The sequence below is a fragment of the Bufo gargarizans genome, chromosome 2, assembly GCF_014858855.1.
Source record: "Bufo gargarizans isolate SCDJY-AF-19 chromosome 2, ASM1485885v1, whole genome shotgun sequence".
Lineage (NCBI taxonomy): Eukaryota > Metazoa > Chordata > Amphibia > Anura > Bufonidae > Bufo > Bufo gargarizans.
The window spans coordinates 440,843,834-440,988,012 of record NC_058081.1 but is presented as its reverse complement, the minus strand read 5'-3'; the positions used below and the strand labels follow the sequence as shown (position 1 = coordinate 440,988,012).

Sequence of the window (144,179 nt, the reverse complement as noted above, 5' to 3'; positions counted from 1 at the left end):
ATGTATCAAATAGTTTTTTTTACACAATAAAAGCACCCAGAGCTATGGGGACTGGGTATTGCGGATGTGCTAGCGGCCATCTAGCAACCCATGTCCTCAGCTCTATACACAAAATACTGGTGACAGGTTCCCTTTAAAACCATGCCCCCTGGTCCCTCTAAGCCACACCCATGATCTGTTTAGGTCACGCCCCCTCCCACTCCTGAGCCGACGGGGATTGAAAAAATGAAGGTAAAAATTTACTTCTGTCAGCTGCAGGGGTGGGAGGGAGGGTGACTTTCCCCCTGCAGCTTACACTCAGACAGCATAGTGTTGCTGTCTTAGAGAGAGCTGTTTAACCACTTCAGCCCAGCTAGGTGAAACCCCCTTCATGACCAGAGCACTTTTTACACTTCGGCACTACACTACTTTCACCGTTTATCGCTCGGTCATGCAACTTACCATACAAATGAATTTTACCTCCTTTTCTTCTCACTAATAGAGCTTTCATTTGGTGGTATTTCATTGCTGCTGGCATTTTTACTTTTTTTGTTATTAATCAAAATGTAACGATTTTTTTGCAAAAAAATGACATTTTTCAATTTCAGCTGTAAAATTTTGCAAAAAAAACGACATCCATATATAGATTTTTCGCCAAATTTATTGTTCTACATGTCTTTGATAAAAAAAAAATGTTTGGGCAAAAAAAAAAAATGGTTTGGGTAAAAGTTATAGCATTTACAAACTATGGTACAAAAATGTGAATTTCCGCTTTTTGAGACAGCTCTGACTTTCTGAGCACCTGTCATGATTCCTGAGGTTCTACAATGCCCAAACAGTAGAAAAACCCCACAAATGACCCCATTTCGGAAAGAAGACACCCTAAGGTATTCGCTGATGGGCATAGTGAGTTCATAGAACTTTTTATTTTTTGTCACAAGTTAGCGGAAAATGATGATGATTTTATTTTTTTTATTTTTTCTTACAAAGTCTCATATTCCACTAACTTGCGACAAAAAATAAAAAATTCTAGGAACTCGCCATGCCCCTCACGGAATACCTTGGGGTGTCTTCTTTCCAAAATGGGGTCACTTGTGGCGTAGTTATACTGCCCTGGCAATTTAGGGGCCCATATGTGTGAGAAGTACTTTGCAATCAAAATCTGTAAAAAATGACCGGTGAAATCCGAAAGGTGCACTTTGGAATATGTGCCCCTTTGCCCACCTTGGCAGCAAAAAAGTGTGACACATCTGGTATCGCCGTACTCAGGAGAAGTTGGGGAATGTGTTTTGGGGTGTCATTTTACATATACCCATGCTGGGTGAGAGAAAAATGAAAAAATCTCTGCCAAAAAAAAAAAATGGAGGGGAAAGGCGTCTGCCAGGACATAGGAGCTCCGCCCTACATCCATACCCACTTAGCTCGTATGCCCTGGCAAACCAGATTTCTCCATTCACATCAATCGATGTGGATGAATAAATCATTGCCGGGATTTTTTTTTTTTTTTTTTATATATATATACAAAGTGCTTGCCAAAGCATAGGAACGCCGCCTCCTCCTCAGCTCGTATGCCTCGGCAAACGTATCTGTCACTGCAGAGGAGAAAATCTCGTCTTGCAGCGCCGCATACACCGACTTGCGTGTAATCTGACAGCAGCGCAATGCTTCTGTCAGAATGCACATCGGTGCTGCAGCTAGTCAATCGGTTGGTCCACCTGGAAGGTAAAAAAAGAAAAAAAAAAACAGGCCGCAACGCAATAATTTTATTAACTTTGCAACAGAACATGTAACTTTAACTTTTTTAACTGAACATTAACGTGTTTGCTTACTGGTGTGTTTTTTTTTTTTTTTTTTTTTTTACCTTTATAGAACAAACCTCTCCTTCCCCATGGGTCAATGTGCAAAGCGCAAATCGCCCAAAGATGTGGCGAAGTGCGTTATGCACTTTGTCCCATGTGAAAGGAGACGTTTGCAGCAGCAGTGAGTGAATGGGCCCTAATAGCCCTGTGTGCTTGTCCTGGTGAGATGATCCCTATGCTAATAGTGTACCTGTGAGTGGTACTTCCGGAAACACTCTCCAAAGCATAGGGCAGGGTGGTCCGGACAGTCAGGACAGAAATAGCGGGTGTCACGCCTTATTCCACTCCTGCTACAGACACAACATCTTTTTCGGGGTGACTGTTGGGTTGAGGTACCAGGAACGACATTGGGGAAATGTCGCTCGTGTAGACGGCTAACTACACTGGTGGTTGGGGCCACGGAACCTCCTGGATACAGGAGGTTCTCGATGATCTCTTCCTGAAATTTGAGGAAGGATCCAGTTCTCCCAGCCTTACTGTAGAGAACAAAACTATTGTACAGAGCCAATTGAATTAAATATACAGACACCTTCTTATACCAGCGTCTGGTGCGTTGGGAAACTAAATACGGAGACAACATCTGGTCATTGAAGTCGACCCCTCCCATGTGGAGGTTATAGTCGTGGACTGAGAGGGGCTTTTCAATGACACGGGTTGCTCGCTCAATTTGTATTGTCGTGTCTGCGTGAATGGAGGAGAGCATGTAAACGTCACGCTTGTCTCTCCATTTCATCGCGAGCAGTTCTTTGTTACACAGTGCGGCCCTCTGCCCCCTTGCAAGACGGGTGGTAACGAGCCGTTGGGGGAAGCCCGCGCGACTAGTTCGCGCGGTACCACAGGCGCCAATCCGTTCTAGAAACAAATGCCTAAAGAGGGCCACACTTGTGTAAAAACTGTCCACATAAAGATGGTACCCCTTGCCGAATAAGGGTGACACCAAGTCCCAAACTGTCTTCCCACTGCTCCCCAGGTAGTCAGGGCAACCGACCGGCTCCAGGGTCTGATCTTTTCCCTCATAGACCCGAAATTTGTGGGTATAGCCTGTGGCCCTTTCACAGAGCTTATACAATTTGACCCCATACCGGGCGCGCTTGCTTGGGATGTATTGTTTGAAGCCAAGGCGCCCGGTAAAATGTATCAGGGACTCGTCTATGCAGATGTTTTGCTCTGGGGTATAAATATCTGCAAATTTCTGCTTGAAATGGTCTATGAGGGGCCGAATTTTGTGGAGCCGGTCAAAAGCAGGGTGGCCCCTGGGACGGGAGGCGGTGTTGTCACTAAAGTGCAGGAACCGCAGGATGGCCTCAAAACGTGCCCTGGACATGGCAGCAGAGAACATGGGCATGTGATGAATCGGGTTCGTGGACCAATATGACCGCAATTCATGCTTTTTTGTCAGGCCCATGTTGAGGAGGAGGCCCAGAAAAGTTTTAAGTTCGGAAACTTGGACTGGTTTCCACCGGAAAGGCTGGGCATAAAAGCTTCCCGGGTTAGCGGTGATAAATTGTGTGGCATACCTGTTTGTTTCGGCCACAACTATGTCTAAAAGCTCCGCAGTCAAGAACAGCTCAAAAAATCCCAGGGCCGAACCGATCTGAGCCGTCTCAACCCGAACTCCAGACTGGGCAGTGAAAGGGAAAACTACAGGTGCGGCTGAAGTTGGGGACTGCCAATCAGGGTTTGCCAGCACCTCTGGGATTCTAGGGGCTCTACGGGCACATCTTTGCGGTGGCTGCGACGGGGTCACTACTGCACGTGCCACCGTACCAGCTTCAACTGCCCTTCTGGTGCTCGCTACTTCACCAGGTTGTACGGCAGTGCTGGTACTAGGTCCAGGAAGGGCTGGGCTGCTGGTGTATGCCTCACCACGTAATCCGACAGCACCAGCCCCACTCTGCTGCTCTTGAAGCGGATCCTGCGCAACCTGCGGTCTAGCGACACGGGGCCGGGTACGCCTGGTGGTATCAGGGACCTCAGCCTCCTCGTCCGAACTTTGGGTCAGAGAGCCACTGCTTTCTACAGGTTCGTATTCTGACCCGCTGGATTCATCAGATGAGGGTTCCCACTCCTCATCCGACTGGGTCAGAAGCCTGTAGGCCTCTTCAGAAGAATACCCCCTGTTAGACATGTGGGCAACTAAATTTAGGGGTATTCCCTGAGACTACCCAAGAAAAAAAAAGCAAGCCTGTCTTACAAAGGGGAGGCTAGCAAAGTACCGGAGGCCGCTGCGGTTGATAAAAAATATCAAAACTGATTTTTTTATCGCCGCAGTGCGTGTAAAGTGAATGTGCAGTGATCAAAAAATAATAATTTTTTTGTCACTGCGGTGGTGTCACTGATCGGGCAAACACTGCGTTTTGGGTGGAGGGCGAACTAAAGTGACACTAGTACTATTATAGATCTGATCGTGATCAGTTTTGATCACTTCCAGATACTATAAAAGTACAAATTCTGATTAGCGATACGCTAATCAGCGAATAACGGACTGCGGTGCGGTGGGCTGGGCGCTAACTGATCGCTAACTACCTAACCAAGGGACCTAAACTATACCTAAAACCTAACGGTCAATAACAGTGAAAAAAAAAAGTGACAGTTTGCACTGATCACTTTTTTCTTTTCACTTGTGATTGACAGGGGTGATCAAAGGGGTGATCAAAGGGTTAATTGGGGTTCAGGGGGGTGATCAGGGGCTATAGTGTAGTGTTTGGTGTACTCACTGTGAAGCCTGCTCCTCTGCTGGATCCAACCGACGAAAAGAACCAGCAGAGGAGCAGGCAGCCATATAACAGATCATATTTACAAATATGATCTGCTATCTGGCACTTTGATTGGATTTTTTAAAAATCAGCAACCTGCCAGCCACGATCATTGGCTGGCAGGTTGCTGACGAAATACCTCTCGATGAAATGCCGGCGCGAACTGCGCACGCGCGGGCGCATACTCGCGTCATCTCGCGTCTCGCGAGATGACGCGTATATGCGTGACTGTGCGCAGCCCTGCCACCTCCGGACCGCACATCTGCGTTAGGCGGTCCGGAGGTGGTTAAAAGGACACGCCCCAATTCAGTTAGGCAACGCCCCCTCCCACTCCTCAGCCAACAGATTGAAATAAAGAAGTTAAAAATCTACTGAGAGGTCCCGCTAAGCCACGCCCAGAACTGGTTAGGCCACGCTCCCTCTCACTCCTGAGCCGAAGGGGATTAAAAAAATAAAGGTGAGGGGGCGGAGCCAGCGCCGGTCTAAGATGGCCGCTTGATTCTGATCTCCATGCTACAGTCCGCTCACAGCACTAGCAATCTTTAAGCTTTACACTTGAAAATGGTTAAAATCGGGAACCCTAAAGCAGGAGAGCACCCGGGTAACAACAAAAGTCACGCTGCTGGAGGAGACATGGACAAATTCATTAGAAAAGCGCCCGCTTCGTTTGTCACTCGTGACTCCAAGATGGCGCCAGTACAGCATCAGAAAGCCAGCCAGCAAGACAAATCGGATGATGAAAGCGACACTGAGGAGCCGAAAGGTAGGGGGGCTCTCCCGATTACCAGAAATTATCTGAAAAACACCTTGAGCAAAGCCCTGGAGCCCCTGCTTAGCGAATTTGCCGCCTTGCGCCAGGATATGAGACAAGTGGGCGATCGAGTTGAAGCGCTCGAAAATAATCAGGCCCAGATACTTGACCATCAGAGGGCTACCTCAAGCTCATCCCGAAAGTGCGGCACCTACCTGAACGAACTTCAAAACGCTTTAGAAGATCAGGAAAACAGGGGCCGCCGGAACAACTTGCGCATAAGAGGGATTCCAGAGTCCGTTTTGCCTGGAGACATTCCGGCTGCGATTATCTCCCTCTACTCCTCGGTCCTTGGCCCAGAGTTCGCCCTGGAGATTGTGATTGAGAGGGCTCATAGGGCTTTGCGACCCAAGCTTAAATCAGAGGAGCCCCCAAGGGATATAATATGTAAATTCCTTAACTTCCAGGTCAAATCAGCAGTTCAAGAAGCTGCCAGAAACAGACCAGACATCTTATTTGAAGGCGCTCAGGTGTGAATCTATCAAGATTTAGCCCCCTCCACCTTGAGGAAGCGCAAATCTCTCAAACCACTAAGGGAATGGCTGCGGGCCAATAGGATCCTCTACAAATGGAATTTTCCTTTTGGACTTTCCTTCTCACAAGGAGGCTGCCGCTTTAATATTACTACTCATGCAGACTTGGACGCCGTCTACGATCACCTACAAATTCCTCCCATGCCGATTGACAACTGGGACTTGTTTCAGGACCTCCTCGCCTTACCTGAAGGCCCAACGGTTGCAGCCTTCACCTTACCGCACACTCCCAAGGCTCACAAAGCGGGGAAGAGGAGCCGACAACTGGCACCTAAGAGGCTAGCTCAAGATTAGTAATCTCGAACTTTCAGCTCCAATCAACATACCGGGAGTTGTTCTCTTCTAGGACTTTATTGGATCTATCCAGATAATTTGCTTCTCTCTTATAGGTGGTCTTCCATTACTGTACGTTTAGATCAGCTCAATTCTGTTAGTAGATCCATGCTAAAGTCAGGTTGAAGTCATGCTCAAGTCATGCTTTATTAGATATCGCTCCTGTCTTACATGCTTCACTCGCCTTTCCTCCCCTTTATCTCATCATCTACCCTTTTATGTCACTTCTGACTTCTTAGCCCTTTGGTTTTCCTAGTCCAGCCTAACCTAGCTCTGGCCTTCTCCTTCTTTAAAATCTGATAGTTGCCTGTATGACTATAAGCTTTTTCTCAGGTTGCAATTCTATGTGCTGAATGGCATGTACACTGGTCTTCGACCAATTTTCCCCCATGCTTTACACCAGTGGGTCAGCTCCCACGCCAAGTTATTTTTGGGTTATTTGTTTTGTTCTCATTGTTTTCCCTGTCCCTTTGTTCAGTTCTAGGTACCTGATACAGTCATCCTTGATTCCTTTGAGGATTATACAGGATTCTGGGGATCTGGCTTCTCCTTTGGACGGGGTGGAGTTACCTCAAATCGTAAGTGTTCTCTCCTGGTGGACCAGCACACTCTACACTCCTTCATCTACATTAACCCTTGATCATGGCTGATATCCATATAGCCTCTTATAATGTAAAGGGCTTCAACCCTCTAAGAGAAGCCAAATTTTCTCTATATTACGCAAAGAGGTCGCAGATGTGCTGCTCCACCAGGAGACACATTTCAGGTTTAATCATTACCCCAATATGGAATTTTCTCATTACCCTCTTTGGTTCCACTGTGGGGGGGGGGGGTTCTGCCTCGTCCGGAGGAGTAAGTATTGGATTTAAGAGAAAGGTCCCTTTCAAATAAGCTACCCATCTACAGGACCCAGAGGGCAGATTTATCATGGTTAATGGTCATATTGGTCCCCAATTGTACACCTTTATAAATCTGTATGCTCCCAATACCAATCAGGCTAAATGGCTCTCTTCCATTGCCCAAACAATTACCTCCTTTAAGGAAGGCATAGTCGTTTTGGGAGGAGATCTCAATATAGCCTTCGACCCCCAAATAGACTCCTCCTCACATAAAACTTCCCATTCAAGGAGCTCTTTATCAAAGTTATCAAAAACATCTTTTGGGACCTCCATCTAATAGATGTCTGGCGTACTCTCTATCCTAACACCCTAGATTATACATTTTACTCCCATGTCCATTGTACTTACCACCGCATAGACTACCTTTTCATCTCCAAGGCCCGAAGGCCAATATTGGGTCTATCCACTTGTCAGACCATGCACCTATCTACCTCATGGTATCCTCCCCAATACGAAAAACCAAAAGTTTTAATTGGAGACTAAACAAATCCATTCTTGGCAGTCCTGAATACATCAAAAAAATAGCTGCACTATTGGATGTATACTTCAGCCTGAATTCCTTACCTGAGCTTTCGCCCCAAATCGTATGGGACGCGCACAAACCCTTTATCAGGGGTGAGTTCATTAGCATAGGTTCACATTTGAAAAAAGTAAGAGAGAGTAACATTAACAATCTCCTTTCCAAGATTAACAAGTTGGAAGCTGTCCATAAACAATCCCTCTCTGAAATCCAACTCCAAGAACTATCTAAGACAAGAGCCGAATTAAAAGCCCTACTACAGAGCAACTCAGCAAAATATTATCTCAATTCCCAATACAAATTTTTTGTGCATGGGGACAAAGCCACCAAATTTTTTATAAACAGAATAAAAACCAGAAGGTCAGAAAGTTATATACATCAACTATCCTTGCCAAAAGGTGACCCAGTTTTCGCCTCATTTAAAATAGCCATACAATTTAGGGACTTCTATGAAGCTTTATATAACCTCCCTTCCCCATTTCTCCAACAGCTCACTCCTCGCTAGTTGACACGTTCTTGAAATCCTGTCCGATTTTGTCTGCAGTTCAAAAACAGACGCTTGAGGCCCCATTTACCATTGACAAGCTGTCCACAGCCTTAGCTCAAATGCCCCAGGGGAAAAGTCCAGGCCCAGATGGACTCCCTGCTTCCTATTACAAAATTTGTAGGAAACAACTTCTGCCGCGTCTACTCACCGTATGCAATCAAACCTTGCAAGGTGTCCCTTTATCCAGAGACATGACGTCTGCCCATATAGCTTTAATTCCTAAAGAGGGGAAGGACTCTAAGCTGTGCGCAAACTATAGGCCTATCTCTCTCCTAAACATTGACTTAAGCTCTTAGCGAGACTATTGGCGAACCGTTTGGCAGTCCTTCTTCCTCTTTTGGTGCATATGGATCAGGTGGGCTTTGTACGTAACAGGGAGGGTAGAGACAACACTGCCAGAGTCATTAATGCGCTTTGCTATGCCAGACATACCTCCTCTCCTCTGGTGCTCCTCAGCACTGATGCTGAGAAAGCGTTTGACCACATAAACTGGAATTACTTAAGCCATGTTTTAGAGTTCTTCGCCCTGCCTGATCCATATATTAAAGCTATATTTGCTATGTACGACCAGGCTACGGCCCGCGTCATGGTCAATGGTGACCTATCCTCTCCCTTCCAAATTCACAATGGAACCCGACAAGGTTGCCCTCTGTCTCCCCTTTTATTCACCCTGGAAATGGAACCCCTCCTATCAAAGCTTCGGGCAGATACTGAGATTAAAGGATTATTTTTAGGGGGCCGTAGTCACAAACTAGCGGCATTTGCGGATGACGTTATGATTATGACATCTAATCCTAAAATTTCCCTTCCTATAATTCAGGAACATTTAAAGAATTATAGTGCTAGATTAATGAGAGTAAATCTATCATAATCAGCACTGGTCTATCCCCGCAACTTAAACTCTCCTTGATGGAAAATTCCCCATTTAATTGGTTCTCCCCAACCATTACTTATTTAGGAGTGAAACTTAGCCCCAACATTTCAGATCTCTTTTCACCTATCAAATTCCGCACAAATAGTATGGATATATTCCAAGAAGCAGTTGAAAAGGAATTACTTAAAGTACAGGATACGGTTTTCACTGCTAGAGAGTGCAATCTGAGTATCATACAGAAAACTGCATTAAAACAATTGGAGGAGAAAAAAGATCTTATATTCAAGATGGCGGACAAAGGAGGTTCTGTGGTGGTACAAAAAATGTTATCACTCCCAGATGTTGGAAGTGTTGTCTGATACCACCACATATAATATCCTTAAAGGTAATCCTCTTGCAATTTATAAACAAAAATTGTCCCTCATCTTGAATAGGGGACTGGATAAAGGTCATATAACACAAAAACAGTTAGATTTTTTAAGTGTACAATACCCTATAACCCCCATAATCCATGCCCTCCCAAAAATACACAAAGGGGTAAATCCCCCACCATTACGGCCTATAGTCTCTGGCATTGGATCTCTGAATGAGAGACTAAGCGAGTGGCTAGATTCAGTGCTGCAGCCTTTGGTGAAAAGATTACCAGGGTACATTAAAGGGGTTGTCCGGGTTCAGAGCTGAACCCGGACATACCCTTATTTTCACCCCGGCAGCCCTCCTGAGCCTGGCATCGGAGCATCTCATGCTCCGATGCGCTCCTGTGCCCTGCGCTAGATCGCGCAGGGCACAGGCTCTTGTGTTTACAATAACACACTGCCGGGCGGTAACTTCCGCCCAGCAGTGTGTTCGGTGACGTCACCGGCTCTGAGGGGCGGGCTTTAGCTCTGCCCTAGCCGTTTTACTGGCTAGGGCAGAGCCAAATCCCGCCCATCAGTGCCGGTGACGTCACCGGGGTTCCTGTCAGCCCCATAGAGAGCCCCGGTACGTCACCGGAACTCAGAAAAATGCCAGAAAAATGCCTTTGCCCTGCGCGATTTAGCGCAGGGCAAAGGAGAGCATCGGAGCAGGAACTGCTCCGATGCTCATGTCAGGGGGGCTGCCGGGGGGGAAATGGAGGGCTGTCCAGGTTCAGCTCTGAACCTGGACAACCCCTTTAAGGATACCACCGATGTTCTGAGATACATGCATAATTGTACATGGTCAAGTCAATTCACATGGATTACACTCGATGTTGTAGCACTGTATCCCTCCATTCCCCATTCCTTTGCCCTTCTGGCACTTGAATACAATTTGCATAAATATAGTAGTTTCTCTGAAATGTTCATTGATTATGTGTTGGAGATTACTTCTTATCTCTTAACACACAATTATTTTATATTTGATGAAACTTTCTACGTTCAGGTCTCAGGAGTCTCGATGGGGGCTAAATTTTCCCCATCTCTGGCTAACTTATCTATGGCCTTTTGGGAAGAAAAATTTATTTATTCGGTCAACAACCCTTTCTCTGAATGTCTTGTCTGGTATGGCAGATACATCGACGACTTGCTCCTTATTTGGAGTGGTGATGTGTCTGCCATACCAGACTTTACCGATTACTTAAATCGGAATCAGTACAACTTGAGATTTACGTGTATTTGTCATCCTGAAAATATTAATTTTTGGGATTTAAAATTAACTGGGAGACCAGATCAGATAGTACTGACAGAAACCTACCGTAAGGATATATCAGATAACACCATATTAAAGGCAAACAGTCATCACCCATCACACACCATAAAAAGTATCCCAGTCGGTGAATTTATAAGAGCAAAAAGAAACTGCAGTACAGATGGAGCTTTCTATGGAGAATGTGCAAACATTTGGGGGCGCCTCAAGAAACGAGGATACCCACAATGGATGCTACATAGGGGTTTTGAAATAGCCAAAAATAAGTCCAGACTCAATCTATTGGGGTTTAAAAATAAAAATAATACAAATACTAGACTATTAACTAGGGACAATAACCCCTCAAACAACAAGCAGACTAATGATTCCAACAAAAGATATACTACATCAGGTATGGTTCAAACCAATAAATCTATACCGACACTGGCCTTAACCTATAGTAGGCAATTTTCTGAAATCAAGAGACTTATTCAAAAATGCATCCCTATTTTATATGAGGATGACATTTTGAGAGAAGTCCTTAAAGATGGTTGCCGTGTGGTTTCAAGGAGACCCAATACTTTAGGCAGGACACTCTCACCATCCATGTATACCTCAAGTTGTTCTAAGGACCCACCAACGTGGCTTAAGTACACTGGCTTTTCGAAATGTGGGGGTCCCAGATGTAAAACATGCCATTTTGCTAAAAATACCAAAGAATTATTTAATTCAGAGAGCTTTCCCATTAAAACTTACATCAATTGTAATACGACTGGGGTTGTCTACATTATTACATGCACATTGTGTGATTTAATATATGTGGGCTGCACGAGCAGAAAATTTAAGGATAGATTAAGAGAACACCTGAATTATATCTGTAACCCATTGGCTACAGGAATCTCGAACGCAGCCAACCATTTCATAAATGTGCATGGACGCAATGTGGACACCCTCAGTACGTTTGCTTTTGAACATGTAACATTGCCAAAAAGAGGCGGTGATATAAGACAAAACATCCTCCTCAGAGAAGCTTTCTGGATCTGGAGACTTAACACCAGGTGTCCCCTGGGGCTCAATCTCAAAAAAGAACTAATGTATTTGTATTAATACCTTCATGCAGCACAACCATTTTTTCGCTTTGTTTTTATCACATCTAGGTGTGATCTTTACTCACACAGAATTTTTTTTAATTCCCTGCAGCTACCCTCTTTTCCTCCTTTTGTTCAGAACGAGACTATATATATTGGAAATATGTTTTATTGGAAAATATATATGTGTCGTCTGTAAGCATTTAGTCTGATACATTTCAACCACCCAGGTGATATTAGGGTTTGAAAAAACGCATATGCGCTTCATGGTATTCACATTTACCGGTTATACAGTGCGTTATATAAAAGCCTTATCCATTTTCCAATATTGGAATTTGAAGACAAGGAATGGGGGGGTTATACCATACCCTGCACATGGATCTCTGGTATATGTGAATATTATGTTTACAGACATATAACAAGTTAAAAACCGCACGTACAAGGTCATCGAATATTACTTAATATCTTATCATTTTGGATATACTTTGGATTATTTCTTCCGCTACACCATGAAGATACAATTCAATTACATAATATATGTTTGAAAAATCATGGTGAATAACAAGTGTCAACTGTAGCTTACTGCATACCTACTATACAAATTGTGTCTGAATTTATGGTGTACTGCAATTTATATTGTATGATTAACTCTTGAATGCATCCTGTTTGATGGTTTTTTCAGTATATACCACAATCCTAATCCACACCATGCGGTTTTTCAAACCTGACGGTAACAACATAACCATCCCACGATGACGCAGCAAGTGGAAGTCAAAGTTCAATATATATATAGATATACTGAATCACAAGAAATACGATGTAATCAACAAGTGGAAGAATATACTGTCATGAAATTATTGCTTTTTTCTATGTTTATTTATTTCTTACTATTATTTACAGTTATTATAATCATTTTTACATACCTACAATGCAATCTATATGAAGATGGAACATTACTCGGATACCTTTCTTAGGGAGAGAGACTGCATGGGATTTTATGTACATATATATATTCTCTACTACGTTTTTTTAAATATTTTTTTAATGTTTGTCTATAGCACTATTGGGAATTTAATTATATAACATGCGACAGGGTTTGCACAGGTGTCTCACATAGACCCGGCTGATTTTGCTGCTCGCCCTACCTCTCTATACCCCTCCCAGTGGGGCGGAGAATTTTGGGGATGAGCCGTATTTTAGCTGGGAACATGTCAGACACTTAGGATCATGACTAAGAACACGACTGTTCGAAACGCGTAGATCTTGGGAACCGGTGGGCACCAGTGTTTTGATTGCTGTATTCTACCTGAATTTTGGTGACAATAAAGACCGGGATTTTCACAATGTCCATCGTGGTGCTGGAGCTTTTCTTCTATTTTTTCTCTTTTCACTTAATTTTGTCCCATTAAAAACCTCTTTATTCGCAGCACTAGACAAAATCAATAAATCAGCCCCAACCCTCTCATGGTTTGGTAGGAAAAATCTCCTTTCTTTCTTCTCTTATCATTTCCCGTCTCACCTACCTCCAACAAGTCCTCCCAATTCCCATTCCAAAGTATTATTATGCCTCTCTAAAACAAAGATTTAGAACATTTGTATGGAGTGGTAAGAAGGCTAGACTCTCCTACTCCTTCCTGTCTCGTTCGCGCTTGGCAGGCGGGATTGGTCTCCCAGACCCTGAACTCTATGGAAAGGCCATTCTAATGTCCAGAATCATTGATTGGCTGAGGAACTTAAGTAATAAATCCTGAGTAGCTTTGGAACAAAGCATCATTGGAATGCCAACTCGTGCTCTATGCCTGGGCCATTATGCCCCTCCCCCTATCAATTTGCAACCCTTTCCAATAATTAAAGCTACTATAGATGCTTGGAAGTGATGGAACTGCTCCCATTGCTCTGTACCCTTTCCTTCTCCCCTTATCACAACTAGCGATATCCTTGGCCCCTCCTCCACTGGGCCTCGAAACACCTCCTCTAAATTAGTCAGATCCTCTTCTGTGCCAATCTCTCAACTTTTAGAGCCACAGGGCTTATCACCTTCGATTAATTCCATCAAAACCCTTCTAAACCCACAACCCTGTGACTTCACCCTCATTCCACTTATTAAGTCCTTCATCTGTGGAAACAATACAAATGGTGACCTCCTACGTCCCCTTACATGGTTTGAAGCTTTAATAGCAAATCCGAACCCCCCAAAAAAGCCTATTTCCCTCATCTACAACAAACTCCCCCCCCCCTAATTACCAAACCGGCTTTTATCCGCTCCTGGGAAAAGGAAACTGGGTTGGATCTCCCTCTTCAAATTCTACCCACACTATTTGAAACCCCACATAAGTCATCCAGGTGTGTTCGGGCCCAGGAGAATGGTTATAAATTTCTGTCACAATGTTATATCATGCCAATCAAGTCCGCACGCTTCACTAGACCTACCGCTAACAAATGCTGGAGGTGCCAAGAGGAGATAGGTACCTTCCCCCTATCAACAAATGGTGGAAGGAGATATTTCAGATTTGCAATCAAATATGCTCCTCAGCTGTTGGTATTTCCCCCTATGGGGCCCTGCTCTCCTTTTTCAATGACAACACTACACATCCCCCACTTTTCTCTTCAAACAGCTTTTGTTAGCGGCTGGTCTCTTGATACCCAAATTTTGGTTACAGACTAGCGTACCCTCGGTGGAGCAATGGAGGCTTAAGGTCGACCAAATTTACCGTTTTGAGGAGCTGGCCTCCTGGGAATCACGAACACACCCAACATTTTTGAGAAGGTGGGCTCCCTGGACAAAATATAGGTTCCTTTAGTACTAAGCTATTCAGCCCCACCTCTTTAGGTCTCTCGGTCTTGCCGTGGGAGTCTCAATGCAAGACAAAGTATGGCTCATTGGGTTGTTTTTACCAGGGGTGGGCTGGGAAGGTGAATTAATCTGTCTTGTGTTGTCACGAACACTCCATGCAGATTGGAGTTGGCAATTGTGTTCATAAAGCACAGGGTCTTTTCTCTAGTTCGCTCCTTCAATTAGGTCAACATTGTCTTGCCTTGTATTATCTTAAATGTACCTCACTGGTCTTGGTATGTATGCTGAGATTTTCATCTAATGGATTGTAGTAGCTATTATCCCCAATCCTTCCTGTACTAAAGTATATTCGCTTGTCTATGTGTCTGGTACCGACTTACACCACTGTTGATGTTTTGTTTACACTGTATATTTTCTAAGTGCGAAAATAAAATATTTTAAAACTAAAAAAATAAATAAAGGTAAAAATCTACTTCTGTCAACTGCAGGGGTGGGAGGGAGACTTTCTCCCTGCAGGTCACACTCAGATAGCACAGTGCTGCTGTCTTAGAGTGAGCTGTTCAAAAGGACACACCCCTGATCCAGTAAAGGACACTGTTAAGGGGCGGGCCCCTGTGGAGGTCACTGTCAAGGGGATGGTATGCTGTGAAAGTCACTGTTAAAGGGGAAGGCTGCTGTAAAGGTCAAAGTTAAGGGCGTGGGCTGCTGTGGAGGTCCAATTTTACAGGACGGGGCACTGTGGGGGGTCAGTGTTAAGGGGTGGGGGGCTGTGGAGGTCACTGTTTTGTGGCGGGGTGCTGTAGATGTCACTGTTATAGTGGATAGTGTTGATATCTTTTAACGATACACACAAACATTAAATGAAAAAGATTAAATATACCCAAGCGTAGCCGGGTGCTTCAGCTAGTCTAATATATAAAGCAGAGTGTATATATGTGTGTGTGTATGTCCGCTAAAGGAATTCGCACCTAAACATTTACAATCACAACATTTGGCCCAATAGCCTGAATGCGCACGCCGCCGCGTATGCGCCATTATGACTTCTTCCTGGTCAGTATAGTACAGAGCCGCGCACGCCTGCTCTGTACTATACAGGCCAGGAATTTGTCACTATGGCGCATGCGCGGCGTGAGTGCGCGTTCAGGACATTGCTCGGCCCGGCCGGGAGAAAAACTTCAGTCTTCTGCACAAGCGCTAGCCGGGAGAAGACGTCACTCAAGCCCAGCCGAAACCAGGAAGTGGACGTCGCGGTGGACGAAGGTAAGTATTAAAACTGAAGATGGGAATACCCCTTTAAGGACCAGGCCGTTTTTAGCAAATCTGACATGTGTCACTTTATGTGGAAATAACTTTAAAATGCTTTTACATTTCCAGGCCATTCTGAGATTGTTTTCTCGTCACATATAGTACTTCAAGACTGTGGTAAAATTGAGTCAAAAAATTTCATTTTTATTTATAAAAAATAACTAATTTACCAAATCATGTGTGGATCATTTTGAAAATGATATTTTATTTTTTGGGGACGTTAAAAGTCTTAGAAGTTTAGAAGCAAACCCCAATTTTCCAAACCCCAATTTTTTTATGACCAGTTCAGGTATGAAGACACTTTCTGGGGCTTACATATTAGAAACCACCCATAAATCACACCATTTTAGAAACTACACCCATCAAGCTATTCAAAACTGATTTTACTAACTTTGTTAACCTTTTAGGTGCCCCCACAAGAGTGAAATGAAAATCGGAATGAAATTTCAAAATCTCACTTTTTTTGCAGATTTTAATAAAAAAAATTCTACAACACATCAAGGGTTAACAGCCAAACAAAGCTCAAAATTTATTACCCTGAATCTGAAGTTTACAGAAACACCCCATATGTGCTCAAAAACTGATATATGGGCGCACAGCAGGCTTCAGAGTGGAAGGAGCACCAAATGGCTATTGGAGAGTGGATTTAGGCTCCATTCACACGTCCGCAATTCCGTTCCGCATTTTGCGGAACGGAATTGCGGACCCATTCATTTCTATGGGGCCGCACAATGTGCTTCCCGGATCCGGAATTGCGGATCCGCACTTCCGGGTCTGCAATTCCGTTCCCGAAAAAAATAGAACATGTCCTATTCTTGTCCGCAAATGCGGACAAGAATAGGCATTTTCTATTAAGTGGCGGTGATGCGCCACTTAATAGAAAATGCCGGTATCCATGTTTCACGGATCCGCAAAACACTTGCGGACGTGTGAATGGACACTTAGCTGGAATGGTAATTGGGAGCAATGTCGCATATGAAGAAACCCTGACATGGATTTTAGCTGCCATATCGCATTTAAAACATTTCCTGAAGTGCCCAAAAACGTAAAACCCCAAGAAGTGACCCCATTTCGGAAAGAGCACCCCAGTACAAACATTTTAAGTGGTGGAAATGCTACTTTTTAGCAAACAGGTTTCTCACAGAAGGCAGAATTGCTTGAGAAAAGCATTTCAAAGCACACATTTTTAAAAATGAAAAAATACTAGCAGACCCTAATTTTTTATTTTCACAAGGGGTTAAAGGAGAAAATGCACCCCAGTATATGTTTCTCCCCATTTTGCAAACACCCCATATGTGCCAGTAACCTGCTGTATTGGCGCACAGCAGGCCTCTAGAGGCAAGCTACAAAAATATAGATTTTGTAGGCCTCAATTAACAGACATGAATTTTAGGTGCCATGTTGAACTTAAAAAATTCCTAAGGTCCCCAGAAATTAAAATTCTAAAACACTTCTGCATGCACAGGCCAGGTTTTTCAGGGCAGGTTATGCAGTGGTAAATGGTGTGTTTCCTTATCCCCCTGTTGGAACCCACCCTGCATTTTTTGGGGGCCCTTCCCTTTCTTGTTGTCTGGGGGACTTGACCTGGAAAATGTTGCCCTGGTACAACAAAGGCACCATGACTTCCTGATGTACTGGGACCCACCCAGGCCTGGCTTTGAAAAATTAGGGCCTTGATCACCATTTCTTGGAACTGGAGGAAAGTTCCTGTGTGGCCTGCAGATTGAATTTCCGAATTGACTCAAAACTCTTCCGGGTTGTGGTCTGACTATAAATCGGAGTCAGGTAGAAAATGTCTGAACTGCAACATTGTCTGACGTTTGGCTTCTTTACAATGCCTATATGCACCACAAGTCCCCAAAATGTCATCATCTCTGCTGCACTTACTGGGGTCCAACCTAGGGGTCTAGCATATGGCGAGGTAGGGTTCTGAGCTATAAATTGTTGGGCGTACAAATTGGTTTGGGCCACCATTAAATTTACTAAATCTTCAGAGAAGAACATTTTGAAAAAATCTTGTTCTGTGAAGCCCGCGCTGTCTATCTGTATTCCGGAGTTGCCCACAAAATTCTGAATTTGGGGCTGATAATCGTCAGAGGGTGGGGTCCATATGGGGTCAGTCTGGGGGTCTGCCTCCGCTGCTACCCTGGGGCGCCTTCTAGAGGGTCCCTTATCAGTGGATAATGATAATGATAATAAAAATTTGCGAATATTTCGAATATAGTTATATATATTCGTAATTTCGAATATTCGATTTTTTTTTCCTTTTTTTTATTCCTTTTTTTTTTTAAATCAGTACACATGATTCCTCCCTGCTTCTAGCTTGTGGGCCAATAAGAAGGCTGCAATATACTTGACTTTAGGAGTAGTAGTGTTTGCGAATTTTGCTCTACATTTGTTTTTTCGAATATTTGCTATATTGCTATATATTCTTGTTTTAGAATATTCGTAATATTCTAAAACAAGAATATATAGCAATATAGCGAATATTTGAAAAAAACGAATATAGAGCAATTTAGCTAATATAGTGCTATAATCTTTTTTTTTATAGTTGTAATTTTTTTCCAATCTGAACTTCTGATGAGAAAAAAATTACAACTATTAGAGAAAGAAGATTATAGCACTATATTAGCTAAATTGCTCTATATTCGTTTTTTTCTGAATATTCGCTATATTGCTATATATTCTTGTTTTAGAATATTACAAATATTCGAAAAAACGAAGTTATAGCAATATAGCGAATATTCTAAAAAAAAAACAAATATAGAGCAATTTAGCTAATATAGTGCTATAATCTTCTTTGTCTAATAGTTGTAATTTTTTTCTCATCAGAAGTTCAGATTGGAAAAAAATTACAACTATAAAAAAAGATTATAGCACTATATTAGCTAAATTGCTCTATATTCGTTTTTTTTAATATTCGCTATATTGCTACATATTCTTGTTTTAGAATATAACAAATATTCGAAAAAACTAAGTTATAGCAATATAGCGAATATGCGAAAAAAATCGAATATAGAGCAATTTAGCTAATATAGTGCTATAATCTTCTTTGTCTAATAGGTGTAAGTTGAAAAATTCGCAAAAAAAATTTGAATCCGAAAATTCGAATTACGGAAATTTGCATATTACACAATCATTACCTTGCAAAATATCACGATTTTGAATATGACCCCTGCCGCTCATCACTACTCTTCAGCTGAGTAAACTAGTTGGGACGGACCATTCTTATTTTATTGGGGTGTTTTGTGTGAAATGTGTAAAACTTTATTTATTATGGGGTGTGTATGTAGTGTTTTCACACGTGACAGGGCTTGTTATAAATTTGAAATATAGCGAAAAGAGTAGAAAAAAAATTTCAATAAAAAATGCTGGATGCATGCACAAACCTACACTAACACTACCTAACTAAAATTGATTTCTATATACAGGTGAAACTCCAAAAAATTTGAATATCGTGCAAAAATCCATTTATTTCTTTCAGTAATGCAAATTAAAAGGAATTGCATTAATGTAGCTTACAATTAGAATTTTGTGAAAAGGTTCAATATTCTAGGCCAGTGGTGGTGAACCTACAGCACGGGTGCCAGAGGGGGCACTCAGAGCCCTCTCTGTGGGTACCCATGCCATGGAAAAAGACTATGGCGTACCAATATGCCTCAGACTTTTCCTGCCATTCATCAGCGCAGGGCGCACTATGAACAGCACAGGCAGCACATTGAATGTAGTCAGGCTATTATAGCTAAATGATAAAGTACATGGAATGTATATTATATTGGACTGTAGTATTCAGGTTAAATTGGCTTGTTGGCACTTTGTAATAAATAAGTGGGTTGTAGGGTTGCAGTTTGGGCACTCTGTCTCTAAAAGGTTCGCCATCACTGTTCTAGGCTCAAACTGTCACACTCTAGTCAGCTAATTAATCCATACCCCCTGAGCAAAGGGTACCTCAAAATTGTGATTTTGAGGTTTCATAAGTTGTAAGCGATAATCATCCAAATTATAACAAATAAAGGCTTGAAGTATCTTGCTTTGCATGTAATGAGTCTATCTCATATGTTAGTTTCACCTTTTAAGTTGCATTACTGAAATAAATAAACTTTGCATGATATTCTAATTTTTTGAGTTTCACCTGTGTGTGTATATATATATATATATATATCTCTCTCTCTATATATATATATATATAACAACTTGAAAAAAAAACTGCACAGTAAACTGCGCAGGACGCACGCACGTACACAGATAGTATGTGCGTGCAAAAATCTACACTAACACTACCTAACTAAAATTGATTTCTATCTAACACTAAAAGGATTTTCTTACACCCAAAAAAATAAATAAAACTGAGCACAAAAGCGACCAGTAAAAAAAATGCTACTTATTGGTGCTCAGGGCTGCAGAACGCACGCAAGCAGACGTTTGGTGCGTTCGTGCAGACACTGCAGTATAAAAATGGCCTGCAGAAACAAAAAAGAACACTAGCTAAAAATGTACATATATATATATATATATATATATATATATACACTCACCTAAAGAATTATTAGGAACACCTGTTCTATTTCTCATTAATGCGATTATCTAGTCAACCAATCACATGGCAGTTGCTTCAATGCATGTAGGGTTGTGGTCCTGGTCAAGACAATCTCCTGAACTCCAAACTGAATGTCAGAATGGGAGAGAAAGGTGGGCTACAACAGCAGAAGACCCCACCGGGTACCACTTATGTCCACTACAAATAGGAAAAAGAGGCTACAATTTGCAAGAGCTCACCAAAATTGGACTGTTGAAGACTGGAAAAATGTTGCCTGGTCTGATGAGTCTCGATTTCTGTTGAGACATTCAAATGGTAGAGTCCGAATTTGGCGTAAACAGAATGAGAACATGTATCTATCATGCCTTGTTACCACTGTGCAGGCTGGTGGTGGTGTGGTGTAATGGTGTGGGGGATGTTTTCTGGGCACACTTTAGGCCCCTTAGTGCCAATCGGCCATCGTTTAAATGCCACGGGCTACCTGAGCATTGTTTCTGACCATGTCCATCCCTTCATGACCACCATGTACCCATCCTCTGATGGCTACTTCCAGCAGGATAATGCACCTTGTCACAAAGCTTGAATCATTTCAAATTGGTTTCTTGAACATGACAATGAGTTCACTGTACTAAAATGGCCCCCACAGTCACCAGATCTCAACCCAATAGAGCATCTTTGGTATGTGGTGGAACAGGAGCTTCGTGCCCTGGATGTGCGTCCCTCAAATCTCCATCAACTGCAAGATGCTATTCTATCAATATGAGCCAACATTTCTAAAGAATGCTATCAGCACCTTGTTTAATCAATGCCATGTAGAATTTAGGCAGTTCTGAAGGCAAAAGGGGGTCCAACACCGTATTAGTATGGTGTTCCTAATAATTCTTTAGGTGAGTGTATATATATGTGTGTAAAAAAGATAGGCAGCACTCCAAAAAGTAAAATACAAAAAGTCTTTATTTACCCTAGTGGGACATGCGCGACGTTTCGGCTCCAAACCAGAGCCTTTCTCAAGCCTAGAGAGGCTTGAGAAAGGCTCTGGTTTGGAGCCGAAACGTCGCGCATGTCCCACTAGGGTAAATAAAGACTTTTTGTATTTTACTTTTTGGAGTGCTGCCCATCTTTTTTACTTTTGTATTTCTGGATTGGCTTTGATCCACATTGGGCCTGCTGCACCCACCAGCTTATATATATATATAGAAAAAGAAAGTCCAACGGGAGCACCAGCCTGAAGAGTGGGTGCAATATCCAAAGGGGGGCAACGGCAATCCCCAATAATATAATCGAGAAAACAGGACTGCACTCCAAGTTGTGATGAAAAATCAAAGCAGTTTTATTCACCCATGTTATGGCATATCTTGCGACGTTTCAGCTCTTGCGAGCCTTTCTCAAGCATGCTTGAGAAAGGCTCGCAAGAGCTGAAACGTCGCAAGATATGTCATAACATGGGTGAATAAAACTGCTTTGATTTTTCATCACAACTTGGAGTGCAGTCCTGTTTTCTCGATATATATATATATATATATATATATATATATTTAGGGGTGCACCGAAATGAAAATTCTGGTCCGAAACCGAAAATTCAGGATACCCCTTGACCGAAACTGCCTTTTTGCCCAAATACTTTTAAAAGACCCCCCACCCCATAACAGTGCCATCCACAGACCCCCCCACCTCATAACAGTGCCATCCACAGACCCCCACCCACCCCATAACAGTGCCATCCACAGACCCCCACCCACCCCATAACAGTGCCATCCACAGACCCCCCCACCTCATAACAGTGCCATCCACAGACCCCCACCCACCCCATAACAGTGCCATCCACAGACCCCCCCACCTCATAACAGTGCCATCCACAGACCCCCACCCACCCCATAACAGTGCCATCCACAGACCCCCCCCCCCCCCCCCCATTGTACAATTAATAGAAAATAGCGGGGAGGGACTGGGAGGAGCTGGGGGCCGGTGCGTTCACTGTTCTCCGGCCCCCAGCTCCAGTAGTTATAAAATGTTGTACAATTAATAAGCATTCTATTCATGAGGCCCCCTCTGTAGTAGAACATTCAATACAGCCACATCCTACTCACAGGGCTGTTATCTTAATGCTGGCCGGCCGGGCAGACGAGCGGCAGCGTCACAACTGACGTCATGTGCCCGGCCTACTTTCTGAATGAAGGAGGCGGCGCAGCTCCTCCTCCCAGTCCCTCCCCGCTATTTCCGGCCGATATGTAAAAATATCGGCAGAAACAGATTAGGTGCATTTTCGGCCGCCGAAATTTCGGTGCACCCCTAATATATATGTTTCCAACTATTACTTAAAAAAAAAGAAAAAAAATGGACAGATGAAAAATATATATCTGCGCCAAAAAAAGAGCCCAGGTGCTGAGTAGTGAAGTACGGACTGATCAGCACTTGGCGTTCATAGCTCGCACACAGAAAAAGTGGTGCAGAGCAGGAAAAAATAAAAATAAAAGTAACAACAATTTTTTACATTTCTTCACCACAGGCAAAATCGGACGGGGGGGGGGAAGGGGGGGAGGAGGGAGAGGGGGAATAGGGACAGGGAATAGGGCTTGGGAAGGGGGGTGGTTTAGGGATCTGGAACGTCTGCTGCAGAAAAAAAAAATGTTTTACTGAAGGAGATGTTCCAGATCTTCTTCTTCTATACAGGAGCAGCAAAGACAGTGAAAGCTGTGGTAGAACCACAAATCCCAGCAGATCAAGCACATAACCTCTCAGCATGCAGTCACCAGCTAGAATGGCTGCATGCAGGGAGATTCTTCCCTTTCCTGTGCAGCTATAGTGCTGCCATTGGCTGGAGCGTTGTTCCAGCCAATCGCAGCGCTGGCAGAGGACTCCAAACACTGGTGTCCCCCTGCCTCAACTCGGAGGTAGCATTTATTGGCAACAAAGAGAGAAAGGCGCTCATAGGGTGAATATGTAAGGTACTGTTTTTCCTCACTTAGGGGAGGTAATTTGCGTTGCGTGAAAATCGCAGCATGCTCTATTATGTGCGTTTTTCACGTAACGCAGGCCCCATAGAAATGAATGGTGTTGCGTGAAAATCGCAAGAATCCGCAAGCAAGTGCGGATGCGGTGCGATTTTCACGCACAGTTGCTAGGAGACGATCGGGATGGAACCCGATCATTATTATTTTCCCTTATAACATGGTTATAAGGGAAAATAATAGCATTCTGAATACAGAATGCATAGTAAAATAGCCTTAATCCACTTGATCGCGCAGCCCGGCATCTCTTCTGTCTGTCTTCTGTGCTGTGTGGAGGAACAGGACCTGTGGTGACGTCACTCCGGTCATCACATGATCCATCACCATGGTAAAAGATCATGTGATGGATCATGTGTATTCAGAATGCTATTATTTTCCCTTATAATCATGTTATAAGGGAAAATAATACAATCTACAGAACACCGATCCCAAGCCCGAACTTCTGTGAAGAAGTTCGGGTTTGGGTACCAAAATCGCACGTGTTCCCGCAACGCACCCGCACATTTTCCCGCAACGCCTGTGTGAAAGAGACCTAAATGAAATAGATTAAATATACCCGAGCGAAGCCGGGTCCTTCAGCTAGTATATATATATGTATATATCTAACTAACTACCACTAACAGCAGGTCTTTTTTCACACACAAAAATGTAAAAAATAAAATAAAATGTGCAGATGCAAATGAGCACATTACTGATCGTGCGTGCGTGCAAAAACTGTAGTATAAAAATTCATTACAGTGTTAAAAAAGTGAACACTGGCTAAAAATCTATCTATCTCTCTCTCTCTAGATATATATATATATATATATATATATATATATATACACAGTCCTGATCAAAAGTTTAAGACCACTTGAAAAATGGCAAAAAATCATATTTTACATTGTTGGATCTTAACAAGGTTCCAAGTAGAGCTTCAACATGCAACAAGAAGAAATGAGAGCGAGACAAAACATTTTTTGAGCATTCAATTAATTGAAAATAACGATTAAACTGAAACAGGCTGTTTTTCAGCTGATCCAAATTTTAGGACCACATGCCTTTAAAAAGACCAAATCTGTGCAAAAATGTGGATTCATTGTCATTTTCTGTCAGGTAGTCACACGTTGTGATGGCAAAGGCAAAAAAACTCTCCTTTTTGAACGTGGTCGGGTTATTGAACTGCATAAGCAGGCTCTCTCACACCGCGCAATCGCTGCTGAGGTGGGATGTAGTAAGACAGTCATTTGGAATTTCTTAAATAGACCTGAGGGTTAGGCCTCATGCACACAGCCGTTGTTTTTGTCCGCATCCGAGCCGCTGTTTTAGCGGCTTGGATGCGGACCCATTCATTTCAATGGAGCCGCAAAAGATGCGGACAGCACTCCGTGTGCTGTCCGCATCTGTGGCTCCAGTCCGTGGCAACGCAAAAAAATATAACATGTCCTATTCTTGTCCGCGATTTGCGGACAAGACTAGGCATTTATATTGTCGGCGTCCGTTCCATAAATTGCGGAAGGCAACACGCCTTCCGTTTTTTGCGGATCCGCGGTTTGCGGATGTAGCCTTATGGAACAAAAAAGTCAAGTGGAAGACGCCAAAAAATGTTATCAGCACTGAGCCGGAGGATCCAATTGGCTGTCCGTCAAGACACTGGACGATCCTCGACCCAAATTAAGGCCCTTACTGGTGCTGACTGCAGCCCCATAACCATCAGACGGCATCTGAGACTGAAGGGCTTCAAAAAAAGAACTGCTCGTTTGGACTTTGCAAGAGAGCACCAAACATGGGACATTCAAAGGTGGAAGAAAGTTTTATTCTCTGATGAGAAAAAATTTAACCTTGATGGTCCTGATGGTTTCCAATGTTACTGGCATGACAAGCAGATCCCACCTGAGATGTTTTCTACGCGCCACAGTGGAGGGGGTGCCATAATGGTCTGGGGTGCTTTTTCCTTCAGTGGAACAATGGAGCTTCAGGAAGTGCAGGGGCGTGAAACGGCCTCTGGCTATGTCCAGATGTTGCAGAGAGCATTCCTCATGACTGAGGGCCCTCGTCTGTGTGGTAACGACGGGGTTTTTCAAAAGGACAATGTTACAGTACACAATACCCGCAGGACAAGGGACTTCTTCCAGGAGAGTAACATCACTCTTTTGGCCCATCCCGCGTGTTCCCCTGATATAAATCCAATTGAGAACCTTTGGGGATGGATGGCAAGGGAAGTTTACAAAAATGGACAACAGTTTCAGACAGTAGATAGCCTTTGTGCGGCCGTCTTCACCACTTGGAGAAATGTTCCCACTCACCTCATGGAAGCGCTTGCATCAAGCACACCGAAACAAATTTTTGAAGTGATAAGCAATAACAGCGGAGCTACTCATTACTGAGTTCATGTTTGGAAGTTGAATTTCTGTTTTTGGGGGGGGGGGGGGGGGGGGAAGGCAGTTGCGTTGTGGAGAAGTCAGGTGGATACACAGCTGATAGTCCCACTGAATAGACTGTTAGAATTTGTATTATGGCAAGAAAAAAGCAGCTAAGTAAAGAAAAACGAGTGTCCATCATTACTTTAAGAAAGAAGGTCAGTCAGTCCGAAAAATTGGGAAAACTTTTAAAGTGTCCCCAAGTGCAGTCACAAAAACCATCAAGCGCTACAAAGAAACTGGCTCACATGTGGACAGCCCCAGGAAAGGAAGACCAAGAGTCACCTCTGCTGTGGAGGATAAGTTCATCCGAGTCACCAGCCTCAGAAATCGCAGGTTAACAGCAGCTCAGATTAGAGACCAGGTCAATGCCACACAGAGTTCTAGCAGCAGACACATCTCTATAACAACTGTTAAGAGGAGACTGTGTGAATCAGGCCTTCATGGTAGAATATCTGCTAGGAAACCACTGCTAAGGACAGGCAACAAGCAGAAGAGACTTGTTTGGGCTAAAGAACACAAGGAATGGACATTAGACCAGTGGAAATCTGTGCTTTGGTCTGATGAGTCCAAATTTTAGATCTTTGGTTCCAACCACCGTGTCTTTGTGCGACGCAGAAAAGGTGAACGGACGGACTCTACATGCCTGGTTCCCACCGTGAAGCATGGAGGAGGAGGTGTGATGGTGTGGGGGTGCTTTGCTGGTGACACTGTTGGGGATTTATTCAAAATTGAAGGCATACTGAACCAGCATGGCTACCACAGCATCTTGCAGCGGCATGCTATTCCATCCGGTTTGCGTTTAGTTGGACCATCATTTATTTTTCAACAGGACAATGACCCCAAACACACCTCCAGGCTGTGTAAGGACTATTTGACCATGAAGGAGAGTGGTGGGGTGCTGCGCCAGATGACCTGGCCTCCACAGTCACCGGACCTGAACCCAATCGAGATGGTTTGGGGTGAGCTGGACCGCAGAGTGAAGGCAAAAAGGCCAACAGGTGCTAAGCATCTCTGGGAACTCCTTCAAGACTGTTGGAAGATCATTTCAGGTGGCTACCTCTTGAAGCTCATCAAGAGAATGCAAAGAGTGTGCAAAGCAGTTATAAAAGCAAAAGGTGGCTACTTTGAAGAACCTAGAATATGACATATTTTCAGTTGTTTCACACTTTTTTGTTATGTATATAATTCCACATGTGTTAATTCATAGTTTTGATGCCTTCAGTGTGAATCTACAATTTTCATAGTCATGAAAATAAAGAAAACTCTTTGAATGAGAAGGTGTGTCCAAACTTTTGGTCTGTACTGTATATTTATATAAAACCCTAACTACAATTTCTTCTTTTTGAACCAGAAAAAAGGAAAAACTTGTAAAATAAACTGTGTAAAATAAAAAACGGCGCAAAGAATAATCCTCAGGTGCTGATTAGGCAAGTATGCACTGAACAGCTCTTGGCGGCCACAGCTCGCACGCAGAAAAAGTGGTGCAGAGCTCGAAAATTGTAAAAAAAAAAAGGACGGGGGGAGGGCGGGAGGAGGGAAGGGACAGGGATGGAGGGTGGTTTAGGGATCTGGAACAGCTGCAAAAAAAATTAAAATAATAATCAGTGCAACAATTCTAGATATTCTTCATTTTATGCCGATATTCCGATAGTGTATGGGGAACACAGATCGCGCTGCTGACAGCGCTCTCCGTGTTCCCCTTAGCAGCACAGGGGAGAAGGAGCAGTGTTTCCTCCCCCTGTGCTGCTCCTGCCGCTGCCGCCAATGTAAGGACAGGGGACAGGAGGAGGGGAGGAGTTATGGCCACTGCGCCACCAATGAAGATTAATCTATCATTCATTCATATACAGGAGGCGGGAGCTGCAGGATCACATAGCCGGCTCCCGACCTCTATGAGCTGTAGCTGCGATCTGCGGTAGTTAACTCCTCAGGTGCCGCGGATCGCAGCTACTGCTCATAGAGGTCGGGAGCCGGCTATGTGATCCTGCAGCCAGCTCCCGCCTCCTGTATTTGAATAAATGTGAGATTAAGCTTCATTGGTGGCGCAGTGCGCCCCCCCAATCCCCCCAGTATCAGACATTGGTGGCGCAGTGCGCCCCCCCCCCCCCAGTATTAAGCATTGGTGGCGCAGTGCGCCTCCCCCCCAGTATTAAGCATTGGTGGCGCAGTGCGCCCCCCCTCCCCCCCAGTATTAAGCAGTGGTGACGCATAGGGCCCCCCCACCCCAGTCGCAGTGCGCCCCTTCACAGGATCCCCTCTCCCTTGCTCCTCCGATCGGAGCCCCAGCAGTGTAATGCTGGGGCTCCGATCGGTTACCATGGCAGCCAGGACGCTATTGAAGCCCTGGCTGCCATGATAAGCTCCATGCTGCTGTGTGCACAGAGCACAGAGCAGCAGGGACAGTGTGAGCTCCTATTCACCCTGATAGATCTCTATCAGGGTGAATAGGACAAGGGTTCTAGTCCCTAAGGGGGCTAAAAGCTAGTTACAAAAAAAAAAGTTACAAAAAAAATAATAAAAACACCAAAATATTAAATATAAATGAAAAAGAAAGATTTACAAAAAAAAATACACATTAACAATAAACATTAATTTTCAGCAGATTTGTGGGAATATATATTTTTTTTCAAAAATGAAAATTCCCAGAATATCGGTATAAATTATCGGCTATCGGCCTGAAAGTTCACAAATTATCGGTATCGGCCCTAAAAAATCAAGATCGGTCGATCCCTAGTCCCCTGCCTCACCTCGGAGGTGACCGGTGCTGACCAGTTCAGCACCGCCCACCTCGCCCTGATGCCTGTGACAGCTTTCTGCGCTGCGATGTGCCAGTCTTCATTGACCATGGTGCTCTTACCTGGCATTGCTGCCTGCCGGTAAGCGCAGATCATGGTGCCGCGATTCCGCACCGATCGTTCCCCAGAGCCCCTCGGACCTTCTGGCCCTTGTTACGTCTGGTTGCGCCGTACATGAACGTATTTTCTTCTCGTGTCCGTTTCGTTTTTTTTTTTGCAAACCATATGCAGAACTCATTTCAATGGGTCCGCAAAAAAAAACGGAAAGTGCTCCATGTGCATTCCGTTTCCGTATTTCTGTTCCGCAAAAAAATAGAACATGTCCTGTTATTGTCCGCATTATGGACAAGGATACTACTGTTCTATTAGAGGCCAGTTAAATATGGGATGCACATGGACGTCATCCGTATTTTTAGCAGATGTTTTTCACGGACAGCAAAATACATACGTTCGTGTGCATGAGCCCTTAGGACCCTTTCACACGACCGAGTTTTCAGTGCGGGTACAATGCGTGACATGAATGCGTAGCACCCGTACTGAATCTTGACCCATTCATTTCAATGGGTCTGTGTACATGAGCTTTTTTTTTTCATGCATCACTTCTGCTTTGGTTGAAAAACACAGCATGTTCCATATTCAGCGTTTTTCACGCAACCCTGGCCCCATAGAAGTGAATGGGGCTTCAGTGAAAAACGGAATTGCATCCAGAAACAAGTGCGGATGCAATGCATTTTTCACTGATAGTTGCTAGGAGATGTTGTTTGTAAACCTTCAGTTTTTTATCACGTGCGTGAAAAACGCATCAATACGCATTGCACCCATGAGGAAAAAACTGAACTGAACGCAATCGCAGACAAAACTGACTGACCTTGCTTACAAAATGGTGCGAGTTTCACTGAACGCACCCTGAACGCATCCGGACCTAATCCGTCACGCTCGTGTGAAAGATGTAGCGAAATTGAGGCACACAGAATTTTAGTGTTGCAATCAAGATTTGTTTATTCTCACACGGGCGAGAATTACGTGCGGGTGCAATGCATGAGGTGAACACATTGCACCCGCACTGAATCCGGACCCATTCACTTAAATGGGGCTGTTCAGATGAGCGGTGATTTTCAAGCATCACTTAGGGTGCGTTCCATGAAAATCGCAGCATGTTCTATATTCAGCGTTTTTCACGCAACGCAGGCCCCATAGAACGAATGGGTCTGCGTGAAAATCGTAAGCATCCGCAAGCAAGTTATAAAGGAAAATAATAGCATTCTTAATACAAAATGCTTACTAAAATGTTGCGGGGTTAAAAAGTTAAAAAATAAAATAACCTCATCCACTTGTTCGCGCAGCCGGCATCTTCTTCTTTCAGGACCTGCAAAAGGACCTTTATTGACATAATCGCGCTCACCACGTGGTGACGTCAGCGCAGGTCCTGCTGAACGAAGATAGAAGGACCTTCTATCTTCATTCAGCATAACCTTAGCTAACGTCACTTCGCTCACCACGTGGTGAGCGCGATTACGTAATCAAAGGTCCTTTGGCAGGTCCTGAAAGAAGTGAACAAGTGGATGAGGTGAGTTAATTTTATTTCTTTTTTTAACCCCTCAAGCCACATTTTAGTAAGCATTCTGTATTCAGAATTCTATCATTTTCCCTTATAACCATGTTAGAATGGTAAATAATAAAATTAATAGAACACCTAACCCAAACTACAGTGAATAGGTCCGGTTTCGGGTCTGGGTACCATATTCATTTTTTTCTCACGCGCGTGGAAAACGCATTGCACTCGTGCGTTAAAAACTGAACATTGGAACGCAATCGCAGTCAAAACTGACTGAAAATGCGTGCCTACTCGCCCGTGTGGCTACAGGGTGGTTTTGGGCACAACTATCAGTGTAGCAGGACTGCCATAAGAATGCACGGGGACGCCCGTGTCGCTACAAGGTGGTTTGGGGCACAACTATCAGTGTAGCCGGACTGCCATAAGAATGCATGGGGACGCCCGTGTGACTAGAGGGTGGTTTGGGGCACAACTATCAGTGTAGCCGGACTGCCATAAGAATGCATGGGGACGCCTGTGTGACTAGAGGGTGGTTTGGGGCACAACTATCAGTGTAGCAGGACTGCCATAGGAATGCATGGGGACGCCCGTGTGGCTACAGGGTGGTTTTGGGCACAACTATCAGTGTAGCAGGACTGCCATAAGAATGCACGGGGACGCCCGTGTCGCTACAAGGTGGTTTGGGGCACAACTATCAGTGTAGCCGGACTGCCATAAGAATGCATGGGGACGCCCGTGTGACTAGAGGGTGGTTTGGGGCACAACTATCAGTGTAGCCGGACTGCCATAAGAATGCATGGGGACGCCTGTGTGACTAGAGGGTGGTTTGGGGCACAACTATCAGTGTAGCAGGACTGCCATAGGAATGCATGGGGACGCCCGTGTGGCTACAGGGTGGTTTTGGGCACAACTATCAGTGTAGCAGGACTGCCATAGAAATGCATGGGGACGCCCGTGTGGCTAGAGGGTGGTTTGGGGCACAACTATCAGTGTAGCAGGACTGCCATAGGAATGCATGGGGACGCCCGTGTGGCTACAGGGTGGTTTGGGGCACAAGTATCAGTGTATCAGGAATGCCATATGAATGCATGGGGACGCCCGTGTGGCTACAGGGTGGTTTGGGGCACAAGTATCAGTGTAGCAGGAATGCCATAGGAATGCATGGGGAAGCCCGTGTGGCTAGAGGGTGGTTTGGGGCACAAGTATCAGTGTAGCAGGACTGCCATAGAAATGCATGGGGACGCCCGTGTGGCTAGAGGGTGGTTTGGGGCACAAGTATCAGTGTAGCAGGACTGCCATAGGAATGCATGGGGACGCCCGTGTGGCTACAGGGTGGTTTGGGGCACAAGTATCAGTGTAGCAGGACTGCCATAAGAATGCATGGGGACGCCCGTGTGGCTACAGGGTGGTTTTGGGCACAACTATCAGTGTAGCAGGACTGCCATAGAAATGCATGGGGACGCCCGTGTGGCTAGAGGGTGGTTTGGGGCACAACTATCAGTGTAGCAGGACTGCCTTAGGAATGCATGGGGACGCCCGTGTGGCTACAGGGTGGTTTTGGGCACAACTATCAGTGTAGTCGGACTGCCATAGAAATGTATGGGGACACCCGTGTGGCTACAGGGTGGTTTTGGGCACAACTATCAGTGTAGCAGGACTGCCATAGGAATGCATGGGGACGCCCCCGTGTGGCTACAGGGTGGTTTTGGGCACAACTATCAGTGTAGCAGGACTGCCATAGGACTGCCATGGGGACGCCCGTGTGGCTAGAGGGTGGTTTGGGGCACAAGTATCAGTGTAGCAGGACTGCCATAGGACTGCCATGGGGACGCCCGTGTGGCTAGAGGGTGGTTTGGGGCACAAGTATCAGTGTAGCAGGACTGCTATAGGAATGCATGGGGACGCCCGTGTGGCTACAGGGTGGTTTGGGGCACAAGTATCAGTGTAGCAGGACTGCTATAGGAATGCATGGGGACGCCCGTGTGGCTACAGGGTGGTTTGGGGCACAAGTATCAGTGTAGCAGGACTGCCATAGGAATGCATGGGGACGCCCGTGTGGCTACAGGGTGGTTTGGGGCACAAGTATCAGTGTATCAGGAATGCCATATGAATGCATGGGGACGCCCGTGTGGCTACAGGGTGGTTTGGGGCACAAGTATCAGTGTAGCAGGACTGCCATAGGAATGCATGGGGAAGCCCGTGTGGCTAGAGGGTGGTTTGGGGCACAAGTATCAGTGTAGCAGGACTGCCATAGAAATGCATGGGGACGCCCGTGTGGCTAGAGGGTGGTTTGGGGCACAAGTATCAGTGTAGCAGGACTGCCATAGGAATGCATGGGGACGCCCGTGTGGCTACAGGGTGGTTTGGGGCACAAGTATCAGTGTAGCAGGACTGCCATAGGAATGCATGGGGACGCCCCCGTGTGGCTACAGGGTGGTTTGGGGCACAACTATCAGTGTAGCAGGACTGCCATAGAAATGCATGGGGACGCCCGTGTGGCTAGAGGGTGGTTTGGGGCACAACTATCAGTGTAGCAGGACTGCCTTAGGAATGCATGGGGACGCCCGTGTGGCTACAGGGTGGTTTTGGGCACAACTATCAGTGTAGCAGGACTGCCATAGGAATGCATGGGGACACCCGTGTGGCTAGAGGGTGGTTTGGGGCACAAGTATCAGTGTAGCAGGACTGCCATGGGGACGCCCGTGTGGCTAGAGGGTGGTTTGGGGCACAAGTATCAGTGTAGCAGGACTGCTATAGGAATGCATGGGGACGCCCGTGTGGCTACAGGGTGGTTTGGGGCACAAGTATCAGTGTAGCAGGACTGCCATAGGACTGCCATGGGGACGCTGATCCAGAAGTGCCGCTGTGTGTGATTCTGTGTAGTAGAAGCAGATGATACACTGTCATGGAAGCAGCACGGAGCCCGGACTGTGGACACAAGGCAGGGGCTGCTGCCGACCAATAGCACAGAGCTTCGTGTGGTAGCAACAGGGAGGACGAGAGCAGCACCAATGGAGACGAGCGTTCCAGCAGCCAGGGAGACACCGAGCGCCGCTCACCGTGCGGCATTCCTGTCAGCCTCACTGTACAGGACACGATGGGATGTGACGCCTCGGGCCGCGGTGCATTGTGGGCGGGTGTCTGACAGCTCTGCTAGTCTTTCCAGTTCATGCAGGAACCTGAGCACAGAGTCAGACAGTAGACATATTGCTGAGAGATGTAAGTAACTGACATGTCCTGCCTTAATGTATGTAGGGGACCGTGACAAGTTGTCATAGTAACGCCCTGTCAGACTAAGGTGTTGAGGGGGCTCCCAGGTAATGGACCCTCTTGTGGAGACCTGCTGCCACACTGCTACTTCCACTGACTTTTTCATTGGTGTTCTGGTGTATGGTGTGCGAGTTCTCCTTACAATTCATTACCGCTCTCACAGTTTTGGGGTTGAAAATGGCAAAAACACATGGAACTTATAACATTTGGGGCACCATTTCTGCATGTTCTGGTGACTCATAGTTTTGTGGGCGGGGGTCAAATTTGTGCAGTCCGTTTGTAAAACCTGTTTTCTACACAATTGTCAGACCGTCGGAATAGACTGTGAGGGAGATTTATTAAACTGGTGTCAAGTAGAACTGGCTTAGTTGCCCATAGCAACCAGATTCCACCTTTCATTTTCCATAGGAGCTGTGAAAAATTTAAGATGGAATCTGTTAGGTTGCTATGGGCAACTAAGCCAGTTCTACTTTACACCAGTTTGATGAATCTCCCCCTGTGAGTTGTAACAGAAGCACTGGAGGCGTCAGTCAGACTACACCACTACAGATATGTCAGTGTTGCTAACCCGAACCTGTCTTTTCTCTGAAGAACTTAGTTCCTCATTTCTACTGACGGTCCAGGAATTTCTGGACAAAGGTTGGCAACCCTGATATCAGTCACACTTGTAGAAGAGAGAAGTGTCAGTTGCCATACACTAGGCAGGTTGTTGAGTCATCCAAAGTGCCAGACTAGGACAGCTCAGTTTTTTTTGCATGAGATACAAGGGTCACCTGAAGTATCAGACTATGAGAGGATAGATTATTCCCATGATGTAAAAGGGTCACCTGAAGTATCAGACTATGAGAGGATAGAGTATTCCCAAGATGTACAAGGGTCACCTGAAGTATTAGACTATGAGAGGATAGAATATTCCCATGATATACAAGGGTCACCTGAAGTATCAGACTATGAGAGGATAGAGTATTCCCAAGATGTACAAGGGTCACCTGAAGTATTAGACTATGAGTGGATAGATTATTCCCATGATGTACAAGGGTCACCTGAAGTATCAGACTATGAGAGGATAGAGTATTCCCAAGATGTACAAGGGTCACCTGAAGTATTAGACTATGAGTGGATAGATTATTCCCATGATGTACAAGGGTCACCTGAAGTATCAGACTATGAAAGGATATCTTATTCCCATGATGTACAAGGGTCACCTGAAGTATCAGACTATGAGAGGATAGATTATTCGCATGATGTACAAGGGTCACCTGAAGTGTCAGACTATGAGAGGATAGATTATTCCCATGATGTACAAGGGTCACCTGAAGTGTTAGACTATGAGAGGATAGATTAGTCCCATGATGTACAAGGGTCACCTGAAGTGTTAGACTATGAGAGGATAGATTATTCCCAAGATGTACAAGGGTCATCTGAAGTATCAGACTATGAGAGGATAGATTATTCCCATGATGTACAAGGGTCACCTAAGTATCAGACTATGAGAGGATAGATTATTCCCATGATGTACAAGGGTCACCTGAAGTATCAGACTATGAGAGGATAGATTATTCCCATGATGTACAAGGGTCACCTGAAGTATCAGACTATGAGAGGATAGATTATTCTCATGATGTACAAGGGTCACCTAAGTATCAGACTATGAGAGGATAGATTATTCCCATGATGTACAAGGGTCACCTGAAGTATCAGACTATGAGAGGATAGATTATTTCCATGATGTACAAGGGTCACCTGAAGTATCAGACTATGAGAGGATAGATTATTCCCATGATGTACAAGGGTCACCTGAAGTATCAGACTGTGAGAGGATAGATTATTCCCATGTTGTACAAGGGTCACCTGAAGTATCAGACTATGAGAGGATAGATTATTCGCATGATGTACAAGGGTCACCTTATGTGTCAGACTGTGAGAGGACATCTTTGCTTGGTGTACCAGGGTCACTAGAATTGTCTGTCAGACTACACCAGGCAGATTAGTCACATATGTAGAAGGGTCACTGAAAGGGTGCATTCACATCACCGTATGTATTTTGCATCCGCAGAACGTGAATCCACAAAAAAATATGGATGGTGTCTATGTTGCATTTGTTTTTTTTTGTTTGTTTTTTTTCCGAAACCCATTGTAACAGTGGCTATACTCTGCGGTTCTGCGGAATGGATATACGAATGCAGACAACATACAGTGTGCTGTCTATTTCCTTTGTTGCGGACACATGGAAATGAATGGGTCTGTGTGCAATCCGCTAAAAATATGGATCGGATGCGGACCAAAAATACACTAGTGTGGGGGCCGACGTGTCAGTCACTACACCAGAACAAATCAGTCACATTGTGTAGAAGGGAACCAGCAGTGTCAATCTGACTGTGAGAGGACAGATCTGCATGTTGCGGAGGTATAAATGAACGACCACACGGTCAGGTTTCTGGATGGCCTTTTAGAAGCCAAAATTGGGAGTGAATTTTACTTTTCCACTTTTTATTATCCACTGATGATTTTGGCTTCCAAGACTGTATGTAGAAATCTGACCGTATGACCTTACCCGAAGTTTCAGACTACACCGAGACATCAGTCACATGTTGTGGACAAGTCACTAGAAGTGTCAGGTTACACCAGGATGGATCAGTCACATGGTATAGAAGGGTAACGGAAAGTGTCAATCAGACTATAGCAGAAGAAACTAGTCACATGGTGTTATAGGAGTACCCATCAATGTCAGTCAGACTACACCAGAACAAATTAGTCACATTGTCTTATAGGAGTACCCAGTGGTGTCAGTCAGACTACACCAGAACAAATTAGTCACATTGTCTTATAGGAGTACCCAGTGGTGTCAGTCAGACTACACCAGAACAAATTAGTCACATGGTGTTATAGGAGTACCCAGCAGTGTCAGTCAGACTACACCAGAACAAATTAGTCACATGGTGTTATAGGAGTACCCAGCAGTGTCAGTCAGACTACACCAGAACAAATTAGTCACATGGTGTTATAGGAGTACCCAGCAGTGTCAGTCAGACTACAACAGAACAAATTAGTCACATGGTGTTATAGGAGTACCCAGCAGTGTCAGTCAGACTACACCAGAACAAATTAGTCACATGGTGTTATAGGAGTACCCAGCAGTGTCAGTCAGACTACACCAGAACTAATTAGTCACATGGTGTTATAGGAGTACCCAGCAGTGTCAGTCAGACTACACCAGAACAAATTAGTCACTTGGTGTTATAGGAGTACCCAGCAGTGTCAGTCAGACTACACCAGAACAAATTAGTCACATTGTCTTATAGGAGTACCCAGTGGTGTCAGTCAGACTACACCAGAACAAATTAGTCACATTGTCTTATAGGAGTACCCAGTGGTGTCAGTCAGACTACACCAGAACAAATTAGTCACATGGTGTTATAGGAGTACCCAGCAGTGTCAGTCAGACTACACCAGAACAAATTAGTCACATGGTGTTATAGGAGTACCCAGCAGTGTCAGTCAGACTACACCAGAACAAATTAGTCACATGGTGTTATAGGAGTACCCAGCAGTGTCAGTCAGACTACAACAGAACAAATTAGTCACATGGTGTTATAGGAGTACCCAGCAGTGTCAGTCAGACTACACCAGAACAAATTAGTCACATGGTGTTATAGGAGTACCCAGCAGTGTCAGTCAGACTACACCAAAACTAATTAGTCACATGGTGTTATAGGAGTACCCAGCAGTGTCAGTCAGACTACACCAGAACAAATTAGTCACATGGTGTTATAGGAGTACACAGCAGTGTCAGTCAGACTACACCAGAACAAATTAGTCACTTGGTGTTATAGGAGTACCCAGCAGTGTCAGTCAGACTACACCAGAACAAATTAGTCACTTGGTGTTATAGGAGTACCCAGCAGTGTCAGTCAGACTACACCAGAACTAATTAGTCACATGGTGTTATAGGAGTACCCAGCAGTGTCAGTCAGACTACACCAGAACAAATTAGTCACATTGTCTTATAGGAGTACCCAGCAGTGTCAGTCAGACTACACCAGAACAAATTAGTCACATGGTGTTATAGGAGTACCCAGCAGTGTCAGTCAGACTACACCAGAACAAATTAGTCACATGGTGTTATAGGAGTACCCAGCAGTGTCAGTCAGACTACACCAGAACAAATTAGTCACATGGTGTTATAGGAGTACCCAGCAGTGTCAGTCAGACTACACCAGAACAAATTAGTCACATGGTGTTATGGGAGTACCCAGCAGTGTCAGTCAGACTACACCAGAACAAATTAGTCACATGGTGTTATAGGAGTACCCAGCAGTGTCAGTCAGACTACACCAGAACAAATTAGTCACATGGTGTTATAGGAGTACCCAGCAGTGTCAGACTACACCAGAACAAATTAGTCACTTGGTGTTATAGGAGTACCCAGCAGTGTCAGTCAGACTACACCAGAACAAATTAGTCACTTGGTGTTATAGGAGTACCCAGCAGTGTCAGTCAGACTACACCAGAACAAATTAGTCACATGGTGTTATAGGAGTACCCAGCAGTGTCAGTCAGACTACACCAGAACAAATTAGTCACATGGTGTTATAGGAGTACCCAGCAGTGTCAGTCAGACTACACCAGAACAAATTAGTCACTTGGTTTTATAGGAGTACCCAGCAGTGTCAGTCAGACTACACCAGAACAAATTAGTCACTTGGTGTTATAGGAGTACCCAGCAGTGTCAGTCAGACTACACCAGAACAAATTAGTCACATTGTCTTATAGGAGTACCCAGCAGTGTCAGTCAGACTACACCAGAACAAATTAGTCACATGGTGTTATAGGAGTACCCAGCAGTGTCAGTCAGACTACACCAGAACAAATTAGTCACATGGTGTTATAGGAGTACCCAGCAGTGTCAGTCAGACTACACCAGAACAAATTAGTCACTTGGTTTTATAGGAGTACCCAGCAGTGTCAGTCAGACTACACCAGAACAAATTAGTCACTTGGTGTTATAGGAGTACCCAGCAGTGTCAGTTAGACTACACCAGAACAAATTAGTCACATGGTGTTATAGGAGTACACAGCAGTGTCAAGTCAGACTACACCAGAACAAATTAGTCACATTGTCTTATAGGAGTCCCCAGCAGTGTCAGGCCTCTTGCACACAAACGTGTGCTGCCCATGCCCGTTCTGCGGACCGTAAATTGCGATACGCAATGCACGGACACCGGCATGCGGATCGCAATCCCATTCACTTGAATAGGGTCCGCGATCCGTCCGTTCCGCAAAAAGATTGGACAAGTTCTATCTTTTTACGGAACAGAAGCACGGTACTGAACCACACGAAAGCACTCCGTAGTACTTCCGTTCCGCAAGTGAATGGGTCCGCATCCGTGATATGGAATGCACTTGGCCAGTGTCCCGTGTATTGCGAACACACGGCCAGGTGCAAGAGGCCTCAGTCAGACTACACCAGAACAAATTAGTCACTTGGTGTAAAAGGGGTCCCCAGCAGTGTCAGTCCGGCTATGGCAGGACAAATTATCTTCACAAGAAATGACAGACTACTCCAGAACCAGGTTGCTATGCAGGGTCTGTCCTCTGTGTTGAAGGACGGAGGACGCAGAAGCAGGCAGCGTGCAAGGTCAGATTACTGACAGCCAGGGACTGTAAGTAAATTATTAAAGCCAGGTCCTCCCCAGCAGCTGATAACAGTGCCTGGGCTGTGTGCACTTCTCCCTGTCCCTGCGCTTGGCAGACGCTCCCTCACTCAGCAGAGCTGGAGAATGCAGAGTTGGAGCAGCGCAGACCAGGGAAGGGAGATCTGCCGTCTGCTCAGTGTATAAATGAAAGCAACATGTGGTAATAGGCCCCCTTTGTGCTGCAGGAGATTAACCCTTTAGGGGGGAGGGCTCTGGTTACTGACACTTTTGGGGGGCTATTGTTACTGGCTAGTGAGGGCAGGCGAGATTAGCCTCAGGGTGAGGGCAGTGGCGGCCATCTTAAGTGAATAGTGAAATTGCAGTTTAAGGCTGCTTTCACACTAGCGTTCGGCTGTCCGCTCGTGAGCTCCGTTTGAAGGGGCTCACGAGCGGACCCGAACGCCTCCGTCCAGCCCTGATGCAGTCTGAATGGAGCGGATCCGCTCAGACTGCATCAGTCTGGCGGCGTTCAGCCTCCGCTCCGCTCGCCTCCGCACGGACAGGCGGACAGCTGAACGCTGCTTGCAGCGTTCGGGTGTCCGCCTGGCCGTGCGGAGGCTTGCGGATCAGTCTAGACTTACAATGTAAGTCAATGGGGACGGATCCGTTTGCAGATGCCACAATATGGCTCAATCTTCAAGCGGATCCGTCCCCCATTGACTTTACATTGAAAGTCTGGACGGATCCGTCCGAGGCTATTTTCACACTTAGCTTTTTTTTGCCATTTTAATGCAGACGGATCCGTTCTGAACGGAGCCTCCGTCTGCATTAATATGATCGGATCCGTTCAGAACGGATCCGATCGAACGCTAGTGTGAAAGTAGCCTTATGCAGACTGGTTGCTAAGGGCTGAATCTTATTACATATGGGGTAAGTCAGTCTAATAGTAACTGTTTCTGGAATATCATGCTATTAGTAACTACATACCGGTATATGAAAATTGAAATTAGGGTCTAAGTGTGACAGTTATCCTTTAAATCACAGGGTGTGTACTTGTGACCTATTAACCCCTTAGTGACCAAGCCTGTTTGGGCCTTAATGACCAAGCCAAATTTTGGAAATCTGACATGTGTTATTTTAGCTTAGAATAACTTTGTAATGGTTTTGCACATCAAAGTAATTCTGACATTGTTTTCTCGTCACATATTGTACTTTACTTAGGTGGTAAAATTCTACAGATAAAATATGCCTATCTTTATTAAAAAAGTGAAAATGTATGAAAATTTCTTACAAATTGGCACATTTTCCTATTTTCAACTGCAATATTTCACATACATACATAAATACTATTCAATATTTTTATCAGAAATATATTTCCACATCTTTACTTTATTTTGGCTGCACTTACAAAAAATGTTTACTTTTTTTTTATTTAGGAGACTTAACATTTTAACATAAATTTTAAAATTTTTGAAGTACATATTTTTTCCTGCAACAAGCCAAGTTTGCAGAGGCTTATAAGTGTCAGAATAATAGAAGTGAACCCATTTTAAAAACTAGGCCCCTTAATGTATTTTGACCCACTAGTTTTTTAAAGAAATTAATGCTAAGAAGGTGAAAAAAAATTTTTCTTTTTTTTACGCAAAAGTATTAATTTAAAGACATTTTTCCTACAGAGCACATGAACATCACCCCGTTTCTCCTGTCTTCAGAAATACCCCCATTTTGGCCCTAATCTTATGTCTTGACTAGGGCTGCAACGATTATTCGAATAACTCAAAAAATTCATCGATGCAGTTTGCCTGCATCGAGTAATCGTTTCATCACATGATCACGGAGCGGGAGTGAAATTAAGCGTCTCACTCACCGCTTCCGTGTCCTCCGGAGGCCAGAGAGGCAGAACTGGGCCGGCCGGCACGGAGGAGGGAGGAGGAGGGAGTCTCTCCCTCCCCACTGTGCGCGGCTGCCGCTGAACACCAATGAGGACAGAGTAGGAGGAGGAGGGGAGGGACTGTGGCCACTGCGCCACCAATGAATGTGCCGGCCATATCCCACAGGGTCCCCCTCCTCCCCCCCATCATTGGTGGCAGTTTGCAGTTCCGATCGGGGCCCCAGCAGTGTAATGCTGCGGCTCCGATCGGTTACCATGGCAGCCAGGACACTACTGAAGTCCTGGCTGCCATGGTATGTTAGTGAGCAGAGAGCAGCATTATACTCACGTGCGCTGTGGCCGCCGGTCGCTCCTTCTTCTGTCTGTGCGGCGGATTGCTAATGCTTACAGCATTAGCAATGCGTCGCACAGACCTATGAGAAGGAGCGACCGGCGGCCACAGCGCACGTGAGTATAATGCGCTGCTCTCTGCTCACTAACATACCATGGCAGCCAGGACTTAAGTAGCGTGACTCCTGGCTGCCATGGTAACCGATCGGAGCCCCAGCATTACACTGCTGGGGCTCCGATCGGAACTGCAAACTGCCACCAATGATGGGGGGGGGAGGGGGACCCTGTGGCCACTGCCACCAATGATTAATACTGGGGGGGGGGGGGGGTTGCGTTACCAGAGGGGGCAGATGGAGAGAGAGTGGTTAATGGAGGCTGCAGGCACCACCTTGGCATGTATAAAGTTATTGGTTTAGAGAGGGGTTAATGAAGGCACCTCTAAGGTGCTTTCATTAACCTCTTCAAACCAATAACTTTATACATGCCCATTGGGTTTGGAGGGGTTAATGGAAGCACCTTGGCATTAGGCATGTATAAAGTAATTAACCCCTTCAAACCAATAACTTTATACATGCCTAATGCCAAGGTGCTTCCATTAACCCCTCCAAACCCAATGGGCATGTATAAAGTTATTGGTTTGGAGGAGTTAATGGAAGCACCTTGGCATTAGGCATGTATAAAGTTATTAACCCCTTCAAACCAATAACTTTATACATGCCAAGGTGCTTCCATTAACCCCTCCAAACCAATAACTTTATACATACCTAATGCCAAGGTGTTTCCATTAACCCCTTCAAACCAATAACTTTATACATGCCTAATTACGTACGTTATTTTAAGTAGCTTTTTCTTATTAGATTACTCGATGAATCGAGAAATATAATCGATAGAATACTCGATTACAAAAATATTTGTTTACTGCAGCCCTAGTCTTGACAAACGGCAGGGCCCAAACATAAAGGAGCACCCAGTTGTTTTCAGAACACAACATTTGATTAAAAATGGTTCAGGCCCCATTGCACACTTGTAATGGCGTTGAGCTGCCAAAACAATAGAAAACCCCCATAATGGACCCTATTTTGAAAACTAAACCCCCTAAGGTATTCATATAGGGGTGTAGTGAGCATTTAGACCCCCTAGTTTTTTGTAGAAATTAATGCAAAGCAGGCGGAAAAAAAATATTTTTCATTTTTTACACAAAAGTGTCAATTTAAAGACGACTTCTACCACCATAGGGCTATGGGGTCTGGGGATGGAATCGGAGTCCCCGCTATCTGAAAATATTTCTGCCTCTGAAGCGGTGTCCGATTCAGAGTGGTCAGAGCAGAGAAATTCGTATGCCTGCTCTAGTCTGCACTGAATAATCTCTCAGCCATTTTATTTTTCTGTACAGAAATTTTTTTAAATAACTGACCGTCCCTAATAGACTGGTAATGGACGGCAAATGACTGACACCCACTGGCGGAGTGACACCCACCGATTGACGGAGTGACACCCACCGACTGACGGAGTGACACCCACCGACTCACTGACACCCACCGACTCACTGACACCCACCGACTCAGTGACACCCACTGACCGCCAGTAACAGATGGACACAGGGTCCCTAATAAAGATAATTGACCGTCACTAATAGACGTCTAATGACGGACGCCTAATCACGGACACCCACTGATCGCCAGTTCCTGACGGACAGTTTATAATTAGATTTTTTTTCATTTTTTTTTCACAGTATGTAATCACAGAGCTGGGACAGAAGTCTGATCTCTCTCTCCTCACAGAACAACTGCGCTGAGGGGAGAGAGAAGCGCAGCCCCTGTCCTGGCTGTGTTTTGTAGTTTTTTTTGCCTTCCTCTGGATCAACTTGCAGGATGACAAGCCGAACTGGATGGACAAGTGTCTTTTTTCAGCCTTATGTACTATGTTACTATGTAATGGATGTGATCTCCATGATAGGTTTATCATGGAGACCACATGATCAGGGACCATTATTATTGGTCCCTGACGGTTACTGTGCTGAAGGCAGATCTTCAGCACAGTAACCAGTGCGCATGTCTGCACCATTTTTGTATTTATTTTTTAATTAGATGTGGGGGGGCGCCCTAATAACTTTATTTAAACATATCTGGGGGCCATATTGCCCCGATCGGGGTGCTGGGGGACCCGATCAGGGCATAATTTGAACTTCTCTCTCCTTTCTTGAGGAGAGAGACCTTACGGTGAGCGGCGGCGGCTGGCTTTCAGTCTGCGCATGCGCTGGGCCGCCGCCATCTTTCTTGAGGGTAAGGGGGGGTGGGGTGTGAGGATCGGGACCCAGCTTAGGGCCAGAAGCGCTGGGGGACCCGATCGCTGCACCTGACACTTTCTCCCTCCTCTCTTACATGAGAGGAGGGAGAAAGTTTAGTGCGGGCAGCTCCGCTGCCAGCATTTTCTCTGATCGCCGTGTATCACAGCGATCACGTGATCAGAGACCGCTTGTCACCTCCGGTAGCTGCGGGCACGGAGCTACAGTGATTGATTTTATCGCTAACTTGGGCTGAAGTGCCTGGACATACCCATAATTTCACCCAGACAGCCCCCTGACAAGAGCATCGGAGCAGTTCATGCTCTGATGCTCTCCTTTGCCCTGCACTGAATCGCACAGGGCAAAGGCATTTTCAGGAGTTCTGGTGACGAACGGGCCCTCCCTAGGGCTGCCAGGCAAAAGCTTCCGCCTAGCAGTGAGCCCGTCACCGGCACTGATGGGCGGGCCTGTAAAACGGCTTGGGCAGCGCTAAAGCCTGCCCATCAGAGCCGGTGACGTCACCGAACACACTGCCGGATGGAAGCCTCCGCCCAGCAGTGTGTTATAGTAAATAAAAGAGCCCTTGCCCTGCGCAATCCTGCATGAACTGCTCCGGGGGGGGGGGGGGGGGCTGTCTGGGTGAAATTATGGGTATGTCCGGGTCAACCCCTTTAAAGTTCATGGATCGCCGGAGGATGCACCTAATTTATGATGAGACTTGTGCCTTGTCAGAAATGTGGTGCATCCTCCGGCAGCGCAGGGGATAGACTGGGAAAAAAAGCGCTGGTCTTGATAAATCTCCGCTATTAAATTTATGTTTTACTGTAAATGTTTCCCTTGTACATTTTGATAGCAAAATGAGTAAAAAAAAATGGAAATTATAAATGTAAATGATAGAATTAATAGATCTGTACTGTAGTAACATAGACTGTACTGTAGCTTGGTTTATGTGTATATGAAGCTGTAACTTAGCAACAGGTATGTAAGGAGTGGACACTTATTCCTACAAGAAAACCTCTAATTATAGAGAAAAGAAGAAACACCTGAGGTCTCCCGCACGGCAAGGAATGCAGCCTTATTGCTTGTTATAACCTACTAGGGCACATATACTAAAGACCGGCATTTCCCGAGTAGATATCTGCCAGAGTAAGGTGCTACCAATTTTTTAAGACGCAAATACCTTTTCAGAATTTTTGTCATATCTTTGGTACTTCTATCATTCTTCTTCTGATTCTTCTATCATTCTCCTCCTGATACTTTTATCATTCCCCTCCTGGTACTTCTATCATTTTACTCCTGGTACTTCTATCATTCTCCTCCTAGTAGTTCTATCATTCTTCTCCTGATTCTTCTATCATTCTCCTTCTGGTACTTTTATCATTCTCCTCCTGATACTTCTATCATTCTCCTCCTGATACTTCTATCATTCTCCTCCTAGTAGTTCTATCATTCTTCTCCTGATTCTTCTATCATTCTCCTCCTGGTACTTTTATCATTCTCCTCCTGGTACTTTTATCATTCTCCTCCTGGTACTTTTATCATTCTCCTTCTGGTACTTTTATCATTCTCCTTCTGGTACTTCTATCATTCTCCTCCTAGTAGTTCTATCATTCTTCTCCTGATTCTTCTATCATTCTCCTCCTGATTCTTCTATCATTCTCCTCCTGGTACTTTTATCATTCTCCTCCTGGTACTTTTATCATTCTCCTTCTGGTACTTTTATCATTCTCCTTCTGGTACTTCTATCATTTTACTCCTGGTACTTCTATCATTCTCCTCCTGATACTTCTATCATTCTCCTCCTGATACTTCTATCATTCTCCTCCTGGTTTATCTATCATTCTCCTCCTGGCACTTTTATCATTCTCCTCCTGGTACTTCTATCATTTTACTCCTGGTACTTCTATCATTCTCATCCTAGTAGTTCTATCATTCTTCTCCTGATTCTTCTATTATTCTCCTCCTGGTACCTTTATCATTCTCCTTCTGGTACCTTTATCATTCTCCTCCTGGTACTTTTATCATTCTCCTTTTGATACTTCTATCATTCTCCTCCTGGTATTTCTATCATTCTCCTCCTGGTACTTCTATCATTCTCCTCCTGGTACTTCTATCATTCTCCTCCTGGTACTTCTATCATTCATTTCCTAGTACTTCTATCATTCATTTCCTAGTAACATACATAGAAACATAGAATGTGTCGGCAGATAAGAACCATTTGGCCCATCTAGTCTGCTCAATATACTGAATACTATGAATAGCCCTTGGCCCTATCTTATATGAAGGATGGCCTTATGCCTATCCCATGCATGCTTAAACTCCTTCACTGTATTTGCAGCTACCACTTCTGCAGGAAGGCTATTCCATGCATCCACTACTCTCTCAGTAAAGTAATACTTCCTGATATTACTTTTAAACATTTGCTCCTCTAATTTAAATGTCCCATTATAACAGTTTTTCTTCTTTTAAATATTCTTTCCTCTTTTACCTTGTTGATTCCCTTTATGTATTTAAAAGTTTCTCTCATATCCCCTCTGTCTCGTCTTTCTTCCAAGATATACATGTTAAGGTCCTTTAATCTTTCCTGGTACTGTACGTTTTATCCTGCAATCCATGTACTAGTTTAGTAGCTCTTCTCTGAACTCTCTCCAAAGTATCAATATCCTTCTGGAGATATGGTGTCCAGCACTGCGCACAATACTCCAAATGAGGTCTCACTAGTGCTCTGTAGGCAGCATAATCACAGCCTGGGAGAAAAAAACCTCCCAGGCTGTGAGCTGTGCGCTGCGATTGGCCAGCGCTGCAGCCTAGGAGAAGGAGACGCCCACAGGACAAGGGCAGACACTGCCTACTATAACTTACAGAGCGGAGATACCGGAGGGCATAACGGGAGAACGGAGCGGTGGCCGGGGATAATAGTAAGTGCAGTGAGATCCCCGGGCGCCGCTCTCCATGTCAGCATACTTAGTTCACATTGTTTTTACAGGTGAAAGGTCCTCTTTAAGTATGTTTCCATTAATTTCCCCACTATTAATGTCAGGCTTACTGGCCTATTGTTGCCCGATTCCTCCCTACTACCTTTCTTGTGAATGGGCACAACATTTGTTAATTTCCAATCTTTTGGGATGACTCCTGTTACCAGTGATTGGTTAAATAAATATGTTAATGGTTTTGCTAGTTCACCGCTAAGCTCTTTTAATAGCTTTGGGTGTATCCCATCAGGCTCCTGTGACTTATTCGTATTAATTTTAGACAGCTGACTTAAAACCTCTTCCTTTGTAAAGACACATGCATCTAAAGATTCATTAGTCTTTTTTCCTAACTGAGGTCCTTTTCCTTAATTTTCCTTTGTAACAACTGAACAGAAGTATTCATTGAGGCAATCAGCTAGTTCTTTATCTTCTTCCATATACCTTCCTTATTTTGTTTTTAATTTGGTTTGTTTTAGCTTCCCTTTTTCATTTATGTATCTCAAGAATGTCTTATCACCTTTTTTCACTAACTGAGCTAATTTCTCTTCTGCCTGTGCTTTAGAAGCTCTTATAACTTTCTTGGCATCCCTCTCTGCCTAATCTGATACATTTTCCTGTCATCCTTGTTTTTTTTTTTTGTTTTTTTTTATATTTACTAAATACTATCTTTTTGTTTTTAATAATTTTGGCCACTTCTGCTGAGTACCACAGTGGCCATTTCCTTTTTTGCTTTTATTGACAAGCCTAATGCAATTATCTGTTGCCTTCAATAGTGCCACTTTTAAGTAGTCCCATTTCTCCTGGACTCCAATGAAACTGTTCCAATCTGATAGGGACTCGTATACCACTAATCTAATTTTAGAAAAGTCAGTTTTTCTAAAATCTAAAACTTTTGTTTTTGTGTGGTGTAAACCACACTGACTGGTGATCACTAGATCCCAAGCTTTCCCCTACAGTAATATCAGATACCAAATTCCCATTTGTGAATACTAAATCTAAAATGGCCTCCTTCCTGGTTGGCTCCTCAACTACTTTCTGTAGAGATAATCCCAGTAGGGAATTTAGAATATCTGTACTCCTGGCAGAACTACCTATTTTGGTTTTCCAGTTTATACCAGGAAGATTGAAGTCTCCCATAATGATAACTTCCCCCTTCAATGTCATTTTAGCTTTTTCCTCAACTAGTAGATCATCTAATTCTTTGACTTGGCTAGGTGGTCTATATATCACACCTACACGAGTTACCTTATGATTATTAAGCTGCAAGGTAACCCAAACTGACTCTATATTGGTCCCGCTAACTTGTATTAAATTAGATTTTATGCTATCTTTCACATACAGGGACACCCTCCCCCTTCTTGCCTTCTATCATTCATTTCCTAGTACTTCTATCATTCTTCTACTACTTAATATCATTATTTTCCTTATTGTCCTGTCATTCCCATTCTAGTACTCCTATTACTCCTATCATTCCTCTCCTAGTTCTTCTTTCATTACTCTCCTAGTACAGTAGTTCTATCTTTCATCTCCTAGTATTTATGTCATCTCCTTAGTACTTCTTCTGTCATTCCTCTCCTAGCACTTCCATAGTTCATCTCGTCTTATTTCTTTTTCTCTTTCTCACCAATAACTTCTAACTCTTAGACTACTGTACATACACACAACATGAAATAAAACAGCCATTAAAAACTAATACAGTACACTGTCAGTTTTTTTACCCCCCAGTATAGTGCCAACAAAAAATAAAAGCCTCATCCAGTTGATGGCGCGGGGACGCTCGCTCCTCACTGGATGGTGCTCAGTTTGATCATGTGACGTAATCACGCAAGGAGCACAGCTGCATCCAGTGAGGAGCCAGTGTCCCTGAGCAATCAAGTGGATGAGATGAATTACATTTTTTATTTTAAGCCCTGAAAAGCCTTTGACAGTTGCACTTCTGTCTAAGTGGCCATGAAAAATGGACCTAATGATTTCAGTGGGGTCTGTCTGGCCATCAAAACGTCCAAAAATAGGACATGCCCATTTTCTGACAGCCACTGTTCACTGGTCATTAAAAAAAAGCTGTCACGGGGTCGTTTTTGACTGTTGTGTGGATGTACGCATTGCTCTCTACTACTTTTATAATTCAGCTACTAGCCCTAGCCCCTGTATCATTTCTGTCCTGGCACTTCTATAACTTCCCTCCTATTACTAGGCCACCTTCCTCTACTCCTCTCCTCTATCATTCCTCTACTGGTAGTGCCAGTGCAAGTAGTACAAGGATGCTAAACAGACACTCCAGGCATACCTTACAGTCTGATTGCTCTGTTGAGTGCTGAGCTACTATAGGGCAGCCTTGGAAAAAAGGAGTCAGAGTAGTAGCATATGACTGTTCACAAGGCTTTCGCCTTTTACTTCATTTAATTTATTGTAACGTGACACGTGACTGGCCTGCGACTGTTTTTTCACAGCTATAGTTGCGCGACAGCAAGTTGCAGACAATTCGCACATATTTATTTGTCATGCAACTTTTCTGCATCTTGTTTTCGCTGTATAGTCGAACCCTTACATGCAATCATCTGATTGCTTCCCCCATACGCTGCAATGTATAACCATTGCAGCGTATGGGAGATTTAGTGTGCCACTGTGGAGCCCTGCCATAGGACCATAGCTGTCATCAGAGCCTTCTGAAGGCCCGAGGCTGCCATAGCAACCAAATGGCTACCTCAATCTCAGGTGAACATAGGGAAAAACATTGACCGTGGCATCTGATAGGTTAAATGTCCGTGATTAGCGTTATCACCAGATAGCGTTATCAACAGCAGGAACCCTGCGGCCACGGCAGCCACTCAGTTTTGTTGGAGTACTGTGACTGTATTAGACTCAATTAATATTGCACTTTAAAGCAAACCTGTTCGACCCTTTCTTTTTGCACACATTATGGGTAATACATGCTGATTTCAGTGGTCTGTATAAGTTAAATCCACGGCACTCCAAAAGTTAATGCAAGATAAATAATCTCATTTAATTCTTAATCCAGCGCACGCCTATACTCTCCTTGCCTTCAGACCCCGCTGAAGAAGGTCGCAAAGACCGAAACGTTCGGGATATTTTTCTATCTGATATGGCATAAATACTATATGTAAATGAATTTGCACTGGATGTATACTAAACAGCATTCTATTTATTAAGAATTAAATGAGATTATTTATCTTGCATCAACTTTTGGAGTGCCATGGATTTAACTTATACTGTCTAAACCACTCTCACAGGCACCCACACTGGATCCAAGGTGTGCAGAGTACATAATTATTAAATCGATTTCAGTGGTCTGTCACTTATGTGTTAAAGGGTTATCCCTATCTTAAACCTTGTCCCACCGGATGCGGTGACCAAAACTGTTTGGGACTATAGAAACATCCGAGAGGGCTGTGCTGTTCAGTAACTTGTGAGATGTGGATACAGCATAGCTTAGCCCACCCGGATGTTTTCATAGTACAGTCCACAATTGGCCATCGCATCCAGATGGGGCATGTTCTTGGAAGGTCTCATTCTAGAGGTAGGTCCAGTTGCCAGAGGCGGGACCCAAATCTATCAGGCATTTATGGCATAAATGTTTGAGATGGACACAGCAGTGATGCACCTCTTCCGTCACATGACAAATTGATGTAAGTCACTCCCTCGCAGCCACCCCACTCACTGGCTGCAGCGGGACAGGGCATTGAAGGAGTAAGAACCCAGCATCAGGGTGCAGGTAAGTATGCTTCCTTCTGCAAGTCTGGCAATGGAGGAAAGGGGGGAGGGGACCTGCGGAGATTGAAACCCCTTTAAATATGCACTCGGCAAGCATTGCCAGTAAGTTGTCTTTAATTTATACATGCTCCACCCTCTTAATTGACAGCACAGTAATAGGGAGCAGTACACCGCATACAGATTCATATGTTTGCCCTTTGACATTCATTGGCGGAAAAAAAACTATACTGACACATCATTTTTGTGGTGCAGAAGAGCAGGCTATGTGGGTCTGTATGGTAAATAATTTAGGCCTATCAAAGTACAGTTGCAAGACAAAGTATGTGAACCCTTTGGAATGATATGGATTTCTGCACAAATTGGTCATAAAATGTGATCTGATCTTCATCTAAGTCACAACAATAGACAATCACAGTCTGTCTAAACTAATAACACACAAAGAATTAAATAATACTATGTTTTTATTGAACACACCATGTAAACATTCACAGTGCAGGTGGAAAAAGTATGTGAACCCCTAGACTAATGACATCTCCAAGAGCTAATTGGAGTGAGGTGTCAGCCAACTGGAGTCCAATCAATAAGATGAGATTGGAGGTGTTGGTTACAGCTGCCCTGCCCTATAAAACACACACATCAGTTCTGGGTTTGCTTTTCAAAAAAAGCATTGCCTGATGTGAATGATGCCTCGCAGAAAAGAGCTCTTAGAAGACCTACGATTAAGAATTGTTGACTTGCATAAAGCTTGAAAGGGTTATAAAAGTATCTCCAAAAGCCTTGCTGTTCATCAGTCCACGGTAAGACAAATTGTCTATAAATGGAGAAAGTTCAGCACTGCTGCTACTCTCCTTAGGAGTGGCTGTCCTGTAAAGATGACTGCAAGAGCACAGCGCAGACTGCTCAATAAGATGATGAAGAATCCTAGAGTGTCAGCTAAATGTTAGCATATGCTAACATCCCTGTTAGTGAATCTATGGTACTTAAAACACTAAACAAGAATGGATATCATGGGAGGATACCACAGAGGAAGCCACTGCTGTCCAAAAAAAACATTGCTGCACGTTTACAGTTTGCACAAGAGCACCTGGATGTTCCACAGCAGTACTGGCAAAATATTCTGTGGACAGATGAAACCAAAGTTGAGTTGTTTGGAAGAAACACACAACACTATGTGTGGAGAAAGAGGCACAGCGCAGCAACATCAAAACCTTATCTCAACTGTGAAGTATGGTGGTGGGGGCATCATGGTTTGAGGCTGCTTTGCTGCGTCAGGGCCTGGGCAGATTGCTATCATCGAAGGAAAAATGAATTCCCAAGTTTATCAAGACATTTTGCAGGAGAACTTAAGGCCATCTGTCTACCAGCTGAAGCTCAACAGAAGATGGGTGTTGCAACAGGACAACGACCCAAAGCATAGAAGTAAATACAACAGAATGGCTTAAACAGAAGAAAATACACCTTCTGGAGTGGCCTAGTCAGTCCTGACCTCAACCCGATGGAGATGCTGTTGCATGACCTCAAGAAAGCGATTCACACCAGACATCCCAAGAATATTGCTGAACTGAAACAGTTCTGTAAAGAGGAATGGTCAAGAATTACTCCTGACCGTTGTGCATGTCTGATCTGCAACTACAGGAAACGTTCGGTTGAAGTTATTGCTGCCAAAGGAGGTTCAACCAGTTGTTAAATCCAAGGGTTCACATACTTTTTCCACCTGCACTATGAATGTTTACATGGTGTGTTCAATAAAAACATGGTAACATTTAATTCTTTGTATGTTATTAGTTTAAGCCGACTGTGATTGTCTATTGTTGTGACTTAGATGAAGATCAGATCACATTTTATGACCAATTTGTGCAGAAATCCATATCATTCCAAAGGGTTCACATACTTTTTCTTGCAACTGTATGTCAATAGGACTCTTGTTTGACATAGGTTGGCCAGTGGAAACATATGGGTACATTAAAGGATAAGCCGGTGTAGTATCCAACATACTGTGTATGCCATTTATAACATGCTGTTCATGACCTTTGTAATATCACTGCTTGGGTGTAAAGTCCTGTAGCATTTTACGCCGTTGATACCAGCTTCCTGCTTTTCCTGTTTGTATGCATATGTGACAATTCTCGGCTGTTTTCTTGTTTCTCTATTTACTGTTACACTCTTGATCTGTTCACAGTCGCATAGCACATAATCAAGATGTCAAGCAGAGGTGGAAAAAAGAAGACCACCAAGACCTCAAGGTCTGCAAAGGCAGGCGTCATCTTCCCAGTGGGAAGAATGCTGCGTTACATTAAGAAAGGACACCCTAAATACAGAATCGGAGTTGGTGCGCCTGTTTATATGGCTGCTGTGCTGGAGTATCTAACTGGTGAGCATGCTTATGTGTTACACATTACGTGGAACAAGTAGAAGAAATGAGACGCTCACGTTCATTTCCTTCCTCTTTGATACACCAGATTTACATGTCCATGTTCCAGACATGTTATACGTCTGCGTTACTGGGATGTGTCATGGTCTGTCCATAGGTTTAACCCCTTAAGGACCTTGTCCTTGCCCCATGTTTCACCTTAAGGACCAGGCCATTTTTTGCTAATTTACCCAAAGTTTTTAAAACATAGCAAATTTCCAATTTTTAATTTCTCTACTTTTATAATACATAGTAATACCTCCAAAAATAGTTATTACTTTACATTTCCCATATGTCTACTTCACGTTTGGATCATTTGGTAAATGTAATTGTATTTTTGGGGGACGTTAGAAGGCTTAGAAGTTTAGAAGCAAACCCACCTTTTCAGGACCAGTTCAGGTCTAAAGTCATTTTGTGAGGCTTACATAATAGAAACCACCCCAAAATGACCCCATTTTACAAACTGCACCTCTCAAGGTATTCAAAACTGATTTTACAAACTTTATTAACCCCTTAGGTGTTCCACAAGAATTAATGGCAAATTTTTTTCAGATGAAATTATCTTTTTGATTTGTACTACTATAGGGTGTATGGTGACAAAAAATTGCTTTTTTTACACCGTTTTTTTAAAATTTATTTGAAAAAAAAAATTAAAATAATGTTTTAGTGTCTCCATAGTCTGATAGCCATAGTTTTTTCAGTTTTTGGGCAATTATCTTAGGTAGGGTATGATTTTTGTGGGCTTAGATGACGGTTTGATTGGCACTATTTTGGGGTGAGTGACTTTTTGATTGCTTGCTATTTACACTTTTTGTGATGTAATTGCTTTTTTTACACAGTTTTTTTTATTTTTTTATTACGGTGTTCACCTAAGGGGTTAAGTCATGTGGTATTTTTATAGAGCCGGTCATTACGGATGTGGCAATACCTAATATGTATACTTTTCATTAATTTATTTAAGTTTTACACAATAATATAATTTCTGAAACAAAAAAAAAAATCATGTTTTAGTGTCTCCATAGTCTGAGAGCCTTAGTTTTTTCAGTTTTTGGGAGATTATCTTAGGTAGGGTATGATTGCGGGATGGGATAACAGTTTGATTGGCACTATTTTGGGGTGCATATGACTTTTTGATCGCTTGCTATTACACTTTTTGTGATATAAGGTGATAAAAATTGGCTTTTTTGACACCATTTTTATTTAATTTTTTTTTACAGTGTTTACTTGAGGGATTAGGTCATGTGATATTTTTATAGAGCAGGTTCTTACGGATGCGGCGATATCTGATATGTATACATTTTTAAAACAAAAAAAAAACCTGTTTTAGTGTCTCCATATTCTGAGCCATAGTTCTTTTTATTTTTTGGGCGATTGTCTTAGTAGGGGCTCATTTTTTGCAGGATGAGGTGACAATTACATTGGTACTGTTTTGGTGGGCATGCACCTTTTTGATCGCTTGGTGTAAGGTGACAAAAAAATGGTTTATTTAGCACAGTTTTTATTTTTTTGACGGTGTTTATCTGAGGGGTTAGGTCATGTGATATGTTCATAGAGCTGGTTGAAACGGATGCGACAATACCTAATATGTATACTTTTCTTTTTTTCCCTCTTTTTTACATTTTTTTTTACTTTATTTGGGGGAAATTACTTTTTTTTTTTTTTTTTTTTTCAGTTTTTTGGCAGATTTTCAATTTTCATAATTTTTTCCAAGTTATTTTTACTTGAAACTTTTAATTTTTTGTGGGGGAAAACTTAATTTTTTAAACTTTTTTTTCACTTTTTTGTTTGTCCCACTTTGGGACTTCAACTTTTGGGGGTCTGATCCCCTTTACAATGAATTCCAATATTTCTGTATTAGAATGCATTGGCTATAAGTGTAATACAGTGTGTATTACACGTACAGCTTCCTGCCTGTGAGATCCAGAGGGCTGGATTTCACAGGGTCTCCCCCGGAAGGCAGCCCCGATTCCTAAGGAAAGTATTGTGCTGCCTTCCCTGCTATCGGGTCCCTGTCACAGCAGCACGGGGACCTGATGGTAGCTCTGATCCCTGCCCGACATCGGACGTGCTGTGGTCAGCGCTGACATCAAGGGTTAATGCGCTGGCATCGGTGATTTTACCGATGCTGGCACATGCAGCAGGGGTCCAGCTATCAGTGATTGCCGGACCCCTGCCACTGAGCTGCGCCCGCCTGATCACTATGAAGTACATGTACGTCACGGGTCTTTAAGTCCCGTACAGAAATTACGTACATGTAAGGGGTTAACTGATCTCACAGTATCATAGATCACTTAAACCTGTGATTGTGCCATACCACAACTCCGTAATACAAATGTATAAGTAGTAGATCCAAGGGAAAATTCAGATTACGGGATTTAATGTCCACAGTAAATGTATTACTAAAAACAATAAGACATAAGTAAATAAATTTACTGTGGACATCAGCGCCCTAATGGACCGGTACATGGAGCAGAAGGAAGCGGCTTTTCCACAGTGGCAGTGATTTCTGTCTTAGCCCCTCATCAGAGTTGAGCCTGCTCTCGCACAACTCTGTCTGGTAAGCGCCTTGTAACTTGGCTGCTGTAATTGTATCTATTGAGTACTGCACCATGAAGCGCTATTTTCCTTTCTTTTAGATAGGAATGTATAATACATCCACAACACGGATGTGTTAATCCAGTCTTAAAGTGTTTTAATTAGTCATTGCATGCAAAAAGTTAAGTGGGACAGGAATTACAATCTGATTATAATGATTATATTCCCGGTTATTAGCTGCATCAGCCGTGATTTTCGTACCCGGGGAGGTATATTTCAGTCTGTTTGCATCCTGCGGGAAATAATACATTGACAGTAGTACGCCTACATAATCATTCACCCTTCCAGTTTTGGATTCCTAGAAGGGCTACTGACAGTAGTGAGTTCATTAGACCTGGTTCATCAAGTTTGATAGTCAGCAGTCAGAAAAATTGAATATCAGTATGCATTGTGTTCTACAGTATATCTGCAAGGTTCCTTCTCGGGAGAAGTAACAAACTATGTTGTACAGTATCTCAGTTTGTGGATGTCTATTGAGAAAGTGAGTGGTTTGTTGCCTATATGTTTCTTTACTCCCAGCTTCAGCACATAATTAGATATGTTTATCTGTCCAATCCCTTTAACCCCTTAAGGACTTGGCCATTTTTTGCAAATCTGACCAGTGTCACTTTAAGGGCCGTTTCACACGAGCGGATCCCGTGCGTGGCATCCGCTCCGTGAAAGAGTGCCAAGACCCGCTGCAGATGCCACGCACGGCATCCGCTCGTGTGAAACGGCCCTAAGTGCTGATAACTTTAAAACACTTTGACTTAGCCAGGCCATTCTGAGATAGTTTTTTTTCATCACATATTGTACTTCATGACACTGGTAAAATGAAGTAAAAAAAACACATTTTTATTTATAAAAAAATACCAAATTTACCAAAAATGTGTAAAAAATAGCAAAATTTCCAAGTTTCAATTTCTCTACTTCTATAATACATAGTAATACCTCAAAAAATTGTTATTACTTTACATTCCCCATATGTCTACTTCATGTTTGGATCATTTTGGGAATGATATTTTATTTTTGGGGGATGTTACAAGGCTTAGAAGTTTAAACGCAAATCTAGAATTTTTTCAGAAATTTTCAAAAACCCAATTTTTAGGGACCAGTTCAGGTCTGAAGTCACTTTGCGAGGCTTACATAATAGAAACCACCCAAAAATGACCCCATTCTAGAAACTACACCCCTCAAGGTATTCAAAACTGATTTTACACACTTTGTTAACCCTTTAGGTGTTCCATAAGAATTAATGGAAAATAGAGATACAATTTCAAAATTTCCCTTTTTCAGCAGATTTTCCATTTTAATCATTTTTTTCCATTTACAAAGCAAGTATTAACAGCCAAACAAAACTCAATAAGGAATGCTATACGGTTTTTGGAAGACAGATTTTGCTGGACTGTTTTTTTTTACACCATGTCCCATGTTAAGCCTCCCTGATGCACCCCTAGAGTAGAAACTCTATAAAATGACCCCATTTAAGAAGCTACACCCCTCAAGGTATTCAAAACTGATTTTACAAATGCTGTTAACCCTTTAGGTGTTCCACAAAAATTCATGGAAAATAGAGATACAATTTTAAAAATTCACTTTTTTGGCAGATTTTCCATTTTATTATTTTTTTTTACTTTTACAAAGCAAGGGTTAACAAAACTCAATATTTATGGCCCTGATTCTGTAGTTTACAGAAACACCCCATATGTGGTCGTAAACTACTGTACGGGCACACGGCAGGGTGCAGGAGGAAAGGAATGCCATACGTTTTTTGGAAGGGAGATTTTGCTGGACTGTTTTTTTTTGACACCATGTCCCATTTTAAGCCCACCTGATGCAACCCTAGAGTAGAAACTCCATAAAAGTGACCCCATCTAAGAAACTACACCCCTCAAGGTTTTCAAAACAGATTTTACAAACGTCGTTAACCCTTTAGGTGTTCCATAAGAGTTATTGGCAAATGAAGATGATATTTCAGAATTTAAATTTTTGGGCAAATTTTCCATTTTAATCCATTTTTCCCAGTAACAAAGCAAGGGTTAACAGCCAAACAAAACTCAATATTTATGGCTCTGATTCTGTAGTTTACAGAAACACCCCAAATGTGGTCGTAAACAGCTGTACGGGCACACGGCAGGGTGCAGAAGGAAAGGAATGCCATACGGTTTTTGGAAGGCAGATTTTGCTGGACTGTTTTTTTTTTTGACAGCATGTCCCATTTGAAGCCTCCCTGATGCACCCCTAGAGTAGAAACTACAAAAAAGTGGCCCCATTTTAGAAAGTACGGGATAGGGTGGCAGTATTGTTGGTACTATTTTAGGGTACATATGATTTTTGGTTGCTCTATATTATACTTTTTGTGAGGCAAGATAAAAAGAAATAGCTGTTTTGGCACTGTTTTTATTTTTTATTTACAACATTCATCTGACAGGTTAGATCATGTGATATTTTTATGATATTTTTATAGACCAGGTTGTCACGGATGCGGCGATACCTAATATGTATACTTTTTATTTATTTATGTAAGTTTTACACAATGATTTCATTTTTGAAGCAAAAAAAAATCATGTTTTAGTGTTTCCATAATCTGAGAGCCATAATTTTTTTCCGTTTTTGGGCGATTACCTTGGGTAGGGTATGATTTTTGCGGGATGAGATGACGGTTTTATTGGCACTATTTTGGGGTGCGTGTGACTTTTTGCTTGCTATTACACTTTTTGTGATGTAAGGTGAAAAAAAAATGGTTTATTTAGCACAGTTTTTATTTTAAATTTTTCACGGTGTTCATCTGAGGGTCATGTGATATTTTTATAGAGCCAGTCGATACGAACGCGGCGATACCAAATATGTGTACTTTTTTTTATTTATGTAAGTTTTACACAATAACAGCTTTTTTTAAACAAAAAAAATGATGTTTTCGTGTCTCCATATTCTGAGCCATAGTTTTTTTTATTTTTTGGGCGATTGTCTCAGCTAGGGGCTCATTTTTTGCGGGATGAGGTGACGGTTAGATTGGTACTATTTTGGTGGGCAAACGCCTTTTTGATTGCTTGCTGTTGCTTTTTGTGATGTAATGTGACAAAAAATAGTTTATTTAGCACAGTTTTTATTTTTTATTTTAAAGGTGTTCATCTGAGGGGTTAGGTCATGTGATATGTTTATTTTTACTTGAAACTTTAAATTTTTTTGGGGGGAAAACTTTATTTTTTCAACTTTTCTTTCACTTTATTTTTTCAACTTTTCTTTCACTTTATTTTTTCAACTTTTCTTTCACTTTATTTTTTCAACTTTTCTTTCACTTTATTTTTTGTCCCACTTTGGGACTTGAAATTTTGGGGGTATATTCCTTTACAATGCATTCCAATACTTCCTTATTGGAATGCATTGGCTGTATGAGTAATACTGTGTGTATTACTCATACAGCTTCCGGGGCCTGTGAGATCCAGGGAGCTGGATCTCACAGGCTCTTCACCGGAAGGCAGCGCAGATACCTCAGGAAGGCATTGCGCTGCCTTCCATGCCATCGGGTCCCCTTCACAGCCCCATGGGGACCCGATGGCACCACCGCCGCACCAGGTAAAAGCCGCAAACCGCAGGTTTGAATTGACCTGCGGTTTGGGGCGATCACCGACTGATTTGAGCAGGCACCTTGTTCCGATCACCGCCCGCTGGGCATCGGTGATCGGAACATCCCATGACGTACCGGTGTCTCATGGGTCCTTAACCGCCTCTGGACCGCCTAACGCAGGATCGCGGTCCGGAGGCGGCAGTCTGAGGCACAGTCACGCATATATGCGTCATCTCGCGAGACGCGAGATGACGCACTCAGCCGGCCCACGCATGCGCATCGCGGGCCGGCAAAAGTTCGAGGGGGGTCACGTCATCAGCTTGCCAGCCAATGATCGTGGCTGGCAAGCTGATGATTTAAAAAAAAAAACGAATCACAGGCCAGTTAACACTTTATATTTATAAATATAAATATAAAGTGTTAAATGGCTGCTGTGCTCCTCTGCTGGTCCTTTTCGTCGTTTGGTCTCAGCAGAGGAGCACAGTTCACAGTGAGTACACAAGACACAACACTTAGCCCCCAGATCACCCCCCATGACCCCAATTAACCCCTTGATCATCCCTTGATCGCCCCTGTCAATCACCTAGTGAAAGGGAAAAAAGTGATCAGTGTAAACTGTCACTTTTTTTTTTACTGGTATTGACTGTTAGGTTTTAGGATAGTTTAGGCCCCTTGGTTAGGTAGTTAGCAATCGGTTAGCGCCCAGCCCACCGCACCGCAGTCACTGATTCGCTGATTAGCGTATCGCTAATCAGCATTTGTACTTTTATAGTATCTGTAAGTGATCAAAACTGATCACAGTCAGATCTATAATAGTATTAGTGTCACCTTAGCTCGCCCTCCTCCCAAAACGCAGTGTTTGCCCGATCAGGCCTGATCGGTCGCCCCACGTGCGTTCCCCCACGCCCACCCCGCCGCAGTGACAAAAATATATATATTTTTTTTCACACAATCACTTTACAAGCGCTGCGGCGATAAAAAAATCAGTTTTGATATTTTTTTATCAATCGCAGCAGCCTCCGGTACTTCGCTAGCCTCCCATTTGTAAGACAGGCTTGCTTTTTTTCTTGGGTAGTCTCAGGGAATACCCCCTAAATTTAGTAGTCCAAATGTCATAAAAGAGGTATTATTCTGAAGAGGCCTACAGGATTCTGACCCAGTCGGATGAGGAATGGGAACCCTCATCTGACGAATCTAGCGGGTCAGAATATGAACTTGTAGAAAGCAGTGGCAGTCTGACACAAAGTTCGGCCGAGGAGGTTGAGGTCCCTGATACCACCAGGCGTACCCGGCCCTGTGTTGCTAGACCACAGGTTGCGCAGGATCCGCTTCAAGGGCAGCAGAGTGGGGCTGGCGCTGTCGGATTACGTGGTGAGGCATACACCAAAAGCGCAGCCCACCCTGGACCTAGTACCAGCACTGCCGTACAACATGGTAAAGTGGCGAGCACCAGAAGGGCAGTTGAAGCTGGTACGGTGGCACGTGCAATAGTTACCCCGTCGCAGCCACTGCACAGACAGGCCCGTAGACCCCCTAGAGTCCCTGAGGTGCTGGCAAACCCTGATTAGCAGTCCCCAACTTCAGCCGCACCATTAGTTCCCCCTTTAACCGCCCAGTCTGGAGTTCGGGTTGAGACAGCTCAGGTCGGTTCGGCCCTGGGATTTTTTGAGCTTGACTGCGGAGCTCTTGGACATAGTCGTGGCAGAAACAAACCGGTATGCCACTCAATTTATATCCGCCAACCCGGGAAGCTTTTATGCCCAGCCTTTCTGGTGGAAACCTGTCCAAGTTTCCGAATTAAACATTTTTCTGGGCCTTCTCCTCAACATGGGTCTAACCAAAAAGCATGAATTGCGGTCATATTGGTCCACAAACCCAATTCATCACATGCCCATGTTCTCTGCTGCCATGTCCAGGGCATGATTTGAGGCCATCCTGCGTTTCCTGCACTTTAGTGACTATAGCACCTCTCGTCCCACAGGCCACCCAGCTTTTGACCGGCTCCACAAAATCCAGCACCTCATAGACCACTTCAACCAGAAATTTGCAGATTTGTATACCCCTGAGCAAAACATCTGCGTAGACGAGTCCCTTATACATTTTACCAGACGCCTTGGCTTCAAATAATACATCCCAAGCAAGCGCGTCTGGTATGGGGTCAAATTGTATAAGCTCTGTGAAAGGTCCACAGGCTATACCCACAAATTTCGGATCTATGAGGGTAAAGATCAGACCCTAGAGTCGGTCGGTTGCCCTGACTACCTGGGGAGCAGTGGGAAGACAGTCTGGGACTTGGTGTCGCCCTTATTTGGCAAGGGGTACCATCTTTATGTGGACAATTTCTACACAAGTGTGCCCCTCTTCAGGCATTTGTTCCTAGAACAGATTGGCTGCTGTGGCACCGCGCGACCTCGTCGCACGGGCTTCCCCCAACGGCTCGTTACCACCCGTCTTGCAAGGGGGGAGAGGGCTGCCTTGTGTAATGAAGAACTGCTCGCGGTGAAATGGAGAGACAAGCATGACGTTTACATGCTCTCCTCCATTCACGCAGACCCGACCATACAAATTGAACGAGCAACCAGTATCATTGAGGCTGGGTTCACACCTGAGCGTTCTGAAAGGAGCACTCTGTATGCGCGATTGTACCGGCGTTTGCAATCGCGCATACAGAGACAAGCGAACGCCCATTGTCGCGCGTTCCCGAAAGTCTATATACGGGAACACGCGACAAGACGCCCCAAAGAAGCTCATGTACTTCTTGGGGCGTCGGGCGTTTTACAGCGCGATTGCACGCGCTGTAAAACGCCCAGGTGAGAACCATTCCCATAGGGAAACATTGGTTTCTCCTTGTTGAGCGTTTTACAGTGCGTAGGAACGCTCTGTAAAACGCTCAGGTGTGAACCCAGCCTGAAAAGCCCCTCTGTGTCCACGACTATAATTTGCTCATGGAAGGGGTGGACTTCAATGACCAGATGTTGTCTCCGTATTTAGTTTCCCGACGCACCAGACGCTGGTATAAGAAGGTGTCTGTATATTTAATTCAATTGGCTGCATATAATAGTTTTGTTCTCTACAGTAAGGCTGGGAGAACAGGATCCTTCCTCAAATTTAAGGAAGAGATCATCGAGAACCTCCTGTATCCAGGAGGTTCCGTGGCCCCATCCACCAGTGTAGTGAGCCGTCTACACGAGCGACATTTCCCCAGTGTCGTTGCCGGTACCTCAACCCAACCGTCACCCCGAAAAAGACGTTGTGTCTGTAGCAGGAGTGGAATAAGGCACGACACCCGCTATTTCTGTCCTGACTGCCCTGACCACCCTTCCCTATGCTTTGGGGAGTGTTTCCGGAAGTACCACACACAGGTACACTTAGCATAGGGATCACATCTCACAGGACAGGCACACAGGGCTATTAGGGCCCATTCACACAGAGCTGCTGCAAACCTCTCCTTTCACCTGGGACAAAGTGCATAATGTACTTCGCCACATCTTTGGGCGATTTGCGCTTTGCACATTGTCCCATGGGGAAGGAGAGGTTTGACCTATAAAGATAAAAAAAAAAAAAAATCACCAATAAGCAAAAAAGTTAACGTTCAGTTCAAAAAGTTAAATAAAGTTTATATGTTCTGTTCAAAAGTTATTATAAAGTTAATAAATTTATTGCGTTGCGGCCTGGTTTTTTCTTTTTTGTTTTGTTTTTCTTACCTTCCAGGTGGACCCAACCGATCGACTAGCTGCAGCACTGATGTGCATTCTGACAGAAGCATTGCGCTGCTGTCAGATTACACAAAAGTCGGTGTATGCGGCGCTGCAAGGCGATATTTCTCCTCTGCAGTAAAAGATACGTTTGCCGAGGCATATGAGCTGAGGAGGCGGCGGTGTTCATATGCTTTGGCAAACACTTTGTATATATAAAAAAATGTAATAAATCCCGACAATGATTTATTCATCCACATCGATTGATGTGAATGGAGAAATCGGGTTTGACAGGGCATACGAGCTAAGTGGGTATGGATGTTGGGCGGAGCTCCTATGTCCTGGCAGATGCCTTTCCCCTCCCTTTTTTTTTTTTTTTGGGCAGAGATTTTTTCATCCACATTGATCGATGCGAATGAAGAAATCTGTGCCGTTCATTTTTTCTTTCAGCCCAGAGGCTGAACGGAAAAAAAAAATCTCATTACCCGTATGCTCAATATAAGGAGAATAGCAGAAACTCCTAATGCTGGCCATACATGTAATGATTGCGGAGACCCTCAAATGTCAGGGCAGTACAAACACCCCACAAATGACACCGTTTTGGAAAGGAGACAACCCAAGGTATTCGCTGAGGGGCATATTGAGTCCATGAAAGATTGAAATTTTTGTCTCAAGTTAGCGGAAAGGGAGACTTTGTGAGAAAAAAAAAAAAAAAACAATTTCCGCTAACTTGTGCCCCAAAATATTTTTTTCTATGAACTCGGCATGCCCCTCATTGAATACCTCGGGGTGTCTTCTTTCCAAAATGGGGTCACATGTGGGGTATTTATACTGCCCTGGCTTTTTAGGGGCCCTAAAGTGTGAGAAGAAGTCTGGGATCGAAATGTCTAAAAATGCCCTCCTAAAAGGAATTTGGGCACCTTTGCGCATCTAGGCCGTACTCAGGAGAAGTTGGGGAATGTGTTTTGGGGTGTCATTTTACATATACCCATGCTGGGTGAGATAAATATCTTGGTCAAATGCCAACTTTGTATAAAAAAATGGGAAAAGTTGTCTTTTGCCGAGATATTTTTCTCACCCAGCATGGGTATATGTGAAAAGACACCCCAAAATACATTGCCCTACTTAGGGGTGCACCGAAATTCCGGTACATATCGGCAGAAAATAGCGGGGAGGGACTGGGAGGAGGAGCTGGGGGCCGGTGCGTTCACTGTGCTCCGGCCCCCAGCTCCAGTAGTTATAAAATGTGTACAATTAATAAGGATTCTATTCATGAGGCCCCCTCTGCAGTAGAACATTCAATATAGCCACATCCTACTCACAGGGCTGTTATCTTAATGCTGGCCGGCCGGGCAGACGAGCGGCAGCGTCACGACTGACGTCATGTGCCCGGCCTACTTTCTGAATGAAGGAGGCGGCGCAGGCATGTGACGTCAGTCGTGACGCTGCCGCTCGTCTGCCCGGCCGGCCAGCATTAAGATAACAGCCCTGTGAGTAGGATGTGGCTATATTTAATGTTCTACTGCAGAGGGGGCCTCATGAATAGAATCCTTATTAATTGTACACATTTTATAACTAGTCTGTACTGGAGCGGCAATGGGGGGGGGGGGTCTGTGGATGGCACTGTTATGGGGTGGGTGGGGGTCTGTGGATGGCACTGTTATGGGGTGGGTGGGGGTCTGTGGATGGCACTGTTATGAGGTGGGGGGGTCTGTGGATGGCACTGTTATGGGGTGGGGGGGTCTGTGGATGGCACTGTTATGGGGTGGGTGGGGGTCTGTGGATGGCACTGTTATGAGGTGGGGGGGTCTGTGGATGGCACTGTTATGGGGTGGGGGGTCTGTGGATGGCACTGTTATGGGGTGGGTGGGGGTCTGTGGATGGCACTGTTATGAGGTGGGGGGGTCTGTGGATGGCGCTGTTATGAGGTGGGGGGTCTGTGGATGGCACTGTTATGGGGTGGGGGGGTCTGTGGATGGCACTGTTATGGGGTGGGGGGTCTGTGGATGGCACTGTTATGGGGTGGGTGGGGGTCTGTGGATGGCACTGTTATGAGGTGGGGGGGTCTGTGGATGGCACTGTTATAAATATCATTAAAAAAAAGTATTTTAAAAGTATTTGGGCAAAAAGGCAGTTTCGGTTTTCGGTCAAGGGCATCCTGAATTTTCGGTTTCAGTTTCGGACCAGAATTTTCATTTTGGTGCACCCCTACTTCTTCTGAGTACGGCGATACCAGATGTGTGACCCTTTTTTGCAGCCTAGGTGGGCAAAGGGGCCCACATTCCAAAGAGCACCTTTCGGATTTCACAGGCCATTTTTTACAGATTTTGATTTCAAACTACTTTGCACGCATTTGGGCCCCTAAAATGCCAGGGCAGTATAACTACCCCACAAGTGACCCCATTTTGGAAAGAAGACACCCCAAGGTATTCCATGAGGGGCATGGCTAGTTCATAGAAATTTAAATTTTTTGTCACAAGTTAGCGGAAAATGATGATTTTTTTCATTTTTTTTTCTTTCCTTACAAAGTCTCATATTCCACTAACTTGTGACAAAAAATAAAAACTTCCATGAACTCACTATGCCCATCACGAAATACCTTGGGGTGTCTTCTTTCCAAAATGGGGTCACTTGTGGGGTAGTTATACTGCCCTGGCATTTTAGGGGCCCAAATGCGTGTGAAGTAGTTTGAAATCAAAATGTGTAAAAAATGGCCTGTGAAATACACATTGTCTTTTGCCAAGATATTTCTCTCACCCAGCATGGGTATATGTAAAAAGACACCCCAAAACACATTGCCCTACTTCTTCTGAGTACGGTGATGCCAGATGTGTGACACTTTTTTGCAGCCTAGGTGGGCAAAGGGGCCCACATTCCAAAGAGCACCTTTCGGATTTCACAGGCCATTTTTTACACATTTTGATTTCAAACTACTTTGCACGCATTAGGACCCCTAAAATGCTAGGGCAGTATAACTACTCAACAAGTGACCCCATTTTGGAAAGAAGACACCCCAAGGTATTTCATAATGGGCATAGTGAGTTCATGGAAGTTTTTATTTTTTGTCACAAGTTAGTGGAATATGAGACTTTGTAAGGAAAAAAATCTTTTTCCGCTAACTTGTGACAAAAAATAAATTGTTCTATGAACTCACTATGCCCATCAGCGAATACCTTAAGACAGGCATGTCCAAAGTGCGGCCCTCCAGCTGTTGCAAAACTACAACTCCCAGCATGCCTGGATAGCTTACAGCTATTAGGGCATGCTGGGAGTTGTAGTTTTTCAACAGCTGGAGGGCCGCAGTTTGGACATGCCTGCCTTAGGGTGTCTACTTTCCGAAATGGGGTCATTTGTGGGGGTTTTCTACTGTCTGGGCATTGTAGAACCTCAGGAAACATGACAGGTGCTCAGAAAGTCAGAGCTGCTTCAAAAAGCGGAAATTCACATTTTTGTACCATAGTTTGTAAACGCTATAACTTTTACTGTACATGGTAGTTATTCTCCGTATCAGCAATCTGCTTTGGCTTATAGAGTGTAGTGATGATTGTCGGACTCTTCTTTGCTGTTGATGTTTCCTAATAAAGCATATGGATAGGAGTTGTCATGATGGATTAGTACTCTAATATATTCTTTTTGTTTCAGCTGAAATACTGGAATTGGCTGGAAATGCTGCTAGAGATAATAAAAAGGGAAGAGTCACCCCTAGGCACATTCTGCTTGCAATAGCCAATGATGAAGAACTGAATCAAGTGAGTAACTGTCAACGTAATCAGAGTACTTGTGGCATAACCCCTTCACACACTTGGATGTACATATATATTGTCTGTCAGTGATACTAACTATAGGGATCCTCTGATCTCAACATGCAAGAAATTCATGGCCCATCATAAGTTGAATACAGTCTCAGGACACAATTTAAGGGCAGTTAGCAATATGCAATTGGCAAAGTGACAACTTCCAATCACGGCTTACTTTTGGGTTCACTTTCACACACTCTAGGGAGGTACATCCGTGATTGGTTGAGGGGCAACAGGCAATCGGCGCTTAATTTAGCGTTCTCCTGCATCCAGTTAGCATTGCTTATTCATGTGTAAATGCTGATTGACTGATTTCTGTATAGTAGTGGCACAGTAAAGTCAAAGGGTTGCAGTAGTGGCAATTGTGAAATCTGAGGGCAGCAGTAGTGGCAAATGTGAAATCTGAGGTTAGCAGTAGTGGCAAGTGCAAAACACCAAGAAATACAGCTTTGGCAAATGTGAAACGGTGAGGGTAGCAGTAGTGGCAAGTGTAAAACACCAAGGAATTCAGCATTGGCAAATGTGAAACTGTGAGGGATGCAATAATAGCAAGTGTGAAACCCCAAGGGATCGAGTAATGGCAAGTGTGAAACATTGACGGATGCAATAGTAGCAAGTGTGAAACACTGATGGATATAGTAGTGGTAATTGTAACAAACTGAAGGATGCAGGAGTGGTAAGTGTGAAACACAAAGATACGGCAGTGGCGAATGTGACACACCAAGTAATACGGATAAAACAAACGCACGTGGATCGCTTGTGGTATGAGTACCCTCTGGTTGACGCCAAGCCTGTGTATGTGGGCAATGCCTACGAAGGTTGGTTGCCCAAAACAGGTAATGGGATTGTCACATCTGTGACAGGTCTCATAAGGTCTGAAAGATTATCTACGCATTAGTGATCTGACAGCCTCTTTTGGTATTACTTTGTATGTGTGTTGCTGTTATGTCCACACCTCCTGTTCAGGTGTGGATCAAGTGACCTTTACCTCACCCTATTTAGTCTGTCTTTACCCATCACTCCTTTCTTGAGATAACTTTGTTTGGTTTTGGAAGAGCTGGAGTGTGGTTCGTGTTGAAGTCCTGTTCATCCATCATCCTCAGAAGTTAAGAAGTTAAGTGTCCCGCTTGTTGTGTTTTGTATTCCCTCCTCCCCCCCGGTTGTTTACTAGGCCTCAGTGAGACGCTAGTTCCTTCACCAGGGAAGGAACGGGTGGTCTCTGCCCTGTCATTATCTTTAGGGCATCCAAGGGTCACCAGGGTTTTCTAGGTTCCTGTGTACATACGGATAGGAGTTAGGGCCAGGAGCAGGGTTTTATAGGTGGTGACCCTTTTCCTTCCCTAGCGGTGAGGCCTAGTGTCTTTCCCCGTCCTTCTTGTTCTCTTTTGGTGTTCTCCCCTACTACATCCGTGACAGGCATGTAGAAATTTCGAAAGGCTGCTGCTCCCTCCTGCAGTCCCATTGTCCCGTCGATCAACAAGGAGAAGTAAAATGCAGGTCCCAGGGTACTACTGGGTTATGTTAAAAGGAACACCAAGGAATACAGTGATCACAGTTGTGAAACACTACGGGATGCAGTAATGACAAGTGTGAAACACTGCGGGATGCAGTAATGACAAGTGTGAAACACTGCGGGATGCAGTAATGACAAGTGTGAAACACTGCGGGATGCAGTAATGACAAGTGTGAAACACTGCGGGATGCAGTAATGACAAGTGTGAAACACTGTGGGATGCAGTAATGACAAGTGTGAAACACTGCGGGATGCAGTAATGACAAGTGTGAAACACTGCGGGATGCAGTAATGACAAGTGTGAAACACTGCAGGATGCAGTAATGACAAGTGTGAAACACTTGTCGGATGCAGTAATGACAAGTGTGAAACACTGTGGGTTGTAGTAGTGGCCAGTCTGAAACACTGCGGGATGCAGTCATGACAAGTGTGAAACACTGTGGGATGCAGTAATGACAAGTGTGAAACACTGAAGGATGCAGTAATGACAAGTGTGAAACACTAAGGGTTGTAGTAGTGGCCAGTCTGAAACACTGTGGGATGCAGTCATGACAAGTTTGAAACACTAAGGGATGCAGTAATGCCAAGTGTGAAACACTGAGGGATGCAGTAATGACAGGTGTGAAACACTGAGAGATGCAGTAATGCCAAGTGTGAAACACTGAGGGATGTAGTAATGCCAAGTGTGAAACACTAAGAGTTGTAGTAGTGGCCAGTCTGAAACACTGAGGGATGCAGTAATGACAAGTGTGAAACACTGAGGGATGCAGTAATGACAAGTGTGAAACACTGAGGGATGCAGTAATGACAAGTGTGAAACACTGCGGGATGCAGTAATGACAAGTGTGAAACACTAAGGCCCCTTTCACACGGGCGAGTATTCCGCGCGGATGTGATGCGTGAGTTGAACACATTGCACCCGCACTTTCATTTCTATGGGGCTGTTCACATGAGTGGTGATTTTCACGCATCACTTATGCGTTGCGTGAAAATCGCAGCATGTTTTATATTTTGCGTTTTTCACGTAACGCAGGCCCCAGAGAAATGAATGGGGTTGCGTGAAAATCGCAAGCATCCGCAAGCAAGTGCAGATGCGGTGCGATTTTCACGCACGGTTGCTAGGAGACGATCGGGATGGAGACCCGATCATTATTATTTTCCCTTATAACATGGTTATAAGGGAAAATAATAGCATTCTGAATACAGAATGCATAGTAAAACAGCGCTGGAGGGGTTAAAAAATAAAATAAAAATTTAACTCACCTTAGTCCACTTGATCGCGAAGCCCGGCATCTCCTTCTGTCTCCTTTGTTGAATAGGACCTGTGGTGAACATTAATTACAGGAATAGGACCTTTGATGACGTCACTCCGGTCATCACATGGTACGTCACATGATCTTTTACCATGGTGATTCACCATGGTAAAAGATCATGTGACATACCATGTGATGACCGGAGTGACGTCATCAAAGGTCCTTTACCTGTATCTAATGCTCACCACAGGTCCTATTTAACAAAGGAGACAGAAGGAGATACCGGGCTTCGCGATCAAGTGGACTAAGGTGCGATTTTCACGCACGGTTGCTAGGAGGCGATCGGGATGGGGACCCGATCATTATTATTTTCCCTTATAACATGTTTATAAGGGAAAATAATAGCATTCTGAATACAGAATGCATAGTACAATAGGGCTGGAGGGGTAAAAAAATTTTTTTACTCACTTTAATCCACTTGTTCGTGCAGCCGGCATCTCTTCTGTCTTTTTTTATGAGGAATAGGACCTTTGATGACGTCACTACGCTCATCACATGGTCCTTCACATGATCTTTTACCATGGTGATGGATCATGTGACGGACCATGTGATTAGCGTAGTGACGTCATCAAAGGTCCTATTCCTCACAAATGGAGACAGAAGAGATGCCGGCTGCGTGAACAAGTGGATTAAGGTGAGTTAAATTATTTATTTAATTTTTAACCCCTCCAGCCCTATTGTACTATGCATTCTGTATTCAGACTGCTATTTTCCCTTATAACCATGTTGTAAGGGAAAATAATACAATCTACACAACCTTGAACCCAAACCTGAACTTCTGTGAAGAAGTCCGGGTCTGGGTACCACATTCGGTTTTTTATCACGCGCGTGCAAAACTCATTGCACCCGCGTGATAAGAACTGAACAACGGAACGCAATCGCAGTCAAAACTGACTGCAATTGTGTACCTACTCTCGCGGGTTTGCCGCAATGCATCGGGACACATCCGGACCTAATTTACGATATTCCCAACACACACGTCCTCGGACCAGGCGGGATCACAAAGTGATATATGCTTCTTTAATACAGGTTAACACTCCTGTCCAAAAATTCCTTAGCTCTGTACATTCCCAGAACATTTGCATCAGGGATGCAGGACTCTGCCCACATCTAGGACAGGAAGCATCGTTCCTAACCCTGATCTTAAACAGAAAGGATGGAGTCCAATATACTCGGTGAATAAGAAATTATTGGGACATATGCTGACCCTCGCACAGTGTTAACTGAGGTGTCAATGCCAGTACTGCTTTCCATTGATCCTCTGAAATAGAACCAACCTCCCCCTCCCATTTTTGTTTGACCACCAAGGGATCATGCTGCATAGATTTCACAAATAAATTCCTATATATGGATGATATTAGTCCACTCGAGGAGTCACTTGTGAGAATCTGTTGTAGCAGTGGTACTTTTGTGCATATAAGCGACATAGACTTTGCCTGAGCCTGGAATGCTTGTCGTAAATGCAAAAATTGATAAAAGGACGCATGGGGAAGGGCAAACTCATTCCTGAATTGCTCAAATGATTTAAACACACCAGTTCTTTGCAGCTGATACTAAAACCTCACACCCTTCCGTTCCCATGGAGAGAACCCTTCCAGGCGAAATATTTCAGACAGAGGAGTGACCTGAGTAAAGCCCCATATAGACAGCAAGTCACGACACTTATGCCAAACCTTATATATCAAATTAAGGGTAGGATGTCCCACCAACTTGCCAGAGAGACCACTGTGCTCCAATAGGGCCACAGGAGATTCATTTTCTATAATGTGTGCTATCAGCCGTGCAGATGCGTTGTCCCCAGGAGCCCTCCCCCAACCCCTCAACTGCTGCATCTGTGAGGCAATAAAATAAAGCCATGGATTAGGAATAGAGAGACCCCCTGCATCTTTTCCTCTCTGTAAAATATCCAGCTCGATCCTGGCCCGTTTTTTGCGCCAAATCAAGCTTCTAAAAAACCTTTGTATTCCAAAAAAGATCTGTTGTGGAATCCACACAGGGGAGTTATGCAGGACATATACGTTTCGGCATAAGTATTATTTTAAGGAGATTGCTTCTACCTATTTCGGACATTGGTAGTTTACACCACTCATTGATTTTTTCAGACATGTTGTTCAGGAGTGGCTCTATATTGTTTTTTTATGTAAAAATTGGCCGTAAGAAAGTGCTCCCAATCATTCCAAAGAAAGAGCTTCCTGTTCTTGCTTATTTCTCGGTCTAGGAAAGAGCTGCATACTTCAAATCCAGGGTATAGGTAGATCTAGTGTGTCTATATGCACAACAAACTTTTTAAGTTTCTATCTCAAGAGGAACCCAGAAATTGACCACAAGACAGTTCTCCGGGGGAAACATAGAAATTGACGGCAAGAAAGCGTTCAAAATCATTTCAAAGAAGAGGTTTTCTGTTTTTACTTTTTTCTCAGTCTAGGAAGGAGCTGGGTAGGAGTCAACAATCCTTCCACATCTCCAACGTATATGAGCATGTTGTCTGCATACAGGGACACACGTTCCTCCCTTGCTCCCATGGGAAATCACACAATTCTATCTGAAGATCGAAGTAACCATGCAAGTGGCTTAATTGCAATGGCGAATAGAAGAGGGGACAGTGAGCATCCCTGACGTGTACCTCTTTCCAACCCAAACACTTCTGATGTACCAACATTAGCTCTGATCCTAGCTTTAGGGCCGCAATATAATAGTTGGATCCAAGAAATAAAGGTGTTCCCAAATCCCATGACTCGCAGCACCTCCCATAGATATTGCCACTCAACGCTATCAAAGGCTTTGGCGGCATCCAGGGACAGTATGGCCCAACCCCCTTCTGATTCTTTCTGCCTCTGAATATTAAGAAATAACTGTCTAAGGTTAATCAAGTTAGATTTATCAGGCATAAAACCATTTTGATCACTATGTATAATGGTTGAGATGACTGCTTGTAACCTATTTGCTAGGACCTTTACCAGTATCTTTAACACTAGAAGTTAGTAAGGAGATCGGTATATACAACTCGGGGAGAGTGGGGTCTTTCCCAGGCTTTGGCAATGCAACTATTATTTTCTCCTTCATAGAAGCGGGCAGTTCTCTTTTTTGAAGGGAGACATTAAATACAGATAGCAACTGTGGTAATAGTAGAGTGCTATAGTTTTTAAACCATCCAACCCGGGAGCTTTTTCATTCAGGAATTATTTAAGCACCACCTCTAGTTCGGTCAATAAATGAGATTGGTCTAAGTAGGCCGCACTGTCCATCGAGAGCCGCGTGTCTTCACCATCACCAATGACGTCTCACTCTCATGTGAGGGATGTTCAACAATTCTCTTTTCCGTTTCCATGACTAGGTCCTGGAGCTGTTTTAGACTTACCCTGGACCTTGTTTTATGGCGACTAATCTGCTGATGTATGGATAAATGCCTTACATGCATCCCACACTACTCCCATAGGGGCCGATTCCGTAATATTGAAAAATTCCCGGATCTTCTCTGATACCCCCCCATCCACCAGCTGCAGCCAAAAAGGATTAAGCCTCCATGTGCCCACACCAAAAGGTCTCCTTACACCCAACTGGAGCACTATATGCATAAGGGAATGATAAGATAGACGACTTCTCGGCAAGTAGGCAACATCTAACACCAAAGATAACATATCCGGGGATCCTATAGTGATCCTGATAATGCTGCAGCGTGTGACCCCCCCCAAACCAAATTATTAATGTACCTGTCTCACCGCTGGTCTCACCCGTTCCCCAACTCAACATAAACATCATGAACATAAATTCATTTTCAAAAAAGCACTCCATAAAAGATGTAGCCTAAAAAAAAAAACACCAAAAAACCTTCCTGTAGCCAGGCGTCGGCATAGAAAATAAACTATCAAAAACATATTTTAAATAAACAGTAAGCAGAGTTGCTTCTCTAACCTGCCTGCTATACAGTAGAGTCTGCAGTGTGCAATAAGTGAGCAAATCGTGCACTATATATCTATGGCCTGATTGGTCTAAGGCAAACATATGCCCTCTGGCAAAAGTATCCTACTTCTTGTGAATCAGTAATAGATATTAGCACATTTCTATTATAAATGTGATATTGCAGAGATAAATCGCAGTAATAAGGCAAGAAAGAGAAAAAATAAAAGACAAAAGCAATGTATTGCACTTATCAGGCACATCCCTTGATCCAGACAAGATCCACAAAAGTCCCAGGAACCAGCGGGGGGTATATTCATCCAGTGTTTGCTGAAGATTTAAGAGAGCGTTCGTTGGTCTCCAGCCACTGCGCCGCATCCATCAGTGTTTCGAATATGCAGACCTCTCCATGCGCCATCACCCTCAGCTTAGCCGGATACAGCATAGAATAGGGAATCTGTAAGTCTCGAAGACGGCGTTTCACATCCTGGAACTTCACTCTTCTGCGCTGAACCTCAGTGTAAAAATCTGGAAAAATTGATATTTTATTTCCATTGATTAGGAGATCTGGGTGATCTCTGGCTTTCTTGAGAATATTATTTCTGTCCCTAAAGTGCAGTAACTTCATCAAGATTGGCGGGCCCTGGTGGCGGTGCACGAAATGGCACTCTATATGCTCTCTCAATGGCAAACACATGAGACAGAGAGTCCTTGCCAAATTTAAGGGTCAGACAATCTTCAAAAAATACCACTGGGTCAGATCCCTCAGCCTTTTCAGGGACCCCATCACCCTGAGATTATTTCAGTGAGACCTATTTTCTAGGTTGTCGGTTTTGGACATCAGTAAAGACACATTATGAATAATTGTGCCGAAATCTCTCTTCACTGGGGGTAGCTGATCCTCAATAGTGCTCACTCTGTCTTCCACCTCTTTGATCCTCTCATTCACCTGCCTGAGGTCTTGCCTGATAAGGGAGACATTTACCTGTAAGCTGCCCATACTTGTATTGAGAATATGTAGTGAGCTGCTGCAATGCTGCACAGCAGTAAAGATATATTTTATAGTGGGCTCAACTCCAGAAGCAGCCATTGGTGTAACTGGTGCCGCAGATGGTGGGGTGCCTTCCTGCATATCTTGTCCCCTCTTGAATGTGAAGCTGCCATCTTACCAGGTGCTGCCAGTTACCTGATGAACGAGCAAAAGCCTCGTTCATCACGTAATTGGATCTTTCATGCAGTCACCAAAGTCATCATGTGGGCAAACAATGCTTCTGTATAGGGACGAGTGATGGCATTAGCAAACGCTGCTCCCCATACTGTGGAGGAGATCGCTGCATGTAATAGCAGGCGATTGTCAGAAAGGAATTCTAAATTGAGCAGTGTAAAGATACCCTCATTCTTGCTCTAATAGATGCGATCAGAGGAACCCCCAAACCAGTGACTGCAAAGATGGGGAAGAGACTTAGCAAACCTTGTGCAGTCAGCCCTGGGAACCTAGAAAAGAACCAAGGGCTGCCTGTTCACAAAAATGTAAATTCCCATGTTCTTTAGACTAAGAAACAACCCTGGGTGCCCAGTCGCACATGACATAGACAAATATTATGCACAAATAGCTTCAAACAACTTCATTTAATGAGGGAAAATCTATTGTGGTTACAGTCATTGATATGAGAAAAGCAGTCACGGTGGTTAAAGGGGCTGTGCACCTAGTATATATAATTGACCCATGCCCCGGATAGGTCATCAATATCAGATCAGCAGTGGTCAGACTCCCGCCACACCCCGCCAATCAGCTATTTGAGGCGGTGCTTGTATAAGCACTACTTCACTTCCTCTTCAAGATTATACTGCGTATCGGCAGACCAGTGTAATTGCAAGTTCTTGTTCCATTCACTTGATAGCACCATACGCTGCTTGATGAAACTGAGCCAAACGGATCCATTCTGACACACAAAGTAAGTCAATGGGGACGGATCCGTTTTCTAGGACACAATCTGGCACAATAGAAAACGGATCCTTCCTCCATTGACTTTCAATGGTGTTCAAGACGGATCTTGGCTATGTTACAGATAATACAAACTGATATATCTACAGATTTATTTTTTCATCACTGTAATCATACTGACCCAGCAAAGTTATGCTAATGAGTATCGACCATCAAAATGAAAGGAATAGAAAGTGATCAAAATGTCTTATTTACTCCAAAATGGTATCAACGTAAACCAGCACTTTCACACGTGTATTCCACACATTTTCTTTATTCATAAATCCTTTTGAAAGAAAATCTGGTGAGACCACTGTTGCAAAAGATTTTTTTGAAGAAAGAAAAAGCATAATATATTTAAACTGCGATGGCAGATTGTTGAGTATGCTGAAAGGGCTGGTAATGAAAGTGTTAACCAGCAGAGACTTTTGCAGCGTAAAGTCTTTAGGATTCAGCGGCTTGAGACACTGAGCCCAAAGGGCTTGAATGAAGTATGTAACTTGAGCGTCTTCCTGTAACAGATTACTATGTGACTGACGGGGCTGTCATTGGAGACTGGTATTGTATGATATTATTTTATTGTGTGCTACCAGACTTAGGATATGCTAATTATGAAATGAGATGAGCTTGACAAAGGGGGCGTGTCCCCCGCAACGCTGCTCTTTAGCTGTGTACGATAGTGTTGCTGTATGGCAAGCATGTCAAACTCAAAGGCTAACATGGGCCAAAAAAACTAAATTTAAGTTTATGTGGGCCGCATCAAATAAAAAAATATTTTTTTTTTTACAATATAATGCAGACGGATCCGTTCTGAATGGATCCACCGTCTGCATTATATGAGCGGATCCGTCTCAGACGGATCCGCTCTGAACGCAAGTGTGAAAGTAGCCTTAGGGGCGAGAACCTGGGATCTTTCATCCCTTGTCCTATTCAGCTCTATCAGGGTGAATAGGACTTCACACTGTCCCTGCTGCTCTGTGCCTTGTGCACACAGCATCAGGGATGTTACCATGGCAACCAGGGCTTCTGTAGCGTCCTGGCTGCCATGGTAACTGATCGGAGCCCCAGGCTTACACAGCTGGGGCTCCGATCAGAAGCTGCCACTGCACCACCAATGAGGGGGAGGGGAGAGGTCCCTGTGGCCACTGCCACCAATGATTTTAATACTGGGGGGGTTGAGAGGGGCTGGCGCACTGTGCCACCAATGATTTTAATGGGATGGGGGGTTGGGGGGGGGGGCACACTGCACCACCAATGATAAATTACCCCTTTATACAGGAGGCTGGTACTGGCAGATCAGCAGTTAACCCCTCAGGTGCGGCACCTAAGGGGTTAACTGCCTCTGATCGCAGCTCCCTGTCAGCGGCAGGGTGCTGGCAATGCGATTCTGCTGCCGGCACCCGCCTCCTGTATTGTGTTAAAGACTGACTTTCACTATCAGGCCACACAGAGCGGCGCCCAGCGATGTCTCAGCACTCACCATTAGTCCTGGGCGCCGCTCCGTTCGCCTGCAGTGCTCCATTACTGTCTCCTCTCCTGCTACACATGCTGCTGATTACTATCAGAGCGATGGGAGGAGACATCAGCTTCACTAGTGGGCGTTCCTTCTTCCTGGCTGTAGCGCTGTCCAATCGCAGCGCAGGGAGAAGGAACGCCCACTAGTGAAGCTGATGTCTCCTCCCATCGCTCCGATAGTAATCAGCAGCATTTGGAGCAGGAGAGGAGACAGTAATGGGGCACTGCGGGCGAACGGAGCGGCGCCCAGGACTAATGGTGAGTGCTGAGACATTGCTGGGCGCCGCTCTGTGTGGGAAATGGGAATAGTCCTATCATTGGTGGCTCAGTGCGCCCGCCCCTCTCTCCTCATTGGTGGCGCAGTGCGCCCGCCCCTCCCCCCCCCCCCTCTCTTCTCATTGGTGGCAGCGGCAGCAGCACAGGGGGAGGGAGGACAGCTTCCTTCTCCCTGTGCTGCTGAGAGAACATGAGCGCGCCGATAGCAGCGCGCTCATGTTCAGAGATACTAGACTGCCGGGCCGCAAAGATATTCATTGCGGGCCGCATGTTTGACACCCATGCTGTATGGAAACACTGAGTGCACAGAGATGCAGCAGTCTGAACATGGCAGAAAGGAGTATGTAATGTATTACAGAATTTTTGTCTTTTTATAGCATATGAATAAAGGAAGTGTTTCATCTATTTTGGTCCATGGAATACACGTGTGAAAGTGCACGTTTAAGCAGCTGGTGGAGCTGCGGTGTATGAGGACCTTGCCAGTGCCACATATTCTAACACCAATGAACACTAGTCATTTTTGGGTTTATGAGGATTGGCACATACTACGCCGGTCTTGGTATCCATTGCCGGATTGCAATTAATTTATGGCAAGATGCAGGCATAAATTGGGCGCATCCTCCAGCAGTCCGCTCTGAGCTGCGGTGAGATTTCAGTCTTCATTTATGCTACAAAACTGGCATAAAAGATAAATGAACCTATTCCCGCTATGCCACCTTGTCACACGGTTTACAACTTTTTTCTGCCAGAAAATTGGCATAGGGTGATGATAAATCTGTCTTTTTAAAAAAGGGGGTTTTATAATAGAATTAAAAAATATATATTTATTCTTGGTATCACTGAAATCCTACTAATTATTTATCCTGCAAAAAGAACATTGTAAAATAAAAAATAAAAAGTCAGTGATGAAAGTGCCATTCCACTCCAGAAAGAGTTAGGCCCCAGGCTGTGGCCTGCAAACAGTGGGTCCGCAATATGCGGGCACCGGCCACGTGCTCCCCGCATCACGCCTGGGGCCCCATTCACTTGAATTCAATAGGTCTGGATCCGTTGCGGCTGCTTCACGGATGGGGCCCGTGCATAGTTGACCGCAAATTGTGGTCCCCAATGCACGGAACGGCCGCAAGAGGCCTTAATATAAGTTAATCAATGAGATGTGTGTACCCCAAAATAGTGCCATTAAAAGCTACAACTTGTCCCGCAAACACACAATCCTTCATACATCGACAAAAATAAAATAAAAAATGCAGCTCTTAGAATGTGACAATGAAAAAAATTGCTTGGTCACAATAGTGTAAATCAGGCTGGTCACTAAGGGGTTAAGTACCCATATTGAAAGCTACCTTTCAGTTTCAGTCCTTTTCTGATCACACATCATGGAGGTCATTTTAAAAATATCCATAGTATGAGTGCAGTGTCAATTACTTCTGAACACTAGATGGCGGAATTGTACTATTTATCAACTCACCTTTTATAAGATAAATATATATTATTCATTTCTCATCTATTTAAGTACCGTAATATGCAACATTTTGGTTATATCATTTGATGTTAATTAACAGCTAAACATAACTATAAATATCATTTATTAACAGGTTTGTTTCACAGCAGTCTCGTGTTTTATTCTTCAGGCTGGGTTCCATGCCTGTTTTCTGTTGTATAAGAATGCATTACCACGATTGTGCTTTGTTTACCGGTGAAAGGTTAAATCTGTGTGTTTTTACTTGTAAGTCTACATAGCCAATTACCACATTGATTCAGCGTATTTCACCTGTCGAAAAATGCAATCTGAGTAAAAAGGCATACAGTTTTTGCAATGAAAAAATCTACATAAAGGTACTGTGTAACCTGGCCTCTTTTTTTGCCATGGTTCTGCAGCAAAAACCACAACACAAGCAGCATTTGTTACATGTACTTTATGCCAAGGAAAAGGCTGCAGACTTCACCCTCTCCATTGCAACGGGTGAAATCCGCAGGGGAGAGCCACAGCATAAAATCCACACTGTAGGTCATTTTACACTGTGGCCTTTGTACGGTTGAGTGGATGATTTGCTGCATAAAAATTCGCAGCTAGTCAGTCACATGGAACTATAGCCCCAGACTATAATGGGTGGCCACAGAGGCTTTAACCATCCACTGTTGGGACCAGCTGGATAGGCCTAGTGCCATGTTTGACATTTCAGGATTATGGTAGCATTTTATCGATGTGACTGCAAGCGATGAAGTAGGACAACTGATATGATGTGTAATGATATCTAATTTACGTAGTTTTCCTGAACTTTCCTAATCTGTTCTTGAAAGTAATGGGTGAAAAACTTTCACAGTCATCAAAACATCTGTGTAATATAAAGTACTAGGCTACCACAGGGTTCAGCGACCTCCGGCACTCCTGCTGTTCTGAAACTACAACTCCCAGAATGCTTCAAGAACAAGCAAGTGTGCAAGCTGGGAGTTGTAGTTTCACAGCAGCTGGAGTGCCGAACGTTACTGATCCCTGGGCTAGAATATATTAACAAGTGATGGGTAGCTTATTTCATTTAAAACGTAACATTTAATAAGGTATTTAAAGAGAAAATTATAGGCCCTTTAGTACTAAACACTTAGTTTTGTAGCCACTGGTTACACTACTCTCCTAAAGGATGGCGGAGATGGGAGAGGACCATATGCAGGGACAGCAAAAATATTAACCGACAGGATGAAGGGTACCTAAGTACCTAGACAGAAAGACACAGTGCTGGGTCAAAACCCTAAGCAACCCTGTCACTATCTCTCCCTCACCCCAACTGATGCAATGACCCTACTGTCACCCTCCCTAAGTATGGACTGCCCAGCTTTGCCCAAAAGACAGAAATAGGTCCTGTTGGTGGTAAGTCAAATGGGTTAGAAAGAGGGCATAAAGACTGGTATGGAATGTGCAATGAGTGAGGTCCGGTGTAGGCGCCTTATTCTTATAGGCCACCAACAACACGACACCCGGTCTATCTCACACACATACCAATCAATGTATATATATATATATATATATATATATATATACACCATTGGTCGAGAAGTCCCGAAAGCGTAAACATACATATATATATATAGTTTCAGATAATCACAGTGTCCCTGGGATTTCAATGGGTCCGTGGAAAAATCTGAAAATGCACCGTTTTGCAGCCGCATCCGTTATCCGTGTTTCCTGTCCGTCAAAAAAATAGGACCTGTCCAATTTTTTGGGATGGATATAGCAATTAGTAGAAGCATTATACTTACCTGCGAGCTGCGATGTCTGTGTCCGGCCGGGAGCTCCTCCTACTGGTAAGTGACAGGTCTGTGTGGCGCATTGCTTAATGATCTGTCACTTACCAGTAGGAGGATCTCCCGGCCGGTCACAGACATCGCAGCCTGCAGGTAAGTATAATGCTTCTACAAAGCATTATACTTACAGCTCCCAGCCGGTCACAGACATCGCAGCTCGCAGGTAAGTATAATGCTTCCCGGTTGCCAAAGTAACCATGGCAACCGGGACTGCAGTAGTGTTCTGGTTGCCATGGTTACCGATCGGAGCCCCAGCGATTAAACTGGGACTCTGATCGGTACTCTCCGCTGCCACCAATGATAGGGGGGGAGATTTTAATTAGGAGGGGGATGGAGCGGGGGGCCCACTGGCCCCCAATGAATCTACAGTACTACAGGGGAGGGAGGGGGGGCCGGCCGCACTGGCCACCAATGAGTTAACTACAGGGAGGGGGGGGGGGGGCGGCCGCACTGGCCACCAATGAGTTAACTGCAGGGGAGGGAGGGGGGGCCGGCCTCACTGGCCACCAATGTGTTAACTACAGGGGGGAGGGGGAGGGGGGGGGGTCTGGGTCTGCCCCCAGCACCTGCCAGGCAGCAGGGGGCAGTCATGTACACAGTTCTTTTAGTATATTCTAACCTGAAGCGTCCCCATCACCATGGGAACGCCTCTGTGTTAGAATATACTGTTGGATCTGAGTTTCACGATCCGATGGTATATTCTAACATAGAGGCGTTCCCATGGTGATGGGGACGCTTTAAGTTAAAATATACCATCGGATTGGAGAAAACTCAGATCCGATGGTATAAAAGAGACTCCTGACTATACATTGAAAGTCAATGGGGGACGGATCCGTTTGCAATTGCACCATATTGTGTCAACATCAAACGGATCCATCCGCATCGACTTGCATTGTAATTCAGGACGGATCCGTTTGGCACTGCACGGCCAGATGGACACCAAAACGACTTTTTTTTCATGTCCGTGGATCCTCCAAAAATCAAGGAAGACCCACGGACGAAAAAACGGTCACGGATCACAGACCTACGGACCCCGTTTTTGCAGACCTTAACAAAAACGGTTGTGTGCATGAGCCCGTAGGCTGAGTTCACATGGGCAAGATTTCCACTCGGGTGCAATGCGTTAGGTGAACGCATTGCACCCGCACTGAATCCGGACCCATTCACTTCTGTGGGGCTGTGCACATGAGCGGTGATTTTCACGCATCACTTATGCATTGCGTGAAAATCGCAGCATGCTCTATATTGTGCGTTTATCACGCAACCCATAAAAGTGAATGGGGCTGAGTGAAAATCGCAAGCATCCGCAATCAAGTGCTGATGCGGTGCGATTTTCACGCACGGTTGCTAAGATGACAGTCTATTCACTGTTTAGGCCAGCCGCCAGACTCCTGTGTCCTATGCTGCAGCCTAGCTACTAGATCTGTTCTGTGTGTGTATTAGTGTCTATTAATTGAACCTCTCACTGCAACACTGGTAGGGTTAATTCCTCTATTTGCTCTGTGTTCAGCTGTTTATCTAATTCAGATATGTATTTTTAGGATTGATCCTTTAACAAGATAAAACTAAGATTCAAGTGGATGCCAAGCTAGTTCTTCAAAATTTATTGCACAAATATACCTTACCACTTTTTATTTATCCTGTTGAATTATAGCTGCGTTCTTCCAAACTGCAGTTCCTATTGAAAGGAATAGAAACCCTCAATGGGGCAGGGCTTTGGCAAAATCAGTAAGCTATATTAAACTGACATATGAGGAGAGGGAAAATAGGAAGTACATGCTTAGGGCTCATGCACATAACTGTAGCCTGCTTCATAGTCTGGAAATTGCAGATCCACAAAACACGGATGCTGGCCGTGTGTGTTCCACATTTTACGGAACGTTCTGGCCTCTATAGAACACTCATATCCTTGTCCGTAAAGCGGACAAGAATAGGACGGGATATGTCCTATTATTGTGCTGGTGCCACAGACCGAACATACGGATGCCAACGCCACACAGTGTCCTCTCCGCATCTTTTGCAGGCCCATTCAAGTGAATGTCTGTATTCGGCCTGGAGAATATGCAGATCGGATGCAGAAAAAAATATGTTTGTGTGCGCGAGCCCTTACATAAAAGCTGCATCTTGTTCTTGGAATAGTAAGAACAGCATAAGCCACTTTGCAAGTGAATTAATGCGTTGTCTAAAAGCACAAGAAAATTGATAGCAGAGGAAAATATATACAGTACAGACCAAAAGTTTGGACACACCTTCTCATTCAAAGAGTTTTCTATATTTTCATGACTATAAAAATTGTAGATTCACACTGAAGGCATCAAAACTATGAATTAACACATGTGGAATTATATACATAACAAAAAAGTGTGAAACAACTGAAAATATGTCATAGTCTAGGTTCTTCAAAGTAGCCACCTTTTGCTTTGATTACTGCTTTGCACACTCTTGGCATTCTCTTGATGAGCTTCAAGAGGTAGTCACCTGAAATGGTTTTCACTTCATAGGTGTGCCCTGTCAGGTTTAATAAGTGGGATTTCTTGCCTTATAAATGGGGTTGGGACTATCAGTTGCGTTGTGGAAAAGTCAGGTGGATACACAGCTGATATTCCTACTGAATTTGTATTATGGCAAGAAAAAAGCAGCTAAGTAAAGAAAAATGAGTGGCCATTATTACTTTAAGAAATGAAGGTCAGTCAGTCCGAAAAATTGGGAAAACTTTGAAAGTGTCCCCAAGTGCAGTCACAAAAACCATCAAGCGCTACAAAGAAACTGGCACACATGCGGACCGCCACAGGAAGGCCAAGAGTCACCTCTGCTGCAGAGGATAAGTTCATCCGAGTCACCAGCCTCAGAAATCGCAGGTTAACAGCAGCTCAGATTAGAGACCAGGTGAATGCCACACAGAGTTCTAGCAGCAGACACATCTCTAGAACAACTGTTAGGAGGAGACTGTGTGAATCAAGCCTTCATGGTAGAATATCTGCTAGGAAACCACTGCTAAGGACAGGCAACAAGCAGAAGAGACTTGTTTGGGCTAAACAACACAAGGAATGGACATTAGACCAGTTGAAATCTGTGCTTTGGTCTGATGAGTCCAAATTTGAGATCTTTGGTTCCAAACACCGTGTCTTTTTGCGACACAGAAAAGGTGAACGGATAGACTCTACATGCCTGGTTCCCACAGTGAAGCATGGAGGAGGAGATGTTATGGTGTGGGGGTGCTTTGCTGGTGACACTGTTGGGGATTTATTCAAAATTGAAGGCATACTGAACCAGCATGGCTACCACAGCATCTTGCAGCGGCATGCTATTCCATCCGGTTTGCGTTTAGTTGGACCGTCATTTATTTTTCAACAGGACAATGACCCGAAACACACCTCCAGGCTGTGTAAGGGCTATTTGACCATGAAGGAGAGTGATGGGGTGCTGTGCCAGATGACCTGGCCTCCACAGTCACCGGACCTGAACCCAATCGAGATGGTTTGGGGTGAGCTGGACCGCAGAGTGAAGGCAAAAGGGCCAACAAGTGCTAAGCATCTCTGGGAACTCCTTCAAGACTGTTGGAAGACCATTTCAGGTGACCTCTTGAAGCTCATCAAGAGAATGCCAAGAGTGTGCAAAGCAGTAATCAAAGCAAAAGGTGGCATCGCAAAAGAACCTAGAATATGACATATTTTCAGTTGTTTCACACTTTTTTGTTATGTATATAATTCCACATGTGTTAATTCATAGTTTTGATGCCTTCAGTGTGAATCTACAATTTTCATAGTCATGAAAATAAAGAAAACTCTTTGAATGAGAAGGTGTGTCCAAACTATAAATTTTTATTTTTTTAATACATTTTTTGTTAATTTATTTAATTTTATGTGTTTTAGCTGCTAAAAGGCGTCACAATAGCAAGTGGTGGTGTATTACCAAATATTCACCCTGAGCTGTTGGCAAAGAAGCGGGGAACCAAAGGAAAACTGGAAGCAATTATCACACCACCACCAGCTAAAAAAAACAAAACCACCTCACCAAAGAAGTCAACGGCAAAGAAGCCAGGTGCAAAAAAGGGGGTGAGGAAATCCAAGGTATGATGATTTCTTTTACACTGATGAAAGTCAATGAACTATTAATAAGTAATTGTTTATTTTCCTTGTGTTTCCAAAATGGAAACCTTTAAGAGGCATTCCGACAGTACTATATTTTTACGTCATGAACAACGGAACGTATTAGGACAGAGCAAAACGGAATGCCTCTCAAAGGGTTCAGTTTTTCATTCCTTCCTAGAATTCCGTTATATTCCATTTTAACCCTGTTATAACGGAAACTATAACGCTGATGCGAACCCGCCCTAAACCTGATTTTTTTGTGCTCTCCTTCCTGCTGTGTAGAAGCCTTTAAGACATTTTACATAAAATGGCATTGGACTTCACATTCACTTGTAATGTTTTCTTGTGCTGCGAGCTGGGGCAGGATCATTGGGGTACAGTATGAGCTTAGACTAGATCAGGGATTAGCAATCTCTGGTACGCCAGCTGTTCAGGAACTACAACTTCCAGAGGGCTTCATTCACTTTTATGGGAGTTACAGGGCTCCAGACTAAAAAAAATATCAAGGAGCCTAACCTGAAAAATTTAGGAGCCAAACTTAAAATACATATAATTACGGTATAATAAAAAAACACACGTCTTACCTAGGGTTGTCACGATACCAAAATTTTGACTCGATTTCGATACCATAAAAAAGTATTGCGATACTCGATACCACGTGAAAAAAATAAAACACCAAAAAAGCCACATTTTATGGAACGTCTGGACCATAATAGAACAGTCCTAACCTGATTTTTGTTTGGACAAGGTGACAAAAAAATGGCAAATTGCATGTTTTTTTATTTTTTTCTGTTACGGCGTTCACCGCATAGTAGCTATTTTTTTATATTTTAATAGTTCACACTTTTTCGGGCGTGGCGATATGTAATTTTTTATTGTTTATATATTTTATATGTAAAATAGGGCAAGGGGGTGATTTTTTTTTTTTACTTTTTATTTAATACCTATTTACCCCCTTAGGGGCTAGAACCCTTGTCCTATTCGCCCTGATAAAGCTCTATACACTCTCCCTGCTGCTCTATGCCCTGGTGGTATATAATATTGGGGTTGGGGGGGGGGTTCACCACCAATGAATATCGTTTATGCTTAAAGGGAGTCTTTTACGCAGATTCACCCTATTAACCTAATAACAGTGTTATGTCTACGGCATCCCCCCTATTCCCGTCCGTAATCCTGCGCATGCGCCAATGAACGCGATATCGGCGCGTGCGCATTGAATGAGCACTGTCGGGCCGGGGCATCGCAGTTTAGCGTGCGCATGCGTGGGATTACGGACGGAAGGAGGGAGGTTAGGACAGAGACTAAGGGCGGGCAGACGCAGCGGAGGAGGAGTGCCTTCGTATGAAAATGACCCAGGGGCCTGGGCACTGGCCGTTGTAACGCCGCCCCTGGGCACCTTCACAGACTCATTTGCATGCGGATTAAAAGTGTTTTTCTCCACAACGATGCTAGCAAGGAACTAACGGTAAGCACCGTTTTAATAGGGGGGATGCCACGGACATAACACTGTTATTAGGTTAATAGGGTGAATCTGCGTGAAAGACTCCCTTCAATAAAAACGCAGGCTGCCATGCGGGTGCCGGACATATCCCATACCCGGCACCCAGCCTCTATGACTGCGCGCTGCGATCCGCCGCTATTAACTCCTCAGATGCGTTGTTCAGTTTTTTCCACGCGAGTGCAAAGCGTTTTAATGCGTTTTGCACGTGCGTGATAAAAAAACGTAATGTTGGTACGCAGACCTGAACCCGGACTTCTTCACTGAAGTACGGGTTTCGGTTCGGTGTTCTGTAGATTTTATTATTTACCATTATAACATGGTTATAATGGAAAATAATAGCATTCTTTAATACAGGATGGTAAGTAAAAGGTCCATTGTGGGGTTAAAGGAAACCTGTCACCATGATTTTGCGCATAGAGCTGGGGACATGGGCTGCTAGATGGCCGCTAGCACATCTGCAGTACCCAGGTCCCATAGTTCTCTGCGCTTTTATTGTGTTAAATTTTTTTTTTTATTGATATGCAAATGACCTGATATGTGTCCTGTGTCCGGAGATGAGTCAAGCGGAAAGGAGCCCAGCACCGCCCTGCGTCCTCCGAATCTCCTCCTTGCTGGCTGACGTCACAGAGCTAGAGCGCCGAAATCTCGCGATGCGCAAGCTAGCGCATGCGCAGTGTCGGCATCATGTTCATTCCCTGTGCTGGCATCAGCACAGGGAACGAACTATGCATGCGCTAGCTCGCGCATCGCGAGATTTCAGCGCTCCAGCTCTGTGACGTCAGCCAGCAAGGAGGAGCTGGGCTCCTTTCCGCTTGACTCATCTCCGGCTACAGGACTCATATCAGGTAATTTGCATATCACTCAAAACGGTTTTTTAACACAATAAAAGCGCAGAGAGCTATGGGACCTGGGTACTGCAGATGTGCTAGCGGCCATCTAGCAGCCCATGTCCCCAGCTCTATGCGCAAAATCATGGTGACAGGTTTTCTTTAAAAAGAAGAAGAAACAAGACGATAACGGCTGCGCGATCAAGTGGATGAGGTGAGTAATTTTTTTTATTATTTTTTAACCCTCAATGGACATTTGACTTTGCATTCTGTATTAAAGAATTATATAATTTTTCATTATAACCATGTTATAATGGAAAATAATAAAATGAATGAACCTCATCCCTATTTATTATCATCTCCTTAGCAACCCCCCGTGAAAATCGCATTGCATCCGCACTTGCTTGCGGATGCAATGCGTTTTTCACTGAAGCCCCATTCTCTTCTATGGGGCCAGGGCTGTGTGAAAAATTTAGAATATAGAACATGCTGCGATGTTCACACAACGCACAAGTGATGCATGAAAAACATTGCTCATGTACACAGCCCCATTGAAATTAATGGGTCAGGATTCATTTCAATGGGTCTGTGTACATGAGCTTTTATTTTCACTCATCAGTTCTGTGTTGTGTGAAAATCGCAGCATGTTCTATATTCTGCGTTTTTCACGCATCCCTGGCCCCATAGAAGAGAATGGGGCTTCAGTGAAAAATGCATTGCATCCGCAAGCAAGTGCAGATGCTATGCGTTTTTCACGAATGGTTGCTTAGGCCTCATGCACACGACAGTATTTTTTCACGGTCCGCAAAAACGGGGTCCGTAGGTCCGTGATCCGTGACCGGTTTTTCGTCCGTGGGTCTTCCTTGATTTTTGGAGGATCCACGGACATGAAAAAAAAGTTGTTTTGGTGTCCGCCTGGCCGTGCGGAGCCAAACGGATCCGTCCCCATTGACTCTCAATGTAAAGTCAGGAGTCTCAGACGGATCCGCTCATATAATGCAGACGGTGGCTCCGTTCAGTACGGATCCGTCTGCATTATATTGTTAAAATATTTCTAAGTGTGAAAATAGCCTCAGACGGATCCGTCCAGACTTTCAATGTAAAGTCAATGGGGGACGGATCCGTTTGAAGATTGAGCCATAGTGTGTCATCTTCAAACGGATCCGTCCCCATTGACTTACATTGTAAGTCTGGACGGATCTGCACGCCTCCGCACGGCCTGGCGGACACCCGAACGCTGCAAGCAGCGTTCAGGTGTCCGCCTGCTGAGCGGAGCGGAGGCTGAACGCTGCCAGACTGATGCATTCTGAGCAGATCCGCGTCCACTCAGAATGCATTAGGGCTGGACGGAAGCGTTCGGGTCCACTTGTGAGCCCCTTCAAACGGAGCTCACAAGTGGACACCCGAACATTTTAACTTGAAGCGTCCCCATCACCATGGGAACGCCTCTATGTTAGAATATACTGTCGGATATGAGCTAGATCGTGAAACTCAGATCCGACAGTATATTCTAACACAGAGGCGTTCAGGTTAAAATATACTGAAAAACTGTGTACATGACTGCCCCCTGCTGCCAGGTGCTGCCAGGCAGCAGGGGGCAGACCCCCCCCCCCTGTTTTTAACTCATTGGTGGCCAGTGCGGCCGCCTCCCCCCTCCCTCCCCTGTAGTTAACTCATTGGTGTCCAGTGGGCCCCCCCCCCTGTTTTTAACTCATTGGTGGCCAGTGCGGCCGCCCCCCCCCCCTCCCTCCCCTGTAGTTAACTCATTGGTGGCCAGTGGGCCCCCCCTCCCTCCCCTGTAGATAACTCATTGGTGTCCAGTGGGCCCCCCCTCCCTCCGCTGTAGATAACTCATTGGTGGCCAGTGGGCCCCCCCTCCCTCCCCTGTAGTTAACTCATTGGTGTCCAGTGGCCCCCCCCCCTGTTTTTAACTCATTGGTGGCCAGTGCGGCCGCCCCCCCCCCCCTCCCTCCCCTGTAGTTAACTCATTGGTGGCCAGTGGGCCCCCCCTTCCTCCCCTGTAGTTAACTCATTGGTGTCCAGTAGGCCCCCCCTCCCTCCGCTGTAGATAACTCGTTGGTGGCCAGTGGGCCCTCTCCCCTCCCTCCCCCTCCTAATTAAAATCTCCCCCCCTATCATTGGTGGCAGTGGAGAGTACAGATCGGAGTCCCAATGTAATTTGTAGAAGCTTCATACTTACCTGCGAGCTGCGATGTCTGTGACCGGCCGGGAGCTCCTCCTACTGGTAAGTGAAAGGTCTGTGCAGCGCATTGCCTCTAGCACAGACCTGTCACTTACCAGTAGGAGGAGCTCCCAGCCGGTCACAGACATCGCTGCTCGCAGGTAAGTATGAAGCTTCTACAAATTGCTAAGTAACCATGGCAACCGGGACTGCAGTAGCGATTACACTGGGACTCCGATCGGTAATCTCCACTGCCACCAATGAAAGGGGGGGGCGATTTTAATTAGGAGGGGGAGGGAGGGGAGAGGGCCCACTGGCCACCAATGAGTTATCTACAGCGGAGGGAGGGGGGCCCACTGGACACCAATGAGTTAACTACAGGGGAGGGGGGGGGCCCACTGGACACCAATGAGTTAACTACAGGGGAGGGAGGGGGGGCCCACTGGACACCAATGAGTTAACTACAGGGGAGGGAGGGGGGGCCCACTGGACACCAATGAGTTAACTACAGGGGAGGGCGGCCGCACTGGCCACCAATGAGTTAAAAACAGGGGGGGGAGGGGTCTGCCCCCTGCTACCTGGCAGCACCTGCCAGGCAGCAGGGGGCAGTCATGTACACAGTTTTTCAGTATATTCTAACCTGAAGCTTCCCCATCACCATGGGAACGCCTCTGTGTTAGAATATACTGTCGGATCTGTCAGAAAACTCACCTCTGAAAAAGCTTTTATGCAGACGGATCTTCGGATACGTCTGTATGAAAGTAACCTGCGGCCACGGATCACGGACACGGATGCCAATCTTGTGTGCATCCGTGTTCTTTCACGGACCCATTGACTTGAATGGGTCCGTGAACCGTTGTCCGTCAAAAAAATAGGACAGGTCATATTTTTTTGACGGACAGGAAACACGGATCACGGTCTCGGCTGCAAAACGGTGCATTTTCCGATTTTTTAACGGACCCATTGAAAGTCAATGGGACCGCGAAAAAAAACGGCACAACGGCCACGGATGCACACAACGGTCGTGTGCATGAGGCCTAAGAGACGTTGTTTGTAAACTTTCAGTTTTTTATCACATGCTTGAAAAAACGCATTGCACCCTTGCAGAAAAAACTGGACAACTGGTCGCAATTGCAGACAAAAATGACTGAACTTGCTTGCAAAATGGTGCGAGTTTCACTGAACGCACCCTGAAAGCATCCGGACCTAATCCGTCACGCTCATGTGAAAGAGGCCTTAAGATGCTCCACATGTGGCTCACAATGGATGATATACATATTTGTTTCAATTTACTTTGTGCTAATTATCACATCTTAACCCACAGCTTTTCCTACTAAGGCTGGGTTCACATGAGTGTGTCCGGATTATTTTTTGCGGGACAAGATGCACCGTTTAATTTACCATGTCTTGTATTGGAAAACAAGAAAAAAAATATTTGTAGGGTAAAATAAAAAAAATAAAAAAATTCTGCCAAGGTTTTTGGGGTTTTGATATTATGACATTCACTGTGCGTGACAAATGATATGTGAATTAAATTAAATGGTGTTCCTATTCTGTGGGTCAATATGAATACGGTGATACCAAATTTGTATACTGTTTATTTTGATTTACTTTAAAAAAAAAAACTTTAATAAAAGCTGATATTTTTTTTTTCTTCCTCATCCTCATTTTCTGACAGCCATAGGCCCCCTGCACACGAACGTGTGCTTCCCGTTGCTGTATTGCGGACCGCATTTAAAGATCCGCAATACACGGGTTGTGTTCCGTGGGCATTCCGCATCACGGATGCGGACCCATTCACTTGAATGGGTCCGCAAATCCAGATATGTGGAATGGAATGGAACCCTACGGAAGCACTACGGAGTGCTTCCGTGTGGTTTTGTCCCGTACTTCCGTGGGCATTCCGCATCACGGATGCGGACCCATTCACTTGAATGGGTCCGCAAATCCGGAGATGCGGAATGGTGCGGAACGGAAGCACGGAACGGAACCCTATGCAAGCACTATGGAGTGCTTCCGTGTGGTTTTGCCCCATACTTCCGTTCCGCAAAAAGATAGAACATGTCCTATCTTTTTGCGGAACGGCCAGATTGCGGACCCATTAAAGTGAATGGGTCCACGATCCACTGCGGCTGCCCCACGGACTGTGTTCGTGCATTGTGGCCAGCATTTTGCGGGCCGCAGCACGACCATGGGGTGCACAAATTCGTGTGCAGGGGGCCATAACTTGTACAGAGCTGTATGAGCATTTATTTTTATTTTTTTTCAGAATGAACTGTAATTTTTATTGGTACCATTTTTGGGTTACATACAAACCTGGTTTTGCAATATTGTTTAGAATCAAAACTAAATCTTGTTGTCGCTGGTGTTTTTACACTGGTTACCAAAATGACGCTTGTTGAGGGCGGTGAATGGGCAGGGCCAATGGCCTCGGCACATTTACCACCATTTACATCAGAAACTGGCATAAATGATGACTGAAATTTACGACAGCTATGAGCTGGAGTACATTTCAGTCTGGAGCATGGAGTGCCATCATGCACATCATCATAAATTAAGAGCCTCCTCCAGCAGCACAGGGTCCATCAAGGACAGCATAGCCCATTCCGGTCTTGATCATCTTATTGACTCTTTTTCTCAGGCTTCTTAATTTCATGTTTATGGCACCTATGAAAGTGTTTTCCTAGAGTAAAATGTATATGTTTGTATGTATTCAGAAAAAGCAAGGAGAAGCCAGTAAAGCGGCAAGTGCCGACAGCACAACCGAAGGAACCCCAGCCGATGGATTCACAATCCTTTCTACCAAAAGTCTCTTCCTTGGACAAAAGGTATGCTGTATATAGACAAAATCATATATGATGCAAAACTAGATGAGAGCAGGAATATTATAAGGGGGTTACTACAGGGACTTTCACTCCTCTGCACTTTATACTGGAGACATATGGGGGTCGTGAGCAGTAAGTAATAGTGTCAAATATATATAAATACATGATCGTTATTGAACAGCAATAAAAAAGACATTGTGAGTCAAACATCAAGATTACAAGGCTGTGCCCACACTATCGCTGACAGCCACACTTCAGCTCAAAAGGGGGAGATCAGAAAACCTCTGATTCAGTTGATTTTAAAGGGGTTGTTCAAGTTATGTAAAAAAAATTAAGCACTGTAAAGCCAAGCAAGTTTTAGGCAAAAAATATATATATTTACTCTTACCTAGTTCTGTTCTGGCCCCTTTGTTTACATGCAGTTGCAGAGCTGTGGGACATGTAACAGCAATCTCTGAAGTTTTCCTCATGAATATTTCTGATTGTCAAAGACTGCTTTTCTCCTCCCTCTGCTCTGGAAAGGGACTGAATACAAGTGCTACCCTTTCTACGGTCTGACTGCTGGGATACTCATGTTGTACATATGGGACTACAAGTCCCAGCTGTACAATATGATGACATTGCTCATAGGATCTTCCCCTTACCTGCTCTTATGCAATGCTCTGCAGACACTTACTCACAGCCACCTGTGGCATTGAGATCCAGCCACCTGATCCGGCAGAGAATGCCGGGAATTGGCCAAACACAAACCGCTGCATGCAGCTCCCAGAGTACAGCTGCAGCAGGAGTTCTCTGAGAGTACAGATTAGCCTGAGAGTACAGAGGAGAGAACTCCTCCAGTCTTTTGTCAACTCTGTGTCTGCAGGGTGAGGAGGGAGGACCCTGTGCACCGCATTTGTCTCTTCAGTGCCTGGAGAAGAGGAAACCCTGCAACTGCTCAGTACCTGAGGTAGAGCCTCCAGCCCAGAGTCTGTGCTGATGATGGTAGAAGGGGTTAAACTTTGCTGAAGAATCCAGAGGGAAGGGAGACCCGGCAGACAGCTAAGCCAGCAGATTGGGCAGTGCAGGGGGCGTGGCTTGTTGCTCTAACCAGCACAGGCTTCACAGTGACGTCCTGTGCACAGAGGCAGAGCTGCTCCCTCAGGCTTGTGCACGGAACGTCATCAGAGCAGGAAAAGAAGCTGGCATAACAGGTCATGTGACCCTCAGCTAATTAGGAGAACGGCCACTGGAGATGAAGTAAGTGAATTGAAAACCCCTTACATTTGCTTATTTAGAAACATAAAGAACAAGAAAATAATTTGGACAACCCCTTTAAACTTTTTGCTGTTGGGACAATTTTTACACTTGTAAAATCCGCAGCAAATCCGACAAAATCTGCATGTAAAACATGCAGATTTTGCCATAGATTTGCTGTGGAATTTAAAGTCTAATTTTTTCGGTCCCCTGTTGACGTAGCTTTAGTTTTACGGTTGTTTCCATTGTCTTGACTTTTGACTCTCCGTGCTTATTACATATTTAAAGGGGTTGTCTCACTTCAGCAAACAGCATTATCATGCAGAAAAAGTTAATACAAGGCACTTACAAATGTATTGTGATTTTCCATAGTGCCTCCTTTGCTGTGATTTTCCATAGTGCCTCCTTTGCTGGCTAGATACATTTTTTCACTGCATTATATGCTTCTCCATTCCATGGTTATGACCACTCTGAAATCATGCAGCGGCGAACATGCTTGCACACTGTTGTAAAAAGTGCCATCCTATACGCACTCCCGCGGTCCCCGTTACCAGAGGGGGCAGCGATTTTTCCTATAGTGTGCAAGCACGGCCTCCACTGATGGATTGCAAGGTGGTCTGTAACCATGGAAACAAGCAGTGTATAATGTGATGGAAAAATGAATCAAGCCAGCACTGGTAGCAATATGGACAATCACAATACATTAGTAACTGCCTTGCACTAACTCTATCTACATGATAAATGCCACTTGCTGAAGTGAGACAACCCTTTCTGCAGAGTTAGGTTAGAAGATTTCCGAATAATAGCACTAGTAAAAGATGCAAAACATATGTCTACCAACGAGATGGTTGGGTTCTTACATAGGAGAGCCAGTGCTCATAGCATTCAGCTTCCCTTTCCGCCCACTAATAATACATTGCATGAGTTGATTTATTGAAGATGTTAGAGAAGGCTATGTTCACACAGAGTGCATGGACTGCGGCTTTTTCTCCTGGATTTTACAAGGAGAAAATCTGCAGTATATTCCCGTAGCAGCAGACCGGGTGACATTTTTCTACATCTCCTCCATGTGCTGTGGAAGGAGATGGAAATTGACCTGCGGTGAAGATTATAAATCTGCTGCATGTCAATTTATGTTATGATTTAACAATGAATTTCGCCTTTTGCAATGCAAGCACAAGGTCTGGGACTAATCCTCATGTAACTCATGCAGATTTCTCCGGATTACTTTGCAGTTCGGAGAGTATTTGCAGCAACATCTCAGCAGCTTTTTTTCCCACTCACTTTACCTCCTGTGTGAACATACCATAAATGTGTGAAATGCATGAGCTAAGTTACTTCATAGAAGCAGTCAGCACACTAACCACTTCTCTCTACAACCTGGTTTTAGTTTCATTTTGATGGTCTTGCATCTAGTCCTGTCTGTGGCTTGCTACTTTGCTGCTATCCTGGTCTCTTCCCGCTGCTCTACTACTTCCCCGCTCATGCTTCTCTTTGCAGCTGAACCTTATTCACAGTGAGATCAGTAATTTAGCCGGATTTGAGGTGGAGGCTGTTATCAACCCTACCAATGCTGACATTGACCTTAAAGACGATATAGGTAAATGGGACCTGGGTTTTTAATAGCTAATGGTCGAGAGATAATTTTAGATTCCAAAGTTTGGAAAAGGATATTTGGGAAACTCAAAAAGAGTTATTTGACTTTAAATGAAGCACCTGTATGGGTATTGTGTGTGGGAACTGTGCTATGGGTAATTCCCCTCCCCCCCAAAAAAAAATTATAATAATATATATATATATATATATATATATATATAAATATTAATAATAAAAATAATCTTTATCTACTGTATATGGTGGCAACTTATTCCACAGCACTTTACAATTCAGAGGGTACAAACCAAATTAGACATCACAGGATTACAGGCTGATCTACAAACACTAGGGGTGAGGACTATGCCCCCAAAAGTTACAATCTATGAGGAAATAGGGGTGAGAAAAAAGGTAAACATGTAAAGGGGTTTCTGGCAGTAAAATATTAACACCAATCCCCAGGATAGATCATCACTGTCAAATCCATGGGGGTCTGACTCCTGGCACCCCTGTCAATCAGCTGCTTGAATAAGCCACATCCTAGGTCACTGATATCATGTTTGTTGATCACATGGCCTATATGTGCAGCTCAGTCCTATTCAAGTGAATGTGCCTGGGCTGCAGTACCAAGCATAGCCACTATACAATGTAGAGCGCTGTGCTTGGTATGCTGTTAGGAGGCCAAACAGATGATGAGTGGGGGTGTCGGGAGTCATACCCCAACAGATCTGATATTGTTTACCTATCCTGGTGCAAAGGAAAAGTACAGGAGTTGCCCATGGAAACCAAGTAGACCCCTCCTTTATTTTCAAAGAACCTGTTGAAAATGAGAGCTGGAATCTGATTGCTTTTCCATGTTTTCTTTGCACTGATTTGAAATATGTTCCCCAAAGTGCCTACTACCAGGTAACAGGTATAATTAGTTTCTACCCAGAATACAGTCCGCCATAAATCCAGTGTGGCATCTGTAAGACAGGATCATTCAGTTTCCCCGCAGGTTCAGAGAATTGCTCATAGCACTGCTCTTAAATATATATATATTATAATATTAACCCATAACTAATGCCGGCATTTTGCTCTAGAATTATCTCGCACTATTAGCTGCTTTGTTCTCTCTTTCGCTTGTGGTATTTTTTTGCAGTCTGTCTCAAAAGAGATTATTTCTCAATTTTACTTCCAGTAAAAGCAGAAACAGTTGGTGTTACCAGTTCTATCAATTTACATACTGTATGCACAGCTAGCCATGGAAAAGGTCTGCACATCAGGCATCTTTAAAGGGATTTTCACATTGGGGGTGCATCCAACTCCTTACACCCCCGACAATCAGCTATTTAAAGCACATGGCTGTCCGTTGGATAGCAGATTTGCTTGGCATTGCAGCTAAGCCCCATTGACTTGAATGGGACTGAGCTATACCTAGCACCTATGTACTGTGACATGACTGGTCTAGGAAGCAGCCTAAGTGCTCACAGAGCGTTGGGGCCTCTTTATATAGTTGATAGGTATGCCAGGAGTCAGACCTGGCCTATCTGATATTGATAAACTATCCTGAAGATAGGCCATCAATGTCAAAATCCAAGAGAAGCCCCTTTAAAGGGTAACTAAACCTTTGTTTCAAGAATAAAGGGGCAAAAGCGCTGCACAGAGTGCTCTGCCCTTGTAGGTTTCAGTGACACTTGAGCATTTTGAGTATGTGGAGTACAGATCCATAGAAAGCGTTCATGATCCATACATGCTCAAAAAGCGGGTAGAGCGCACTGAGCAGCGCTTCTGTTACCCTTAAAACTAATATCTGGAGATGGACTTTCTTGTACTAAATAGCGAGGAATTCAGACTGAAACATTGTAGAGATCTGTATAGCTGCTGCCACTCTATCCTTCTCATAGAGCAATGCCTGGGCTAGATACAGCTGTCGCCACTCGTACCAGGTCACTGTAGGGTTGCTGCCATTGAATGTGTTCTCATTTACGGACACCAAATACATATCTGGGAAATGGTGAGGAAAGATGTATGACTCTTCATTTAGGAATTAAACCTCTGTATTAATGAAAAGTGCTACCACCTTATAGTATCCTTTGGGAGAGATGTATCATTTTTGGCATAAGAAGTCGCAGACATTGTGTTTGTGACTTTTTAAACCCCAGTTTTAACAGTGCCACCTCGCCACTTTCTGAAAATGGACGTGGGACGAGGGGGACAGGCATTTCCAGGTGCAAATGAAGACAGATCTATGGTAGCTCTGTGCTGCAGTAGTTTTCTTTCTGGGACATGCACTGCGGTAGAATGCATCTAATGTCTGCGCCTCATCATCAATTAGCTACATCCTTTGGCAGCGCTGGAGATTTCAAAGACCAACGTAAAACACCAGTCTTTGATAACTCTCCCCTTAGGTGTTTTAATTCCTCTCCATTTCCAAGATATTTGTCTGCCTTCAGTGAATGAGAAGATTCTACGTTACATTCAAGAGGACCCAAGGAGGGCAGTGCATGAATTCTCTTGCTACGCAAGGCCCCTTAGGCTATCACCAGGAAACTGAAACAAATAGCTACAACATTTAATAAAATGATAATCATAATATTTCTCTTCCAAAGATGTTAATTCAGTTCAGTATTTGTGACATTCCCTTTAATTCAGAGGTGTCTTACTTCAATGGTCAGTAGTACATATTTTGGCTTGTCATAAGTAAAATTGAGAAATATCTTGAGCAGGGGCGGATAACTCATTTCCTCTTGTACCTTTTTTTAAATTAAGATAACAGAGCTGGTTGTAGTTAATGTTGTAGTTCACAACCACATTAGTCTTCTTAAAGGGGTCAGTCCTACATAAGTCACATTCTCTCCACCAACGGTGCATACTAAGTAAACTGTCCTCTTACACATTTCACAAAAGCTCACTTTTGCTGAAGTGAAAGTTCCACTGCAACATCTTTTATAAGATTGACTCTTACTAAGCCTAGATGCGGCATGCAGACCTTGAAAGGACCGTTTCGCTGCAGAACAACCACTCATTCATGACTTCTTCAGATACTGATACGTCCACAATTCCACAAGGAGCAAGCACTTCTACAACTGTGAGACCTTAATTCACATTTGGTGAAGCTACACTTTCATGTTGGAATTGTATCCAGAGCATTTCCCTAGTATTCCTCTATTATCTGAATTGTTCTTGTAAAATAGGAGAGATAATAATAAAAAGGAGAGCAGTAAATTGTTACCATACACAGGCTGTTTTATGACTGCTTTCGTCTTCTCACAGCTGGGGCAGAGCGATTAATCAAATGTATTCAGTTGATCATCATTTCAGTGAATATTGATTTTGATTTGATCAGAATTGTGAAATTAATATTAGTCCTGCCCCCACAGACGGGCTAATATCTGGCCAAATGAACACCAAATCGAAGCGGGGTCCTGCTATAATAGCCGGGATCCTCGATAAAGCCCCTACATGCCACTGTCAGTTGTGACCTCGGCAACAGCATAATTAATGGACCACCTATGACTGTTACAGTTAAAGGCTACAATGTGTAGGTATACCTATTCATTCTAATAGCGAAGTCTAAAAATATTACTATTTAAAGGTTAGTAAAGTTTATTCAAGATTTTAAATAAAAACATTTTTTGCATTAAAAGTGTTATTTTATAAATGTGGTAAAAATAACTCACATAGACATATATGGTATCAACAAATTCATTGCAACTCTTGTAATAAAGATAACAATCTTTAAACTGCCAATCAACAATATAAAAAAATATATAAAAATCCCCCCCCCCCCCAAAAAAAAAATGCAATCAATTAGTCCCATATACCCGAAATTAGTAAATTAGTACCAGTACATGTCATTTCACAAAACAATCAAGCTGGCTATGGCTACATTAGCATAAAAATTAATAAACGTATGGCTCTTGGAATCTGGCGATATAAAAAAACTTCAGTCATACTACTTTTGTTCAAAAGTACTAAAACAAATAAAGCTATATGTATTTGGTGTTGCTGTAATTGTACTGACCCATAGAAAAAATAAGTAACCTGCTGGTTATGCCACATGGCGTGGTGGAAAAATAAACTAAACTATTGAACTCCACTCCATTCCAGCGCCAAAGCTCCTGTCCCTGGTGTTTCCAGTCCCGGTAGGACTAGAAGTGATGGTCACATTGACACCTAAGCATTTCTGGAACTACGGTACATAAAACAGCTCTTCATGAATATTGTATGTATGTGCCATTGACCAGGGACTGGCCCTCTTTAAACGTTAAAATATTTAAAGAGGTATTAGCATATTGACATTTCTGAGATCTCCACAGGACCTCTAGGTGCTGCAGCTATCTCCAGAATGGGGCCCTGTCTCATGTAGAAACGTGGACAGATATTTTTATAGTAAATGTAGCGTTCATGACAAGGTCTTCTTGAGAGATTTGGGTTCCAGAGGTTTGATATGAGGTCCTGTGGCTATACCATAAATGTCAATATGGAATACCCCTTTAACAAATTAAAGTATACTAAAGGTTAAAGACGTGTGGTTATAGTATCTTAGTCTACAACCAGCTTGCCTTCCTTCAGGACCAGTTTACCAATCAATACCTACATCCTTGTAATTATAAGTCTGAATCAACCCGACTGTTCTGTACAGACATGAATGGCTGCAATCACCCTGTATGTGCTCCTGTTTGTATATGTAAAATAGCTTGAAGTCTGATTCTTTTTCATTGAGCTGTTAAGGTAGGATGACAAGGCAAGAGGTAAAATCATACTATGTGTCCTTTGTGTTCTTTACCCCACATGGTTGACGTACATGTGTTTGCCTATTATAGTTGCAAGTTGTAAAGGCTGACATTGCCACCCTCGAAAGTGATGCTGTCGTTCATCCGACAGGCTCTGACATCTACACCGGTGGTGAAGTAGGTAATGAAAAGTTTAGTGATGCAGAGTTCATATTTGTATGCACGGTAACATAGAATCAACATGATACAAATTTCTCCAGCTGACCAGATCTGTATCACATTGATACCTTTACCATAATGGGATTTATTTCAGGAGCAATTACATTGACACATGTGTGTCACATATAAGAGAGAATCCTTTATCATTTGAACCAGTACTCCTGGGAGCTCAACTTTTCATCTTAACCTGAGACATCAGTGTGGGAGGCCTTCTAAGGAATATTGATTCTGATCATAAAATGGCTCCTCCCATGTATATATGTAAAGATGATGGGTTTATTGTCTCAGTGATAAACCTATTATTGTCTTATTCCCAATAACTTTTACTGGTACTAGGTCCCACTACCTAACATCAAAGTGAGCGAGAGTTGTCTATATCTTTGCCTTCTTGCAGGTCTTTGCTTTGATAGCATCTCTAAAGAATTTGAGTCATGTGTGCTACTGTAATCTTGCACTTGTATAGAAAGTTCTGTTTTACGGTGCCCATACACCTTCGAAAAGCTTTCAGACGAATGTGCCATACACTGTCTGCTTAGACTACTTTCACATTAGCGGCAGCCTTTGCCGGAGAAGGCTAGTGTGAAAGTAGCTGAGTGTGTATGTAAAAATCCAGCAAACCTGATATTTCTCTCATCTAACACTATCTTTCGGAGGAGGGTCTTTGGGGCACCATACATAATAGATTGTCAGCCGGGGCTACTGAAACCTGGGTTTGGCCAGCAGTAGTATAACATTTATGGGAGCCTTGGTACACGCACAACTGCTATGGGAAGCCACTTGACAGATTGCTGTGAGAACTGAAAACAAAACTGTCAAAACAACATGGTGCACCCTCCTCACCGAGCTGATCTTAGAGATGGAGAGTCTGATGCCAGCAAGAGTTATGGAGGTGGTGGTATAATTTTGTGCCCATGTTTCTTGAAACCATAAAATTATTGTTGTATTTTTTTTTTTTTTTTTTACATTTTCCTGTCATAATGGAAATCAAAGGAAAAAAATTACAAAATATACAGGACACTTATCTGTTAAATAGATAATTGAAAAAAATGAGGCAGCTCTCCAACTTCAGTGAAGATGATAAGTTATGTTTCTGGGAGAACCTTTTTAATGCTTACAAGTGATTAAGTGTGGAATTTATAATGTTTTCACCATTAGGTTAACCCTTGTCCTTTGCGTGGAGCTCCTTTTATTAATCAGAGCAGACAGCTTCCACTAAGAGAAGCTCCCATTCTAAAGAACTATGGGTGGTATATACAGTATATCACATGGTTGCACTTTTGTTTTAATATGTAATACCATAGTTATTCTGCATACACTATAGGGTTTCGCTCTGGTAGATAGGGTAAGCGCGCGCAGTACAGAGGCAGAATACAAGTTATTAACTCAAAACATCAGTGTTTATTCACATTTGAGGCAACTGCACAAAACAGCACATAAATTTGCAGTCTTGGTGTTAATTCACACACAATTAATTCACACACAATATAACACAAGTCACCTTGCTGGCAGTTCTGCCTCCAGTAGTCCACAGCAGGCTTTAGAGGGCCTGTTTTCCCAGCGTGCAGCTCTCAGTCCTCCAGCATGGCATAAAGCCTCAGATCCCAAAAACAGAGAATCTCTGCTGAGCCCAGCTGCCTATTTAAGGACAGCCAGGTGCTGCTAAAACCCGGACCGGCACTTAAACTCCGGTCCGGAATTTGACCTCACCTGGCTGGAAACCAGCCCAGCCGCCCGTGCTGGGAGGAAAATGCCTGCCTTGCCAGACACAACCCCTCACTGTGTCACAACTCTTACAGTTCAGAAAGTTTTCAGACTCTTGCTTTTTCCACATTTTATGTTGCGACCTTGTACTAAAATAAAAAAAATAACTTGTTTTCACCCATCAATCTGCACTCACTACCCCAAAATTAAAAAGTGAAAACATTTTATTTTCAAAATTTTTGCCAATTTATTAAAAAAGAAAAACTAAGGCTACTTTCACACTAGCGTTAAAGTTTCCGGTATTGAGTAACATCATAGGGGCTCAATAGTGGAAAAAAACACTTCAGTTTTGTTCCAATGCATTTTGAATGGAAAGCATTCCATTCAGTATGCTGCAGGATGTCTTCAGTTCAGTCCCTTTTTTGTCCTGTCCAGAACACTTCCGTTTTCCATTAAAATGTATTAATGCCGGATCCGGTACCAAGTGTTCTGGAAAAAACGGATCCGGTTTCCTGGTCTGTGTATGCGCAGACCTTTAAATCTTTGAAAAAGATAAACACTGATGACACTGGAGAGACGGATCTGGTATTGCAATGCATTTGTTAGACGGATCTTGAAAGAAATGATACCCATTTGCATACGGATTTCCGTATCTAGCAACGGAACTGCCTGCCTTATTCTTCTAACGCTAGTGTGAAAGTTCCCTAAAATATTGCATGGACATAAGTATTCAGACCCTTTGCTATGACATTTGAACTTTAGCTTTGGGATTCTTCCATTTCTCTTGATCATCTTTGAGATCTTTCTGCACCTGTGGTAAATTCAGTTGATTGGGCATGATTTGAAAAGACACACCCCTGTATATATGTCTCACAGCTGACAATGCATATCAGAGTGAAAATCAAGCCATCAGGAGGAAAAAACTGTCTCAAAGACAGGATTATCTGGAGGCACAGATCTGGAGAAAATTCTGCTGCACTGAAAGTTCCCAAAAGCACAGTTGGCCTCCATAATTCTTAAATGGAAGAAGTTTGGAATAACACAACCTCTTCCTAGAGTTTGCTACCAAACAAAGTATTTGGGCGAGAATGGCTTTGATAAAAGAGGTTTTTAAGAACCCCAAAGATCATGGGTGCATCTTTAAACTTTAAGAAGATCAACTCCACTAATCTGGGCTTTATGGCACAGTGGACAGAAAGAAGCCTCTTCTGATTAAAAAATACATGAAGGTCTGTCTGGGGCTTGCAAAAAAAGCACCTGAAGGACTTTTGGACTGTGAGAAACAAGATTCTCTGGTCTGTTAAAACCAAGATTTACATTTTTGGCCTCATTTCTTGGTGTCATGTCTGGAGGAAACCAGGCGCTGCTAATCACCTGCCCAATGCCATAGATACAGTGAAGCATGGTGGTGGCCGCATCATGCTGTGGGGGTGTTCTTCAGTGGCTGGGACAGGGAGACTTGTCAGGGTTGAGGAAAAGTTAAATGGACCGAAGTATAGAAATATTCTTAATGAAAACCTGTTCCAGAGTACTCTGGGCCTCAGACTGGGCTTAAGGTTCACCTTTCAACAAGACAATGACCCTAAGCTCACAGCCAAGACAACACAGGAGTGGCTATGGGACAACTCTGCGATTGTCCTTGAGTGGTCCAGCCAGAGCCCCGATTTTTACCCAATCGAGCATCTCTGGAGAAACCTGTAAATGGCTGTTCACTGACGGTCTCCATCCATCTGTAGAGTTTGAGAGGTTCTGCAGAGAAGGCAGAAAATTCCCAAATCCAAATCTGCGAACTGTGGTATCACCTCAAGAAGACTGGAGACTATAATTGTCGCTAAAAGTGCCTCAACTAATCACAACACTTCCATAGCTCCTCATAATGTCCATCAAAAGGCTAGATATCTATCGAGCTGACCATCTTGATATACGCCTTACTCTGTTTTTGTTATTCCTTTTGGATGATCCTGTATTGTGTTATATATTTGTGCACCTCCTACAGTCAAAATAACTGTACTGCATATAAATTTTGCTTACTTCACAAGGAGATCTTGCTCATTGTATTCAATTTAACTTTAAAAAAAAATGACAAAAAAAACTAAGTACTGTGCAAAGGGTCTGAACACTTATGTCAATGCAAAATTTTAGTTTTTCCTTTTCGATAAATTAGCAAAGATTTCAAACTTTCTATTTTCACTGTCTTTATGGAGTGTTGACTGAAGAATGATGGGGAAAACTAGATTTTTATTTTAATTTTAGTACAAGGCTGCAACATAAAATGCAAAAAAAGTTGTGTTGCAAATGCATTGTAGATTCACAGTATACCTGCCTAGTGGGAAGGAACGTTAAAGAGGTTAGGGCATCTCACACATTCCAATGTCTGACAGGCGCGTGTCCCACCTCTGGGACCTGCTCCTATCTCTAGAATGGAGCCTGCAAAGTGAAGAAGAGCGGACCGTGCATGCGCGTCTATCATCCATTCATTTATATGGGAGTGCTGAAAATAGCCATGTGGCATGCTTGGCTATTTTTGGAAGTCCCATAGAAATGAATGGGAAGTGCACTGCAATAGCGTGGCCACCACTTCATTTACATCTGTGGGGCTGACGGAAATAGCCGAGCCAGTGCTTGTTTATAGTCCCATAGAAATGAATGGAGGGCAGCCACACATGCACAATCCTATCTACTTCACTTTGCGGGCTCCATTCTAGATATAGTTGTGGGTCCAAGAGGTTAAACCCGCACCTATCAGACATTGGTGCCATGTCCTAGCAATATGTCATGAGTGTGTGAGATAAGCTAACCCCTTTAAAGCCTATTGCAGCCAGCTCCAAGTTCTCACCGCCAATCCACATTTTGTGCAGATTGGATGTGGACCCATTCATTTCAATGGGTCACAAAAATGCAGACAAAATCTCGTGTGCAGTCCGCATTTGTATGTCTGGTAGATAGAACATGTTCTATTCTTGTCCGTTTTGCGGACAAGCATAGTCATTGTTACAATGGATCCACAACAAAAAATGGATGCAGCACGGACATCACATGAAAGTCATCTGTGTTTTTTTGTGGACGGCAAAATACATACGGTCATGTGGATGCACCCTTAGGCCCCTTTCACACGGGCGAGTTTTCCGTGCGGGTGCGATGCATGCGGTGAACGCACTGCACCCGCACTGAATCCTGACCCATTCATTTCTATGGGGCTGTGCACACGAGCGGTGATTTTCACGCATCACTTGTGCGTTGCGTGAAAATCGCAGCATGCTCCTCTTTGTGCGTATTTCACGTAACGCAGGCCCTATAGAAATGAATGGGGTTGCGTGAAAATCGCATGCATCCGCAAGCAAGTGCGGATGCGGTGCGATTTTCACGCATGGGTTCTAGGTGACAGTCTATTCACTGTATTATTTTCCCTTATAACATGGTTATAAGGGAAAATAATAGCATTCTGAATACAGAATGCTTAGTATAATAGTGCTGGAGGGGTTAAAAATAATAAAAAAGTTAACTCACCTTCTCCTCTTGTTCGCGTAGACGCCGGTCTGTTCTTTAGCTGTGGGCTGAAGGACCTGTGGTGATGTCAGATCACATGCTGCATCACCATGGTGATGGACCATGTGATTGGAGCATGTGATCTGACATCACCTCAGGTCATTCAGCCCACAGCTAAAGAACAGACCGGCATCTACGCGAACAAGAGGAGAAGGTGAGTTAACTTTTTTATTATTTTTAACCCCTCCAGCACTATTATACTAAGCATTCTGTGTTCAGAATGCTATTATTTTCCCTTATAACCATGTTATAATGGAAAATAATACAATCTTCAGAACATCAATCCCAAGCCCGAACTTCTGTGAAGAAGTTCGGGTCTGGGTACCAAACATGCGCGATTTTTCTCACGCGAGTGCAAAACGCATGACAATGTTTTGCACTCGCGCGGAAAAATTGCGCATTTTCCCGCAACGCACCCGCCTCTTATCTGGGCAAAAAACATGACGCCCGTGTGAAAGAGGCCTTATGGCTCATGCAAACGGACATATTTTTAGTCTGCGTCCGTTCCTTTTTTTTTTTTTGTGGCCCGTATGCAGAGTCATTCACTTCAGTGGAGCTGCAAAAAAATCTCCAGAAATGACCTAAGTGGAGCAATCCACATGTCAGTTTTTTCACACAGACCATTGGTTTATACTTAGGAACGCACAGCATGTACCATTCTTGTCTGTTTTTTCTCCGAGATGCATTCTATGAAGTGAATGGGCCCAGGAAAAGAAACTGACACACCTGGCCACCCTACGGACGTCTACATATGTCTTTATTTTTTAGATGGAAATTGCGCACTCATCTGTCATTTTAATAATTTAGTTTATTATGCATTTTCTTTGCTGATTATGAAAATTCTATTAAGTCATTTCCTTTATTCCTTATGCAGTCACTTTAATTAAAAACAAGTCACCTTGGGGCATTACGTATACAACTGCTGGGGACAGGTGTCTAATGCATAGTCATAATACATAGTACACATAATACATATCATGCATAGAATGAATCCTTCCACTACCTTTCAATGTCACAGCGACCTCTGAGAGCTTTTTCTGGAATGGTGTGATAATAAGGGCATTCCCAGAAGAGACGAATGTATATTCAACTGTGATACAAATCCTTGCAGCTGTTATATAAGGCAAATACATCAGCACATCATCTGCTAATAAAATACCAAGGAGCACCACGTCCATTCATTCTTTATCTAAACATTCCTCAATGACCCGGCTTGTACTGCACATTGGGGTCTGCTCATGCTCATTTTACACTTGCCATAAGCTGGATAAATTAATGAACGGATTTTAGAAGGCTATGTGCACTTCTTCATTATATTAGTGCTCCCTTACGTCTTAAAAATAAGCAAAGAGTTCTGACTTTATTTTTTCATGGCATAGCGTTTGTGTTTTTTTTTTTCAGGACAACTTTTTGATGGCACCAATTAATGTTCAATATAATGTACTGAAAAATGTAAAAAAAAAATTGTAGTAGAAATGATTTGAAACCCACATCATACAGGTGAATCAGTCAACTACACCAAATTTATATAAGTTTTGTTATGTTTTACTACTTCGAAAGCGTACCTGAGTAAAAAAAAAAAAAAAAAAAAGTTTACATAATGACTGTGCTTTATTGTACAATTATAACATGAAGGAACAGTTTTTTGGGGGCTTCCCTAATGTTTTTTTCAGCTATATTATTCCCTGTTTCGGCTTCACAGCTAGATGCATTTCACTCCAGGGGGTGTATACCTTCTGTGAAATCTGCCCGCACTGTACTGCTATGATATCCTTCCCTTACATCCCACTATGTTTGTTTTCAGCTCTGGAGCTCACAGAACAGATTAAGAGGGATAAAACCACAAATACAGACGTACAGGTCAATGCTGACTGCCTCATCTATGAGGTTTGCCGAGGGAGGGAGCACCGTCTCAGAATCCATAGGCTCCCTGCAATGAAATCGCTATGTGCCGATGGCTGCTACACCAGGCCGATGCCTTGCAAAGGCCTCGGAGCTTGCCATCTACGGAAGCCTTTGAGGCCCAGCCACCAGTCTGGGTCTCATAGACAACTGTAAGCGTAAAATGCAGAGTTCCCGTGAAGTACAATACAGCATGTAGTGTACTGCATTGGAAATGGGATCAAACCCCCCAAAAGTAGAAGTGCTCTACTGGGATAAAAATGAAAAGTAAACAAAAAATAAACAAAAGTTTTAAGTAAAAAAGTGTCCCTTTCCCCCATCAAGCCATTAGCAAATGAAAAAAGTTAGAAAAAAACGAAGGATCGCTGAAACGTGCATCAGGGTTGGCACCATCCTGGAAAGAGACTAACATTATGGGTAGTTCATTACTAGCTTTCTTATATGCTCTTATTGTAGAGACACTTTTCACTTTATATTGTCAGCATTGATTGTTGTAATTTGTAGTTATTTACCCTTTGTGGTCTTATCCAGTGATGCTGCCTTTTTTCCCTTCACAATTTTAACACCTTTTTACTTGTGAATTAATAAGGCCTCATGCACACGACAGTATTTTTTCACGGTCCGCAAAACGGGGTTCCGTTGGTCCGTGATCCGTGACCGTTTTTTCGTCCGTGGGTCTTCCTTGATTTTTGGAGGATCCACGTCTGGCCGTGCGGAGCCAAACGGATCAGTCCTGAATTACAATGCAAGTCAATGGGGACGGATCCGTTTGACGTTGACACAATATGGTGCAATTGCAAACGGATCCGTCCCCATTGACTTTCAATGTAAAGTCTGGAGTCCCTTTTATACCATCGGATCGGAGTTTTCTCCAATCCGATGGTATATTTTAACTTGAAGCGTCCTCATCACCATGGGAACGCCTCTATGTTAGAATATACTGTTGGATATGAGTTACATCGTGAAAACTCATATCCGACAGTATATTCTAACACAGAGGCGTTCCCATGGTGATGGGGACACTTCTAGTTATAATATACTACAAACTGTGTACATGACTGCCCCCTGCTGCCTGGCAGCAACCGATCTCTTACAGGGGGCCGTGATCAGCACAATTAATCTCTCAGGTGCTGCTCCTGAAGGGGTTAATTGTGCGTATCATAGCCCCCTGTAAGAGACCCCCCTCCCTCCCCAGTTTGAATATCATTGGTGGCCAGTGCGGCCCCCCCCCGCCCTCTATTGTAATAATAGCATTGGTGGCACAGTGTGCGGCACCCCCTCCCTCCCTCTATTGCATTAACATTGGTGGCAGTGTGCGCCCCCCGCCCCACCTCCTCCCTCTATTGTTTTAATACATTGGTGGCAGTGTGCGGCCTCCCCTCTCCCCCCGATCATTGGTGGCAGCGGAGTTCCGATCGGAGTCCCAGTTTAATCGCTGGGGCTCCGATCGGTAACCATGGCAACCAGGACGCTACTGCAGTCCTGGTTGCCATGGTTACTTAGCAATAGTAGAAGCATCATACTTACCTGCTGGCTGCTGTGATGTCTGTGTCCGGCCGGGAGCTCCTCCTACTGGTAAGTGACAGCAGTGCGCCGCACAGACCTGTCACTTACCAGTAGGAGGAGTTCCCGGCAGGACACAGACATCGCAGCAGCCAGCAGGTAAGTATGATGCTTCTACTATTGCTAAGTAACCATGGCAACCAGGACTGCAGTAGTGTCCTGGTTGCCGTGGTTACCGATCGGAGCCCCAGCGATTAAACTGGGACTCCGATCGGAACTCCGCTGCCACCAATGATCGTGCGGCCCCCCCTCCCTCCCTCTATTGCATTAACATTGGTGGCAGTGTGCAAGCCCCCTTCCTCCATCTATTGTTTTAATACATTGGTGGCAGTGTGCGCCCCTCCCTTCCTCCCTCTATTGTTTTAATACATTGGTGGCAGTGTGCGCCCCCCCCCCCTCCTTCCTCCCTCTATTGTTTTAATACATTGGGGGCAGTGGGGAGAGGGGAGGCCGCACACTGCCACCAATGTATTAAAACAATAGAGGGAGGAAGGGGGGGGGGGCGCACACTGCCACCGATGTATTAAAACAATAGAGGGAGGAAGGGGGGGCGCACACTGCCACCAATGTATTAAAACAATAGAGGGAGGAAGGGGAAGGGGGCGCACACTGCCACCAATGTATTAAAACAATAGAGGGAGGAGCGGGGGGGCGCACACTGCCACCAATGTACTAAAACAATAGAGGGAGGAAGGGGGGGGGCGCACACTACCACCAATGTTAATGCAATAGAGGGAGGGAGGGGGGGCCGCACACTGTGCCACCAATGCTATTATTACAATAGAGGGAGGGGCGCACTGGAATTAAAATTTAAACTGGGGAGGAAGGGGGGTCTGCCCCCTGCTGCCTGGCAGCCCCGGATCTCTTACAGGGGGCTATGATACGCACAATTAACCCCTTCAGGTGCAGCACCTAAGGGGTTAATTGTACGGATCACAGCCCCCTGTAAGAGATCGGGTGCTGCCAGGCAGCAGGGGTCAGTCATGTACACAGTTCGTTGTATATTCTAACTAGAAGCGTCCCCATCACCATGGGAATGCATCTGTGTTAGAATATACTGTCGGATCTGAGTTTTCACGAAGTAAAAACTCAGCTCTGAAAAAGCTTTTATGCAGACGGATCTTCGGATCCGTCTGTATGAATGTAACCTACGGCCACGGATCGCGTTGTGGAGGATGTATAGTAGTTGAGGCATCATTACCATCTTGAGGAGATCAACTCTTCCAAGTTCCCACCACTGAAAGAAACAACTTACACCATACTCTAATCTTCACTCTAAGTTTTGCCAACAGCAGATACAAATTTAACTCCTCGAAGTCCATGAGCGTGGGCGAATACTTAAAGGGTTTGTCCAAGTTATATTTATTGATGACCTATCCTAGCACATCAGCAAACACAAAAGCACTATAAGGAAAAAACAAATGCTAAGCAAGGCGGTGGCTAAACATTTTGTTGATTGTGGACACTCTGTCAGCCAATTGAGATTCCGGGTCATCGATTCTGTCCAGGTTCCCAAGAGAGGAGGAGATAGGGAGCGCATGTTAAAGAAAAAAGAGTTGAAATGGATTTTTTACATTACAATCCCTACAACTCCAGGGACTGAATATTGAATTTAATGCAAACAATGTAGATAGGTAGAATATTCTTATATGTTGTCCGATTTAGTATATCATGTTTTTACTCAGTATTTTAAGGTGTATTTTTTTATATACCCTTTCATTCATGCAAGTTATTTGTCCCTTCTTAAGCACATCCTTTTTATGATCATCTGCTCCATAGTATACACTGACACCTCCGTAGTATACCGGCACCTCCGCAGATCAGCTGTTTGAAGAGAAGGCGCGTGCCATGCCAGCCCTGCCTCCTCTTCATTATGTACCTGCTCGCCATTGCATCTGCAGCATTTGTTCCATTTATAGCCTCTTTTTCCCTTTATGGTGATGTTCGTAGACAATGACATTGTCATTTGTCCTATATAAGATATTTAGGGACATAGCAATTGTTTCTGTCGGTGCTTTGTTAAATAATCTATTGTGAGGCAGGGACATGCCTCATGATTGTTAGGGGAGATATATGGCAGGATTTGCTGTGTCTTCTGAAGAAAGACCAGGTGCAGTAATCACCTGGGGATAAAGAAATCCTCAGAGTGAGAGGGGGTGGGGACTTGCACACAGAAGGCTGGAGTGGCTCTGTGTGGTCTGAGCCAGGAGGGCTGAGAGACCTCTATCCCCAAAGAGACATTGTTGTGGGAGCAGCCAGGAGGCTGTGGGACATTGGCTGACAAAGCCGCATGGGTTCACAGGGTGTGGACTGTGACTTAGGTGAGTCAGGAACGTCATGTTTAGTTAGAGCCCAGCCGGGCAGGTGTTTATTTTGTATTTGTTTGGTTTGCTGAGGCACAATAAATGCACTGTTTGGACCTGAAACCTGGTGTCCTGAAGCCGTATCTGTGAGAATGACCCCGAAGAAGAGCTAAACCCCCACACTATTTTATCCTTTAAATTGGGAATAGACATAAGTGAGACACAGTGTTGGTCCTTATTTATGTGTTAAATATAATAGTTATTTATAAAGTGGATCTATTTTTTATATACCTAGGTCTCTCTAGGACCTTTTGCGGGTCAGGTGACGATCACGTGGCTCAATGACGCGCCCTGCATGTGACCTGCGATAGCAGTGTCCATTGGGCACATGTAGCGTATCCATGGAGAGAGGTGCGGCCCTGCCGTTGATGTTTACGATGGCGGCCCGTCCATGTGCCACATGATGACGTCACAGACATGTGCAACAGATCTGTGGAGACGCCGATATGTGAAATCAATATGATGGAGGCGTGTGGAATTTTCCTTAATAGTTATCAGGTACATTTAACTATTTATTAGTAATCCTATAGGAGTAGAGGTCATTTTAATTTTCACACAGGTGGAATTGAGATTGTGTCTCTGCTTATTGGCTTTACCATGTCACATGGGGGGCCATTTGGGTATTTATATGATTGATCACCTTTTGCATCAGTATACTTGAGAAAGGCTACTGCGTAGCCGAAACGTCGTATTGCTTTGTGTGTGCACTTTTGGTTCCTAATAAAAAGTCACATTGGATATGCTGCTGTGAACCCTCTTGTTATCTACTACTATCCTCAGGATAGGTCATCAATATCAGATCGGCTCGGGTCCGACACCCGGCACCTCCGCAGATCAGCTGTTTGAAGAGAAGGCGCGTGCCATGCCAGCCCTGCCTCCTCTTCATTATTTACCTGCTCGCCATTGCATCTGCAGCAGTGAGCAGGTGTAATTACACCCAAGCCGTCTCATTCATTTCACTTGTATAGGAGCGATCCGTGCCATTTTAAATGAATGGGACGGCTTGGGTGTAATTACACCTGCTCACCGCTGCAGATGCAACGGCGAGCAGGTAAACAATGAAAAGGAGGCAGCGCTGCCACGGCACGCGCCTTCTCTTCAAACAGCTGACCGGCGGGGGTGTCGGACCCCAGGCGATCTGATATTGATGACCTATCCTGAGGATAGGTCATCAATAAATATAACTTGGACAACTCCTTTAATACTCTCAAAATATGGGATATTGTTAGCGATGGCCATGGCAGACACATCAATGGACATCAGCCCCGACTTTTGCCAGTTGATAGTAAGGCCCGACAACTTGCCAAACTGGTCTAAAAGAGACATGGTGGCCGACAGGGAAGTTGACGTATCTCCCATAAATAATAGAGTATCATCAGCATGCAGGGCAATTTTATTATGTACCTGTCCATATTGAAACCCCCTAATGTCAGAGGATTTTCTCACTGCCGCCGCAAAGGTCTCTATGGCTATTACAAACAGTAGGGGCAACAGCGGGCATCCCTGTCTAGTCCCCCGAGCCAGGTAAATAAAGGAGGACACGCCCCCATTAGCTCTGATCCTTGCCTTCGAATTAGAATACATTACCTATGTCCATTTAATAAAGCGCTGTCCAAAGCCCATATAACTTAATGTACCCCAGAGATATCCCCACTCCACACTATCAAAGGCCTTTACGGGTTCAAGAGACAGAACAGCTCTATCTCCGCAATTATCCACCGAGACCTGTAGACTGATGTACACTCTGCAAATATTAATAGCGGTGGATTTTTGAGGCATGAAGCCTGTCTGATCTGGATTTATTATAGTAAGAATTACTTTGGACAATTGCTTTGCCAGGACCTTGGCTAGAAGTTTGACATCGGACGTGGGTCTATACGAGTCAGGATGTCTCGGGTCCTTCCCTGGCTTTGGTATCAATACTATGAGCGCCTCCTGCATAGAGTCAGGGAGAGTGCCCACCTCAAAAGAGTAGTTAAAAACTCTCAGCAGTTCCGGCAGCAGCACTCCCTGGAATCTCTTATATACCTCCACCGGAATGCCATCGGATCCCGGAGCCTTGTCATTGGCCATATCTTTTAAAGCCTCTAGTTCCTCAAAATTAATAGGCGCTTCTAATTGTTCCTTCACGGCTGCTGATAATTTAGGTAGCTCGGCATCTCGTAAAAATGTTAGCAGCTCCTCCTATGAACCAGAGGCCCTATAAGTATAAAGAGAGAAGTAAAAACCCTTCAGGAAACCCAGGATATCCTCTGTACTCACACATAACTTCCCCTGGGGATCCAATAATTCAGTTATACATGTCAATCTTTGTTGGGCCCTAGAGATAATGGATAACATATGACCCAGCCTTTCTCCTTCTGCGAACAGACGTCGCTTATAAAAGATGCGTTTCCTATCAGCTGACTGAAGCAATTGACATCTTAATTGCTCCTGCGCTTCTCTCAGTGCCCTGCTGGTAGACTGTGGTGGTGCTGCCCCAAAGGCCTCCTCTGCATCAGGAACAGCTTTATGAGTCCCAACATCTGCTTCCCTAGACCGATGGACTAATTGACTTAATCAAAAGACCCCTCAAATAAGCTTTCATGGCCTTCCACACTGCATGTAAAGATGCCGTACCCGTATTAAATGTAAAGTACTCCTGTAGGGCATTATTTATGTTTGTCAGATCCCCCAGAATCTGCAGCCAAATTGCATTACATTTCCACATTTTTCCAACCCTTTAGAATGATATGGATTTCTGCGCAAATTGGTCATAACATGTGATCTCATTTGCATATGAATTAAACTTTGTTTTTCCTGCTGGTGCAAGTGTAAAGAAAAGAACAAAGGTACCATTACAATCCTGTATAGGTGTGCTACAGAGCCATGTAAGCACTGTATATGGCCATATGGAGGTGACAGACTCCCTTTAAATGTTACCATGTTTTTATTAAACACACCATGTAAACATTCACAGTGTAGGTGGAAAAAGTATGTGAACCCCTAAACTAATGACATCTCCAAGAGCTAATTGGAGTGAGGTGTCAGCCAACTGGATCCCAATCAATGAGATGAGATAGGAGGTGTTGGTTACAGCTGCCCTGCCCTATAAAAAACACACACCAGTTCTGGGTTTGCTTTTCACAAGAAGCATTGCCTGATGTGAATGATGCCTCGAATTGTTGACTTGCATAAAGCTGGAAAGGGTTATAAAAGTATCTCCAAAAGCCTTGCTGTTCATCAGTCCACAGTAAGACAAATTGTCTATAATTGGAGAAAGTTCAGCACTGCTGCTACTCTCCCTAGGAGTGGCCGTCCTGTAAAGATGACTGCAAGATCACAGAGCAGACTGCTCAATGAGGTGAAGAAGAATTCTAGAGTGTCAGCTAAAGACTTACAAAAGTCTCTGGCATATGCTAACATCCCTGTTAGCGAATCTATGATACGTAAAACACTAAACAAGAATGGATTTCATGGCAGGATACCACAGAGGAAGCCACTGCTGTCCATAAAAAACATTGCTGAACGTTTACAGTTTGAACAAGAGCACCAGGATGTTCCACAGCAGTACTGGCAAAATATTCTGTGGACAGATGAAACCAAAGTTGAGTTGTTTGGAAGAAACACACAACACTATGTGTGGAGAAAAAGAGGCACAGTACACCAACATCAAAACCTCATCCCAACAGTGAAGTATGGTGGTGGGGGCATCATGGTTTGGGGCTGCTTTGCTGCGTCAGGGCCTGGACGGATTGCTATCATTGAAAGAAAAAGGAATTCCTACGTTTATCAAGACATCAGGCCATCTGTCCACCAGCTGAAGCTCAACAGAAGATGGGTGTTGCAACAGGACAACGACCCAAAGCATAGAAGTAAATCAAGAACAGAATGGCTTAAACGTAAGAAAATACACCTTCTGGAGTGGCCCAGTCAGAGTCCTGACCTCAACCCGATTGATATGCTGTGGCATGACCTTTAAAAAAGCGATTCACACCAGATATCCCAAGAATATTGCTGAACTGAAACAACAGCAAAAGAGGAATGGTCAAGAATTACTTGTGCACGTCTGATCTGCAACTACAGGAAACGTTTGGTTGAAGTTATTGCTGCCAAAGCAGGTTCAACCAGTTATTTAATCCAAGGGTGCACATACTTTTTCTTCTTCCACCTGCACTGTGAATGTTTACATGGTGTGTTCAATAAAAACATGGTAACATTTAATTCTTTGTGTGTTATTAGTTTAAGCAGACTGTGATTGTCTATTGTTGTGACTTAAATTAAGATCAGATCACATGTTATGACAAGTTGTGCAGAAATCCATATCATTCCAAAGGGTTCACACTTTCTTGCAACTGTATAATATATTGTTGCAATAGCTGTAGTGCTCTCCTTGCGATCCTTCCATGCACATCATTGTTGTTCAGTCCTCCTGATGGTGGACTCATGAACATTAACAGTAGCTAATGTGAGGCATTTTGTTGCTTAAAGGTTACCTTGAATTTCTTTGTAACCTCATGAACTATTACACACCTTGCTCTTGGCTTGATCTTTGTTGGTCTACCACTCCTGGGGAGGTTAATAATGGTCCTGAATTTCCTGACTGTGAATCGGTGGAGTCCAAACTTTTTATGGTTTTGTAACCTTTTTCTAGCGATTTTATTTTATTTTTTGGTGATATATTACACTTCCATGAACCTATATTGTGAAGTTCAGACTATGATGGACACCTATTTAAATAAAACAGGTCACCCACTCACAGCTGATTGTCATCCCTTTGATTGAAAATACCTGGCCTTAGCTTCACCTTCATCTACTGTTAGGACTTGTTTGAAAATCTGATGTAGTTTTAATTCAAATTTATTCAGAAGTATGGAAAATTCTGAAGGGGTCCCAAACTTTCAAGCACCACTGTATGAGTATATTACATTGGTGGCAGCCCACCATTATTTGCTAAGAAGTTTTGGATTCTTTCTGCTCTAATCAAACCCAGCTTCGTGCATTTGTGTGAGGCTCTCAATACCCCATTTCTATGGAAGGATGTAGACTTTATAATGTAACTAGTTTCCAAGTATAACATATTCATTGTTGTTAAACAACAATCCAGTGTAAGGGTCCTTTAGAGCTGTCTAAGGATCGGGCCAGTGGTCGAAATTGAACATCTTAAGTGTAAGGTTGCTGCCATCCCACAGAAACATGGGCAAAATGTTCAGCAGCACATGATCCTGATTACTATTGACAATATGCAAAGTGAACGGTGGACAAGTGATCATACTAACAGCCATTTATTTAACTTGGATATCATCAATCGCCACTTATAATTGGGATGGCATTGGGCAGTGTAAGAGGTACCTGAGGTTTGCCCTTTAATTTATACTACATTTATTTAGACCAGTGAACAGAACTGTGCTTAACAGGGTTTTCCAGGACTTAAATATTGATGATCTATCCTCAGAATAGGTCATCATTATCTGATCAGTCAGGGTCACCAGAAGATATAGAGTGGATTAAGCCAGAAGCAGAAGACTCCATCCATCGTGTGGTGGCCTTGCCAGAGTTACTGCAGCTTCTCTCCCATTCAAGGTGATGGGAACTGAGCTACAGTACACTGATGCCAGACGCTATACAATGGAAGGAGCCCTATGCTTCCAGCTTGACTGTATATTTTTAGAAACAGCTGATTGGTGGGGGGTGCTTGCTGTCAGCCCCTCACCGATCAGATTTTCATGCCCTGTCTTAAGGATAGATTATGAGTATCTAAATCTTGGATAACCCCTTTAACGCTGTTGTTTGCTTTTGATTACCAGTCAGTATTGTTCTGTCTCTATGTTTATTCAGCCATTTGGTCAAACAAGGATAAGTAAGAGCTTGATTATTGTAATATAGTAAATGTAACTGATATATTGTTTCCATTTAGGCAGTGCTTTAGAGAAGAAAGGAGGGAAAGAGTTCATGGAAGCTGTCACTGAACTGAAGAAAAAGAATGGACCTTTAGATATAGCTGGAGGTAATGGCTTTACATGATTTTATCCCATGGATGTCTGCTGTGGTTAAATGACACATCACAATCCTTTAACCCCTTTAAATGACCCTTTTTAAAATTGTATTTTTCATTTCTGCCTCTCTGCATTTCATTTACATATGCTCTGGTATTCAAAAAGGATATATACATGAGTCTAATTAAAGAAATAGTTAATCCACAAAAATTATATATTGGACCCTTAAAACTGTAATGTTTAATATATCAATCTAAAACCTATATCAATCTAAAACCTATTGCCAAAACTATGATTGGATTGCAGTGCCAATCAATCACCCTGATAGTTCAAAGATACAAAAAATAAAGGTAGAAATGAGATATACATGCAGAAAGGAACAGGCCGGGGTCCCGGGGAAGGGCAATAAACTTACCTATATCACCCTACTGTACCTCTCAGCCCAGAGAAGAATCCCAGTGGTGGAGACTCTGTGTCCGCATTCCTCGGCTAGATAGCCCTAAATTACCCTAAAGGTGTTTGAGGGTGAAACCTTCAAGACCCCGATGCGTTTCCCCCAACAAAGTGGGTTCCTTAGGGGGTCAGGATGCAGGGTATAATCAGATAATTAACACATATGTTCTGGTATGTGCTGACTTTTGGATCACTGTACAGTCTGTATGGGATGGAATCCCCTTCGATCACTCCGCAGTACAGACCACAGAGGTTAACGGCTGTGAAGCTGAGCTTGTACTAGGAATGCAACAGCCACTTCCTAGAGCTGAAGCTCTCCGGCAGCACTTTACCCCTCCTCAACTTCAGCGACACCAGAAGACGTTGATGCAGACTGAGGACCTGCATCACTCACGGAAGGTCATTAAATGTATAAATGGTAATGGAAAGCAAGTATGTTCATGTACCTACAATGAAGCTCCACATTTCGATTGTATTACTTAACATACAGGGCTATGAGACATTTGAAACTCATCATGATGAGTTTCAAATGTCACACGTCATGATGTCCCGGTACTTAAGGACACATGACGCACCAGTACGTCTCATGTTTAGTTCCGATCACCGCCACTGCGGCTTTTACTGGAATTGCGGCGGCTGTAAGGGGGACCCGTGGCATGGAAGGCAGCACAATGCCTTCCTTAGGCATCGGCGCTGCCTTCCGGTGACGAGCCTGTGAGATCCAGCCCGCTGGATCTCACAGGCAGGAAGCTGTATGAGTAATACACACTGTATTACTCATACAGCCAATGCATTCCAATACAGAAGTATTGGAATGCATTGTAAAGAGGATTAGAACCCCAAAAGTTGAAGTCCCAAAGTTGAAAAAATTAAGTTCCCCCCAAAAAAAGAATTAAAAGTTTCAAGTAAAAATAAACAAAAACTTCATTTTCCCCAAATAAAGTAAAAAAATAATTGGTAAAAAATAGGGGGGGGGGGGGGGAAAGTAGACATTAGGTATCGCCGCATCCATATCGACTGGCTCTCTAAAAATATCACATGACCTAAATATAAAAAAAAAAACTAAAAACTGTGTAAAAAAATAATTTTTTTTGTCACCTTACATCACAAAAAGTGTAATAGCAAGCGATCACAAAGTCATATGCACCCCAAAATAGTGCCAATCAAAATGAGACCCTAACTAAGATAATCGCCCGAAAACACTAAAATGTTGTTCTGTTCAAAAATGCTTTTACTGTGTAGAACTTAACAAAAATAAAATAAATAGACACATTGGGTATCGCCGCATCCGTAACAACCTTTTCTATAGAAATATCACACTATATACCCCATCAGGTGAATGCTGAAAAAAATAATCTATGCCAAAATAGCCTTTTTTTTCTCCTTGCCTCACAAAAGTGCTTTTGTGGTGTTTCTGTCCGTACCTCCGCACCACAAATAAAAATAGAAAATGTTAAATTTTTGGGCGGTGCGGACAGATCACGGACCCATTCAAATTGAATGGGTCTCGATCTGTCCCTGCCGCCGCACAGATGTTGCCCATGCATTGGGGACCGCAAATTTCGGTCCCCAATGCACAGAACGGCCGCACGACGGCCGTGTGCTTGAGGCCTAATGCATATTGAGGTTTAATTTTGCTGTTAACCCTTGCTGTGTTGAAAAAAAAATTTGATTAACATGAAGAATCTGCATAAAAATGAAATTTAGAAATTCCTCCTCCATTTTCCTTTAATTCTTGTGGAACACCTTAAAGGATTAACAAAGTTTGTAATATCAATTTTGATAATTTGAGGGGTGTGGTTTCTAAAATTGGGTCATTTTTGGGTGGTTTCCATTACGTAAGCCCCTCAAAATTACTTTATATCTGAATTGCTGCTTAAAAAAAGGGTTTTGGAAAATTTGAAAAATGGCTTCTAAGACTTCTAATGTCCCAAAAAAATTAAATGACATTTACAAAATGATATAATAAATATAATATATATAAATATATAATTTACCACTGTCATTAAGTACAATGTGTCACGAAAAAACTATCCCAGAATGGCTTGGATTATTAAAAGTGTTTTAAAGTTATTACCACATAAAGTGACACTTGTCCGATTTGCAAAAAATGGCCTGGGCAGGAAGGTGAAAACTAGCTTGGGGGAAGAAAGGGTTATGTCACACTATGGCAGTTCATGGGCTATGGTGTCTCTGCTTGCAGACCAGTCTGTTGCTTGGATCATGGTTCTGCAGCTACTTTTAATCCTTATGAACCTAAGTTTAACAAATGTTCCAAGACCTGTGGGTTATAAGAGAGTTTTCTTTCACATTTCTCTTTTGATTTTTGGGGGAGGAATATGCACAAAGTGAGAATGTAAAGACATGGCCACAAATATTTTTCAATCCATTTGCTTGGTAAGGGATGTATACCGAAACACTAGCTGCAGTCTTTCATGCCAATAGTCTAGATAAAACAACTATTAAACATATAGAAAAGAATAAAGAAACACATACTCAATGCCTTTTTTTGGAAGTAGATGTTTATTGGGAAATTGTCCAATTAATGTAATCTAATACTTCAATGTATAGTACCTTTTGGGAGTGTTTAAAGGGTACTTGGCATCATCTGCAAGAGACTACTTTTGGGGACATCCACTATGGTTAGGATTGGTTAGCAGTCTCAGGTTTAGTCTAGTAGATTAACAGATAAGCTAGTGGATAAATTAGATTTGATGTCTTTAGAACATTACAGCTATAACTATTGTGCATTATGGGCCATGTCCAGCATGTTGAGGTTGAAGTTGTATAAGGGCCTGTTTTCTGGAACCAGTGAATTGTATTTCACTCTTGCATTCAATTCCATTTACAACTGTGATAGCGGTTGACACAGTATATAATCCTCCGGCTGCTTTTTGTCATCCTGCAAAGTTCACCAAGTGCATGCTGTTTCAAGGACAAGAAAACTTGACAGACACACCATGGATAACTTCTAATTCTAGAGGAAAAGGTGAAACACTTAAGTTGCCATATTGGGCACATTTTGCATTTAATTCCCCTTCTGATTACAAGAATGTCAGGTTGTTTTATTAGATTTCTCTTGAATTTATGAAGCATTCTCCATATGCCAAACGAAACAGTGGAACATAAATTAGAACAAATTGGAAATGTCCAGAGCTCAACTTCTTCAATATGTTAGGGAACAACGCCCAACTGCACAATTGTTCCTGGGACTCCCCTTACTCCATGAAATTTATAGTTGACCCGGGTTTTCCAGCAATCACTTTAATTTTCGTCCTTGATGATGGCTCTTTTATGTCTGCGCAGAAAAAGAAAAGCAATAACATCGAAGGAATGAACATGTTCATACCAAATAAAAGCAGGGTTTTTTGGTCACCTCCTGAAAGATGTTGATCTGACGAACACTGGCTTTCAATTATGTGCACATATTGCAATATTATTGCACAGCAGTGTCTTGAATTGTTTAACTTTAATGCTGCAGATGGATCATGACACGGAGCAGTGAAGTGTAGCTGTGAAAATCACTGTTTCGATAAGATTTTATGGCCACGTTTTCTAAGAAATTCCATAATTTAGATATTTGAAAGACTGCAATGAGCACACATGTGCTTATGACCATGAATAATGGGGTATACATGATAAACATGGATTTCTGTAGACCGAGGAGCATCAAAGGCATACAGTCATTACTGGTAATTTGTGTTACAGGGGGAAATATATTGGTTTAGTTGCAAGAGCAGATGACTTGATGGCAAAATATTACCTAGAGAACATCTGCCATGCATCCATAAATCTTTAGCTTCTTTCTAGCTAGAGGTGCTTTACTAAATGTACTGTAGATCACAAGTAGAGGAGACTGTTTCTTCTGTAACAAGCTGCTGGAAATATGGTCCAGTCACAGTTCATGGATTATATTTCATTAGGATGATATAGTATAACTGACGTGAGAAAGACTAAGATAGCTGTTTTCAATGTTAAATAGTATGGTTCCAATGAAGCTTATACTGAACATATTTATAAGAAATGAAAGAATACTATTTAAGAAGGCCTTCTGTATAATTCTTTTGAGTCTGCTTTTAAGTCTTGGTGTCATTGGTGACTGTTTTATTATCATTCCAGTGTTTTTTAGTGAGCACCCTTTTACAGGACTCTCACACTTGAGGTGTGTCAAAAATAAATCAGTTTGATTTTATTAATTTAAAAGGCTATTTTCATGATAGCAAATATTGGTGTATTGCTAGTATATGCCCTCACCTACTGTTTGATGCCCTCACTTACTGTTTGATGGCGATCAAGCTCCCACAATTCTCGTGATCCTCATAAATAACGGGGTTGTACAACCCCAGAACATTTTTAAATATGGCCCTGAAAGTCAGTAAAATAAAGAAAAATAAAGTCAGTAAACTTTTCACTGGTTCCCTGTTTCTGCACCAAGCATCTTGTCTTCGCTGCTTCCAGTCCTCTGGACCAAGTGGGAGGTCTCGTCCATCATCACATGCACCACTGAAGCCATTCACTGGCCTCAGCAGTTATTTATCTGCAAGCAGCATGCAACTGCTGAATTCAGTGAATAGCTACAGCAGTGGACATGATGATTGATGCAATGTCACAATTTCAGGCCACATGTGACTGAAACAGAGGGGATAGGACCCTTGATGCTGGAATGGAGTAATTGTTGAATGGTGAATAGGTTAGAGCTTTTTTATGCTAATCACTTTCAATATACAGAGTAAGAGAACCATCTCGTTAGCACCACCTTCTGGAAGTGACTCCCTATGAGTCAAAGTCCGACTTTTTAAAGAGGTTTTTATTTATCCTAGATAAATATCTTTACTTGTGCGGTACCCCCCGCTGATGCTGCTGCTCTGCCTGTTTTGTTTTTTTTAAAATATCGCTCTTACGACCCGCTGTGCCCCCCTGTAGTTTTCACGCTCAGTATGCTAATACTGAGCATCGGTACAGGGAGGAGAAGACGCCAGGGCTTCTCAATAGGCGTCTCCTTCTCCCTGGCTGTGCCGTGATCCAATCACAGCCGAGAACGTCACAGCTAGGGAGAAGGTGAGCTTTTTTTTCTCCCTGGCTGTGACGCTCTCCGCTGTGATTGGATTGCGGCACAGCCAGGGAGAAGGAGCCCACTGAGAAACCCTGGCGTGTCCTCCTCCCTGTACTGAAGCTCAGTATTAACATACTGAGCGGGAAAACTACAGGGAGGCACAGGGGCTGTAGGAGCAATATTTTAAAAAAACAGGCAGGGTGGCAGCATCAGCGGGGGTTACTCCGCAAGTAAAGGTTTTTATTTAGAATAAATAAAAACCATGAAAGGTTCTCTTTAACATGCCTTAGAACATATCAAGGGAAAATAGTAAAGTCAAATATCCAATATAGGGATTATGTCATGTCAGGCAGGGAACAGTGCAGAGCTGACCTCCACCAATACCACTGTCTCTGCCTACTTTGATGAGCCGCCCTAAACGGAGGCCCTTAACTCTGTGACAGTCCCTGACTTGACTAAGTGTGCAGGACCTATATAAAAAGAGACAAAAGGGGAAGTCAGACAGGCTGAGTCAAAACCAGAGAATACCATCAGAACTGAAGAAGAAACAAACACAGAATAATAAACCAAGCAGAGTCAAAACCATGAGGTAACATCAAAACTGGAATCAGCAGTCCGAGGCAAAGTCACTAATGGGCAGAAAGTCAGAAGTCCAGGCACCCACATGAAACAGACAAAGCCTGTGAGGCAAGAAGACCAGATCACGGTCAACTTCCTTCAGAAAGCACATGACACTGATTGGTCCGGTATCCTTGCTCCTTGATATGCTGACCAGCTCCACTGTTAGCAGGGATGGTTGCCATAGCGATAGAGCACCACCTGTGATGCATTAATGTTGCTGGGTACATAATAGAGCCACTTCCAGATGGTGGCGCTATCAAGATGTTTCTCTTTCCCTGGGAGATACCTCTTTGCACACAGTTTCAGAGCCATAATTCAAATTGAATTGGGGGTCAGACAATCCCTTTAAATAGATTCAGCACTAGTTAAAGGTTGCTTCTTCTTTACATATCTCTGCCCAGCAGTGCTCCCAGTCACCCACTGTGCAGGGAACATTGATTTGAAGGGGGCTGTGTTTAGGTTCCTTGTGAAGCAGGGGGCTGAGAGCACCTTTGTGCACAGAATAAGCCACATAGACCTTTATTCTCCTGATTGGTGTGTTTCAGAATATCCTAGTCTAATGATGTGCCTCAATAATCAGAGTGGCTGGCTGCTCTCTGGTCTTCATGCCACTCATTAATTGGCTTACTTTGCGCCAGAATTTTGTGCCTAATTTCTGGCTCAGTTTTGGCACAATTTAAGCCACAAACCCTCTCTGGTAAGCCTCATCTCTTTCCCTCTAAGCCAAGCTTTACACTAGCGTTTAGGATCCAGCAGGGAACAGCCTGCTGGATCTCTGTGCATTCCAGTATTGCAGGAAGCTTAAACATCGCTGTCTGGCTCAATTAACATAATGGGGACCAGCAGAGATCCTGGCACAACCCGGCAAATATGCCGAGAATCGACTAGAAGAAAGGCGCTGTGTGGAACAGCCTGTCGGATCCTAAGCGCTAGTGTGAAACTAGCCTAAATCGGTATCATTTTCATTAATAAATCTGCCCCCAAACCCTTTCTTCATCTCCAAACTCTAAACTACCTACATTACTCTTTAACCAGTGCTGTACATATGAAATTGAGTTGGTTTCCGAATACATTTTCTTTAAGGTGTTATCACCTTTGGACAATGTATTTTCCTTGGTCGGACAATAAGCTGATTATAGACTGTCCAGCTAATGTGTCCCCTAACTACCAGCTGTAATCTGTTAGGGAACTGAGCGCCACCACGGAGGGACTGAAGTCTGACAGTTTCCATGAGTACAAGGTTTCTCACAATGATGTTTCTTGTCTCTTGTGTCTGGCCAGCCGCAGTGAGCTCGGGTCATGGATTACCTGCAAAGTTTGTTATCCATTGCAACAGCCCAAGCTGGGGCTCTGATAAGTGTGAAGAACTGCTGGAAAAGACAGTGAAGAACTGCTTGGCATTGGCAGATGAGAAAAAAATCAAATCAATTGCGTTCCCTTCAATTGGCAGTGGAAGGTGAGTGATACAGCTGGTGCCAATAAAGTTCAAGTGTAAAGTCACGTTTTACTGTGTATAATCCACATAAAACATTCAGTAACACTGTGAATACATTGCTTTCTTGTCTTGCATTGAGTTATGACCTGTTATATAGTTTGTATATTCTAATGATTTGCATTTTGGGAAGTGATGGTTTTACATCAATGTAGAGTCATTTAGTGAAGTAAAAAGTATCTCCACAAGAATCAATTAGGTCAACTCATTATTTGAGCTCAGCTCAACGTGTCTATATAGGGTTGACGGCTTCCACTGTCAACTTGCACAACTGAGAATGCAGCTCTGGGTCATAAGAAATGGTGCAGCTCAGGATCAAGATAAGTAATGATATTCTGGACTAGTAGACAACCAAACATAAACAGGAGTTTACACTCGTGCATACATACCAAGTCGCCCTCAGCAGTCTCCAGTAAAGTTCTAGCTGGTTGTTACCAGTGGCGATCCCCGTCCCTGCCCACTTTGAGTTGCAAGTGTTAGGGCTGTTTCACACGAGCGGATGCCGTGCGTGACATCCGCTCTGTGAATGACAGCCAAGACCCGATGCAGACTGCAGAGGCACGGAGCAGTAACATGAGTGATAATGCTCCGTGCCTCTCTGTGACCTCTTTACTACGAAATCCCAGTGACAACTTTATCTCACTTTGGAGTGTGGGAGGAAACGCGTGAAAACACGAGAAGAACATAGAAACTCCCAAGTAGTCCTTGTTGTCCTTGGTTAGATTTAAACCCAAAACCACAGTGCTATGAGCCAACATTGCTTACCACAACCTTGCTAACCTGTAGTTCACATATAAACCTCACCCCGAGCATATAGTGGAGGACAGGCATTTATGTTCCTTCCAGTCCTCTAATAATAAAAACATTGCAGTTGCTAGAATTCAACTGAAATAATAGTGCTAGAGTTCTCACTGTTGTCTCAAACACTGTAGAACCAGCTTCTCAGTTAAGTCCAAAAGACTACATCTGGGGACCTAAAACAGATTAAATACCGTATTTTTCAGACTATAAGATGCAAAAATTTGGGAAAAGTGGCAGTGCATCTTATATTCTGAATGCTAATGACAGCTTCCATTATGGAAGTGGTCATTAGCATGCAGGAGGCACGGGGAGATGAGGGCAGTGCTGAGCTGGCTGTATTCACCTCCCCTGGTCTTCTTTCAGGTCCCCCTGTGGTGTCCTGTGCCCGCACAGCAGCAGAACGTAGTGCACATAGAGGACAGACGACGTTACATTAAATATGTAGACAATTCTTTGGCACTCCAGATAATTTTAGATGCTTTTAATCCAGAAATTTGATATAACTACTACAATTCATATCCAGACAGTTTAAATAATTATGAGGTCATTTATAATATAGCAAGGGATCTGTGGCCAAGAGTAGAACAACATGTTCTGGATATGGCCTGATTATTTAAACTCTCTGGATATGAATTGTAGATAAAAAGGAATAGTTTTTTTGAACCTTTTTCTTACGGCGCTGAAAACAGGAGCCAAATTTCCAAGTGGTATTATTTAAAAAAGGAAAGTAGCTATTTTATTCTTTTGTCAACGTGTTTCAAGGGCTCACAGCCCTCTTCATCAGGACAATAAAAGCATATTGAATTGTACTGTAGTTATATGACATTTCTGGATTAAAAGCTTCTAAAATTGCCTGGAGTGCCATAGTATTTTCTAACATTACATAGCAGGACCTGGGAGAAGCGATGGAGCGGTGAGTCCTAGATGTGCGATGCCGTAAGTGAGGAAAGTTTATTTTATTTTATTTATTTTTTGGACATGTCTGATGGGTGCGATCTGAGGCTGAGTGGGGTTGAGGGTCCAATCAGAGGCTGATAGGGTCTGATCTGAGTCTGATGGCGACTGGGGGGTCTGATGGGGCCTGAACTGAGGCTGATGAGGGTTGGGAGGTCCGATCTGAGGCTGAGAGGGACTGGGGGAGGGGTCTGATCTGAGGCTGATAGGGGCTGTGGAGTCCGATCTGAGGATGATTGGTGCTGGGGGTACAATCTGAGGCTGATTGTGAGTCTGATCTGACTCTAATGGGGGCTGGGATGTCTGATGGAGGGTTAAACCGAGGCGAATGGAAGCTGGGGAGGGCCTGATTGGAGGCTGGGGGGTCTGATGAGAGACTGATCTGAGGCTAATAGAGGCTGGAGGATCTGATGGAGACTGGGGGAGGGGGGTTTGATCAGAGACTGATGGAGGTTGGGGGTCTAATTTTGGGGTCTGATCTGAGGTCTGATGAAGAATGGGGGGTCTGATTAGAAAATATTTTTTTTACTTATTTTACTCCCCAAAATCCTAGGTGCGTTATATAGTCCAGTAGTCTTCTAGTCCGAAAAGTATGATACATACTGTACTTGTTTATTCAGATTTACTGTATATCAATCATTAGGCATTGCTTTTTCAGCCATTTGACTACTTCCCTGTTTTGTGTAGCACGTTGAGTCTTTTTTTAGGAAATTGTTATTTCCTAAACAAGTAATGTAGTTTGTTGGTCATGACTGACTTAGCAATCTATGAATATATTCAGAAACACTTCAGCTCTCTACTCTCCCTCTATGGCCTCATGCACACGACCGTTGTGTGCATCCGTGTCCGTTGTGCCGTTTTCCGTGATTTTCTGCGGACCCATTGACTTTCAATGGGTCAGTTGAAAACTCGGAAAATGCACCGTTGTTTATCCACGTCCGTGATCTGTGTTTCCTGTCCATCAAAAAAATAGGACCTGAAATTAATACAATAGAGGAGGGGGCCGCACCCTGGCCACCAATGAAATTAATACAGTAGAGGGAGGGGGGCTGGGAGGGGCTGCACTGGCCACCAATGAAATTAAAACTGGGGAGGGAGGGGGGTCTGCCCCCTGCTGCCTGGCAGCCCCTGTGCGGCACCTGAGGGGTTAATTGTGCAGATCACAGCCCCCTGTAAGAGATCGGGTGCTGCCAGGCAGCAGGGGGCAGTCATGTATACAGTTCGTAGTATATTCTAACTTGAAGCGTCCCCATCACTATGGGAACGCCTCTGTGTTAGAATATACTGTCGGATCTGATTTTCACGATCTAACTCAAATCCGATGGTATATTCTAACATAGAGGCGTTCCCATGGTGATAGGGACGCTTCAAGTTAAAATATACCATTGGATTGGAGAAAACTTCGATCCGATGGTATAATAGGGACTCCTGACTTTACACTGAAAGTCAATGGGGGGCGGATCCGTTTGCAATTGCACCATATTGTGTCAACGTCAAACGGATCCGTCCCCATTGACTTGCATTGTAATTCAGGACGGATCCGTTTGGCTCCGCACGGCCAGGCGGACACCAAAACGACTTTTTCCTTCATGTCCGTGGATCCTCCAAAAATCAAGGAAGACCCACGGAAGAAAAAACGGACACGGATCACGGAACTACAGAACCCGTTTTTGCGGAGCGCAAAAAAAAAAACGGCCATGTGCATGAGGCCTATGTCTGTATTGTTGTCCATGTTAGTCATAGTCAGGTTCCTGTGCCCTATGGATCTACTTAGAATAGTGGACAAGTAATTGCTACATTGAGATGAGAACCCCCACCTTGCAAAGCATGTGCATTTGTGTAACTAGGAATCTTAGGGTTCCCATTTATTTCAGAAATGTCATTATTATTCTGTGCATTCTTGGTCTTTTCCTTACCACTGTATCATTTCTGAACATTTATTTCTCCCGATGGGCATATTGTACCCTTTAACATTCCATATACTGGACATAACCGGAGGGTGTTTTACGGAACCAAGCTTACTTTGCCATAAATCCTTATGGTGCTTAAAGTTCAGCCAAATCACAGGGGTTCAAATGTTACATTTAGGGAATAGCCAGGATCTAAAAAGTTTCTACCTATTTTCCAGGAAATAGCATCATGACTGTCCAAGGTGCCTAGTATTGCAGTGAATTGCAAAACTAGACGAAGGCCATGGACAGGAGTGGTCCACACAAACAGGTTGATCCCAAGTTTTCCTGCCGGCTACTGTATTTCTCTCCTCTGTATATACTGGTGCTGTGTTATTGAAGACAAGTGTTTTACAGGCTGAAGATGTTTCTGAACATTACAGAGTTCTTGCAAGGAAATGGGGACTAAATGCTGCCAGATGATTAGGAAGATGATACTTGTGCTTAATAAGATATTTTATAAAGTTTTATGTATTCACATAGTATACTAATTAAAATACTCTTCAAAATATATAGATATATGTTTACAGTGTATTATAATCCATGATTCCATTATCATTATGGCAGTTGGTTTTAAACATTGTAATGGTTTCATGTTGTAATAGCGTAAATTGGCAACATAAGAAGTCTTGCATTCTTCATTTTCGCTAATGGAGTAGTAGAACTGTCCCATTATAGACTATGCTGATTGAGATACCTTACAAAAACGTAAGGGTATTTATTAAAGAACTCGAAGTCAAACTGCATTATAAAAGCAGTATACAGTACTTTTAGTGGTGCAGCTGCTGAACTGAAAACATCTGTGGGGCAGACACGACTTCTGAAAGCAAGAGAAACAGCTTAATTCCTCTTTATAACTGCAGAATAGGATTGTGCTTTGGGCAGAAGGATCATATAAATCATGCTGTACTTCAAGGAGAGAAAAAAAGAGTTATGTTCACATAGCTCAACTGAAACACAACTTTTGCGCAGTATTTTTATATGTATAGTGTTAATATAAATCCCACATTTGTACCTTGAAAACCTTCTTTTCACATTTTTATCTATCATAAATAGCCCATCTGTCACTTTTTATAATTTTCTTCATGGTAATTTAAATGAAGGTATCATTTTCTATTTCAGATGTTAAAATGTGAATATAAATGTTTTTGCTGGGACAAAAAAAAAAAATATTTCAAAAAATGGAAAATTTGAGTTTGAGTGCAGTTACAGCTTTTTGTCTGCCACTCCTTTCAAACAGGGAGCTCATGATTGGCAGGGGCCCGAGGTCTTGGACCACTGCCGATTAGACACTTATACCCTATCCTGTGGATAGTCAATAAATTGTCTTAAAGGGACAACCCCTTCAACTGCACTGAAACTGGAATTTTCTGTGGGTTCTAGAGAATTTTCCTGAAGATATAGGTTCACAGTCATTAGGGCCAGTAAGTAATGCTGGGGGTGGTTATAGTGGATAATATTTCAGCGGGGGTACCCAAATAAGTATGACATTTACCTTTTAAATTCTAATGCCATAGAGTGCACAAACAGCCATGGAACACTGCTCATGTAATCATGCAATAATACAGTGTCCAAAATGTTGCCATATGTTTCCTTCAAAGTACTGGCATACAGCATTTGTTTTTTGTGCGATTATCGGCAGCACATCTCCTGGTGTAAGCAGGGACATGTTGTCAGTAATCACTAGAACTAAATGAGGGAGAATTGAGTGCGGTAACAATCCTTCCTCTCACATTTACTTTATATCGACCTGTGTAATAGGCCTATTCGAACGAAAGCTGATGAACATGTTTATTGTCCAGCGGCACTCATAGAGCACATGGGATCAGGGACCTCACGCCTGTGTGTGACTTCTTGATTAGTTTTGCCACTGTGTAATGTCTGATTCTGTCTGTATTGTAAAGCACTGCAGAATATGGCACTACATAAAGATTATTATTATTAATAAAGGTTATAGTCCTATGGTATTTTTTAAACTTTGTAATGATCCTGTTTGACTTCTTCACAGTGATATTTTACCCTGTACTCCTTTGATTTGGCAGAAATGGCTTCCCGAAGCAGACCGCCGCGCAGGTTATCCTGAAAGCGATTTCCAACTACTTTGTGTCTACAATGTCCTCTTCAATCAAGACTGTGTATTTTGTGCTTTTTGACAGTGAAAGCATAGGCATATACGTTCAGGAAATGGCAAAGCTAGATGCCAACTAAGCCTTTGAATCCAGCAAACCCCCTCCCACTCAACTCCACTCTAAAAATACTGCATTTAGCCCTTTTTGCAAGACTACACCATGGTGTGAAAATATGCTCATTTGGGAGACCAAGGATTCCACTTGACCTTTTCAAAAATGTGTTCCTTTGGCACGGATAGCTGGCATTACGTTTTTTGATGCACTATATCTGCGGCGTTGTTGTTTTGGAGATTTTCATTGTTTTATTTTACTGAGGTATGAAGTTATACAGATTGTAGTCAGGAGTATATTGTATTTTGTATGTGGATGGCACGGAGGAACTATTTTGTAACTGTGTTGTGGTGCTTTTACTGTATAGAATGTGGTGGTCTATTTTTTGTATTTTGTAAAGAGAGATATTCACATTGTGTCTGATATCTTACAGTCCCTTATTTAAACACAAAGCTGTCTTTCTGTTTATTTTATGGTAGCCTGATTGAATCAGCTTTCTAAGTAACCTCAAACGAATGAAGAAATGTCCGTAATTCTGCACCATTAGCTCATTAGGGATATTTTACAAGCACAAGTAAACTGAATCTAGGAAGTTAGTGCACTGTTTCAGGACCTAGCACTTAATGATGCCATCTGTTATTTAAAAAAAGGTAGTAAAACAGACGGTTGTACTTAAGGGGACATTACCATGGAAAAAATAGATATTCTGTGCATTGAAAATATCATGAATTTGCTAAATAAATGTTGTTTATTCCCTCTTTCCTGGTTTTATAGAAATTGACTGCTGGAACAATTTCACGGCCATATTATTAGGACCTTGCACATTATATGCTGCATTTTAGTGTCTGTATTAGAACTAAAAAACCTGGACTTGCCATTGTTTATCCACAGTTCTAGACAATTATTTCTCTCAGCTAGTCAGTGACTCAACCAGTGGAGATAATTTGCCGGATGTGGTTTTGTCAAACAGACCAGATACAATATTAGATTTGCAGGTCCAGGAGAATTTGGGCAGCAGTGACCGTAATATGGAAAGCTTCGATAAAATATTCAATAAAGTCCTAGAAAAGGAAACTACAAAAACATGGACCGTAAAGGGAACGTGTCACCTAATTTTTATTTCTTCCAGGTAAAACCAGATAGCAGCACATAGCTTTTTTACAATCAGTTTTTATTTTCTTATTGCAGTTTTTTTGTTTTATTTGCTGAACATGATTATGGGGGCTGCCATCTTTCTTGAACTGTTTTAACAGCATTTAGAGAACACGTAGAGATATGCTTTACAGTAGCCACATAGACCATAGACACAATGGACAGGAGGGGACCTCATTGACTTCTATGGGGGAGTTTTCTAGGCATGATCTGTGACCTGTGCAGAGGTCAGGAGGGAGTAGATAAACTTTAACAGTCATTTATTGTGAATGGTGGATCCTGTGTTATCTATACACAGAGATGATATCTGTCATTCTAATGACTAGCAGATAACTGCAGTAAAGTGATCTGTACAGACCAAGACGTGGTGCCTGTTATTAGGCTTAGTTGTCAGTGCAAAAACTGCAGGATTTTATGTTTTTTGTTTAAATATAGATATTGAAATTTAAAAATAACTACCAAAAAACCCTGATTTAAACAATATATCATTTTCTGATATTCCCTAAACTTTTCATCAGAAAAGCTAAATTCAGTCAACTAAGGAAAGAGATCAGTCTTATAGACTGGAATCATGTTCTGGTAAATAGGGATACTGAGGCCAAATGGGGAGTTTTTAAGGACGTATTATATGAATTGTATAGTGGTAACAAAATGTCCAGGAATAAAAGGGAACCAATGTGGCTAAATAATGTAATCAATGTAATAAAACAAAAAAAAACTTTCTACCACTGAAGGCTAGTGGTTCACAAAACGCACTCCAGGTTTACAAACAGGTGATTTTATTTACATGTATGAATATATGTGTGCTTGGTACAAAGATCTGCACAGAATTTGTTCCAAAGACTTTACAAGGGGCCAGATGACAATCATTACATGTGGAGGAAAAGCGATTTAGACAACGATTCTTTACATTAGGAGTAGCCAAATTATGGAATGCCAACATCAAGAGGTAGTAATGGCACATACTATCTCAGAATTTTAAAAGGGCTAGATGCTTATCTGTTAGCAAATGGCATTGAAGGTTATGCAGTAATTAATAATTATGTATAATTGATCTGCAAAACGTTGAACTTGATGGGCCTGTGTCTCTTTTTAACCTATCTCTTTGCAACACCAAGAAGGGCAAGCCTTAAAGGGAACCTGTCACCTCCAAAAGTGATATAAAACTGCCAGCATTACCTTATAGCAGCCCCCAGTCTGTAACTGATCATGAGTGTGAGCCAGAAATCCGTTAATCCATACTTCAGAAAAATGCTTTTTTATTCTCCCCAAGCGCTCTATTTGCAGTGTGCTTGAAGTCAAGGGGGCAGAGGCCTCCTTGCTTCAAGTCAAGCAATTCCCGCCTTTTCATCGCCCCCTCCCGATTATGATTTACATATTTACCATTCCTGGGGATCGTGCCTATGCCGAGATGTCAGAACTGTTTAACGTTGCATGTCCCGGTAGTTGGGAGAACATCGACAAACTGAAATGACAGCAAGAGGTCACAGAGGTGAACCTCTACATGGAACGATCATCTGATTAGAAGAAAGGCCAACTGTAATCCATTTTCTACTGCAAGTGAAATTGGACATCGTATCTCACGCCTAGGGTGGCAGTGTTTACACAAACCATCAAAAGGCCTTTGCATAACATTTGGCTACGAGCCAGATGTCCAGCTACAGGTAGTACATTGATCTAATGCCACTGCTGTTAAAGGCTATCATGGTCCACAGCAAGATGACAATGGAGGCTGGAATAAAGGTCTATCCTCTTCAGTAATGAGTCCCACTTTTGTCTTGGACATAATAATAGAGATTGGTCTGGAGACCCCATGGGCAGTGCTATGAACAGGTCTTCATAATGGAACATCACAATGGTCCTGTTCCTGGGATTATGGTGTGGGGTGGCATAATGTATGGTAGCATGACCCCTCTAGTCTTAATTTCAGGTACACTAATGACACAGTGTTACATTCATTTGTTCGTGAAACCAGTGGTACGGCCATTTCCCAAAAGTGACTCAGGAGCTATTTTTCAACAGGTCAATGTCAGGCTGCATGTTGCTCATGCAACTTTGAGAGGCCTGCGTGGACTAAACGTTCCACCATGTCTTGCAGAATCTCCAGACTTGTCTCCCATCGAGCACATCTGGGGTGTCATTGGTCAGCAATTGCAAAGGGCGCTGCCAGCAGCAGATCTTGATTATTTGCATGACCAAGTGTATTTAGTGTGACAGAACATTCCTCAGACAGCCATTAATAACCTCACTGATAGCATGCATTACTGCATGTGGCGCTCATACTCGACACTGAATAAATAAATATGCTTTGAATATTTTGTTCCCAATTTTTATAATTTGCATATTATTAGCATGTATTGATTGATCCTGTGATTTCCATAATTCCTTGACTTTTGCAACTTCAGTGTTGAGGACTATATAATAGTGCAACTCATTAAATTTGAATATCTTCAAAAAGTTAATTTATTTCACTAATTCAGTTCAACAAGTGAAACTCGTTTATTATATATTATATAGAAATTTTTACACACCGAGTTTTCTATATAAAGCGTTTGTTTGTTTATGACTTATATCTAATGAAAACCCAAATGTTAGACACCATGTGAAAAAGACTCATGGTGTCACACTCTAATCAGCTAATCAACACAAAACACCTGCAAAGATTTCCTAATGGTCTCTCAGTCTGGTTCAGTATGCTACATAATCATGGGGAAGAATGCTGACTTCACAGTTGTTCAGAAGTTGTCCACTAGGAGGGTAAGTTACAAAAGGTCATTGCCAAAGAAGCTGGCTGCTCAAAGAGTATGGCATCGAAACATATTAATGGAAAGTTGAGTGGAAGGAAAAAGTGGTAGAATAGGGTGCACAAGCAACAGGGATACCCACAGCCTTGAAAGCATTTTCAAGAAAAGGCTATTCAAGAATTGGTTGGAGATTCGAACGAGTGGACTGCGGCTGGAGTCAGTGCTTCAAGAGCTACCACACACAGACACATATCCAGGACATGGGCTTAAACTGTGGCATTCCTTGTGTCAAGCCACTCATGACCAAGAGACAACGTCTGAAGCGTCTTACCTGGGCTAAAGAGAAAAATGACTGGACTGTTGCTCAGTGGTTCAAAGTCCTGTTTTCAGATGAAAGTAAATTTTGAATTTTATTTCCAAATCAAGGTCCCAGAATCTGGAGCAAGGGTAGAGAGGCACACAATTCAAGTTACTTGGGGTCCAGTGTGAAGCTCTTACACAGTCAGTGATGGTTTGGGGGGCCATGTCATCTGCTGGTGTTGGTCCACTGTGTTATATCAAGTCCAAAATCAGCGCAGCCATCTACCAGGAAATTTTAGAGCACTTCATGCTTCCTTATGCTGACAAGCTATATGGAAATGCTGATTTCATCTTCCAGCAGCACTTGGCACCTGCTCACACCGCCAAAACTACCAATACCTGGTTTTATAACAACGATTTAACTGTGCTTGATTGACCAGTAAACTTGCCTGACCTATTGTCAAGAGGGAGATGAGAGACAACAGACACAACAATGCAGACGAGCTGAAGACAACTATCAAAGCAACCTGGGCTCCCATAATTCCTCAGTGTTGCCACAGGCTGATCACCTCCATTCCATGCCACATTGATGCAGTACCAAGTTTTGAATTCATACTTTTCAGTAGCCCAACAGTTCTGTATTAAAAATAACTATTTTAATAGGTTTTTTAGAATATTCTAAATTTTCTTAATACTAATTCTTAATAAGCCATAATTATCAATATTAACCACCTCAACTCCCCTAGCTTAAACCCCCTTAATGACCAGACCACTTTTTACAATTCTGCACTACACTACTTTCACGGTTTATTGCTCGGTCATACAACTTACCACCCAAATGAATTTTACTTCCTTTTCTTCTCACTAGTAAAGCTTTCATTTGGTGGTATTTCATTGCTGCTAACATTTTTTCTTTTTTTTTTTTTTTTTATCGGAATTTACCAATTTTTTTTGCAAAAAAGACATTTTTCACTTTCAGTTGTAAAATTTTTCAAATAAAACTACATTTCTATATAAATTGTTCTCTAAATTTATTGTTCTACATGTCTTTGATAAAAAAAATGCAATAAGTGTATATTTATTGGTTTGCACAAAAGTTATAGTGTTTTCAAACTATGATACAAAAATGTGAATTTCCGCATTTTGAAGCAGCTCTGAATTTCTGAGCACCTGTCATGTTTCCTGAGGTTCTTCAATGCCCAGACAGCAGAAACACCCCACAAATGACCCCATTTCGGAAAGTAGATACCCTAAGGTATTCACTGATGGGCATAGTGAGTTCATAGAAGTTTTTATTTTTTGTCACAAGTTAACTTCCATGAACTCACTTTGCCCATCACAAAATACCTTGGGGTGTCTTCTTTCCAAAATGGGGTCACTTGTGGGGTAGTTATACTGCCCTGGCATTTTAGGGGCCCTAATGCGTGAGAAGTAGTTAGGGTTGTGGTCCTGGTCAAGACAATCTAATGAACTCCAAACTGAATGTCAGAATGGGAAAGAAAGGTGATTTAAGCAATTTTGAGCGTGGCATGGTTGTTGGTGCCAGACGGGCCGGTCTGAGTATTTCACAATCTGCTCAGTTACTGGGATTTTCACGCAAAACCATTTCTAGGGTTTGCAAAGAATGGTGTGAAAAGGGAAAAACATCCAGTATGCGGCAGTCCTGTGGGCGAAAATGCCATGTTGATGCTAGAGGTCAGAGGAGAATGGGCCGACTGATTCAATCTGATGGAAGAGCAACGTTGACTGAAATAACCACTCGTTACAACCGAGGTATGCAGCAAAGCATTTGTGAAGCCGCATAACCTTGAGGCGGATGGGCTACAACAGCAGAAGACCCCGCCGGGTACCACATATCTCCACTACAAATAGGAAAAAGAGGCTACAATTTCCACAAGATCACCAAAATTGGACTGTTGAAGACTGGAAAAATGTTGCCTGGTCTGATGAGTCTCGATTTCTGTTGAGACATTCAAATGGTAGAGTCCGAATTTGGCGTAAACAGAATGAGAACATGTATCCATCATGACTTGTTACCACTGTGCAGGCTGGTGGTGGTGGTGTAATGGTGTGGGGGATGTTTTCTGGGCACACTTTAGGCCCCTTACTGCCAATTGGCCATCGTTTAAATGCCACGAGCTACCTGAGCATTGTTTCTGACCATGTCCATCCCTTCATGACCACCATGTACCCATCCTCTGATGGCTACTTCTGATCTGAGGATTAGATGAAAAAATGTATTTATTTTTTTACATTTTCCTCCTCTAAAACCTGGGGTGCATCTTATAAAGCGAAAATACGGTATACAGGGAGTGCAGAATTATTAGGCAAGTTGTATTTTTGAGGATTAATTTTATTATTGAACAACAACCATGTTCTCAATGAACCCAAAAAACTCATTAATATCAAAGCTGAATATTTTTGGAAGTAGTTTCTTAGTTTGTTTTTAGTTTTAGCTATTTTAGGGGGATATCTGTGTGTGCAGGTGACTATTACTGTGCATAATTATTAGGCAACTTAACAAAAAACAAATATATACCCATTTCAATTATTTATTTTTACCAGTGAAACCAATATAACATCTCAACATTCACAAATATACATTTCTGACATTCCAAAACAAAAACAAATCAGTGACCAATATAGCCACCTTTCTTTGCAAGGACACTCAAAAGCCTGCCATCCATGGATTCTGTCAGTGTTTTGATCTGTTCACCATCAACATTGCGTGCAGCAGCAACCACAGCCTCCCAGACACTGTTCAGAGAGGTGTACTGTTTTCCCTCCTTGTAAATCTCACATTTGATGATGGACCACAGGTTATCAATGGGGTTCAGATCAGGTGAACAAGGAGGCCATGTCATTAGATTTTCTTCTTTTATACCCTTTCTTGCCAGCCACGCTGTGGAGTACTTGGACGCGTGTGATGGAGCATTGTCCTGCATGAAAATCATGTTTTTCTTGAAGGATGCAGACTTCTTCCTGTACCACTGCTTGAAGAAGGTGTCTTCCAGAAACTGGCAGTAGGACTGGGAGTTGAGCTTGACTCCATCCTCAACCCGAAAAGGCCCCACAAGCTCATCTTTGATGATACCAGCCCAAACCAGTACTCCACCTCCACCTTGCTGGCGTCTGAGTTGGACTGGAGCTCTCTGCCCTTTACCAATCCAGCCACGGGCCCATCCATCTGGCCCATCAAGACTCACTCTCATTTCATCAGTCCATAAAACTTTTGAAAAATCAGTCTTGAGATATTTCTTGGCCCAGTCTTGACGTTTCAGCTTGTGTGTCTTGTTCAGTGGTGGTCGTCTTTCAGCCTTTCTTACCTTGGCCATGTCTCTGAGTATTGCACACCTTGTGCTTTTGGGCACTCCAGTGATGTTGCAGCTCTGAAATATGGCCAAACTAGTGGCAAGTGGCATCTTGGCAGCTGCACGCTTGACTTTTCTCAGTTCATGGGCAATTATTTTGCGCCTTGGTTTTTCCACACGCTTCTTGCGACCCTGTTGACTATTTTGAATGGAACGCTTGATTGTTCGATGATCACGCTTCAGAAGCTTTGCAATTTTAAGAGTGCTGCATCCCTCTGCAAGATATCTCACTATTTTTGACTTTTCTGAGCCTGTCAAGTCCTTCTTTTGACCCATTTTGCCAAAGGAAAGGAAGTTGCCTAATAATTATGCACACCTGATATAGGGTGTTGATGTCATTAGACCACACCCCTTCTCATTACAGAGATGCACATCACCTAATATGCTTAATTGGTAGTAGGCTTTCGAGCCTATACAGCTTGGAGTAAGACAACATGCATAAAGAGGATGATGTGGTCAAAATACTCATTTGCCTAATAATTCTGCACTCCCTGTATATACCGTGGGGAAAATAAGTATTTAATACACTGGCGATTTTTCTATTTTTCCCGCCTACAAAGAATGAAGAGGTCTGTAATTTTTATCTTAGGTACACGTCAACTGTGAGAGACAGAATCAAAAAAAAAAAAAAAAATCCATAAAATCACATTTTATTGCATGAGATAAGTATTTTATCACCTACTAACCAGCAAGAGTTCTGAGTTCTGGCTCTCACAGACCTGTTAGTTTTTCTTTCAGAAGACCTCCTACTTTGCACTCATTACCTGTATTAATTGCACCTGTTTGAACTCATTACCTGTATAAAAGACACCTGTCCAAACAATCAATCACACTCCAACCTCCACTATGGCCAAGACCAAGGCGCTGTCTAAGGACACCAGGGACAACATTTTAGATCTGCAGAAAATGGAAGAAACTCAAGATGACTGTCAATCTTCCTCGGTCTAGGGCTCCATGCAAGATCTCGCCTCATGTTGTAACGATGATTCTGAGAAAGATCAGGAATCAGTCCAGAAAAACACAGGAGACCTGAAGAGAGCTGGGACCACAGTCAAAGATTACCGTTACACTGCGCCATCATGGATTAAAATCCTGCAGGGCACGCAAGGTCTCCCTACTCATGCCAGCACATGTCCAGGCACATTTAAAGTTGGCCGATGACCATCTGGATGATGCAGAGGAGGCATGAGAGAAGGTCATGTGGTCAGATAAAACCAAAATAGAACTTTTTGGTAACAGCATCATGTGCCGTGTTTGGAGGACAAAGAAGGTAGAACCCCAAGAACACAGTCCCAACCATTAAGCATGGGGGGGTGGAAACATTATACTTTGGGGGTGATTTTGTGCAAAGGGGACAAGATGACTGCACCATATTGAAGGGAGGATGGATGGGTCAATGTATCGCAAGATTTTGGCCAACAACTTCCTTTCCTCAGTAAGAGCATTGAAGAAAAAAGCATTTCAAGGTCCTGAACCCAATTGAAAATCTTTGGAGGAAGCTGAAACTCAATGTACCCCAGTGTCAGCCCCGAAACCTGAAAGATCTGAAGATCTGTATGGAGGAGTGGGCCAAAATCCCTCCTGCAGTGTGTGCAAACTTGGTCGAGAACTACAGGAAACGTCTGACCTCTGTAATTGCAAATAAAGGTTTCCGTACCAAATATTATTTCATGTAATAAAGTGCAAATTAACTATTTAAATATCATACAATTTAATATTCTGGATTTTTATTTTTTTCTATCTCTCGCAGTTGAAGTGTAACTACAATAAAAATTACAGACCTTTCTATTCTTTATAGGTGGGAAAACTTGCAAAATTGCCAGTGTATCAAATATTTATTTTTCCCACTGTATGGAACATATATATTAGCAGAAGGACCCAGCTTCGTACGGATATATTTCATCTATTTCATTTAATGTTTGCGTGTGTTGTTAAAAGATAGACAGTATCCCCCATAACAGTGACCTCTACAGCAGCCTGCCCCTTTAACAGTGAACTCCACAGTTCTCCACCCTTTAACACTGACCCCCCACAGTGCCTGCCACTTTAAAATGGGACCTCCACAGCATCCCATCCCCTTAACGTTGACCTTCACAGCAGCCCGCCCCTTTAACAGTGAGTTTCATAGCACCCCACTTCCTTGACAGTGACCTCCTCAGGGGCCTGCCCCCTTAACAGTGACCTCCACAGTACCCTGCTACCTTAACAGTGACCTCCACAGCAGTTTCCCCTTTAATAGTGGCCCCTGCCCCCTTAACAGTGATCTCCACAGTGTCCGCCCCTTTAACACTGATCCCCACAGCGGCCTGCCCCCTTAACAGTAACATCCACAGTGAACACCTCTTTAACAGTGACCACCACAGCTCCCTGCCCCTTTAATGCTAGGGCTACATGACATGTGTCGCTTGACATTTTGTCTCAACAATTTTTATAATGATAGGCTATGGTGTTGCACTGCGACATGTGACATGCTGTGACTACGACACGACAGTCGCAAAAAAATCCATCCAACACCATAGACTATCATTCTAAAAATTGTTGTGCGACACATATAGCAGTGTAGTTGTGCCCTATGTTTCATACGACACATGTCGTCGTGTAGCCCTAGCCTAAAGCTGACCTACAGCAGTTAAGAAAAATGGCTGGGTTGTTATGGAAACCTGGAGTAAAACAGTGTGTATGTGTAGACTAAGAGCCTGTGAGCTTCTATTGGCTGATAAGGGACATATGACCGTGTGTATGGCAGTTGGGATATGAAGAGAAAGACTTGCAGGCTTGTATTGGCTAATGCAGGTCATTTTTGGGGGAATATCTCAGGAACAGTATGTCAGAGAACTGTGACCCCCCCCCCCCCCCACAAGATTTCTTTCCAGGTAGCAAGGGATGTGTATACCAAGTTTTGTTTAAATAATGGTTGCGTTTTTGAGTGATCATGGAACTTATATACAGTATGTCCTTCTTTAAATATATATATATATATATATATATATAAATATATATATATATATATATATACAGACGTGGACAAAATTGTTGGTACCCTTTGGTCAATGAAAGAAAAAGTCACAATGGTCACAGAAATAACTTTAATCTGACAAAAGTAATAATAAATTAAAATTCTATAAATGTTAACCAATGAAAGTCAGACATTGTTTTTCAACCATGCTTCAACAGAATTATGTAAAAAAATAAACTCATGAAACAGGCATGGACAAAAATGATGGTACCCCTAGAAAACACAGAACATAATGTGACCAAAGGGACATGTTAATTCAAGGTGTGTCCACTAATTAGCATCACAGGTGTCTACAACCTTGTAATCAGCCATTGGGCCTATATATATGGCTCCAGGTAATCACTGTGTTGTTTGGTGATATGGTGTGTACCACACTCGACATGGACCAGAGGAAGCAAAGGAAAGAGCTGTCTCAAGAGATCAGAAAGAAAATTATAGACAAGCATGTTAAAGGTAAAGGCTATAAGACCATCTCCAAGCAACTAGATGTTCCTGTGAGTACAGTTGCACATATTATTCATAAGTTTAAGATCCATGGGACTGTAGCCAACCTCCCTGGACGTGGCCGCAGGAGGAAAATTGATGACAAATCTAAGAGACGGATAATCCGAATGGTAACAAAAGAGCCTAGAAAGACTTCTAAAGAGATTCAAGGTGAACTTCATGCTCAAGGAACATCAGTGTCAGATCGCACCATCCGTCGTTGTTTGAGCCAAAGTGGACTACATGGGAGACGACCAAGGAGGACACCATTGTTGAAAACGAATCATAAAAAAGCAAGACTGGAATATGCCAAACTACATGTTGACAAGCCACAAAGCTTCTGGGAGAATGTCCTGTGGACAGATGAGACAAAAATCGAAGTTTTTGCCAAGGCACATCAGCTGTATGTTCACAGACGAAAAAATGAAGCATATCAAGAAAAGAACACTGTCCCTACTGTGAAACATGGAGGAGGCTCTGTTATGTTCTGGGGCTGCTTTGCTGCGTCTGGCACAGGGTGTCTTGAATCTGTGCAGGGTACAATGAAATCTCAAGACTATCAAGGAATTCTAGAGAGAAATGTACTAGCCAGTGTCAGAAAGCTTGGTCTCAGTCGCAGGTCATGGGTCTTGCAACAGGACAATGACCCAAAACACACCGCTAAAAACACCCAAGAATGGCTAAGAGGAAAAAATTGGACTATTCTAAAGTGGCCTTCTATGAGCCCTGACCTCAATCCTATTGAGCATCTTTGGAAGGAGCTGAAACATGCAGTCTGGAAAAGGCACCCTTCAAACCGGACACAACTGGAGCAGTTTGCTCATGAGGAGTGGGCCAAAATACCTGCTGAGAGGTGCAGATGTCTCATTGACAGTTACAGGAAGCGTTTGATTGCAGTGATTGCCTCAAAAGGTTGCGCAACAAAATATTAAGTTAGGGGTACCATCATTTTTGTCCATGCCTGTTTCATGAGTTTATTTTTTTACATAATTCTGTTGAAGCATGGTTGAAAAACAATGTCTGACTTTCATTGGTTAACATTTATAGAATTTTAATTTATTATTACTTTTGTCAGATTAAAGTTATTTCTGTGACCATTGTGACTTTTTCTTTCATTGACCAAAGGGTACCAACAATTTTGTCCACGTCTGTATATATATATGTCGTGGTATAGCCTTAGCCTAAGGCTGACCTATAGCAGTGAAGAAAAATGGCTGGGATTTTATGGAAACCTGGCGTAAAACTGTGTGTATATGGTGACTAAGGGCCTTCGAGCTTCTATTGGCTGATTAGGGACATGTGACCGTGTGTATGGCAGTTGGGATATGAAGAGAAAGACTTGCAGGCTTGTATTGGCTAATGCAGGTAATCTTTTTGGGAATATCTCAGGAACGGTATGTCCTAGAGAGCTGAGACCCGGTCTAAAACCTTCCTGGACACCTGATGTACTGGTGTTCCAAATTTGGTGAAAATTTTTCCAGTCATTTGGTCGCGCATAAAGAGCAGAAAGACAGAAACTCATTTTTATATATATGAGACAAGCAGAAGGACCTGGCTTTGCACGGGTATATTTAATTTTATGTTTCCGTGTGTCATAAAAAGATAACAGTATTCCCCATAACAGTGACCTCTACAGTACACGTCCCTTTAACAAAGACCTCTACAGTACACGCCCCTTTAACAGTGACCTCCACAGTGCACACCCCTTTAACAATGACCTGCACAGTGCCTGCCCCTTTAACAGTGACTTCAACAATGCCCGCCTATTTAACAGTGGCCTCTACAATGCCCGCCCCTTTAACAGTGACTTCCACAATGCCCGCCTATTTAAGAGACCTCCACAGTGCCTGCCCCTTTAACAGTTACCTTCACAGTGCCCGCCCCTTTAACATGGATCACCCCTTTAACAATGACCTCCACAGTGCCCGCCCCTTTAACAATGACCTTCACAGTGCCTGCCCCTTGAACAGTGACCTCCACAGTGCCTGCCCATTTAGCAATGACCTCCACAGTGCCCACCCCTTTAACAATGACCACCCCTTTAGCAGAGACCCACACAGTGCTCGCCCCTTTAACAATGACCACCCCTTTAACAGTGACCTCCACAGTGCCCACCCCTTTAACAGTGACCTCCACAATGCCTGCCCCCTTAACAGTGGCCTCCACATTGCCGTCTTTTTTTATAGTGCCTGCCCCTTTAGCAGTGACCTCCACAGTGCCCGCCGCTTTAATAGTGACCTCCACAGTGCTCGCCCCTTTAACAGTGACCTCCACAGTGCTCACCCCTTTAACATTGATCACCTCTTTAAGCTGCTCACGACCACCGTACGCAGGATTGCGTCTTCTCGGCGGTCGTGCTCTTCTGGGTGGACGCGCCGATGCGTCCTCTCTCGAGACGCGAGATTTCCGGGGTTGCCGGCCCGCGCATGCGCATCGCGGGCCGGCAAAATTCAAAGAACAAGTTCGTCATCAACCTGCCAGCCACGATCATTGGCTGGCAGGTTGATGATTTTCAAAAAAACGAATCAGCAGCCAGATACCACATCATATTAGTAAATATGATGTGGTTATATGGCTGCTGTGCTCCTCTGCTCCTTCTTTTGGTCGGTTGGTTCCAGCAGAGGAGCACACATCACTGTGAGTACCCATCAACACCACACTTAGCCCCCAGATCACCTCCCAGCACCCAATTAACCCTTTGATCACCCCTTCTTGCCCCTGTCAATCACTAGTGAAAAGGAAAAAAGTGATCAGTGCAAACTGTCACTTTTTTTTCTTCACTGGTATTGACCGTTAGGTTTTAGGTATAGTTTAGGCCCCTTGGTTAGGTAGTTTAGCGATCAGTTAGCGCCCAGCCCACCGCACCGCAGTCCGTTATTCGCTGATTAGCGCATCGCTAATCAGCATTTGTACTTTTATAGTATCTGAAAGTGATCAAAACTGATCACGGTCAGATCTATAATTGTATTAGTGTCACTTTAGTTCGCCCTCCACCCAAAATGCAGTGTTTGCCCGATCAGGCCTAATCGGTCGCCCACACGTGCGTTCGCCCACGCCCGCCCCACCGCAGTGACAAAAAAAATATTATTTTTTTGATCACTGCACATTCACTTTACATGCACTGCGGCGATAAAAAAAATCAGTTTTGATATTTTTTATCAACCGCAGCGGC

At 43.5% G+C, this 144,179-nt stretch overlaps 1 protein-coding gene across 2 annotated transcripts; it reads left to right on the top strand.

The window, feature by feature from the left end:
* The first annotated feature begins 33,338 nt into the window (after positions 1–33,338).
* Positions 33,339–130,701, top strand: LOC122928276 (core histone macro-H2A.1). Of its 2 annotated transcripts, none has more exons than XM_044280951.1 (9): positions 33,339–33,458; positions 52,534–52,725; positions 66,244–66,350; positions 84,069–84,266; positions 91,515–91,625; positions 99,260–99,350; positions 116,360–116,449; positions 123,847–124,021; positions 129,804–130,701. In XM_044280951.1, exons 2-9 carry the CDS (start codon positions 52,554–52,556, stop codon positions 129,967–129,969), a joined length of 1,110 nt encoding a protein of 369 aa, XP_044136886.1. In that variant the 5' UTR covers positions 33,339–33,458; positions 52,534–52,553; the 3' UTR covers positions 129,970–130,701. The 2 variants fall into 2 exon arrangements, with proteins under 2 accessions (XP_044136886.1, XP_044136887.1); XM_044280952.1 differs by lacking the exon at positions 99,260–99,350 and adding an exon at positions 94,359–94,458.
* Positions 130,702–144,179: the final 13,478 nt, after the last annotated feature.

Bases quoted from the DNA above. Each gene is read 5' to 3' on its own strand.
- LOC122928276 (XM_044280952.1), top strand. From the start codon at position 52,554: ATGTCAAGCAGAGGTGGAAAAAAGAAGACCACCAAGACCTCAAGGTCT. The intron at 91,626-94,358 runs GTATGCTGTATA...TTCTCTTTGCAG, and splicing joins GTCTCTTCCTTGGACAAAAG to CTGAACCTTATTCACAGTGA. The intron at 124,022-129,803 runs GTGAGTGATACA...TTGATTTGGCAG, and splicing joins CCTTCAATTGGCAGTGGAAG to AAATGGCTTCCCGAAGCAGA.